Here is a 121,896-nt window from a genome sequence, read left to right on the forward strand (position 1 = left end):
TCTCTCTCTCTCTCTCTCTATCTATCTATCTATCTATCTATCTATCTATCTATCTATCTATCTATCTATCTATCTATCTATCTATCTATCTCTCTCTCTCTCTCTCTCTCTCTCTCTCTCTCTCTCTCTCTCTCTCTCTCTCTGTGTGTGTGTGTGTCATCCTGGTCATCATTATGTCTATGGAACATCCCCATAAAACATGGAAACTGTATATTTTACATGCATCTATTTCATTAACATTCTTATTTTATATACCAATGTACTTGAACTAAAATCTGCTTAGAACAATCACCCTAAAAAGGCGGGTGTTAATATAGAAGGCCACATGATGAATTAAAAATTCATCCAAATTAACCTTTCCATGAGCCATGACAAAATAAACATGTGTAGATACTACATCTCATTAAAAAAAGCTAAGTTCTGTTTCTGCCTTAAGTTTAAGTACAATTAAATTGGCTGTAGAAGCCATTTCAACATTGTTCCACAGTTCATTTAAATTATATTAAACTGACTTAGTGACTTTAACTAGAGTTGAATCTCGTATTATTTAATATATATATATATACACTCACCTAAAGGATTATTAGGAACACCATACTAATACTGTGTTTGACCCCCTTTTGCCTTCAGAACTGCCTTAATTCTACGTGGCATTGATTCAACAAGGTGCTGAAAGCATTCTTTAGAAATGTTGGCCCATATTGATAGGATAGCATCTTGCAGTTGATGGAGATTTGTGGGATGCACATCCAGGGCACGAAGCTCCCGTTCCACCACATCCCAAAGATGCTCTATTGGGTTGAGATCTGGTGACTGTGGGGGCCATTTTAGTACAGTGAACTCATTGTCATGTTCAAGAAACCAATTTGAAATGATTTGAGCTTTGTGACATGGTGCATTATCCTGCTGGAAGTAGCCATCAGAGGATGGGTACATGGTGGTCATAAAGGGATGGACATGGTCAGAAACAATGCTCAGGTAGGCCGTGGCATTTAAACGATGCCCAATTGGCACTAAGGGGCCTAAAGTGTGCCAAGAAAACATCCCCCACACCATTACACCACCACCACCAGCCTGCACAGTGGTAACAAGGCATGATGGATCCATGTTCTCATTCTGTTTACGCCAAATTCTGACTCTACCATCTGAATGTCTCAACAGAAATCGAGACTCATCAGACCAGGCAACATTTTTCCAGTCTTCAACTGTCCAATTTTGGTGAGCTCGTGCAAATTGTAGCCTCTTTTTCCTATTGACATTTTTCTTCTGACATTCAGTTTGGAGTTCAGGAGATTATCTTGACCAGGACCACACCCCTAAATGCATTGAAGCAACTGCCATGTGATTGGTTGATTAGATAATTGCATTAATGAGAAATTGAACAGGTGTTCCTAATAATCCTTTAGGTGAGTGTATATACATATATAATTTTTTTTGGTCGCCATGACTAACTGATCAAATACAGTGCATAAAACAACAATGTTCATAACTTATAACAATAATTAAAAAAAAAATATATATATATAATTTTTGTTGTTGTTGATTTTTTTTTTGTCGCCATGACTAACTGATCATATACAGTGCATAAAACAACAATGTTAATAACTTATAACAATAATTACACACACACACACACACACACACACACACACACACATATATATATATATATATATATATATATATATATCTCAAATGTAATGCTTAAAGCAGGGACATCTGGGAACATCCTTTTACCTTTTAAGACCAACAACTTTAACAATATTTTACACTAAAAGTACATGTATTCATAAATTAAATGTTTTGACTATAAATTATTTAAGGCATTTCATTCCTTAACTTAGAGAAAAAAAATGTCCAGCAATTTACAGTAAAATTACGTTATCCCATCAAATTTAGTAGAGTTTTTACAGTAGCCGCCTATGGTTAAGGTAAGTTACAGTTCAGGTAGTTTTTTTTTTTTTTTACATTCTTTTGCGTTTAAATTACAAATGTAAAAATACTGCACTTAACATTTCTTCTATAAAATTGAATTACGTTTACATTTTTATTATTGTATTAATTTTTTTTAAAACATTTCTTTTTCTAAACCTAACAACGGTATTTTAATATTTGCACCCCACTGTAGCCTATATGCATTGGAGATGGAACTTTTGCCGTGTACATTTGCTCCAAGCACCACATGCGACCACTTCAGCTCACAAGTGTTGCATGCATTGGAACGGTACAGTGGTTGCATTCACTCGCCACCGTTGCTCAACAAGTTAACGTTTGGAATAATCAAATGATGTCACATCCGCTGTTAAGTTCGCCTTGGCATTGTTGGATGCTCTCACGCGCTGTCTGCTGAACCCTCATGCGCGTGCGGTCGTAACTTTGGACAGCGCGCGCTCAGTAATGGCTGCACGCGGGCACTCGCGCGGTGGAGCTGCACGGTAATGAATGTGGATCAATCCGCCCTGTTCTTTTCGGGCATCATCTGCCACACCGAGGACGTGATATTAACGGCAGAAAAGTGCGATAGAGACGTGACAGCATGATCCTTCTGTTCGGTGCATTAAAGCCCCTGCTTTTCCTCATTGTCTTCGGACTGTATCCATCCATGGTAAGTTGATGCGATGAGTTGCAAGCTAAAAGATTTCAAGATAATGCAATGCACTTGATTTCTCTCTCTCTCTCTCTCTATGTGGATCTATTTAAAACAGATTGCATATGCCGTAGTAGGGAATAAAAATGGGTAAAAATCTGAAATCTCAAAGTTATATTTTTTAATATAATTATTTAATATAATATCATATAGGGTCCTCTAACACTGGAGTTCTCAGGATTATGCATCATATAATATGTACGTGTTGGAGGAAAATAAAACTAGTCCACAGATATTAAACTTTGGTTTATTCAAGCATGGAGAGCCATTTGTCTTTCCAGATGTTTTCCAGGAATGCATTAGTGAGTTACAAACAGATAAAGGGACATGCAGCAAATATTTATAAGCATTGGAAATATGAATTTTGTAGATTTTTTTTTTTTTTCATTGTCAGTGTGGATTCATACAGTGCATATGCTTATGATATGATTTTACCAGCCAGTGAATATAATGGTGAACTGATCAATTCTGGTCCACTGCCCAACACAATAAGCTAAATAACTTGCTGCCCCTGTAAAAATGATACAGCATATAAAATGATGACAGATTACAAACAATAGTATTAATTAAATGCAATGTTTAAAATGATGAATAATTGAAAATGAGCAACTGCACAACATAAAATATAACAAATTAATTTGAAGTTACTTTTTGCCAAAAACAGAACTTCAATGTTAATGAATAGTATGAATTAATCTGTAATTAGATTAATTAAGTACAAATATTTCTGATGATGCTGTATCAGATGTTAAGCAAATTGTTCCCTTTGTTGGAAAGCAAAGTGCTTGTCTAATGACAACACATAAATACTCATCACATAAACATGTGACAAAAAAACAAACACGCATGGAATACCTAAAATGCGACAGCACAGAAACCAACTGGTGACAACAAAATCAAAACTGGCAAATGGTCAGACAACGCAATTATAATTATTTACGCCCCAGTGCACACTGGTAAGGGGACGAATGGGAATGAACCACAAGAAAATGTATGCCGATTTAAACTGCTTTTTGCTGGATTTACTCAGTCTTTTCTATTTAGAATTTTGGCATTAACAAAATATATAAACAGTCTGCATATAGCATTGTCATGAAATCTACAGATTTGTTTTAATCAAGCTGCTATCTCTTTGTTATCAATGTTATCAAAGAAAACTGCAGGACATTTTCATTTTAAGACAGTACTGCAGAAAAAAAAAATCACCATAATGAGACGTAACAAGTGCTAAAATGAGTGTGGAGATGTGCTTCAGGTGTTTAGTCATTTTTAGCCGGACAGGAGCTGTCCACACCGCCGTGGTGCTGAAGTGAACTAATCACATACAGACATTCAGTATGTCTGCATGAACTAGACAGACAATTGCTTTTTGTATGAACAATTTGTTTAACCATTGGATAACATCGCTTGTACTTCTATGCTGGCATTTTGACCTCACCATATGAAGTCCACAAAATGTCACAGGTCCAAAAGTACACAAAACCCCCACAGACTCTAAGAAAGAGGGCTGTTTGTCTATTAAAATGAATGGACGGTAGTGTAATGGGCTTCTAATTACATTGTTGTTGCTTGTGGGATGAGTGATTCATGATGATTAATTTGACGTGCTGAAATGCGCTTTTTATGGTGACAAATTGCATTACACACCTACGGGTACAGCTTTCTAATGACAGTGGAGGGATTCATAATAATACAGACCTTCACTTTATTTAGCATTCAGTGTTCGGTTTTCTAGCAAGTTTTTGAATGACTTTGAATGGAAAAGCCGATTCAGTAATGTATTGATCTATTCACATTATGTGTCTTATAAGATACATATAGGATACACTCTTAAGAATAAAGGTTATTTATTGGGATTGATGGTTCCATGAAGAACCTTTAACATCCACTGAACCTTTCCACTGCACAAAAGGTTTTTTTTCTAGTGGAAAAAAGAGCATTCTTCTTTAGATTATTAAAATGTTCTTCAAACTAAGAAAATATGGTTCTTGTAAGAACTGTTCACTGAAACATTCTTTGGGCAACCAAAAATTGTATTATACTACATGTCTGCAAAAACACCATTTTGTAACCTTTACCTTTATGTGACATTCATAAAAGATATGCAAAGCGTATCTGACTTTATGAAATCTCAGGAGATATGTTTGCTAACTATCTAATTTTCTAATCTGAACATTACAAACAACAAATAACGAATGAATGTCACTCGATGTTTGATAACCACAGTACGTGTGCATATGATGAATGAAATAAACCATACTTGAACAATATAATAATAAATCTGCTGTGCACGAACACTGCCTCACCCTCACTTATTACTCTACGGATTTATCGCTGAGAAGATGACTGATAATGAACGAAAGCATTCCTTTTATCTTTCTATGCCTCGTTCTCTTTCAGAAGTGTACTCAGATATTGAGATATAGTCTAGAGGTCAGAGGCGAACAAGAAAGCAAGAGTGAAAAGAAAGAGAAAGAAAAAAAGAATCGCAACTTCTCTTTTAATTTTCAAACAGGTGTTGTTTAAATCGAAAGCATGACCGCCAAATATAATGAGAACTAAAGATAGGAGGGCTGTTTTCTCTGCTGTGTATTTAATATCACAGTACAAATCTCAGACATGGGCATACAAATATGATGATTTCCACCATCAGGACAGAAATGCGAGTCCATTTAAAAGGCATGATCATCAGTACCTGTGTGGTCAATGTATGTTCCTCCACGCTCTGTCCAGTTATAGTGATATATCTGGCATTTCTCTGTCTGGATTGATGGTGGGTGCGATTTGTTTTCATCAACAAACATAAATGGAAGTGGATTTGAATGTTGTACTCTGGGTGACTGTAAAAGAATCCATCATTTTGTGCTTTGTTAAGATACTGCTGATGTTGTACGTGCATAAATACCTTACACTGCATTTATTATAAATGACTCTATTACAGAAAATATTGCAACGCAAAATAGCAATTCCACTACTGGTCTAGACAGGTTGTCAGTCTTTGAGTTGGTGTGGGGATTTTTAGTCACTCTTTATACCAGTGACTGCATTCGAAAGCATACGGAACCATCTGCTCTCCAGTCGCTCTCGTGGTACTTTGAGCATACTTTCAGCATAGCGAAACATAGGCGAGTCGTATAAAACACCAATTCATTCAGGAACGACTCTAGTGAACATCTTTATGAGCGAGTAATCATTCACTGAACCACGTCGTTCAACGAAACATGACTGCCTTTATGAGTGAGTCATTGAATTATACACCTAACCGACTTATTCAAAAAACACCAGTTCATTTAGAAAAACTAGTGCCAGGCCCTGTCCTGAATGTCACACTTCATATGCACTTTCGGTCTTACAATGGTTGCCGTGTGCGAGTGTCCATTAAGTCCATGAGACCGTAGGGTGTCTCAATTGTCATTTTAGGTTTCAGAAGGGTATTTTTGAGGGGTCAATCAATTCACTGAACCAATTCATTCAAAACACAAGTGGACATCTTTATGAGCTAGTCATTATTCATTCAACCAATTCAATACAAGCACACATTCATTAAGGAATGACAATTCAATCATTCAATTAATTCATTTGATTTGTTCAAAATTAATGATGATCATTAAATAAACAAAACTACTGTGTTACTTCGGCTTCCTTTGTAACGATTTTCTTTGGCAGAGCAAAACAAAGTAGCCTAACTGCCCATATTGTGTAAGTTACTGATGTATAAAAGCAATGTCACACTCGCAATACAAAACATATAGAGAGGAGAAGAGTGGGGGAAAATAAGAATGTGTGACAGAGAGGTAGAAAAAAAAGAAGAGGCAGAGGCAGTCAGGGAGGGCGTCAGTAAATTCAGTGTGTGCACATGCATGTATGACATGGGATGCCTCTGTCTTCAAAGGGAAAGCTTATCAGTTTGTCCTCTCAGGTGAATCCTCGAAACCTCCTTATCGTTTCTCCATCCGTTCTTTTCTCTATCCCAATTCTTTCTCCCTGTATTGTTTTTGTTTATTTTTTTAAGCCCTGCTTGTATCCGTTGAGTGCACAGTTACGCGTCTCGCATTCCAACTCTCAGATTCGACTGTACAAATTATACATCAAAGCTGGGGAATTGGATCAGTTATAGCGCAAGTGAATTAGAGCGAGAGAACACTGGCATTATTGTGACTGACAGGGACACGCCCACTTTATGATGTCACGGGCTCTCAGGTCCAGTAAAAGACAGATTTCCAATAGATAAAAGTGGTTTTATTGTGTGGGCTTGTCAGTCTAAATAAGTGATTTATTTCATTAATCTTCTTGGAAACTTGCAATGGCACGCCTGCTTGACTGTTTTCACTGGTAAAGCTAGTCTTTAACTGTTTACAAGGCCTTTGCATGATAACAGTGGGGGTTAGCATCTTGCCGTAGCTTTGTTGTTAATGGTGATCTCAAGGCTGCACAAAAGAAAGATTTTAAAATGGCGTTCCTTTGAAAGCCCTATTTTATCTACAACACATTATAATAAATGAGTTCAGTAATAAGTAAAGGGACAGTTTACCCCAAAATAAAAATTCAGCCAATTACTATCAACCCTCATGTCAATACAAACCTGTATGCCTTTTTTCCTTCATGGATTAAAAGCTTTCAAACTTCAAAAAGGACTCAAAGGCACCATAAAAGCAGTCCATATCACTCAAGTGAAATATTCAGTCTTTTGAAGTCATACTGATAGATTTGTGTGACAAATAGATAGAAATTCACTGAAAATCTTGACATCTGCCCTAGTTTTCCTTAGCATAACAGCATAACTAAAGCATAACAGCGTGTGTGTGTGTGTCTACAGACAATTGGTCCCAAGGAAGGATGGCAGGTGTATAGTTCGGCCCAGGATGCAGACGGACGCTGTATCTGCACAGTGGTCGCACCGGAACAAAACCTCTGCTCCAGGGATGCCAAGAGCAGACAGCTCCGACAGCTGCTGGAGAAGGTCTCACGTATAATAAACACACATTTTATCTCTCTTCTTTCTTTTTCCGACATATGTATATACGTACAAAATGTTCAAATGTTCTACCGTTCAAAAATGTGCATTAAATTGATCAAAAGTGGCAGTAAATAATTTTACAATGATAAGAAAAAACATTTCTATTTCAGATAAATGAATAATGAATAATGTTCAATGAATAATGTTCCTATTATTATGTTTCCACAAAAAATTAAGCAGCAAAATAAGAAAAAAATTCTATAAATAAGAAATATTTTTTGAGCTCCAAATAAGCATATTAACATTTCTGATAGATTATGTGACACTAAGGACTGGAGTAATGATGCTGAAAATTCAGCTTTTCCATCACAGGAATAAATTACATTTTAAAATGTTTCAAATTAGAGGCTTCTTTCAAAAGCATAAAAATCTTACTGACCCCTAACTTTTTCAAGGTAGTATATATACACACATTTATATTTTCCCCTAAATATATTCATGGAAATGAAACTTGCCAACTCATTTTTGCAACTGAATATTGACGATATTTAATACTCTTTGTCTGAATGTTCTCATACTCTCATACTAATGAAAGGGTGCAAAACTAGCCTACTCGGACGGTCTTTCGGAAATGTAATGGCCTAATAAACAGGCGCATTAAAATCATGATATTCACAATGTTTCTTATATAGTAATACCAATTACCTATACAATAATACCTACTGTCAGCACATGCATTGTGAATATAATGTGAATATTCAAAATATTGCAAAGCCCTGTAATATCACAAGGTTTTTTCACTCTGCATTTCTTCTTGCCTTCTGTTCTTTCTATCAGCACACACACAGACACACACACACACAGGCATCATTTGGCTAGTGTATATTGTGTCGACAACTAATGTACTGTTTTGCCTCAGGGATTCACATTTCAGGAGCTACAGTACTGTACAGCTCACCACTAATACTGACATAAACAAACACACACACTTGTCCTCTTGCTCTTTATTTCTCTCGGTCTCTCAATCACACATTACATATTCCCCTCCCCCAATGTTTTTATCCTCTTTTGTCACTCTCATTCCCACTTAGGACCTTTAAAACACACACACACACACACACACACACACTCAAAGGAAAAAGCAATAGCACTCATGTGTGCTTCCATTGCATTCACAAGAGGCTGATTTTATGCAGGTCATTAATACCTGATTTTATGATAAATGATACATGCCTCAATTCAACGGGAGCCTGACTGCCGTTAATATTGATATGTACATTTATTAACGCATCCATTTTCCCTATAGCCTGAAAAGAAATCCCAGGCCTCCATCTCATTCATGATTCATGGATTTCCACTTTTCTCACGCCCTAGTCAAGGCAGCTAATCAGACAGTTTGATGGGGACAAACACCATGAGATTGGAGTGACTGCTATGTTTTGTTTTTTTTCTCAGCCCCTTTTTAAAAATTCATTAATTGTAGTCAGTTTATCCATAACATATGCAAAGAAATGTGTCTTTGGAAAGTGCTTCTCATCCGTTGAAGTTGAAGGGATAGTTCACACAATAATAAATTCATCTACTCACCCTCATGTCGCTCAAGCAATGTATTGTTTTCCATAAAACAAATGTCCATGGTGACCAGTGGCTGGTCAAAAGGAGCAAAGCAAACAAAAAAGTATTATACATATGAATTGGATTTTTTGTTTACTGCATGATGCAAACGTTTATTTTATTGCATTTATTTGTAAATTTTCTTTTTTTTTTTAAATGTAATTAATTCATGTGATGCAAAGCTAAATTTTCAGCATCATTACTCAAGTCTTCAGTGTCACATGATTCTTCAGAAATCATTCTAATATGCTGATTTGGTGCTCAAGAAACATTTCTTATTATCAAATGTTGAAAACAGTTATTTTTTTATGAGAACCACCCCTAGTGTAGTCCTACTTCTTAACTTGTGCTTTTGTGATGCAGGTGCAGAACATGTCTCAGTCCATTGAAGTCCTGAATCTGCGTACGCAGCGCGATTTCCAGTATGTCATGAAAATGGAAAATCAAATGAAAGGGTTACGGACCAAGTTCCGGCAAATTGAAGAAGACAGGAAAACTATAATGGCTAGAAACTTCAAGGTATGTTTTTTTATTAGGTTACAAAAGATCTGCTGCTTGGAAATGCAAACATCAGCATTGGGCATGAATATTTGTATGTGTTATGTCAAAACGCTAAACGTATGCAGGCCTATAATAGAACTACATGCGTTTCACGACTAAACATTGTATAAAGCATAACAGCCTGTGTGTGTGTGTGTGTGTGTGTGTGTGTGTGTGTGTCTACAGGAGCTGAACGATCATATGGATGAACTCCAGCCATTGATTCCTGTGCTAGAGCAGTACAAAACAGATGCTAAGCTGATCTCTCAGTTCAAAGAGGAAATCAGGAATCTTTCTGCTGTGCTGACGGGCATCCAGGAGGAGCTGGGAGCTTATGACTATGAGCAGCTCTATCAGAGAGTCCTCAGCCTGGATAGCCGTCTACGAAACTGCATGAGCAAACTCAGTAAGTACAATCCACAGCTATCGTAAGTACTGACGGAATTTACTGCGCTTTTTACATTCACAGTTCAAGCATTTTAAAGGGGCCATATTCCACTGTTTCATATCATTTTACATTATATTAGAATTACAGTAAATGGGTTGTGTTTGCTACTGTATCTGTCAAAATTCTATATGTAACTAACCTCTGCTATGATTGGCTGAACCTTTGGGTTAACCAAACATGATTAACTTGGTTTCAGGCTCAGCTGTGCTTGATTTTATGGAATTTTGCTTAAAGTGTATTATAGTACAACCTGTAAAAGAAAGTTGCAGAGTAATGTTTCAATTAAAACAAAAAATATCTTGCCCAAAGCAAAACATGACCTCCAGCTACAGTTTGTCCATATCGGATATTCAATTACTCTTAGTGAACGTCAAGCAAGGCAATTAAATAACAATGTGTTTTCAACAATCTTCACATAACACCTGTGATTCTGATGATGAAGTGCTAAAAAGCCTTACAATATGAATGAGTTAGGCAAATTCAACAGATGTTCTAATATGTTATTAATATCTCTGATAATTACATCCTAGCGTTGGGGTTTGGATGCACTAAGCTAGTACATCATTAAAAGTTGCTGTTGTTTTTTTACATGCACCGAAAGCAAGTCTTTAAAAGGAATGAAATTGCTTCTAGGAAACCAGCCATTTGAAAAAGAGATGATGATGATGTTAAAAATAAAGAATATTAATTTGGAATTCTTATAGCATGTGGGAAATTAATGAAAATCACCGGCCCTGTGACGATAAAGACATCTGGGACGCGGTTTGGCGCATGGATGACCGACCCTCTAGCATCTCCAAGAAATAACCGGGTGAGTTCTGGAGGGGGGCGGCGCTATGTTCTTCAAGCTGATTAATGTTCTGACATATACCTGATTAATCTTCTTCCTTCCCAGGATTGCTAACAACCGGTTTCCACCAGGTGTAAAAAAATTTAGTGAGCCACTCATCTACATACTTCAATCTCACTCTGTCTTTTTCCCACAGATTTGGTACATGGACACTTACACCAACAGCAAGGTGGTTCGAGAGTATAAAAGTATTGAAGACTTCATCTCCGGTCAGGAATCGCGAACCTATTACCTTCCCTTTAAATGGGCTGGAACCAACCATGTGGTCTATAATGGCTCTCTGTACTACAACAAGGAGCAGAGCAACATCATTGTCAAATACAGCTTCGAGACCGGACGGGTTCTTGCCCAGCGTGCCTTGGAGTACGCCGGCTTCCACAACGTCTACCCCTACACCTGGGGAGGCTTCTCGGACATCGACCTGATGGCGGATGAGCTGGGTTTGTGGGCTGTCTACGCCACCAATCAGAATGCAGGAAACATTGTGATTTCTCAGTTAGAACCGCAGACGCTGGAGGTTCTCCAGACGTGGAACACGGAATACTCCAAAAGGAACGCAGGCGAGTCTTTCATGATCTGCGGCACGCTGTACATCACCAATTCCCATCTGACCGGAGCCAAGGTGTATTATTCCTACAACACAAAGACCTCGACGTACGAGTACATGGACATCCCATTCCACAACCAGTACTTTCACATTTCCATGCTTGACTACAACGCTCGAGAACGGGCGCTTTACGCCTGGAACAATGGACATCAGGTCATTTTCAACGTCACGCTTTTTCATGTCATCAAAACCGAAGATGATTCCTAATGGACAGTATACAGTATGGATATTGAATTTATTGTTATTTTCTACGCATTCATGGTTCTTTTCCCAAATGTTAATGAGACATGTTGCCTTTACTTCACCATAGACTGTGATTTGAATTGAGCATCGTCTCGCCTTAGGACTGATGACACATGAAGACTTGATGATGCCACGCCATTACAAACAGAAAGATTTTTGTTATTTTACTCATCTTCTCATAGCTGCTCTGAAAGTTAGGTCTTACTTGCAATATTTCACAATGTGAGCCACAGATTGCTCAACTGCATGAATGTCTGATTCTTTTGCCATCCTTTACGTGGTATTTGTATATCAGAAATCCCATTTTCTTATATAGTGATGTACTTTTGGCAACATTAATTTGCCCAGACTCTCCTGGTAATATCTTGTTGTGTCAAGTTTAGTTGTACAAACTGTAGAGCTCTGAATATGAACCTATGTAAACGATTGTAACATTCATTGTCACTGTGAGAGGAAATATTTTATATTAAATCTAGAACAAAACAATAAATCAACTGGAATGAAGCCGCAAATCTACATCCATAAATGTAAACAACAGAACAGAAAGGTGCCATGTGCGACACAGTGCAATTTCGTCGGAATTCAGCCCGAATTCACGGGGGTTATAATGAGGTCATTTGCTGATGATTGTGACAAGCCCGAATGCGGTTGCGTTGACATTAATTTACAGGCAGCCCTTCTCACTTGATGACTTTGAATGCTGTCCTATGGCATTTTCAATCAAGATCAAGGGCACAGGAGCAAGGAGGGGACGATTCCAACTCCTTTCTGCAATTTCCTCTCCCTTCATGTCTGTGTCAAGTCTCCCTGTCTGCTAGGGCACTGGGAATTTAAATGCACTTTTACCACCATCAATTCAACGCCGGGAATTGATCACCCACTGGGATTTACTACTGCTGTTTCCTCCCATCACGCCCAGTGCATCTCTTATGAATATTCGCCTACAACATAGTCTTGCAATCATAAAGTTTAAATTGCTTTTTATTTTTTATGTTTTTGGAGTTTAGAGTTTCAATTACAAACCTAATTAGATCATTTAAATTGTTATTTTTTCTACACTTTCTCAACATTTTATTGCCTATAATGCCCAAATATTTAACCACTTAAAAGGAATAGTTCACCCCCAAAAAAGTCTGTAACGGTTTATACAGCATAATGTCTTTTAGACATAAAAAATTCATAAAAGAGACTTGTGCTCTATATTTTGAATTTTCTGGAGCTATACAATAGGGTTTTGTTGTTGTTTTTTCTTTATTTATTAAAAATAACTTTTTTTTTACCCCTGCATTAGGAAGTCACAATTTCCTGTGGGTCTATAAAACGTCCATTAGAGTTTTGTATTTTTTTGACCACATTATAATGAGGCCTATTTCACAAATATGCATAAAACTAATTGGCTCAGCAGAGGAGAAATATCAATATGAATATAAATATTTCATACTGTTTTATCAGATGATAAAGCCAATACAGACTGATATTCACATTATCTTTTTAGCAGTCACCTGACAGTTTCGGTTAAGGCAGTGGAGTGTATTGTGCTCCACATTGCAACTCATTTTAAATTCCAGAGAATGTGCAAAAAAAATGAGAAACTCAGTGGGATGCCATACTATTTCTATTCTCCATCATTGCACTGATATTTTTAGACCCATTTTTACCTTCTTCTGTAGCCTACTGGAATAACTTGCCAGTAGAAGAAACACAAATAGTTGTATATACTGTAAATCCTATTAGACTTACAGTATATTTGCATTGAGATAGTTGTAACACTTTAAAATAAGGTTTCATTTAACATTAATTATGAACATGAACTCACAATGAACAATACTTTCTAAAATATATATTAATTTAGTTTGTTAAACTCAACATTTACTAATATGTTTTTCAAGATCCAACATAGTATCTTAATAAGGTTAATACATGCTGTAAGAATATATTGCTCATTGTTAGTTTATGCATTCATTAATGAGACCTCATTGTAAAGTGTTAACATGATAGTATTATTGAGCAATATTCATATTAAAGGCCTTGTAGTCAATCATTTTATCCCTAAAAACTCACCTTTGATCACCAAAATGACATATTTAAATGTTTTTCTCCCTGAAAAAAAACTGTCATGCCTTAAAATAGCTTGAATGTAACTCTACACCCTTGCCTCGTTTAGTATACGCTGTTCTATGAATCTGCAAATTATCCCCGCCTCCGCTCACTCACGCCAGCTCAGAGACTCGTTGACGATCACACGTTGACCTGATTGGTTACAAGGTAGTTTGTGACGCCAGAAACACCAGCGATTTCAAACCGTGTTTTTGAGACTGTCTTTGGTTCGTCTTTACTTATGAATTTGCACAAGGTTTGTCTTAAAGCATATTAAAAACACCACATATAAGACATATAAACAACATTAAAAACTTGATTTTCACCACAGGGGGACTTTTGGTTCCAGCCCTTCGTGGTACTTGTTCTGCAAGATTATTCAGAGAATTTGTAGAAAAAATCTTCTGATCTCTTGAAAAGTAACTGATCACAAAATTCAACTGAGTTTGAATAAAAAGCACAACATTCCCAAGATCTTTTGATGAAATGCAATCATACTTTTAATCTGTTCTCCATTCAGAGCATTTGTTCACGCTCTCTCTTCACTGACTAGTCAAGAAATGAAGTCTGAGTTTAAAAAGGAAAAGAATGCCAGAAGGGAGGCTGCATAATAAATGAACGAACTTCTGACTTTTCAGTGACTTTTAGAAACCGTTCTTATTTTATTGAGTTTTCTTACAGCATTTAGAGTATATTATATAATGAGAAAAAAACCTAACACCTTTTGCTCTTTTCCAGAAAGACATCTGTCTGCAACACTGATCTAACCTGTAGCTTGATCTGATAGCATCTGTCCTTAATGCTGAACTGGCTTTAGTCTTCTTTTTAAAGATCATTACTTATGTGATTATGCATATGAATTTGAATATGGCATGGCTGTTGTATTTTGAGTCTTACACTCTGATCTTCACTAGAAGGACAAACTTCTTGAAGTGCTGCTGTTTCCCGAGGGAGTTTGTTCTCCGGCCCTCTGAACCACCAATTAAAAGGCAGATAGTGTTCAGCTGGGCGTTTTATGTCTCAAATGTTTTTCTTTAACAGCAGACTTATCTCCCAGCAGGAGTTTTAGATCACACAATCTGGTGGTCGACTTGATTCTTGATTAAAGGAATTCCCTTATCTTGTAAAATTGAACAATTACTAGTTTAATCTCTCTGCTTTTATAGTTACGTATGCAATATTGCCATAGACATTGCAGATTCATTTATGATTGTATATTATAGGGCTGTCAGTCAATTTGAATTATAATTAAATTATAGTCAGATTCATAGATTTAATAATTTAAGGTACACTATGTAGCCTAACTATTTTTGTACAAAGTTAACAGAATATAAATTATGACACAATACATCATCAATGCCAAAAAAAAAATTGTCTTCCCCTGATTCACTGTGGTAAGCATATCGTAAGTGTTTTTTTAGACCTAACGGGATGGTTTTCACTAGAAATAGCGTACATACTGTACATCATTAGCCAGTGTAAGTTTCACCATATCCGAAAATAGAGAAAAGTTTGAAAAGGTTGAATCACCCCAGAACAGACGAGAGTCTGTTGGCAAAAAGAGAATGTGACAGAGCTTGTAATAAAACAAGAATCAACATTGGCTTGGCTTTTTGAGAGATGGCGAGAACTGAGGGATTTGAAATAAGTGACTCGGAGATAGGTTTTTTTTACTACTCAGCAGGGGAGTAAGGTATTTTACTGAAAAATCTGATAAATCGCCATTTGTAGCCAGGGCCGGAGTGGGGCCACTTTTCAGCCCGGGAGTTTCAGGCCCAAGACCGGCCCACTTTTTCCATAATGGAATTCCAAATTAGCACTTTTTCTAAATTGGATAAATGAAGCAACAGTTCAGCTCGTACTATTGTGTAGTTTGTATTAATACCATGGGTTAACAAATAATGTAGCCTAAAGGTTAAATAATAATTAACTTAGACTTTAAGCAATTGCGACTTTATTTCACACAATTCTGACTTTATATTTCGCAATTCTGACTTTATAACACGCAATTGCGACTTTATATCACACAATTCTGACTCTATATCTTGCAGTTCTGACTTTATAAGCAATTGCGACATTATTTCACACAGTTCTGAATTTATATCTTGCAATTCTGACTTTATAAGAAGCAATTGCGACTTTATTTCACACAATTCTGACTTTACATCTCGCAATTCTGACTTTATAACACACAATTGCGACTTTATATCACCCAATTCTGACTCTATATATCGCAATTCTGACTTTATAACACACAATTGCGACTTTATATCACCCAATTCTGACTCTATATATCGCAATTCTGACTTTATAACACGCAATTGCGACTTTATTTCACGCAATTCTGACTTTATATCTCGCAATTCTGAGAAATAAAGTCAGAATTGCGAGATGTAAACTCGCAATTGTGAGATAAAAAGTCGCAATTATCTTTTAAAATGTTTTATTCTGTGGCGGAAACAAGCTTCCATACCTCCTGGCCTCTTCCTCCCATCCATCCTCCCTGACACGTACCGTACTGTAGGGCCGGCCCAGCTATCGGTAGGCGCCGGCGGTGCCGCGGTAGCCAACCTGAGAAAACGTTTTGGAAAAGACGGGCTGTGGACCCAACCAACTCTATAGGATGGGAGGGGAGAACTCCCTCACATGGTACAACCCATGCAGAGGCTGCGCTGTCAGAATGCGGAACGTGTGTAGCCTAATGTAACTAATGTGACATTGAAATGTGAAAAAAAAAAAAAAAAAAATTCCTCGACCGGCCCAAAAGTGAAGCGGCCAATTCTCCCGATTCTCCCGATTCCCCACTCCGGGCCTGTTTGTAGCTCTCTAACAGAGTTAACTGTAAACATTAATAAGTGTGAAAGGTCATTTCATTATGGGTGTTGTATCGCTGTGCTGGAATTTATTTTCAAGGAAGAAGTACCATGTCTATTATAACATCTTCAGCTAGTCAGCTTGAGATCCTTACCATCTAAACTGGTTATATATCTTAACCCTAGTAGTGAATGGTTTATGAGCAGTTGAATAACCATATTCATCTGCACAGTCACGCAGAAGCAAAGCACAACCCAAAAATGTTCTTCCGCAAAATGCATGCAGTTTTGATATTTAACTGCTAGAGGGCCAAAAGTTACATAGTGTACCATTAAAACAACATGGGTCTAATTCACTAACCATGAATGATAAACTTGAATACTAAAACTTATTTGTAGCCTATGAAAAAAACTGGGTTGAAATTAAAAATTTCACATAGATATTATATTTCATCAATAACTTTGCACCTAAATTAACATCATTCAAAAAAGATGATATTCTATGACTGATATTCTATTGTCAGTTTGTTCGAAGTATACAATATTTGTATGGGTCAAGTGATAGCAGTATCACTTTATTTTTGAATAATAAATTGCACTATATTAACATGTTCAAATTTATGACACTCATATTTGCTTTTATGACATATAATTTGCTTTTATCTCAAAATCCCAAAAGCTCTAGAGAGAATTCAACACAATTTGATGAAAAAACATGAAAGCCAAGCCTCATGATACATGTTCAATCTCAATATCTCACCGCATGTAGATCAGTATTTACTGAACAACCTTTGATTATTTCCCCACACAAGCCTAGAATACCAACATTGCCTTTTGCCATGTTGTCACCGGCCCAAACTAAAGCCGAGAGTAATTCACCGGCAGATCAACAGCAGTCTGCATTTCATTTCACATTGAAAGGTGTTTAAAAAAAACACCACTGATTTCCATATCAATCACGGTAACCTGTTATTTCTGTACCAGTGTGTGCGTGTATGTGTGATTCGTTTCACACAGCTCGCCAGTGTTGTATTATTGGTATTCTTTATGATCCCTCCACTGCTGGTGTCGCCCAATGTTATGTTAGAAAATGTAAAGTATTATGGTGCCCCCCCCCCCCCCCCCCCCCTACACCCTGACAAAGGCACATCAAATCTTTGTGAAGGATCTTTGAAATGGAGAGAGGTAAGAGCCTGGGGGAAAGGTTTTCCACTACCATGAATTTCAATAAAGACACAAGGGAAAGACACAGTATAATCAGCACAACTCAACAGTCCATTCCTGCCTAATCCAGTCACATTGAAACTAACAGTGTCAAATTAATATTCTCTCCCTCAATGTCTAATTACTGCATATTTCATAAAAAAAATCCAATTATTATCCTTATCATTGCGGTTTCTTATCTGTCTTTATGTGCCAACAGGCCACGTTGTCGCCACTGATTAAAATGTGAGATTACAGTAGTGAAAACACCACACAGACTCACTGGTGAGCCATAAAATGGACACAAATCAAGTTGGCAGGTGACACTCAGATAATTTGTGGTTATCCTTTGCTGAAAATGCAAGCATAAAATCAATTTGCTGTGCTGTGTGCATACAAATGTAGCTTCATAACTGGAATGAAACAAAGGCAAACAAATCAATCTCTCAATTGAAAGTTATAGAACTCAATGAACTTGTTTCTGATTGGCGAAATATGGAAATCAAAATGAAGGCTGTTTTTTTTCTTTAGCCTTTCACTGATATATTTTATGTTTGAAAAGTTAATAGAAACAGTCTTTATAATTCTAAATAGCTGAAAATGATTCAGGGAAACAAATGGCTCTGTTTGAGTAGAGCTCCAGTTGTTTGGGGTCCAGACTCTTAGAAGGGAGAAAATCATATTTGAGAGAGAGAGAGAGAGAGAAAAATCAATATTGAATCGCAGGCTGCATAATCTGACATCTCAATGCTCAGCCAATGAATTATCAGGCAATGGATTTCTTAATGTCATAATATATTTAGTTATTTTATTCAACAGTTAAGTTTTATATAATGTACCATAATGTCATTTAGCTACCTCTTTAGACTACAGTGACACATTCCGTGTATTGTTGGACTCCTGCAGGAAAAAGGAGGAAAGTTGTGTCTGTATAAATGAAAACTGATTAGATATTATTCACAGCCTTCCTAAAGAATGCAACACAAACTGGATGCGTCACTTTCCGGAAAGAAGTAATCACTCAGCTGTTATTTACATTCTAGTTTAAATTAAATTGTCCTCATAAATCTTAGTTTCACCACTATATTTCCTTCTGTTGTGTTCTTTTGAAGCTTCATAAAGTTGTTGGAGGGCTTTATTTGTATGGATTTATCTTCATTGGAGAATGTTTGTGGGGGGTTCTGAAAATATTTGTGTTTAATACGCTTGAATGGCTGGTCAGCTAATAGTAAAAGTAAGTGCTAAACATGTCTGTATATCCATGCTGTGAAGCACTATAAATGCAAATTGAGGGAACAATGTAAATACCATCACATTTGCATCAAAAGGCAGACCGAGCAAAGCACTTAATTGGAAAATTAATAGATTCCACATGATCAGTTCTAATCAAAGAGACACCGTTTGATCAAGTGATGTTTGAAAGAATTGCTGTGTACAGATTGCAATTTCTAAAAAAAAAAGTTTTTAATTTTTAAAAAAATGTCAGTTGCTATTACTGTATGTTGTGTAGGTGCTAGGGCATTGCTCTGTGGTTGATAAGGTGTGCTGAGTGGTTTCACAGTAGAGTGTTGCTAGGCGGTTGTTACTGTGTCCTATAAAATCCGTTTTATTTTTTCCCAAGTTCTGTTTTATTTTTGTCCAAAGTCCAATTTTTCTGGATTCTGTTTTTTTTTTAAACTCCATTTCAATGGTTAAAGGTGCATTGCGCAACATTTCATGTTAAAAATACCCGTTTTTCTAACCCATGCATGCTTAAACAATTGCCTGATGGGCTGAATGAGCCCTTCTCTGATCACTGCGATTGCCTCTATAATCCTGTACAGTAAAATAAATAAGAGGGATTCGGGTCGGAATTTGAGACTGGGCGTGACGGCATGCACGTTCAGTTGCAGTGTTGCAGTTTCGCTTGTCGCCAGAGGGGGCATAGTTCTGCAAAAACTCAGAGACTTGCGCAATGCACCTTTAAATTACATTTTAGTAATCAAAAAGCATATCTAATTATTAATTACATTTATAAAAACAAAAATGTATTAAATAAAGTTGCATATATTTCTATGTTGTTTTTTTTAAGAAATTCTGCCAATCAAATGAAGGCATAAAACGTTAATTTAATTGATATTTTAATCATATGAAATGAACAAACTTTTTGTCAAACAAAGTGCTCCACAACAGAGCTTTACTTTTAAAATTAAAACATGGAAGAAAATGTTTGATTATTCCTTAAAAAATAATAATTATTGTTATTATTAGTGTTAGTATTATTATTACATTGAGGCAGTAAATTATACTGCACAATGGTAATATATTTCTGTCACAATTTCTTCAAGTTAAACCGAACTTGTATTTTGACAGGTTTTATTTTGACGGTCGTCCGCGTTTTCGTCCGCGTTTTTCCGCATTGCTTCCCTAGCTGTGGTTGTTTGTTAGAGTGCTAATGTGTTCTGAGCAACCTGATTTCAGAGGAAAATATAACTATGTTATGAGATTGCGATTTTGTTCGAATTGTGAATGTGAATCGTATAAAAACGTACGATTATTAGAAAAAAATAAGCACGAAGGTACACCCCAACCCAAATCCTGATGCGGTGTAAGCAGATTGTACGAAAATGTAAGAATGAAATTGTACAAATTCATACGAATTAGCCACCAATTCGCAAAAATGTAAAATAGTTACGAATTGTAAAAGTGTAAGAGTGTAAAAAGCAGCAGTTGAACCTAGTTGGCTGACTGTACTGCACACAATCCCCTTATCATTCCTTTGGCATTGACTTACAATGGCAGCTTGCTATAAAGCGATGCTTAAAATGTCATTGAGAATAATGAGTCCAGTGCCTGTCTCGGCCTGCAACTCTAAACTCATCACTCCCATGTTGATCACTCTCCTGGATGAGTTCCATAAGCGACTCCCTCGACTTGAGCAGGGCATCATTTGAGACCTCAACAAGCTCCCAAGGGAGAAAAAAAGCAGATTGCTAAGAGAAGACGAAGGAAACGTTGCAAAGTAACAGTGTATAATTGTTGCAGCTGCAATCAAGCCACTAAATGTGAAAATGCTGAAGACCCTGTGGTGGAAATCAAGTTTTTAATGTTGTTTATACGTCTATGTGGTGTTTTTAATATGCTTTTAAACAAACCATGTGCAAATTCATGTCAACACCATTGCTGAGTATTTTCTCCTTAAAAGTCCAGTGAACCAAAGACAGTCTCAAAAACGCGGTTTGAAATCGCTGGTGTTTCTGACGTCACAAACTACCTTGTAACCAATCACGTCAATGTGCAGGCGGGCTTTAGCATATCATTAACTATGTTGCGAAGCAGGGGAGTCTCAAGAGAAGCCAAACCAGTATATTTTTCTGTTGATATGAAAAATCGTGTACATTTAGCAATATAGCTAGTGAATTATGTATATGATGTATATTACGAGGTTATGATGAACTGTATGCCTTTCTCCACTGACGTTCTGATGTTCGAAGCATTTCTAAGGATACTGGTTTTTAGAAGGCAGCTGTCTGACTCTGAGGTGGCGAACGGGAACATGGTTTGTGTAACATTAGCAACACATTATAAGCTGTTTGATAGCAAAAGGCTAATCATATTAATTACCGTTATGTGTCCGACGTTGTAAAGAGGTCAAAGGTCTCTGAGCTGGTGTGAGTGAGTGAAGGCGGGGCTAATTTGCATATTCATGAGTCTGCATATACTAAATGAAGCAAGGGAGTAGAGTTACATTCAAGCTATTTTAAGGCATTTTTTTACAGGAAAACAGGTTTAAATATATATTATGGTGATCAAAGATTGACTACAGGGGGACTTTCAGATATTTTTTACCTCCCTCAGTTTCAGTTGATCTGCAGGTTATTCTGTCTCTATAATTATTCTCAGTGACAAGAAAATGTGACCACAATGCAATTGGTTGATTCCAAATAGATGCAGGAAAGTCCAAGGCAATAAGAAATTAAAGGTATTATTTGCTTTGCATGTGAGGTCAAATGAATCCACAAAAGGTCTGCTCCAAAAAGACCATCCCTGTTTGCCCTGAGCCCTTATCTTGTCCCAACAGAGGGAGATGAACATGCATGTTTGTGCAAGGACTGTTGTTTGTTGACTGACTGTGTTTGCATTACATTGTGTTAACGTACATGTGGTTGCCAAGATCACATTTGCATGCAGTATGTTGGTCAGTTCCCATCTCAAAAAACAAGGTATGAACAAGATAATGTCACTTGCACATCTTCTAGACACATTGGTGCAAATGCAGGGGATGTTGGTTCAAGTCTGGCCTGTCCAATGCCTGATCATGGATCTTAGTCTCTTTTTCATTAATGTCTAATTAAATACAGTGGCTACTTTTGACTGTGAAGAGTAAAAGTACAGTTTAGTTCATTCTGTTGGTATATATGGGTCATTCAGCCCAAAAATATGTATCAAAAATACAAATATGAAGAGTTCAGATGCAAAAGCCTCTAAGTGCCATCTGAAATTTTCTTCTAGAATGATCATTTTTATCAAGCTCGTATATTTAAGTTCAGTGCACTCTCAGAAAAAAAAGGTACAAAAGCTGTCACTGGGACAGTACCCTTCAAAAAGGTTCTAAAATGTACCATTTAGGTACTAATATGTACACTTTCGGAACTAATATGTACACTTTTGGTACCAATATGTACTTTTGAAGGACTAATATGCACTCTTTAGGTACAAAAGTGTACCGCCACAGTGACAGCTTTTGCACCTTTTTTTCTGAGAGTGTAATTTCACTTAAATGGCAATGAAAATTACCTATGAATTGTCATTTAAGAGAAATTACTGAAATTAAATATACAAGCTTGATAAAAATGATCATTCTAAAAGAAAATTTCAGATGGCACTTAGAGGCTTTTGCATCTGAACTCTTCATATATTCTGTATTACTGTATTCACCGTCTGACTGTATGCACCAAACCATGATGTCCATACCGTGACGGTTCGGAACATATATATATATATATATATATATATATATAAAGCCCATCTAACGTCATAAAGCATCATTATTACCAAATGTGCCACAAAAGGGAGGACTTCAAATAAACATCAGTAATTTCAACATGTTGATTTAGTCTCCTTAGAAATTAATTACGGGAGTCACTCACCTGTTTTTTCATTAGTGAACAGTCTGTATGGCATGGAAAATGTTCTTCGACTCTGTAATTACTTTCCCCTCTATGCACAGACTTTAAACGAATTAACTTTTTGTTCCACGGCGAAAAAGAACATGCGAATGTGTCACCGACCGCATGGTTCAGCGAGTGCCTTTCTTTGTAAATAACATCATGTAATCTTGCTTCTCGACCGAGAGAAACAGCCTGTGACATGATAGATGGGCCGCGGAGATGAAAGATGCTTAATCACGTAAGACGCTGCATTTCAAGGACTAGATGTTCAGTCTCTGCTACGATAAATAAACCTAATTCTGAAGTCTATTTTGCTGAAGCAAATGAGAAGCAGTGTGAAAAGGAATGCAGTAGCAGGGGCTGGCTGTTTATCTGATTTGTTTTCATCATTTTAGTTCTCATCAGACGGTCCTCTGGGATTGCTGTGTTCAGAGGAAAGGTCTGTGGGTCTGGCTTGACCTAACACACTAGTACCATGGTAACCGCCAGCTAGAGGGTAATGAAGGGCTTACCGAAGCTATAGGCAAGACTTTCTTGAAACACAAACATAAAAACACATCAGTGTGACTCAGACTGTCCTCCATCACCCTTATGTAGTGCCCTTCTTTGCCTGTCTTTGCCTCAAAGTGTATGTTGGGTCATATTGTGCCCATACTGTATTTCAGCATATCACCCTTTTTATGCATTTGTTTCATTTGACCTTATTTGTGCTGCTAATATTATTGCTTATACTTTTTAAACACAAACACTTTATAATAAGTATATTTTATATATTGTAATATGTATATAAGTTCCTTAAAATGTGTACAAAACTCAGGTAGAGTAACAGGCAAAAGCAGTGAAACCGCATGCTAGGTCAAAACAAAACCGTACAATGAACAGAACAAAATGAGGGACTTAAATATAAAAGGCTAATGAACTAAAATACAAACAGGTATGCTAATTAATCAAACAATGAATAACCATGGTAACTAAAGACTGGCGGGAAAGTAGAAGAAAGGAAACAGGTAACTGAAGAGAAACAAACTAAAAGTCCATGAAAATGAAACTAAACACCAACTACAAGATAATCGGGCCGATTTTGGGCCCAATTCTCCCCTTCCGACAATCGTAGGTAAAATCCAGCCCGTTCTCACCCCAAGGCATCATATACTGACGCTTTTGACATTTCGTCTACATCGAACGCACATGGCACACTTTAGCGTCAATATGAGACGCAGATAGAAATGGGCCAGAAGGCGCCTCCTAGCGGTCTAACCCTAACCCTACCCAAGACCTAAACCCATAACCGAACAAAGCTCTGTGCGTGTCATATTGACGCTAAAGGGTGCCATGTGCGTTCGATGTAGACGAAATGTCAAAAGCGTCAGTATATGACGCCCTAGGATGAGAATGCGTTGGTAAAATCACGATTATCTTGATGGTTCAAACGATTATCTTGATGGTGTTAAGAGAGATTGAATCTGCTCGGAAGAACGTCAGGGCCGCACCAATCTCAAATCATAAATATCCAACATGTTGAATATTACGATCAGAAATCCAGAAATCCTGTTGAATGGGGGGAACCCTGAGGACAAATGCGCAAACATTCTGAAGATCGCCACGTGGAATGAAACAATACCCAATCAGAAAGCGAGCTGACAGAAGACAGACAACTTCATCCAAACCATTTTTCTTCCGCAAATTTTCTGTAAAAAGCAATAAAAAACAAAAACTATGATCGCCATTTCTTCTTGCCCGTCGTCCGCCATGTTTGTTTACTCTAAAGTCACGTTTGACTGCGAGAGATTTTCACAGACGGGACTCTGCTTGTTTGTGAATGGAATCTGATAGTGTGTGGAGTGCCGGGAAGTGACCAAGACAGCACACCACATGGGGACAAAACTGTTAAATCTATGATCTTTTTACTGTCACTTGTGTTTGTGTTCTCTCACATTTTGAAAATCTGATAAGATTTAAAAAATCTTAATGTGGGCCAGCCTTAAGATTGCAAGCTTTGACTGTGCAGTGCTTTATAGTTTTGAATCCTGTGCACTTTCCTGTGAGCACACAGGTGTCTGAACGTTTTTTTATATGTGACATGGGCCAGTAAACAACCACCCAGTAAGCAGATTGATATGCTATTGTTTTTTACTCAGCCTTAGTGTTTCTCTTGCCAATGATTAGCAGAGGTAAGTTCAGCTGAGGTTATTTGCCTATATCTCTCTCATTCAGCACACTCTCATGGCAGGTCTCCACCTCTACTGAGCTGAGAGTCTGGAGCCCATCCAGACGTTCAATGTGCCAGGAGCAATGATGTACTCTGACATAGCAGGTGTGGAAGAGCTCTAGGTCTCTCTTGCTTTGAGTGAGGGATCCTGCCACGCTGTTAATAAGAGCTGGAGTGTCATGGTTGACCAGGCTGGAACAAGCAATGACTTCATCATAAAACAGTGAGTGGGGACTGACCGAGAAAATGGGCCACGAAGAGAAATAGAACATGATGCATTCAGCTCTCGCTATTCAAATATATGAATGAATGAAACTAGGCTTGTAAACATCAGACAGAATATCAAACCGGCACACATTTGAGTGCTCAGATCACTCACGTCTCTATAGCTTCAAGTGGCAAAAATGAATTAATTTGGCCTATTATTTTCATAGTGAAAGATTTAAATTAATTAAATACTAAGTATTATATTAATTAATTAGATACTACATTTAAATTTGATAGCATATTGTGTAAAAGTGTAAAAACAAAAATATAATAATGAAAGAATTCATCATATCATTTGCTTTCATGCTGAATTTAAGTCTATTACTTTGAAGCAAAATATTTAAAGCAATTAAATGCTGTTTTTAAATCACTGTTTTGAATATATATAAGCATAATAGCTTAATTTAGTGAAAAATATGTACATATATGGCATATATGGCAGTACTCTATTTGAGAAAGTATTGTTTTTGTGCCCAAAAAATATTGCTCTCATTGTAAAAAGAAATTACATCATCTGTGGAGAGTATAATAAACAGCCAATATCCTAGTAATATTCAAGTTAATAGGTAAAAGTGAGAATTGAACCCTAAAATAAAGTTTTACCCACACTTTTCTGTGACATGGTAGCTTGCGGATCAGCAAAAAAAGAATAATAAAAAAGTCAAACCAAAGCTAGACAAACCAGTCTGAACATGGATGCTAGATTGAACGTGTTAGAAACCATGCATATTTTCCAAACAGAATAATAATTTCTGCAGTAGATCAGCATTTGTTCATGCAAAATTATGATCATGGTTATATACTGTATAATGGTATTTCCATCTGACATAGCTGGCCATTATGCAAAATACTTCCCTTTTTTCTATGTATTTTATATAGTATTAAACTCAGCATGTTCTCTGTCTGAATCAGTTTTAAGGGTACACAATCTAAAGTTTGCTTTTTAATTCTAAATGTTTTGTTTTAAATTCTAAACTGCTAGAGGCTAATTGACAGAGCTCCGTTTGATAATCCGTTGGGTCCAAAAAGCACACTTAACTGCAGATGCTCATAACAGCAGCTCTTTTACAGCCCGTCTGGCTTTGCTTTTGCTGCAACACATGAGTATTGCTGACTAGCTTCTGCATTTTTCATCCTCGTCCTGTGGGGTATCTGTCTGCATGTAAAAGCTAATGGCCACACAGTGCCCCCCAACTGTCACCCACCCATTTTATCGTATTGTGACTCAGACGCCTCTGGCAATGAATCTGACCACCACCAAAACACTGACAGCGCTCTACACATTTCACAGCGCTGGATGCCTCTGTGCAGTGCACGACTGCTCGCTTTGCATGCAAATGCAGGTGCACAGAAGAAGGTGGGGCGTCCAGAGAGGACCACAGATTTTTCCATTGCTCAGCATGCTCACAAAAAGACCAAATGCCTGCGAGCACTCATATGTGAAACGGCGAAGACAGACGCGAATGATTGGGAAAGATTCAGGAGTTTAAACGCAAGGTGTGCGGGCAGAGTAATTGGGCAATAAATCACCGGAAGTCTGTCTGGCTGATGCAAGTTACTGAAATAATGGCGTCGCTTTAGAGGCAAATGATTTATAAAGTTGCAAAAGACTTTTATACTTGCCAGAATTCTGGGTTTCTGTCAGACATAATCAGATTAAAGAAAAGAGGTCGGTCTGTGATGCGCGTCCTTATGGTTTAGGAAACACAGATGTGCCGTTGTTAGATAGTTTAGTGCAGGGCTGTCCAATCCTGCTCCAGAAACACACCAGAACCAGCTAAACAAGGTCTTACTATGCATACTAGAAACTTCCAGGCAGGTGTGTTGATACAAGTTGGAGCTAAACCCTGAAGGTCATTGGCCCTTCAGGACCGAGTTTGGACAACCCTGGTTTAGAGCCTGTGGCAAGGAACGTTCTCAGAACTTTGGCTAACATTCTAGCAAAGTTCTCTCAAAGTTATGAAAAAAAGTTCTTCCAGTAACATTAATATAATGTTCATTCAAAGTTATCTGGTCTTCAAAAATGTTCTCAAAACTTTAGCACAAAATGCTATTTATACATTCTTCATGCAACTTTTTTTCTGAAATATTTTAGTTTGTGTAATGTTTTTTAAATACTACTACTACTTTTAGAATGTTCAGAGAATACTCAAAAGTGACGTTCCCATAATGTTTGCAAAATGATCAACAGGAATGTTCCCTTAACATTGACGGAAAAAAATCAGAGTGTCTATTTACACTAAGCGCAAATAGCCTGCCTTGTTAGCAGAGGCTATTTACACTAACTCCTCCCACTGACATCTGATTGGTCCAGACAAAATTACGGATAACTCGCTCTACCTCCTTTTCCCATCACATATCAGATCGGAAAGACATTTATTTGTTTTAAAAGTGGAAATAAAGTGTCTAACGTTAGTCTGGCTATCTTTTAACATTGAACATTGATCTGGGGAGTCTGCTATGTATTTTCTATAGACAGTAAAATAAATGGACACAGCGACCCCATTGGATTCAACGGAGAAAAGTGAAGTCAATTAGAAGCTCTCACTTCCTGATGGCTGAGCGACTGCGCAGACTCAAACTGAGCTTGACGACGTAGATGTGACATGAGCAACCTGTCTGTCTTCTAGTAGCTGCGCCAAAGAAATCTGAATCATTCCCTTCCGAAACTTGCAAAGACGGAGAGTGTGAGTAGGAGGTGTCCATGAGCTAGGAGCAGGAGCAACTTTTGCTAAGTATTCTGATTAATTATTTTGTCATTTTGCCGCTACGTCCGCCCGATTGCCCGCGAGCTTCTCCTCCTGTCCATACGGTAATCTCTCTACTGTGCGACAGAGAGTCGCGTGGTTATGACGCAATCGTTAGCCTGTTTTTACAAAAACTGCTTCTACGGGGCCATAACGTAAGATACAAGGTAATGGAGCCTTTTATACATTTTCGTGTTTCTTTAGAAATAAATAATGGACAAATGGAGTCTTTAAACGCCTCAGATGTAAAGTTATTCGCTGTCAAAGTGACGCCAAAATGAATGGGAGTCAATGGAATGCTAACAGCAGGTGATGGCTTGTTAGCCAATGGCGGCCCCCAGGGGTGGTACGCTTTTCTGGTGCTGGATTACCCCCCTGATTTTCAACTGCACAAGAGGCGTGATCAACGGGGCATAGTTCAAATTACTCTGTACGCAATTGGATAGTACTTCAACCAATCAGACCAACCATCCGGGTGACGTACTCCAGGCAGGAAATGTGTAACCAAACCTGTTGATCAACGGTTTGCAGAGGCAGCAATGGAAAAGAGCGATTTTTGCAGGTTGTGGAAAAAAAAACATGAAAGTTAGTGGTATTTACACCCAATCAAGCGATTTGTTGCCTAAAAAGAAGTCATTGAGCATCGTCGAGAGGTTAAAAGGAATTGGACAGAGCCGTAACGGCTCTTGAATTGGAATCTTTGTGATTGGTTCCCGCAAATTTGTAAAGGAAGCAGGACAGATAAATATACAGGTTTCCAGCCTGAGCTGCAGGGTGAAATCAAATCGCCGGCAGATCAGGCTGGGTTTACCCAGTCTAGTCTAACGTGTGTTTAATAATAAAGTGTTAATCATAGTGTTAGGGGTAGGTGTAGGGAGGGCTTTATTGTCCCAATAAGGCGGCATCCATTTAATAATCGTAATAAATATAATCATTTACACTCAATGTTATTATTGCATACCGTTTAAAGGTTGTATCAGTGATTTCAGGCCCCAAAAAAAAATGATCACATTCATCTAATCTTTCCTAACGATCCGCTAGCTGCCCGTCCCATAAGCATGCCGTCAAAAAAACGCATCTCTGTAGGCAGCCTAGGCTCTGAGATCTGCACACAAAAACAATTGGTTTCACCAACCACTCAAAACCAAAACAAATAGTGTTCCAACCAATCACCGACAAGGGAGAGGGTGTTGTGAGGTTTTGAGCCAGCTTCTTTGAGCCGACTTCGCGTGCAGCCGTGCATGATTTTTTGGGCCTGAAATCACTGATACAACCTTTAATGTACAAAAACACTGAGGTGCAAATAGTATCTGCTAATATGTATTTATAAATAGCATCTAACTACTATTTACACTTATTTCAAAGAAAATACTGCTATTTTTACAGTGTAAACATAATCACTATTTTCACTTAGTTTAAATGGAATCTATTGCTATTTAAACTTAGTGTACAAAGCATCTATCGCAAAGAAAATATGTTATTTTCACTTAATGTTAATATAATCTTGCTATTTACACAGTGTAAATGGGAACTTAATGGGAACTTTAGCAAAACGTTCTTAGAACATTTAAGTTTGCTGGGCTCTCAATATGGTTTTGTTAAATGAGAGATATTTAATACATTCCCTCTCAAAAAAGAAAACAAAATGTAATGTTTTAACGACCGTACTCTTAAAAATCCTGTTATTTCCGAGCTGAGGTGAACATAAAATGAGTCCAATAAAAAGCTCCCTAAAACAAGGAACACAAGAGGGATTTCCCTGCTGTGCCAGCTCACTAACATTCATTTACAAATTAAGTTAAGTCCCTTGTACTGAAGAAGGGAAACTGGCATGAAGCACAACGGTTGCTTTTAGTGCCACATCAGCTCTTTTTATTCACATTGGTCTCGGTGACATTAAGATGAGGCAGCAATTAGCCTTCTTCTGGCCCTCCATGAAAATTTTATTTAGCGCTCCATCCACTGCAGCCAAAACGCATCTACCAGGAAACACTCAGCACCTCAGATCTATATGGATTTTCTCTAATGAGCCATCTTAAACCTCACAATGGAAAGCAGACAGATGGTGAGGTAAGCAAATGAACAGGTGTTGGTTAGTTCGGATGAAGCCTGTAAAGTTCAGGCAAAATTACAAGTGAGACAAAACACTTCACAAGCCTCGAGACTGAAATCCTATCAAAGACATCAAAATGGAGTGAAAGACTGCAGACATCTCACTAAAATCAAAGGGAATGCCAAAGAACAGAGAGTTCATGGATATGCAACAAAGCCGTGGGCTAAAACAAACACCATCATACATCATAAATATCATAAATTACAAAAAGGCAGCACTAGCATAATACATGGTTAAAATAGACAAAGTGCTGAAAACAAAGAATATTACAAAAAGCAGCTTTCTCATTTTTTTTCCTTGGAGAAGGAAAAATCTTTTTTCAGAGAAATGGTTTTCCCATGTATCAAATACAGCCAGATATTATTCAGAATGATGAAAAGAATTATTGAAAATGCACAAATTAAAATGTCAGCTTCACAAAAGCGTCACTGTATAGGCTTTAAAATTACATCAGGTTCATTTTTTGATTATACTGCACTGCAGGGTTATTAAGTTTTCTATTATTTAAGATAATCAGGGTAGATTTTAAATCAGAATTGATTCCTTACCTGGGCAACTGAAATTGGCTGTGCTTTGAGATGCTAAGCAGATAATAAGCAGCAAAAATCAAGGATAGAAAAGAAACATATTTAAGATGCAGACCGAGTAGACTTGCAGGTTCAAGGCCAAAACTGTTGACTGCTGTGTACTGAAATAATAATTTGTAAATTAATTAATTAATTAAGCCTTCACCTAAAGACCTAAATGTTTATTTTCAAGTTGAAGAAACACTAAAAACCACCAGAAGGCCATCTTTAGAGTTCTTTCAAAGGTGAAGGACCCAAGGGTTCAGGGTTTGGCTGATTAGCATGGCCCAATTAGTCCCTGTTGATGCTATAATTACACCATCTATGCATTCACAATTAGCATCGACCACATAAACTGCCACTGAGTTAGGTTAACTGAAATGTTATCCATTAGCTCCAGTGTGGCGTAATATTTATATAGGCCTTGTAGAGATTGTGCTTTCCGCATCCCGTGAGACTGCCTTTATTTCGAAGTGGTATTAATAGTATGGAAGCTGGTTTCCGCCACAAAATACAATAAAATTAAAACAAGCTTCCTATCTGTCAATCATCCCTTACGAAAAAGAAGTTTATTCAAGTGTTCTACTTCTTTTAAACTAAAAATAAGAAAGTATACTTTCAGTCTACATTTGATATACTTCTCAAAAATATACTTTATGTACTTCTCAGAAATATACTTAAAATTACACTTAAGTGCACTTGACTTATATTGAGAGAAAAGTCCAAGTATATTTGGCCTGTACTAGTACTCAATCTTTTGATCGAGATATACTTAAATGTATAATTAAGTAGGCCTATTCAAAGTATACTTATAGTTGTGTTAACTCTTTTGATCGAGTAGCCTATTAAATTACCTTTTTTAACATAGTTTTTCATACACCGTCTTATGAAACTTACATTGTCTAAAAATATTGATTAGAATATATAAAACAGATATGTTTCTAATTCTGCGTATCTGAATTTTTGTGTAGTCTAGTCCACTGCTAGTTTACAGGAATTGACTCTAATGGACTATATACTATACTATAGACTGATGGGCAGTAACGCGTTAGAAGTAACGCGTTACTGTAATCCGATTACTTTTTTCAGGTAACGAGTAAAGTAAGGGATTACAATTGCAAAAAACAGTAATTAGATTACTGTTACTTCCCCGTAAGGAGGCTGCGTTGAAAATAAGTAATCAGTAAAGTAACTGGATTACTTTCTTGGAGAAGTAATCAGTAATCAGTAACTAATTACATTTTCCAAGTAACTTGACCAACACTGATGTTGACTTGAGGTAAATCCTGAAGACAGCGAGTGTAGAAAGGATTTACCTCAAGGGGGGGGGGGGACTACCTGTCTACCTGTCAGAGCCCCTTAGATGTCATGTGCCCCTGGGCAAGTGACCAGTTGCCCTAATGGTTAATCCGGCCCTGCCTTCACCTGCCATGTCTATCGGCTCGCTTTCGGGTTATACTTTCCGCGACTGCGCAACTGGTTTATAGGTTGCCAGGTTGAGGTGACAAACGGGTTGAAATTGTATATGGTGTGTGGATTGTGTGAATATAATTCATTTAATACAAGATCTGGCAACTGGTCAACATTAGACAAACATATTGGTCCGATTATTCATAAAGGAGTTTGGGCCACGCAAAACACGGGAGTTTCCCGGGAGAAATAACAAACCGGGAGGGGTCCGGGAGATAGGGCTAAAAAATGGGAGAAACCCGGGAAAAACGGGAGTGTTGACAGGTATGGCTTATGTGTGTGAGAGAAAGTCGTGTGTGTGTGTGCCTCCAGGTATATTAGGTCAGCATATCTTCAGAAGGCCACTTTCTAATGGTATGTTCAAGTCATTTCGAAATGATCGTAAATACGAGTGGGAAGCTTGGGATTTTTTTAAGCCTCGATGTTTATGAGTTGGGGGCGTGTCAGTGAAAAAACGTGGTGGAATAGAGTGGTGCAAAACCATAGAGATGAACGCAACTTTTATGTATTTTGAAGCCTAAATGCAGTAGCCAGGGGTAAAAAAACGAAATGCTATAACGAACTACACCACGGTCTCACGACTTGTCACCACCACTAAGCTTCACAACTCTTAGTTTTTATCACACACACACACACACACACACACACACACACACACACACACACACACAAAAAAACATTTTCCCATAAAGTTTATGTTTTAATAGTTTATAATAGCACAATTATAAGTTATAATTGTGCTTTTATAAACTATTAGCATAACGAAAATGTAAAAGCGGACTGAGCACACCTGTTCGCTGTGATGACGTTTAATCTCCTCGACTGCCTCTGTAGTCCCATTTAGCACTTGTTAGCAAGCCTTTTTCAAGGCACATAACAGCTTTAAATAATCACGAGTGTGGTAATACTGATGTATTTTATGTCGTAGAATAAAACGTGAAAGTATATTGAGCTTGTGTTCACCACAGACCTTATTTCAGTCATTTACCCAAAAAACGACTTCGGGGTGAGGGAACGTCATCTGCACAACAATATTTATAGGTGTTTAGCAATGACATTGTCAGGCTTTTTTATTTACAACAAAATAAGATAATTCCCTGCACAAAATATAATGGCATTGTAATTGTACAATAAAATAGCCTACGATTAAGTTTACAGTGACTTCATAAATTAATTAAAAGCATTAAAACACCTGATTCACATTCCTTGTTCTTCATTATACCTCGTAAATACGAACCCCACAGGAGGACTTGAACGCATCATAAACTCCTGTTCCTCCACAGTTGAAGGATTACAGAAATCACAGATGTTTTAACAAGATTACAGCACCCTCTAGTGTCAAATTTAAAAAGCACTTTTAATGTCAAACAGAGTGTGATAAAAGATCTTTTCCTGCTCACCTCCCTTGTTTTGAATAAATTCACTAATACCTTCACATTTCACACTATTCGTCAGTTGGACACTTATGAAGTTGTTAAACAGCCCTTTATCATATAAACACTCTCTGGGCTGTACTTGCTCACGCTGAAGAGGAACTCTTTCTGTCAGCCGACTTCCTGTTCACTTTCCCTGAAGTGGCTCTAGTGCCTTTGGCAATTCAGAGTGTCTCTTCATCTGAATTTCACATCTCAATGGCAGCTGGGTCAGAGATTCGGTGAGGGGGGTTGCTTGTGAGGCTGAGCAACCACAGATGTGGAAAGAGATGAGAAATAGAGGATTCCCCTCATGATACGGGAGCCAATCTGACCTTGAGAGATGTCACACGACATCTGAAGAATACAAATGATTCTATCTATCTATCTATCTATCTATCTATCTATCTATCTATCTATCTATCTATCTATCTATCTATCTATCTATCTATCTATCTATCTATCTATCTATCTATCTATCTATCTATCTATCTATCTATCTATCAGTCTGTGGTTGTTATGAGGTTTGTTCAGGATGGCAGCAGATGCTGTCATGGACACTGAACATGGTCAGCACAGAAGATACGTGAGCTCTCTGAAGTGCTGGCAGCTTTTTGAATACATGCTTTGCACTCAAGAGTTTGCTATAGGCTGTGACCAATGGCCCTTTGCCTCTGCACTCCACTTGAACAAAGAGTGAAGCTTCAATCACCATGTCTAAGCCACTTGACGTGACCAGACTCTATTGACAACAAAGACAGAAAAGGCTGTAACTGTGAAGCACAGGTAAAACCTGCTGAAATGCAACACATAATGAACATGGAAATAATTGGGCTTTCTCCTGCTTTTGGCTGTTTTATGTCTTATTGAAGAGTTTATAATGTCCAGACTTTATCACATCTCAGATATATTAAATAATGTGGAGAAAAAATGGCACTGATAAAGCATTTTGATTTCCCTCTGCACATATGAAATGGCTCTAAAGTATATTGCAGGCAGTTGTATTGGAATGGAGGCAGATTATAAAGCTCAGTGTTTGAAGTGCACAGCAGAGAAAATGCTGCCAAAGTAGCCACTGTCAGGCTACACTACACATTTACTCTTATCTCATGATTTATTTTTTTTATTTACTGTTCTTCCCCCTGCTGTAAATGTGGTTATATAATTTCACCCCTTTTTTCTTATCGATTTTCTCTTTTTAATATTTTATTTTTATCATGACTAATTTAGTCTCCATTGATTTTTTTCATGAAACACTTTAGAATACTGTTCCTTCATTAATAAAAAACTACACAGGAACAAATGTTTAATACAATATTAATATTCTACTATACTATGCTACTATACTATGAAACTACATTAATTTTCCTGAACTAATGCGAATAATGCATAATTAATTCTAAAGTGAAGATCATAGTAACCCACTCTAAAGTTGCTGCCTTAAATTTTTAAGTACAATCAACTTGGCTGTTTAAGTCATTTCAACTTAAATTAGGCCTACATTAAACTGACTTTAACACATTAGTTGAAACGTATAACTTGAAAATTGCTCAACTTATTTTGATGGGTTAAAGCAAAAACATATGTTGTCATAACTTATTGATAATTTTTTACAGTAATTACTCAAGTATTACCAAATCCTTCAGAAGTAATATCTATCTATCTATCTATCTATCTATCTATCTATCTATCTATCTATCTATCTATCTATCTATCTATCTATCTATCTATCTATCTATCTATCTATCTATCTATCTATCAGAAATCACCAATTCACATTAGGTTAAAATTGAGGGCCTACAGACACACTGAGGACAAGATTACAGACCAAGACAGGTTTCAAGAACGTATGCTCTTCAAAGAGCAAGACAAGAGAAAAAAAGACAGTAAAAAACAGAGGCAGTAGGAGGGGGTGAGTGTGGGAGGGGAGATGGAGAGTGAAGGACGAGTGTTAGTATGGAGAATTAACACTGGCATAACCACAGGAAAGGACGGAGCTGCCTGTCCAACTCCGGGGGACCTAACATTACGTCAGACAAGGGCCCCGGAATGAGCAGGACAATATTTTTTGAGGTAAGGCATCAAGTTAATTTACAAGATTACATGCTTTTTGTACAAACTTTAAACTATAGGTTTCGAGGTTTATTCATTTCTGTTTCTAACGAGTAAATAGCCTCATACATTCCCACAGAAACAATACAAAGAGGAGATCCTTCACTGTGTGTGGGTTTACCAGAAAATATATATATATATATTTGGGTTTGTTCATGAAATGAATTTGAACAAATCCATGATCTAATCATAAATATGAGTGACAGTAAAAGTGATTAAATATGTTAAATGTTTGGCTAATTAAAAACAATCAGCATTTTTTTAAGCTGAAAATGTGTCTTACGTCAGCCCTCAGATCCTCCAATCGGCTGTCATACTGTAAGAGCAAATTTGCTGTATGCTGGTTTGCTTTAATTTTACGCTTGCTGAACATAAACAAGTAAATATAATTTAGCACATAACTGACTGGCCTGTCATCTGAGGAGGATTAATGACCCTCTCATGCATTGCCACTGCCTATGTAAAACACCACCAGAGACTGCTGTGCTATTGATTAACACACACTCCATATAAACAACTTTAAAATCAAATGTACAGAAATCAAACATTTAAATGTAATGTACTGAACTGTTTTCTGTCAGCAAGATGGCAACGACAAAATCAAGGTTACAGAGTGGATACAGAATTATGTAATGTTTGAGCCTGGTACATTCCTCAACATTACTGCTGTATTTACAGTACTGGAGGATGGGTATAACAGAAGCAGGACGTCCTGTCAATAGCACTCAGAAATCCACAGTGGTTTTATTGATTACTCTGCCTGATTGAAAACAGGACAATTTTACTGCTTGGTCTTTATACACGAGTATTACGGAGAGTGAGTCATTTAGTTCACTAAAACTAAAGGCAGAGTGAAAATACTGTAAGTGTATGCGGAAATATCAAGAGTCCAGTCACTTCATATGAAAAAAAGTTTAAGAATGAGATAATAATTTTTTTATCAGATTCCAAACCACATTAGAATGTGCTATAAATCAAATTATATAATGTATGCGATAGTCTGAGCGATAATAGAGTGATGTTTGCTTTATTGAATATTTATATATTACTATTAATAAAATATTATTATTTTATTTTACTTACAAGGACACACTGCTCAAATTTTTATGTTAATGATAATTATGTTTTCACTGGAGATACTCTAGCTGCATTTCCAACAAAAACATGCTGTAGAAAGTGTAAGAGTTTAGAAAACTAATGAATTTAGACAAGTGTTCTGTAGAATAACTGCAACCACTCCATTGGGATTCTTACTTTAAGTTGAGCATTAGGCTAATCCTATGTGTCCATTAGAAGATTATTACTCTAGCCAGTATAAGAGCAGTTTCAGGGTGACAGCTCTGCTGAGCTCCACAATATATAGTGCTTTCAAGGCAAATTGCAGCAGACTCAACTCACAGTACTCTGTAGATCAACACTGACACCTTTTAATTAAGATTAAAAAGCCCCCCATACTGCAAAAAGATGCATCCCCGGAATACAGAGCTCAGACAGGTCGGAAACAGACGATGGAAGAGATTGTTGTTTTGGGGTGATGAAGTGAATTCATTGAGCTAGATCTGTCAAAACAGAAGCTCTGATCAATTAAACAGCGTCTGGACTGTGCCGCCCTCATTAGGTGCTCATCGGCTTCTGCGATAGCCTACACAAAAGCTGTGTCAGAATGAATTTGGATACTCACTTCACAGCAAGTTGCGATCACTCAAGGGGAGACGTGTTGCAAATTATTCCTTAAACTCCTCATTTTCTATTAATATGAAACTATGTAAACAGCTAAAGATTTGATTGCTTTTCTCAGTTGTCAGTTATGTGATGCATCTTTGAAGCATAAAAGTCTGGGAGAACTGATGGGCAGCTTCACCCTGAGGCCAGACCTTCACGAAATTAACTTGATTTATGTTGATTGAATGAAAAAAAAAAAAAGTAAGTATGCTTAACACAGTGTCTGTGCCATACAACTATAGACCTTATTCAGAGAAGCGCCATGACTGAAAGTGAGGCTGTGAGGGTACTTATAATTTTCCACAGCTCATGTTGTCAGGTGTTTGTTTGTTTTTTTATACTAAAATATCTTGGAAAGATATTTTTGCAGTGTTTTGTCAGCAGAACAATCCAAAAACACATTACATAACAACCCACTGAAGAGATGTATGTCTATCCCTCGCAGCCTCGCTTTCATTCCCGTTCAAAATCAAAGAAGGCACTGCTGTGAATAAGGTCTATTAAAGGGATAGTTCAATCAAAAATGAAAATTAGCCCATGATTTACTCACCCTACTCACTAAGTCATACTAGGTGTATATGCCATTCTTCTTTCAGACGGATACAATCGGAGTTCATTAAAAAATGTCCTGGCTCCTCCAAGCTTTATAATGACAGTGAATTGCTGTTTCTGTTTCTGAAGTTTGTGTAAGAAAAATATTCATATTTAACATGTTACAAAGTAAAATTTTAGCTTCTGGCCAAACGGCAATACGCAATCTACTTACGCCTAAAGCACAACTTACGCAACTTGTGATGTCGGAAGTAGCGCATTGCGTAAATATCAGCAGTAAGTCGCATTACTCGCATAAGTTGTGCTAGACTTAAGCGGAATCCGTATGTTCATTTGGCCGGAAGCTAGTTATTTTATTTTATAAAGTTTTAAATATGTATATTTTTCTTACACAAACGCATCACTTCGCTTCAGAAGGCCTTTATTAACCCCCCGGAGTCGCGTGAAGCACTTTTATGATGGATAGATGCACCTTTATGGACTTCAAAACAGAAACAGCAATTCAGTGCCATTGGAAGAGCCAGGACATTTTTTAATATAACTCCGATTGTATTCATCTGAAACAAGAATGTCATATACACCTAGGATGACTTGAGGGTGAGTAAATCATGGGCTAATTTTCATTTTTGGGTGAACTATCCCTTTAACCCAGCTGATATGACTCTAATCTTTCAGGTCGAAATTCTAGATTCAAACACCAAAGAACAGCTCTGTTTTCTTGACAAGGTAAGCAGATTTTACAACTAACAATCAATGACAGTGATTTCTGCACTCAGCTAAAACTTTCAGGTAAATTATTTTGTTTTGTTTTTAATGCAGGTTGATCCCCATTCAAGCATAGGTGACATTAAGATTTTGTTTCACAAGTCATGTAAGTTTTTTTCCCACAGTGGTATTGTATTATTGTAATTTTGCCTGTTAATTTATGATATAAGTCTCATTTTACCTCTGCTCTGCCTCGGGGTCCTCATCACTCTGTCGAGGTTTATTTAACAAGGAATTTATGGTGGGCAGTTCAAGTATTAGAAACAGAATGCACTCCTGAGGTGGAGCGGTTCAGTCGGTTACTCACCCTGTTGTTCTAATGCCTTATCAAAGTTTTTTCCGTATGCCCTTCTTATTCCACTTCGAATATACGACACGTGTCCGCATGGGATCATTCTGTAATATAATTATGCATCTTTAAAAAAAAAAAAAATCCTCGATTGACCAATCAGAATCAAGCGCGTGATGGACACTAAATTTATTTGAAAATATTAATTATGTAATGTGTAGGCTAATATGTTTAAAACAGACATGTTATATTTACATATCAATTATTCAATTATTTAGTGATTAACCTTAGCCTCTTTTTATGACAGCATTGTGCTGTAGATCTTAATATTTGATATACGATAAGTAGGCTATGTAATATTGTATGATTTTTCTGTCTTACTGTCAGATCCCAAATGGTATCCAGCTAGACAAGCCCTGAGGCTGGACCCCAGTGAGTATGAGGAACTCATAATACATAATTTATACATATATACAAAAACAAAAACATCCAGATGATATCCTTACAGTGGGGTTGTGTTTATACTACAGTATAGTATGGCTGTGGAATTCTGTATTTCATCCATAATTATAATCACATTCGTATTATATCCTTTTGCTTTTCTCACCTCTGTTTCTTTAAAGATAACCGAGAAAATATTTCAGGACAGACTTATTCCTTGGGTAGAAATGGAATCATACAAATTCTTTCATCTACTCCATTTCTACCAATTTCTAAAGCCATACATTGAATTGAGGGATATTATTCATTTATGCTGCTTTTAAAAACTGATCAGATGAAGGCAACTTAGTAGACAGGATGTTTCTCAGACATTGAACTCAGATGTCCCTTGATCTCTGTGTAGTGCTTTTGAAGGCATCATATTTCAGGTTTCAGAAAGCAAGACGAGTGCTATCTGTTGAGAGCTGCTTTGATGCAGCAAGACCAAAACCTATACTTACCCAAAACTTTAACACTAGCTGTGGCAAATCTAGTTCTGCATTTGTGGTTTTTAGAAGGAAAAGCACTGAGAGATGATGATGTACTGCAGAATCTTCCTGTTGGGACCTCAACGACCATGTATTTTAGAGACCTTGGCCCGCAACTGGGATGGACATTGGTAAGAGTGCTGTAGATTTGCAAAATGTAATTTTGACAGTATCAAACATATGATCTTTAAATACATAAATCCTCTGTAGGTTTTTTTGGCGGAGTGCATTGGTCCCCTTCTGATATATCTCCTCTTCTATGTCCGTGTCCCGCACATCTATAGCCACTATTACGCCTTCACCTCCAGCTCTCATTCTGTGGTCAGGTACATTCTTAAAAAAAAAAAAAAAAAAAAACACCTTTTGTGCTCCATTGATGAAATAAAGTCATATGGATTTTGAAAGCCATGAGTAAATAACACAATTTAAATTTTCTCTTTAGTTTGGCTTGTGCTTGTCACTCCTTTCACTATGTCAAGAGGCTAATTGAAATAATATTTGTGCATCGGTTTTCTCAAGGCACGATGCCTCTTAGAGCCATTGTAAGGGTGAGTGTTCGGTCACACTGGTCTGGTTTGCTACTGTAACAAATAAAAACTAGTCTGAGAAGTAATTTGTCACCCTTGTTTACTTCAGACACGGTAAAATGATCATTGAATACAGTTCAGACATTTTCTGAGCAATTTTACAAATTAAACAATACAATTATGATTATGTCAAATCCTCTGTTGATTGGTGATTCTCTGAATTCACAGAATTGTGCATATTACTGGGGTTTTGCAGCATGGTTAGCTTACTACATCAATCATCCTCTCTACACACCACCATGTGAGTACCAGAAGAGATAAAGGTATTTAATAGTCACTTCAGTTTGATACATTAAACATACCTTTATGTTTTACAGCGTACGGAGAGACACAGGTCAACTATGCACTAATTCTCTTTGTGGTACGTGATGTTTATGGTTTAATACACACCACATACAGTAGGTTACAGTGTGATCAAAAAAATCTGGTGCCACTTTAAAAATGTTATATAAGGATAAATGAACAAACATGATGTTGTTTGTGTTTCAGTTATGCGAGGCAGGTAATTTCTCCATCCACTGGTCATTGAACAGTTTAAAATGTGAAGGTGAGTGCATGTGTCAAATTTCGACTACTTTACAGCTTACGACCCCATGTATGATCCTATGTGTTGTTTTGTTTTGTTTAAAAGGTACAAAATGTCGGAGGTTCCCACATCCATCCAAAAACCCTTTTACATGGCTCTTTTTCTTTGTATCATGTCCCAACTACACATATGAGGTAACAGCAAAATAGTTGTAACTTTATTTCTACTACCTTTGCCTGACCCATCACATCTTTGGTTAAATTTTCCATCAGGTAGGTATTTGGGTGGGCCTGTCCATCATGACCCAGTGCGTTCCAGGTGAGTAACTGCAATCAAACAGCTGTCAGCTTTGTGATTCTGATATATCTGATATACACTGAGCTACTTTTTATTTTTTTCAGTGGCTCTCTTCACACTTGTAGGGTTCATTCAAATGACCATCTGGGCCAAAGGAAAACACAAAATTTACACCCAAGAGTTTAAGGACTACCCAAACCTCCGCATGCCAATCCTCCCCTTCATCCTCTGACATTCACATATACCAACGTCAGTTCAAAATGCAGAGACATTATGATTTTGGCTGAGAGAACTATGACACATCTGAACAGCTGCATGTAAATGAAGCTGATTTATGACACCCTCTGGGCAGGATTATGAAAGTTAAATTCTCTTCTCAAAAATATCTCACGGTTATCATGCAAGATGAGGTCGCACATTGTTGCACTTACAATGGTATGTCACTTGGAATTTGAAATGAGCAGATTTGTGGGACTTTGTGTTTACAGTATATTTGTGTTGGTTAAATCATTACACCAACCATTCATGTGCAATATACAGAACTCTACCTCTTTAAACCAACTACAACACAGGGAGACACTGAACTACATCAGGGAATTCAAAACTATATTTATATGAAAGGTTTTGGGTCAAATAAAAATAATTTGTTTTACCATTACCATTTCATTAACTGGTTTAAATGGTTATACAACCACAATACCATTAAACAAACATGTCTGGATTGTATTGAAAATAGTAATGTTTTCTCATTAATTCTTGAGAAGGTTCAAAGTGAGCGACAGCATACCGTTTTAATAGTATTATTTTGGTGAAATTTTACAAAAAGAGAAAGAAAATCAACTTTCTATAATTCCTTGCCTTATCAGCCATATCTAGTAACAAATACATTTTGTTACAAACATATAGTATTTAGTTCATTTACAGCAACTGTTTGTATGCTACTCTTTTCTAACTTGGCAAAAATTCTTAAATCTGTGACTTGCAATGTGTCACAATGCAATATGCATTTCAATAGCAATAGCCTTTGCAATAAAATCTATTGCATCATTTGATTTGTTTTTAAAACAAAATTCTTTGTAAAATAAAAGTGATATTAATAATAGATATCACTTTTGAGAATAATAAAGTGCTACAGTATTCATAAGACTAACTCGGTCCAGTTCCGTCTGTGTTTTGTTGTATTTTTTGATGCATTTCTATATAAAAAAAGGCCAATCAAAAAAGGTGCGCTAAGCTGTTACGGCGTAAACGATCAAAAGTCTCAAGTGTTTTGTAAAGAAGAAAAAAATCATCTCCTTTTCTTTAATGACTCTTTTGTGTGACCCTGCAAGATGACTCCAATTGACCGGCTCAGATGACCCTCTTCAAGCTATCAGGCTTTCGTTTTCACTGGAAAGACTCTCATGTCCCGCCGGGCACCGGCTGCCCTCGGGTGCAACACAATGGCATCATCTTCTCCGGATTGGTGCTTGGCGAAATTCACAAACACCTATAGGGAGTGAAACAAAGAGAGCGAGACTACATAAGGAGCCAAAATGCCCTTGTTCCAGTGCATTTGTCACACTCAGGTATGGAAGCAGATGGTGGTGGTCACAAGATGGATGGATGCTTGTGGCAATCTTCTGACCCTGAACTCGACTGTTCTATATTGCGCTTGTCTAGTTTGGGACGTCCTGTTTTAGAAGTAGGAGAGCGCATACACTGATAATAGATCTCTCTGTTTTGGACTACATGAAGGGAATCATACATTTTTCAAACTTAAATGTCTACCATATAGATATACTGTCAAATATTTTCAGTAGTTGTCATTTAATTGAAAATTTAAATGGTAAAGGTTTATCTAGGCCAACAGGATCATATGAAATACCTGGTCCAGTGTTGTCTGGGAAACCGAATAATCTTCAATATTCAGCATTTCCTTGTTGGCTAAGACGAGCTGGAAGATTTTGGCCAGAGAGGAAGAAGCGATCTCGTACTGTAGAGTATTATAGTGTTTCTCCCTCTGAATGCAGCCTGGAAATGTGCTCTCCATGAATGCTTCAGCCGGGTTCAGATCCGGGACTGTGCCTGCTTTGGCCGCCCTGATTTTCATGGTGACCACGTATCCATCACCAAATCTGCAGGGAAATGATTACAAGAGATGTTTCACAGAATAGCAATGCAAATAAATAAAAAACGATACAACTGCAGAAAGTGTGTAGCTGGAAATTTTCATGTGAATAAAATTTGTGATCTTACTTGTATTTGAGGTGCTGGATTGTGCCAAGACACTTAAACGTTCCGTTCACCATGATGGCCAGTCGTGTGCAGAGAGCTTCACATTCCTCCATACTGGAGGATTGTAAAAAGTAGGCTATGATATTATTGCCTATACCTATAGTATTTATAATTAGCATTATAAAATGCATGTGCTTTGTCGTGTTCTTGCCTGTGTGAGGTAAGGACCACGGCCCTGCCGCCCTGAATCACGCTCATGATGGAGTTCCAGAGGAACCTGCGAGAGTGAGGATCCATCCCTGTGGTTGGCTCGTCCTGGCACAGGAAAAACAACATGCTAGTAACGATGCTTATCATATTCTGAGATAATTCACAAAGAAAGGCTCTTACCAGGAGCAGAAGAGCTGGACAGCCAATCATTGCGATAGCTGTTGAGAGTTTACGCTTGTTTCCACCGCTGTATGTGCCGGCACTGCAGCCTGCATACTCAAATAAACCCAATTTCTGAATTCCCCATTCAGCCACCTGCATCAGAGGGAGATAGAAGTCTCTGACAGAAATCCCCAGAGAGAAATAAATAAGAAGAGATAAGAAAATGGAATATCGTCTCACTCTGCTGATCTCGGATTCCGGGACTCCTCTGAGTCGAGCGTATAAGTGCAGGTGTTCTCTTCCAGTTAGAAGATCATCGATGGCATCAAACTGAGGGCAGTAGCCCATGTTCTGGTGCACATCCAGGATGTTGGTCAGAATGCTGGAGCAACATAAGAAATCAAATTGATAAACAAAATCTAAATGAGTTTGTTGAGTAAAATGTGTCATTTTCCACATCACTAGCAGCACCCAACAAAATAGTAAAAATAATTGTTTTCAAACTGCTTTCCTAAAAAGTCCTACTGGGTGTTCTAGGTGGTTACTGGTGTAAAACTAGTTATTGTTGCAACAAAAAAAAATTTGTAAGACATGTTCCTGGATTAACATGTTAACATACCCATAACTTATCCCTAAAATCAGCAAATGATAGGTGATTAACACTGATGTAGAAGCACCTAACCTTACTTGTAAGCTTAAACTTGACATAAACTATAAACTCGTCCCTTAAATCTGATTGGTTGTTTGGAATATTGTTCCAGGATCAACAAAGATGTTGATCTAGAAACATGTTGTACTTGGTGAAATCACGTTCACCATCCTAGCCATATTTGTATTGTGTTAGCAGTCAAAAATATACCTTTACAATTAGCTAGTTAAACAAACCTGTAACCAGTCACAGCAGCTTCCCCTGAAGTGACATCTATGTCTCCTGTCAGCATTTTGAATGTGGTAGTTTTCCCAGCACCATTCACACCCAGAAGTCCAAAGCACTGTGGGGGGAAAAACAGTTCATGCAAAGCTCATGGAGCTTACAACGCAAAGACCAAATGCATCCATTTATTACCTCTCCTGGTGACACTCCTACACATATCCTGTCCACTGCTGGCCTGATCGTTCCCATGTACGTCTGTAGAGAGAGAAAATGCATTCATGATCTCTGTTGTGTGAAGCAATGCCCATCATGCACCACTGTGAGGTGGACAGACTTGCCTTTGATAGGTCTTTTATCTGGAGGATATCGCTAGGGCTTCCTCCTTTGTAAATCCTCTCTCTCTCCTTGGCCACATCCACATCTTCATCAGTTACTGGTGGCTTCTTAAAATCTGACATCCTGTTGAAAAAGATGGCTTATTTATACATATATATATGGAAACCACTGGATCTACTCAAGGCTGAATATATTTCTTCTCACCAGTGATCCAGGAAGAATCTGTACTGTATCAGAACATTCAGGATGAAATAGACGAACCCCTCTACTGCCATGAACGTCACATTCTTTCCCACAAAGTCCCAGCTGAAGGGATCCAGACTGAAGTCCTCACCTGAGACGCACATGCAATGTACAGTCCATGAACCTTACAAGAAGTGTCACCAACATTTACATTTTCAGAACCAACTATGAATTATAAAAACTCTATACATGTAGTTAAGTGTTGCTATGCGGTTGTTAGGGTGTTCTTGGTGGTTGCTGGTGCATTGTTATGCATTTGCTATGTTGCCAGGGTTTTGCAAGGGTGTTCTGGGTTGTTGCAAGGGTGTTGCCAGGCAGTTTCTAGGGTGTTAAGGCTGGTTGCTAGGGCATTGCTATGCAGTTGCTAGGGTGTTCTGGGTGGCTGCTAGTATGCTGTGATGCGGATCCTAGCGTGTTCTTGGTGGTTGCCAGGGTGTCCCCAGGATGTTCTGTGTGGTAGTTAGGGTGTTGCAAAGTGGCTTCTATAGTATTCTGGGTGATTGCTGGGGTGTCTTCAAGAAGTTTCCAGGGTGTTCTCGGTGGTTGCTTGTGTGTTCCCATGCTGAGTGGTTGCCAGGGTGTTGCTAAGCAGTTTCTATGGTGTTCTGACTGGTTGCTTGGGAATTTCTTTGTAGTTTCTAGGATGTTCTGGGTGGTTGGTTGCTAGTGAGTTGCTATGTGGTTGCTAAAGTGTTCTTGGTAGTTGCCAGGGTGATGCTAGGGTATTCTGGGATGTTGTTAGTGTGTTGCCAAGCAGTTTCTATGGTGATCTGAGTTGTTGCTCTGAGCGTTAGTCTCCCAAGTCCTTGCTTTTCTGGTCAATTAATGGCTCAGATGCCTTCTACAATGTAAGTCTTAGAGACTGCACATCTATTTTATCATCCGTCTAATCTCTTACAGAAGTCTCTAGTTACTTAGAGAGACATCTCCTAGCCTCTCTAGTAAGTCCTTGTCAATTTTGAGTAAGCAAGAGATCAGTTTGAGGAGATCTAGGAGATCAGTTTGAGCACGAAGCCACCTTTCCACTATCTCCGACATTCGCATGCGAGTCGGATTTCGCTCCTAGTGGCAGTCGCATGGAACTTTTCAAATTTCAAATTGAGTCTGTTCCATTTTGGCGATCTAAAACAATTGTAGCTTTGAATAGCCATCAGATGCAATGTGAATTTTCAATGAAGACACGGTTGGCAAATGTAAGGTGTTGTATTTCCATCATGTTGACATATAGATTGAAGCTCAGTGACTTTTATGGAGGTCAGATCACAGAGTCCAAACCTTGCCAGGGGCCAGGCAAGGGTTGCTTGCTGCAACCTCAATACGACCGACTGAAATGCAAGGTGGGGAAAGGAGCAGGACTCACCAAAGCGTGCATACACGTCCATCACGGCTTGGTTCATTGCCATGTCAATGAGCCCACGGCCCAAACAGAAGTGAGGAAAGACAAGTAGAGCTTTCTTCAGCACCTGGTTACACTTATACAGAGCCTATGCAAGTAGAGGATGAAATGAACTTTAACTTTACACTTGAACTTTCGGCCTAAATGACTATTGCATTTAGTCTGATTAAAATTGTAATGATAATATAAGTGGAAATTGGAGGGTTGTTTAAAAGCTAATAAATCATATTATTTTAGACTAAAATAATTTGAAGGCATGGGATGTTTCACCTCTGTACTGTCGAACAGGTCTAAGATAAACGTGATGGCACTGCTGTTGATGCCAATGAAGAGGTTGATGCAGGACAGAGAGACGTACGCTGTGCTGGGCACGTTAAACACATATGACATTGGATACATCATGGGAGTCACAGACCATCTATTTCACAGATGAGAAAAAAGACAGAGTAGTATATTTTAAAATATTCATACAGGTCAGATTTATGGACACTAAAGAAATAAAATCAGCATTTTTATCTTCAGATACAATTTCCACTTATTCCTTTGAATGCATGAAGCATTCTAATTCTGTCAAGATATGCCTGATTTATCAGAAACAACAAGATTTTGTCTTCAGAATAAGGGGTTTGTGCTGGGATGTCTGGATTGGATTCACACTAGAAGACTGAGTCTGAGAGACATTTGGCTTTCAATTGCACTGCCTGTGTTGATGTGATCAAGGGCCAAATAAACACACTGGGAAATGGCAACATGAATAAAACACTGACAAATCACCTTTCAAACCTTTCAGTTGGGTCTGACCCTTCATCTCTCAGACCGTGCTGTTAAGGGTACTACTGAGGGTGACCTTTTTCCACAGAATACTTTTTGATTTCAACCCACATATATAATAAGACAAACCTAATATACCTAGAAAGGCTGTTCTGCTAAAAGAAACGTAAAAGGATCAATAAAAGAAGACATTACCCATAAAGCATCAGCAGAGCTATCAGGGCTTGCAAGTTGCCAGGCGAGGTATAGCATTTTTTATCAAATGCAATAAAAATCCCCACAACCATTGCCGCGCTGACAGCATAGTTTATCTGAAACGACAGGACAACAGCAAAACTGAATTATAAGACCATTTTAGAAAACATTAGACAATGCTATAGAATAAATACACTTATAAAGAAACTTAATGGTCAAAACAACATGCTTATAGTTTATTAGTATTTAATTTATGATTTTCATTATTTTTACAGGGCTCAGCAATAAGGATGTAGTTGCAAATTGCGCTGCTTTGTCTCCAAGATAATGTTTTCTAGCTGGCTAACATTGGTTTTGTTGAAATTGCAAAAATGATTTGTGAGAGTCTGAAAGCATTAGCAAGAATACCAAACCAATAAATAATGTCTTGCATTATATGGCTTTTTTTTATTATTATTATTTTTTAGCAAAAGTGTCTTTGGAAATGTATGGCACTGTGTGTATACAGTAGCAGTATAATTTCCCGTTTATCTTTTTGTAAAAAAAAAATGATTTAAATAAAATTCAATGAACAAAAGAAATGTATATGTAAATGAGAAATGTAAATATTTCTAGCAATACATTTTTTTTGTCAATTAAAAATAATTTAATTTAATTAACAAAAGACATGGTAAAGAACATAACTTGATATTTAAAAAGAAATAATAATAATTTCAAGCAAATATAAAAATACATTGCTAACATTTTATTTTTTTTGTGAGGCCAGTGAACAAGTTGGCAAGTTATGGTAAAATGTACTGTCTTCATACTAACCATGTCCCAGAAGAAGTTAGCAGTCCAGTACACAATAGGACTGACCCCACTCACAAACTGCAGGTGTTTAGCCTGCGTCACTCTCTCCTGGATCAGATACAGCACAAAACTGGCCGGTACGAAGGACATGGCGAAGATCACGCAGATGGCAACCACTGCATCCACTGAGGTGGTCAGTCTGAGAGAATGAATAATTAAACAATACTTACATACACAGACGTTTTACATACTCAACTGAGACTGATTTGCAAGTAAAACAACTGTGTGAAATTCTGTCAGCATTACACTCACACTGTGACCTCCGACAGCTGTTCCTTGGTCAGGTTTAGTGGATGATTGATGGCTGTGATGCCGTACTCATTTAAATTGACACCAGGAGGCAGGTTGGCTCGAAGGATGGCGTTATTCGCCACGTTCATGAAGGCCACCATAGCGTGCCAGCCTTTGTTATTGAACCACACCTAGGGGAGATAACAAATGGGTTATTTATCTTGAATGGGACGAGCTCAGTAAACTGTGACAGGAAGTGAAGCTGAAAGAAATCTCACCTTGACATTGTTTTCAGTCTCCATATACCTCAAGAAAGTACCGAACTCCTGCAGAGCAAGCTTTGAGTATCTGCCCTGTAAATGATCACAACATGAACATAAAGTGAACCTTAAAACCCAGATTAAAACTATAAAATGTTAATGTATTAAAAACAAAAACTAAGAAGTTTTTTACAACCAAGAAGTGTCTAAATAAGTTTTTATACTTATATATATATATATATATATATATATATATATATATATATATATATATATATATATATATATATATATATATTAGGGCTGTCAAACGATTAATCGCGATTAATCGCATCCAAAATAAAAGTTTGTGTTTACATAATATATGTGTGTGTATGGAGTATAATTATTTTCTATATATAAATACACACACATGCATATATATTTAAGAAAAATGTGTTATTTATATATAAAATAATTATTTTTCATAATTTTGGATGCGATTAATCGCGATTAATCGTTTGACAGCCCTAATATATATATATATATATATATATATATATATATATATATATATTTATTTATTTATTTATTTATTTATTTATTTATTTATTTTATATATATATATTTTTTTTTTTTTTTTTTTTTTTAAGTAATCATTTTTTCATATTAAATGATTTAATATTTTCATTAAAAAAACAAAGCTACTCAAAGCCAAGTAGTAAATAAAAAATATTTTTATTTTTAAATTATGATTAAAAAATAATTCATTTTTTAATCATAATTTAAAAAATACAAATATTTTTTATTTACTTCTTAGCTTTGAGTAGCTTTTTTTTATTTTTATTATTATATGAAATATGATTACATCGAATTCACAATGAATATAATATGAAACATTTACCCCTGTAACATTAAGCAGACGTCCTATCTGAGCAGCTGCATTCTGAATGCTTTTAGGATCCACGTCGAGAACAGGAAGTCGCCCTCCGACAGAAATGCCACCATACCTGAAGGAAAGAGACCGCAAACTTTCATTCTTCCATACATTTAGATCATTGAACGCATCTATGTGTTCTCTAAGTGCCCACAAGATGGAGTCGTTGTATTTTCTACTCCATGTTTAAAACACCATTACCTTTGTTCATTTACCCAGTACTTGCTCTTCAAGCTGAAAGCAAAAACACAAATAAGATGAATTCCTTGAAACAATAGAGCTATTTAATGAACAATTTGTCATAAATGGGCCACAATACCTTGTCTGTATTAAAATTGGGTAAGTCTTCACCAAATAATCAGAGATGTTCCTTCCAGTCAGATCCATCAACATGTCACCAGTGGATTGAATCCTCTGAAATGCAGGAATCACATCATTATACAACATTTTAAGAAATTTGTAGTGTCATATCTATAGTCGAGAGACAGACCTGGGGAGGAGGAAGACCCCCAGCACCTTCTGGACACACAGGTAACATGGTGAGTGTTTTGGGCGTGCTGCACTGGCAGCTGGGAGACGGACTGATGTCTGTCCACTCAGGGTTATCCAGCATCTCAATGAGCGTCGGGTTCACCAGGGGCATCTCCCACTCAGTGGTTATGTTATTACATGGATAGTCTCTGTGGGAAACATAAATGGTCACAGTAAGTAGGACAAAATCCTCTGGATATTCATTCATATCATGTACACGTACTGTAGAGGTTCATCCACCATACAGCGAGTGCCAAATCCAGGTCTGTTTAGGAGAACCTCTCCAAAATACCTCATAGCTGGGCTCTGCATCTCTTCATTACTGGAAACAGACATTAAAAATGCTGTTTTTAACTTCTCAGGTAACTTTACATTGGATAAATGAACTAATCCTGTTCCATCGTAAATGTACCTGAAGAAGGTGAACTGACGGCCGTACATCCATGGGCTTAGAGTAAGACTGGGATATTCTCCGAATGGAGGAACAATCAGCGTGAACATCAGAGAAACCAGGACAAAACTGGCGGGCAAAACAATCTGAGGAAGAGAATATAAACACTAAAAGAAAAGTTGCTGCCTTAAATTTATACTAGAAGTACAATCAACTTATATGTTTAAGTCATTTCAACTTAAATTACATTTAACTGAATCTTATATAGCTTCTTTATGGACTTCATCACTGTCGTAACAAAGGTAATTATGTTTACAAAGCAATGATGCTATTCTGACCTGGGCAAGGAAGTCTTTTCCAGAGCGTGTGGAGTGATGGAACCTCTTAATGAGAAGAGCAAAAAACTGCTTTAGGACCAGAAAGATTCCCTTCACCTGTGGGGATCCTCTGCACTCTTTGCTGGTCGAACCTCCAGAGGTTGACTGACCATTAGCATACGCCGACCTGTCTGCATCTACACAAAAGATTAAACGCTAGGACACAATTATTTATATAGTTTTTGGTCAACTAATACGGGTTTTCCAAAGGCTGATGCAGATATCTAGAGAACAGCATATAGACAAAATATTACATTATTAACATTATTATTATTGAACAAATGAACAACACATTATTATTATAGGTTGTACAAATGAAGATGATGGTTCAAAATAAAAAAAATAAAATAAAATAAAATAAAATAAAATAAAATAAAATAAAATAAAATAAAATAAAATAAAATAAAATAAAATAAAATAAAATCTCAAAAAGCTCAAATATCCTTTGATGATTTTTCATAATAAGCCTGGCTGATATTTTGCTCTATAACTAATTTTTAACTATAAAAAATAACTATATCTACAACTATAAAAGGTGAGCTTAACCCTTTGATGTATTAATTTTTAAATAACAAAAAATATATATTTTGAAAATATATTTTATAGTAATATTTGAGAGTTACACATCTGTCCAATAGATGATTCCATCATATATCATAAAATATATTCAGTCAAATAAAACATATAAGCATTAATAAGTCAGTAAGAATTAAGAATTATTAGGGTCAAAAGAAATCACTCCATGCGTCAAAGAGTTAACCTGCACCACTTGCACTATTAGCATATTGTTTAGCGGCATGTCTCTGTTGTGTCCATTCAACTCTGTGTGTTGTTTTAGCAAGGCTTGAAGTAATGATGAAGCATTATAAGCCTGAGAGACTAAGTTAGTCGTCACCTTCTTCTATATTCACTTTGACTGCAGTGTCTCTATAAAGACTCGCAAGAGATCTCTGTTGCAGAACTCTGATGTCTCTGATGTCTAAGGGGTTCAACCACAAATATAGACATCACCATCACAATATACAAGACTCACAAGCACTAAACTGACACATATGCACAGTATCTGTACAGCTGAGAATGAATGAGAGATAGTACACTGAAATCTTACCAGATGCAGTGTTGATGTGTGCAGCCTCTCCATCAGTTGTGACTTTCAGAAATATCTACAGGACACAAGAGACAAAACTTGATTTTTACAGGCTGTGCAAAGGAGGATGATGGATTTTAAAAAGTTGACTCTTTACTGCAAAATAAAATAAAATATATATGAAAAATATTAACATTATTATTATTGAACAAATGATCAACCCATAATTGTTTCAGGTTGTACAAAGGGAGATGATAATAATGATAATGATGATAATAATATATATATTAAATTATTATATAAATTATTATATATATATAATATTATATATATATATATATATATATATATATATATATATATATATATATATATATATATATATATATATATATATATATCCCAATGGCAAATTGTTGTATTTATAACTAATTACGTTTTTTTTTTTTTTTTTTTTTTTTATGTTCTCGATCTCAAACACAAATGATGTTTGTGTATGACAGACCTCCTCCAATGAAGTGTCTGACACTCCAAAGCTGCTGAGCCCCATGTCTGCCAGCGTCTCCTCCAGCTCTCTGAACAGGCTGGCGTAAGAACGATGTTTGAAGCCCCGGCTGGGAAGCAGGAAGGTCAGCTCCTGCCCTATGACCTCTATCAGTTTGGCCTCTGGGACGTGATGGTGGACGAGGGCCGTTATTCTCTCTATGTCCCCTGAGAGAGTGAGATTATACATCCTAAATTATCATCGTTACAGTTAGATTTCATTGATCTGATATAAACATATGAACTCTTTACCTTCCATCTGTCTTTCTGACACTCTGGGCTGCTCTACGGTGCTCTCCTTAAATTTGGTACAGAGTGAGCACTTACAGGAGCAGTCCTCAGTACAGTCACATTGACCCTGTGAGGACCACAACAACCATGAGAGTCTAGCTGCTTTATACACTCTCTGTAATAGAGATGGTAAAAGTCTCACCTCTTTACTGACATGGGACGGCTGCTCTTTAATGCGCCGCACCAGAGTGAGGTAGAAGCCAGCACCCAGACAGTTCTTCAGGAAGAGAGGAGAGCCACAGCAGTGCAGACGACCCTGAGAGATGATGGCCACACGGTCACTCAGCAGGTCAGCTTCATCCATGTGGTGTGTGGACAAGATCACTGTACGACCTGAATAACACACAGATACACACACTTTTACACTCAGAGATGTATAGAACAATGTCTGTTAGATCCACAAACGAGTTACTAGGAGTGCTACTTGGGTATTGAGAGGTGTGTTCCTCTGGTGCTCTTCAGCTTGGAGATCCAAAATGTTTCCCGAATAAACAGTAGTTCTGAGGCACTCAAAAGGAATATAAGTTTAAAAAGCCTTTAATTAAACTTGGCTATCCATTAAAAAACATGCCAACATGCTAAATTTTACAATAGATTGATATATCAAATAAACTTATAAACTATTTTTACACATATCTTGATGGATATCATATTTTTTATATAAAATATATTTAAAAAATATGAATTATATCAAATAAAATAATGTAAAAATGGATGGATGGGAATCAAAAATAGAAAAAAAGAAAGAAAAAATATATAATAACATTTACATTTATTAATAAATCATAAAAAACATATGAAAAAAATAAAAATATTAAATATATAAATGATAAAATGTATTTGACGTACATATAGATGGATGAAAGGATGGATGGAAATTCTATAGAAAATATCTAAAATAACAATGTTAACTATAATATAAATAATTAAATAATAATCAAAAATATTTGTACACATCGTAATGGATAGATGGATGGACGGATGGTATTTATTATGTAATATTTTCTATATAAAACATAAAAATATGCATTATATAAAATTAAATAATAAAAAAGTATGAATTGGGAATAAAATATAGAAATAAAACATTTATAAAAATTTATATAATAATAATTAAATGTATAAAATACATATGAAAAAAAATATATACAATTTATTAGACAGACATATAGATTGATGGAGGGATGGATGGATATTCTATATAAAATATAAAAACAATGTTAAATAAAAAATAAAATATATGAAATAATATTAATAATAATAAAATATTTTATGGCTGGATTGATGCATTTATTATCCAATATCATAGATCAAACTTATTGGAGAAACGAAAACTTGAACATACGTCTGTGTGATAAGAACTACGTAAAATGACAGAACCATCTTTAGAAAAAAATGTATTTGAAGTGTAATTGTATTTTTTAGTTTGGCTCATATACCAGCACGGTATTTCAGCAGAAGGTCCCAGATAGAGCGCCTAGAATAGGGGTCCACTCCTGATGTAGGTTCATCCAGAAACACCACTTTAGCACCACCGACAAAAGCCATGGCAACGGAAAGCTTCCTCTGCATACCACCTACAGTACATAGGAAGACAATATCCTCTTCTCAATTCAGTCTTACAGTGTTACAGAACAGAATTGAGTTCGTTCTGCAGAGGAAGGGATTGTTAAAAAAGGTATTTATGATCTAACCTGACAGGTTTTGTGCCTCCTCATTCCTCTTGTGAGGGAGACCGAGATCTTCCAGCATGTTTTCCACCTCTAGCTGGGCTTCGGGCAACGGCTTACCCTTCAGTAGAGAGTAAAACAAGATGTGCTCTGCTACCGTCATACTGTAGAAGAGAAAGAGATCAGAACAAATCAGAATTCTGACAGATTTTATATTAGCAGGTGAATCAACATCCTTCCAATGGAAACCACATGAGGGGTTTACGAACTGGTGAAAGATGATGTTATGTTGGGGGCACATTCCCAGAGATTTACGAATGGCATCCATGTCTGTTCGGATATCTTTCCCATAAATATAGGCCGTGCCAGAGGTGGGAGGGAACATGCCGGTGAGAATAGACCTGTGGGAGAGAGGAGAGGAGAAAACTTCCATGTTTGATATTCCCATAGATAAACAAAGATCCATTTCACTGGTTTTGGATACGCACATGGTAGTGGTTTTTCCTGCACCGTTGTGTCCGAGGAAAGCAGTGATCTGACCCTCGTAGAAGGTGATACTCAGACCGTCCACAGCAGGTCTAGAGCCGCCGCTGAAAACCTTATACAGGTTCTCCACACACACTCCAACCACCAAACCGGATGGTTCGGGCTCGAAAAAGTGCCTCCCTGGAGATAAGAGATTGGAAGGTGATTAATTAAAGGATATTACATGTTTATTATACAGAAACACTTCAGATCCTTATAAAATACAATTATGTGGTGTGTAAAGGGACATAATTGTGTATAGATATTACAAATATTTGCTTAAAAGTTCTTAAAGTTACTTAGAATTATTCTGATTTTAATCAAATCTTTAGGGTCAAATATTAATTTATAATATAGTATAATTATATGTGCGTAAACAGTATACATATAAAATGAGCATAAAACCAGAAAGTAACTATTATTTGGTTTGAAACCATGGCTACCATGGTAAACTTTTTGTTAGGAAAAGGTGTATATACAGTATATATATATATATATATATATATATATAAAAAATGGGCATGAAACCAGGAAGTAACTATTATTTTGTTTAAAACCATAGCTACCATGGTAAACATTTTGTTAGGAAAAAGTGTATATACACCTTGATCCGTGAGACGAAAGGAATGTCATTGTCACGATGAAATAAACATCTCTAACAACTCTAATATACATTAACCGGCATTAAGACAAACACAGAAACCAGCATTCCAACCTGCCAGCCAAGCAAACAGACACAAGGCCACCGGGTTCCCACAAAGGGCACGGACAGAGATGTGTTTGTGCATCGTGTGCGCTTATACTAGTGTACATGCGTGTGCACACATGCCTGGCGCCACCTTATACAGTGCGCTTGAACTTAAGACAGAGCGCTGGCAAGTGCTGATGGATAAAGCCAGCGAAGCTAAGACTGCAGTAATTACTCCCATGGGGCTCCATCAGTTCAAAGCCAAAAAAACCTGCTGGATGCCTGCGCTCTAGTCAAGCAGATAAGCCTGGTTAGGTCTTTGAATACATCTGATGGGATCTTTTCCAGGAGTAAGAAAAGAAACACCACCTTCCTGTTTTTTGTAATAGGTTCTTTCACAAAATACTGTAGAATGAAAGGTTTCCCCTGATAGATAATAAAGCCCACTGGAACCACAATAGATCTGTCAGAATTTACAGGTAAAACAATTAGTAATTCAGCAGTTCCATGCGGATTCAAACCAAGCTAGCCTGGCTAAACTGGGGCAAGGTGCATAAACATAGCACTAATATTAAGACTTTCGGTGTGTCTGAAATTGCGTACATTTGAATTTGAACTTACTTCGAGACCGTTAAAAAAGTACGTTCTATGTATGAATATGGGTAGTTTGAATGGAAATTGGATGTACTACATACGCCATGTTGTTACTGTCATGTGATCTACCAGCATCAGTTGTTTTGCTTCACTGTGATTCATAAATCCTCTCTTGTAAAGTGTCCATCGAGTGTGCACTTCAGTATCTCACCGGAAGTACTCACTTTTCGCCAACTGTTTTTCAAATACTATGCATTCGGACATACTACTCTTTTGGTGCAGTTTATCGCCTACTAAATAGTAGGGAATTATTCGATTTCAGACGCAGTGCGTGTTAAGAACTAGTCAGCCCAACTAGCAGTTACTTTTCAGGTTCACATTCACAGCAATCTACTTTTTTCTGTAACTTACAGTACATTAAAAAAAAAAGTTTCGACCAGTCCAAAAGAAAATAATTAGATGACTAAATTGTATGAATGATGTTCAGCTACAGTAGTTTACCTGGTCAGGTCATACTGTATATATTAACTGACTAAAACGTCTCCAAACCTGGTAAACTAGACCTGAGGGACCAGATAAGACCAGCAAACCACCTTAGACTGGTTTAAGCTGTTTTTTCTCCCACACCTGATGAGTCTGTGCTCATGCTGTGATTGGTCGTCTCCTCTTCATCAGGGCTCTTTGGTTCTTTCTCTAGATTATCCCGCATATCTCCATGTTTGCAGGACCCTGGCTGCTCCGGAGGTTTTTCGGGTGCTGTGTGGTTCTCGGCCTGGTCATCATTGTGGTTCTTGGCCTGGTCATTAGTGCTGTTCACCAGATTATCAAAAGCAGGTTTCTCCACTGCTGACTTTCCAGGAACTGTGTAAAAGAGATTACGTGTTCATAAAAAGCTAAGGAAACCACTTATAATAAGCTATAAAGACACTCACCTTGTTTTAGAGGCTCAGGTCGGTTAAACCAATAAGAAGGCTGGATTGGAAAGTAACAAGGCCGACCAATACCATACTGCCCTGATGATATACACAAGATTTGTCACTTATAATCCTCTGATAGGCTTTTTATTATCATACCAACCTGAATATATTTTACCTGGGAAGACATTATCGAGGTACCATGCGAGAATGCCATAAAGGACCGTATCTAATGCCATCATGATAATCGAGGTGAGAAAGGAGAACTCGTCCCCCTCCAGAAGGCTGGTCTGGATGTTATCCCACTGAAGGCCGAGACCCTGCTCCTCGTAACGGGACAGGTACTCCGTCCCAAAGCCGAACGCCACCTGGGACATCAGACTCTGACACACAATATAACAATCTTAGAATCAGAACATCTCATTTAAGTTGCTTTTCCGTTCTGAATTTGTTCAGTTCAGTAGTTTTATCATGCAACATACCGCCATGATTTTCATATCCTTGGTAATGCGGTCCTGCCAGGCGAAGCAAACTATATGAGGCAGATAAAGAGTGAAGTAAATGATTCCACTGCAGGCCGCCGCCAAGTTCGCCTTGTTGAAAAACACGCTCATGAGGAAGCACTGCATGATGGTTGCCGTGGTGAAAGTGAGCAGGAATAGGAAGAGAATGATGGGATTGCTATAATTCAGCACTTTTCCTCCCTGTGAGAAAACAAAGATGAGCTTTTATATTCTTTACAACATACATTTGGTTGTACAATACCGCTCAAAGGTTTTAGGGTCGGTAAGATTTTGTCATGTTTTGAAAGCTCACTTCCACTCACCAAGGCTGCAATTTTTTACCAACAATATAGTAAAAACAGTAATATTGTGGAATGTTATTACAATTTAAAATAAGGGTTTCATATATTTAAAGTGTAATTTATTATTGTGATTGCAAAGCTGGATTTTCTGCATCATTACTCCAGTCTTCAGTGTCACATGATCCTAATATGCTGATTTGATGCTCAAGAAACATTTCATATTATTATCAATTGAAAATAGTAAAAGTTTTGTGGTCTGTGATACTTTTTTTCCCCAGGATTGTTTTTATTAATAGAATGTTTAAAAGAAAAGTATTTATTTAAAATGGTAATCTTTTGTAATACTACAAATGTTTTTACTATCACTTTTGATCAATTTATTGTTTCCTCGCTGAATAAAAATATTAATTTATTCCTATATATATATATATATATATATATATATATATATATATATATATATATATATATATACATTTTAAACTAGTCTAAATAGTACATATTCAAATGTCTCTTATGATGGTAGCCACAAGATGTCAGTAAAAAGATTAAATCTGAAAACAGAAAAAAATTACTTGTGAATTTTGCTCACACTTTAGTTGAAAGCAACCTAAATAAAAATAATATTTTACAGGGACAGCACCCTTTTTTGAAAGTCATGGATCACCTTTGAGAAATGGAACCAACAAACTTGGTTCTGACCAGATCTTTAACCACTATTCTACTGAAGAAAAAAGAAAAAACCACTGGTTTACTGGTCTTAGCTGGCCTTGCTTGCTGATATCAGGAGTGTTTTGGACACCATCTCTTACCATGATAATAAGAGTAAGCAGGGCTGTGCTGGACGCCATCATGAAGAATGTGTCGATGAACCATGTGCACCAGAGCACACGGTTAGTGACGCCCATGGCCTTCAGAGTCTCTTTCAACCTCATCTCCTTCTCCAGCACGATGCTCTTCACCGTCATAGAGACAGAGTAGACCCAGGCCAATACCATGAAGATCGGAAAGCAGCGGTTCAGAGTCAGCATGAAGCTGTGCGTCGTCAATGAGAAGAGGAAGATAGATTATTGATCGGAGGAGAAGACTGACGATATGCAACAATATTAAAATTCAGATACAAGTAAGCCGTTAATCATTTTCATGTTACGGATTATAATCGATAAATTGGATACTTAATTAAAATGTAACTATTTTGTCTAAATAAGTTTAAAAAAATAACACGGGTACATAACTGCATATGTTTTTGCTGAGTATCATATTTGATACACCAGGCTTTAATGGCTCATATTGTATGATATAGGAGATTATGCTCAAGGAGGAAATATTCAGAGGAAATATTCAAAGTGAGCAAAAATATTGTGCAGTTGAAGTAAGATGAAATTCTGATAGCTTTTAATGTAAATCATTGAGATCTTTATAACAGTATAGCAGACTACTTACATAAAATGCATGTAAATATCAGGTGTCACTATATCTTTCAACAATATGTCTTAGTAAGATAATATTTAAATGCTTAGTTTTATGATCAACGCTCTGTAGTTTTTATTGTGGGGGTCAAAACATATAATGCAATGCAATACAATAATGATTGAGAGATGTACAGATAAATGTTGTATCATATTTGATACTTTAACATGATTTTTCTAAATAATTATGTATGGATAACCAAGTAAACCTTCAGTCCAGTAACTTCTTATAACAATATAAATTTTAAAAAATCAGTAAAAAATTCACAGCAAAAATACACGTATACCACGACCTGAAGGGGATTTTTATGATACAATAGGCTTTATGGATTAATGTTTTTAAAGCGAGTGTTACATGACGCAAAGGTAATCTAAATGTGAAAATGAGCATGCACAATTAAATATCCAATAAACAAAATAAAATAATGATCAATTACATCTGTAATATTAGCAGATAGAAATAAGTCTAGAAATATCATGCATAAATGTTAAAAATACTGAGTGTGATACTCACAGGTCATCCACATAGCAGGGATAGGGCATCTGCTGCAGGTAGACTCCTAACGGCCATTCCTTCCCAGTGTGGCTCTTTATTATCCCATGTTCTATCATGTCCTGCAAGTATGCAAATCCTCCCCATATATAACGCAGATCATCCATTGGATCAGCCCTTGGCCCTGGATCCCAGTATCTGATCATAGAATAAATGCAAAGAAAATCAAGATTTGGGGAATGACTGGGGCAGTACTCTTAAAAGGACAACTTTGTACTTTATCTACCCCTAAAATCTGCATTTTAGTAGTAATATGTACCCTTTAAGGTACTAATTTCAACTTTTACTGGGTAAATAAGGTACAAAGTTGTCCTTTTAAGGGTGCTACCCCAGTGACAAGCTGTTGTACCCTTAAAGGTACAGTATTTGCATGTTTTTTTTCTGAGAGTGTACAGACAGACCTGTCTTTGATCTTGTTGGTGCGCTCTACGACATCAATGTCCATACGGATTTTGAATTTGACATGAGGGGGCATCTTGGTGGTCCAGGAGTACATGTCAACAAATACCAGCCCTGCCCAGAACTTGCTCTCCCCTAGAAGGTCCAGCGCTCGATGGGTCAGCTGGTCCTCATCAGAAATGCCAGAGAACTTGTCCAGGACAAGACACTGTAAATAGATGGGGAGTATCTAAGTATATCATTTCACCTCATTTCTACTTTATCATATCATAGGTATACGTATGCTGAAACGTGTAATATATGGTACCGGTCAAAAGTTTGAAAACATTTTTAATGTTTTTAAAAGAAGTCTCTTATGCTCATCAAGCTTGCATTTATTTGATCAAAAATACATATTGTGAAATATTATTGTGAAATATTGTGAAATATTATTACAATTTAAAATAATGGTTTTCTATTTTAATATACTTTAAAATATCATTTATTTCTGTGATGCAAAGCTGAATTTTCATCAGCCATTACAGACACAGTCTTCACATGATCCTTATAAAGAACCTAAATAAAGAAAAAAGTAAGTAGCATATATACATACATATATATATATATATATATATATATATATATATATATATATATATATATATATATATATATATATATATGCTCAGACGCAACAAGTCAGTTTGCAGGGCCGTCGTCCAAGAAGGAAGTCTCTTCTGAAGTTGGCTCATAAGAAAGCACCCAAACAGTTTGCTGAAGACAACCTGTCCAAGAGCATGAATTACTGGAAGCATGTCCTGTGGTCTGATGAGACTAAGATAAACTTGTATGGCTCAGATGGTGTCCAGCATGTGCGGCGATGCCCTGGTAAGGAGTACCAAGAAAATTATGTCTTGCCTACAGTTAAGCAAGGTGGTGGTAGCATCATGGTCTGGGGCTGCATGAGTGCTGCTGGTACTGGGGAACTGCGCTTCACTGAGGAAACATGGATTCCAACACATACTGTGACATTCTGAAGCAGAACATGATGCCCTCCCTTCAGAAACTGGGCTGAACGGCATGATAACGACCACAAACACACCGCCAAGATGACAACTGCCTTGAAGGATGCTGAAGGTGAAGGTGAAGTATGTCTCCAGACCTGAACCCTATTGAGCACCTGTGGGGAATCCTCAAGCAGAAGATGGAGAAGCGTCACGTGTCTAACAGCCAGCAGCTACGTGATGTTATTATGTGGATCCCAGCAACAACCTGTGCAGCTCTGGTGAACTCAGGACTCAGAGGATTACGGCAGTGCTAGATAATAGTGGTGCTCACACAAAATATCGACACTTTGGACACAGTTTTGACATGTTCACTCAGGGTGTACTCACTTTTGTTGCCAGCTATTTTGACAATAATGGCTGTATGTTGAGTTATTTTCAGAGGGCAGTAAATATATACTGCTAAACAAGCAGCACGTTGACTACTCTAAAATATACCCAAGTTTCACTGTCCCTTGAGAAGATATACTAAAATGGTTGCTGAAATGTAAGGGGTGTATACTCACTATGTGTATGAGTATAAATATATATATATATATATATATATATATATATATATATATATATATATATATATATATATATATACATACTACTTACTATTTTCTATATATAAAATAGTAAATAGTATTTCAGATGCCGTAATAGAAAATACGAAAATCAATATATTAAAAAGAAATTATGTAAATAATGTAAAATTTCAAATTTTAATGTCAAATTAAAGACATTTTTAAATTAATGTAATGCCATTGAATGCCGGACTGTCAAACTGAATCAGATCAAGTCGTTCCACTGTATTAGATCTGTATCAGAATTCAAAAAGTATCCAAAAAGACTCATTCAATGTGTCTTCAGTTTAATTGAATTGTTTGCTGATTTGTTTTCAGCTTGGCATAAGATGGTGGGAGTCTATTAGAGATCTTGGAGACATTGTTCTCCATGTGGCCGGTATGCACTGCAGTAAACTGGCCTGCGCTTTCTCTTTGTGTAGGTCGAGTAGATTGACAGCTGTATCGAATCGGACTCATTCGTTGGGTTTGTCTGTCACTCCTCAAGTGTTGCTAGCTAAGCCAGACAAAAACTAAAAGACACATGGTTTAGATAGCAGAGGTCTTGCTCTCCCTGGCACAGGCTGCTTTAAGCTCACCCTGATTTGTATTGAAGGCATTCAGCATTGAACTCTACAATTAAAGAGCTCTTCCACACTGGCAAACTCTCAGTGAGAAATCAAACGGTTTTCTTTGTTCTGCTTGACATCAGAGGCAGAGCCGGCTGAGAGTGACCACTTGGTTTTCACCCTCCTGCTTCTGAGAAGATCTGGGTCTCTTTATCTACACTGAAATTCTAAATGACGAGTGAACTTAGAAATTCTAGCTTACCACCAATAAAAGAACTAACAGTGTTATAAAAAAAGATATTTTGAATTTCAAAGGCTGTGTTTTTAAAAAGGAAAATGACCATACTGTCGACTGTTGTATACTACATAGCATACTATTCATTCCATTCAAAATTTGGAAAGAAACTAACTTTTTTTCAGCAAAGGCACTTTTAACTGATAAAGACATTTTTACAAAAGATTTCTATTTTAAATAAATGCTGTTCAAACATTTTCATAAGAAAACAACTAAATTAAAATGTCTAAAAAATATCCCAAACTTTTGATGTAGGCTCTATATATATATATACATATATATATATATATATATATATATATATATACACACATATATACTGTATATGCAAAATAGAATGCAGTATGCAACATTTCAAAAACCTTTTTGCATTTTAGATCCAGTTTTGTTCAAATAAATAAATAAATAAAAACTAGTTCATCATACTGAAAATGGAAGGTCAGTGCATTGTGGGACACAGAACTCAACTCCACTCAGCAGTACAGCACATTTTACTTTTCATTGTTTACCATACGAGTAGTATGAGTAGTATGAGTAGTATTCTTGTTGCTAGTATTTGATACCTCTCCGTATCTGTTTACGAGGCGAATAACTTGGTCAGTCAGGTTAAAGATGTTTCGCCAGTCAAAGTCAGGCATGTCCTGGGCTCGATCCTCCTCATGACCGTTGTGCAGGAAGTTGAGGATGTGTTGGCCAGTAAACGGAGTATCCTGGAGGCCTTTGTTGATATAATCCATCACTGTGGGGTTTCTAATGGAGTCCTGAGATATAAGGCACAATATTATGGAACGGAAAACTCGCATGAAATATGGTTGCCATGATTTTGCCAAGTAAGACATCCTGGAAGGATATTCCTATAGAGGTGATAGGTGAATAAGATTGGTATAGAAGCCCCTAACCAAATTGCTGTAAACCTAAACTTAACATTAACTCTAAACCTATCTCTTAAATCTGATTGGTTTATTGGAAAGCAACAAGGATGTTAATCCAGGAAAACGTTCTAATTGGTGAAATCACGTTCACACTTGAAATACTGTGCTAAAAATGAAAGGATCTCTCATGTATTGGTGTAAGAATGTCTAAGAATGTTTTCAAAGAATGTTTAAGAAACAGAGCTTATACCCGAAGCATGTTCATCTGTATTCCATCCTGAAAGAAGCTCCACACCTGTGGGCCCACCTCCTCCCAGGCCCGACCCATGTTCCTAAGTCTTTCTAACTCCTCAAAGGTAGTGTTTGCCTGGGAAAACACACACAAACTTACAAAGGTTAGATGCATTCAAATAAAAGTAAGTAAGCACAAATTAAATAATCAGTTGGTTTAGCATTCAATGGCACAGTCACAAAGACAGGACAATACTCAAGTGGTGGCAACTGGTCGTCTGCTTAGCGTTTGACCACAGAATGACTGAATTCCCACCAGGAGCAGTATACACAGTCCCACTGAAAGCCCTACTGCATAAACAGAGAAACTGAAGCTTTCTAAAGCTGATCTGATGGGACCAAAGCCATGGCCCATTGCCCAGGGCAAGCATGTCCCCACCTAAGCCTGTCCTGCAACGGAGCTCTCTCCAGGGGCAAAACCTTACCTCCCTCTTCACTCAAATTCTTTGTTTTTTTGCTTCCACATTTCCAATTTGATAGGCACCAAGGAAAGATTCACAAAGAGCTGCATTTACACAAATGAACCAGTTCAATAGTTTACATACCCTTGAATCTTAACACTGTGTTGTTATTACCAAGATGGTTTGTTTTCATGTTCTGTGATGTTGTCCATGAGACCCTTGTTTGTCCTGAGCAGTTAAACTCAAACTAAAGTTCAGAATGATCCTCCAGGTCCTGCACATTCTTCGGTTTTGACTACATGTCATATTAGTCATTAGGTATTAGTAGTCTTTTTGGTTAATATCTAGTAACACTATTTTGATGGTCCCCCAACCGACATTCAACTGACTATAAGTAACTTTGCAAGTACATGTCAACTTATTCTACTAACCCCAACCCTAACCTAAGAGTTAGTTCACATGTAGTTGCAAATTATTGAGAGTTAGTTGACATGTTGCAAAGTTACTTATGGTCAGTATGTCTAAAGTGGACTTTCAAAATAAAGTGTAACCTTACATGTTTCCCAGAAGACAGTTACTCTGCTCAAACAAAAAAGTTGGACAAGTAGTCATTTTTATGCATTTGCCAGTCTATTAGACTTTCAGATGCCAGATGTATAAAAACAACACTGTAAAAAAAATATTTTCATGATTTGTTATCACAACTTTTAACCTTTTGTCAAATCAACTTAGATAATTAATGTGGTTCAGATAACATAATATTTTGAGTTTCTATTTATTAAACCAATCTCTTTGTTGTATTAACTCAATTTTTTATTTCAATGAACTCAAAATGTTATGGCAACCAGGTAACTTAGTTTTTTAAGTTAAACCAACAAATTATTTACAGTGAACCTATGTGAAGCAACTTACATGTCATTTAAGGTATATTTTATCAGTTGCTAATACCATTCTTGACTTTTTGAGGTACAGGAATGCTAAGGGTATGCTATACGTGGAAAGAGAGGAAACTCATTTACAAAGCACCCATGCCAAAAAAACCTGCAGTCCTGCTTACATAAGAATCTGAGGGAGCAAAAGCCAGTCAGCTGGTCATATGTCCTGAAGTGTTCCTAAAACACACGTAGCCTTTATGGGAAGCCGTCTGTCCCGCCCATCAGTCAGCCCATCATTTCCCCTCTGGCTTAACCCACTGACATGTCTGCAGCAATGTGGTGATTTATCTGACAGGCCCGGAGCAAGATTAGCTGTTGCATTAATACACTCATCTACTGTTGTTCCAGGTGTGTGTACAGTCAAAGAAGAGCTGTTTCTCTTACATTTTTAATGATCTGTCTGACAGCAGGGGAATCAGGAGCATACAGAATTTTGCCCATCAGGAAAGGCTTGACTGAACTCCACACAATCCTTGTGACCGGATTGGACTCCAAATCCTTCATGAGGTCATTACAGAACGGAGCTGAAAGAGATATGGAGTTATGAGAAACACGAGAACATTCTCTTCTCCTCTTTTCCTCGTCATCAGTCTAAACTAAAGTCTGTGTAAAGTACAGTACTCACTGGCCGTGTGATCGTAGTTGTACTTCCCCTCTCCCCTTGTGCTGTTGATTCCCAAAAAGGCTTTGTAGTTGTTATCCTCGTACCAGTTGAAGGAGGTGACCCTGGAGAAGGCCCCTTCAGTGTAGCCACAGAACAAGCTGGAGGTGGCGGCCATGAGTTGGCTGAAAGATGGAGTCTCATGGGACTGAAGCAATAGAGAGACCACTTGCAGGAGGTCTTTAGAGCTAGTTCTGTCAAACAGCTGTTGAAAAAGGGGTATAGGAGGGGTTTTTTTTTCAAAATTAAAATGAATCTGCATTTTTTAATTTGGCAAAAAAAAAAAAAATCAATGTTTTTAGAATACAGTGGCTCCAAAAAAGTATTCAGACAGTTAAGTCACATTAAATGTATGAATGTCATTGCGTTACTTATAATATCAAATACCAAACCAAAATGTTTTATATTCTATATTTCTGTTTTAAAGCACAAGCTCACTTTTCATAAAAAACATTTGGCACAGTTACAAATTATGCTAAAAAGTATTTGGATACTTTCTGGTTGTCTACCTTAAAACATTTCATTTAATTTCTGTTGGTTCATTTTTGTGTTTAATGCAATATAATTCATATTCCGTATGTGTGACTTCAATGTCCAGATTGGGGATCCTGTGGATTTAACTACTTCCAACTTACAGAACAATAATAAATAATTAATTGTACTAAAATATTTCTGATGAGGTTTGTGCCGAAATCACCATAATCTGCACATCTTTCAACAAAGTAAGGAGTAAGAATTTCATATCTGTCATGGAGTCAGAAGGCAAACCAAATCTTTTGGCACCAAACTAAAATCCCTCTGGGTGGGAAAGTCCATTATCCTCTAAACTCAAACACATCAAAGCCTACAGACACAGGACAGATAATCTGAGCCTCTGGGGTCCACAGTACTACGGCAGGTGAAGAGAGAGAAAAAGCAGCGTCTAGAGGATGTCAGATAACAGCAGTCCATTGATTCATACAAACTCCTTCAAACAAAAGCCAGCAAGTTCTATAGAACACATTTGTTTCCTCACAAGCAAATAAAAAGGGATATTTTTGGAAAAATCGAGACAGTAAATTCCTGGATTTTTTCATTATGTTGTTCTTGGTACATCTGGCCCAGCGGCGTGGAGAACATGATGAAAAAGGAATTCGGAAAATTAGTAATTGGCGTCAGGATCCGTTAGCCGGGTGACAGACAAAAGATCAGCCCCTCCGACAGGAAGTCCCTGACTTGTAGAGCTTCAGGCACACTGACACACTTTAACCAGCAGACATTGACGTATAACATCCGTGCTGTGTTTTCCCCTTTTCAGCAGGGTATAAAACGCCCTCAACTGTCAACTAACCACATGTGAACCTCAACCTTATTTATAATGAATCTGACTGAGCAGTGGCTGAAATTAGCTTTCCGCACACACACCAATGATATCTCCATATCCGTATGCTTGCGTAAAAAGTCACGCAGAGGAAATCGTGATTTCCTGATCGCTAAAAATACAGTTGAACTTTTGTAGGGCCCTGAGGTCCATTACGCACCGCTCTCAGCTTCTCAGACACGGCAGGGAGAAGTCGGGCCCAGAAGTGAAGGTCCAGTCCATTGGAGTAGTTATCAAGAACTAGAGGAAGCTGGGAATGAGAGAAGAGAAGGAAATGAGATCATCAAGTTAGATGGCATAGACGAATAGATGTACAGTGCATTCATTACATTAACAGTCCATGGGTCAGATTTACTAAACAGGGCAAATTAGGATGAGAACGCAATACCAAAAAAGCGTAAATGAGAGTGGAAAGTTATGTACTGACGACGTGCAAATTAAAGAACACAGACGCAGCCGGATCATTTCCATAATGACCAACACAATCTACCAAGAGCAGTGCAAATTAGAGTCTGGCACAAATGTGACACAAAAAGTAAGTGAATACAAGCAATACATAAATAGTAATATGTTAAAAAAAAATCAGTCAGTTATTTTAGAATCATTGACATACTATTATAGTTTTTGTTAATTTTTTTTATTAGATTTAATTTTTTTATTTTATATATTTTCAAGTAATTTGTTGTATTTTTGTCATTTTTATTTTTAATATCTGTGTCTATATAGTTTTTTATTAAGTTTTAGTTTTTAGTTTATTTAGTTATAATTATTTAGTCCTTCAACTTAAACGAAAAAGAGAAATGCTGCCTTGGCAACTACCTGAAATTAATTATATTTTCATTTAATTTTTATTTTAAGTAATGAAAATGTTTTTATGGTTTCAGTTTTAGTAATAATTAACAATAACAACACTGGTTTCAGCTACATTTATGTATAAAATATATGTATAAAATGAAATGAACATTTTAAACAGTGTCCAAATCATTTTAGCTGAAGTAGCAAAGCAGGGTTTGGGAAATGCGTGTATAGCTCACATCCTGTCTTCCGAGATGTAACACTTCCAGAAACAATCTTTCTTCTACAGAATCCAAGCTACTTTACAATGGACCAGGAGGGACCAAGTTCAGGAAATGCCATGTGTGTGTGTGTCACAGGAGCAACTTCAAATATGAGACATCCTTCCTATCAGCCTCTCAATCTATCTCTAATGCTAAAAGTGACTTATAACATGTTCATATGGATCCAGCCATCAGTGTTTGCATATGACTGACAATTAGAGTCATTATACTTGCAGTGTTCAAGTGTAACGTGATGCTAACAACACATGAGTGGCTTTGGATAAAAGTGTCTAGCAAATGTGTTTATGTATCTGTTCAGAGGGGGAAGCTTGGATAAAGTAGTCTTTAGTACAGTCTATCAGTATTATTATTTAAAGCTCTCATAGCGTTTAGTCCAGCAGAGGTGTGTTGACTGTAATCTAATTAGTGAAATAGGCCAAGTCGGTTCCCTTCACTAACACTGATCGGGTGACTCAGGCTAACGCCCCGCTGTCCTCTCCCCACGCTCATTTAGAAACCATAAACTACCAAGAACAACCAGGAAGGGTGTGTGGGGTTACTAACTCTACAAAAATTTAAGAGCTATCATCAAACAGGAAGTACAAAAACATTTGCTGTTACTATAATCAATAATTTATCTTCCTTTGTTCAGTTTCACTTACAAATGTCAAATTTAACAAATTTAACTGTCAGGAACGTTAAAAACATTCCTTAAAATATCTTATTTTGTATTCCACAGAAGAAAAAACAGGTTTGGAATGACAAGGGTAAGCAAATGATGACAGAATTTAAATTTTGGGGTGGACTACCGCTTTAAGCTGGTCTTTTTGGTGTATACTACATTCTGAACCATAATTATTTGTTGCTTCCACCCAAAACATGAGCTGATTTGACTTCCCTCATAGTTGGCATAGCTATCTGTGTCAGCACTTCCTCTACACCCAAACCCATTTCCAACATTTACAGATGATATTAGTGATTTTATTGAGTGTATGAGTAGACTGACCAAGCGGAAAAGTTTGAAGAAGTCGAGGTTAGCATAGAATTTGTCCTCAATGGTCTGAAGACGCTGTGGTGTGAGAACGCACATGGCATTGCGCACAGTATACAGGCCCCAACGGCTCGGGAAAATAAGGAAACGCTCAAGAAGAGTCTGACTGCAGGCGATGTCCTTCAGATGGAGATCAGGAACTCCATATGCAAACTGAGAGAGACAGACAGTGAAAAACAGAATGAAAAGATTAGGAATTGAGGGCAGTTAATGCTATGTTAGTCTGAGCTGGACTTAAACATTCAGCAGTAGTAAAATGTTTCTGGAAATAGATAAAAATAGATAGTTAGAGTGATCTCTAAGACTATCTATCATGTATCAGTCTGTGATTGACATAGAACATATCAAAACCATACATAACAAATCAGTTTAGTTGCTGCAATGTTTTAGTAGTGTTGTTTTAGCATAACACTGAAAAAGAGACATCAATGCAAAAATTTTTAGCATCAACTATTTTTTTTTTTAGTTAGGTTGAGATTTTTACTAGCTAAAGTTGCTATGCTAACGATCTGCACCCACTATAAAGACATATTAGCATTAGCATTATATGTGACAAGAATACATACAATTTCTATGAAAAAATACTGGTTTATTTATAATTTTAATACGTTTTTAATGAATGCTTTGAGTACACACAGATCACTCATATAGGCCAACGGTATGTTATCTAGCTAATGCTATCTAAATTAGCACAATTCACAGTATACTGATCAATGTATGATGACAGAAAACAAAATGGTAAACATTTGAAAGACATAAAAATGCATGAGCAACAAAAGACCCCATGTGTTTTACCATTAGGTTTGAAAATGCTAATTAGCTAATGTGCTAATTTTCCTCTCATAGTGTACAACATGCACAGGTTAAAAGTCAAAACAACATACACACATGCAGATAGTCAGCCAAACTCAACCTGTACTCAACCTTCATCAAACATCTATTAAGAAACACCACCAGGTTCCCCATGGAATAGCATTTCAACTCAAGGAAGGGGCACAAAAGAGGATGGCAACAAAATTGGAGGAAATCATTAACATCCTAGACATCCTGGAACAGCTTTAACCATCGGCTTAAATCACAAGAAACACTTCTGAGGTGTTGCTGCCTGCTACCATTAGACAATACAACTGCTATTTATATAGAATGACATATATAATAGTATAACATGTATGTTTACATAATCCTAATGCTTTTAAATGATCTGTATGTGTGTAAAATATAGACATCACATATTTGATATACTGTATGTGACACATTATAAATAATTTGAATAAAAATAAAATTATACTGTTCAAAGGTTTGGGAACAGGAGTAAATTAATGTTTTTATTTAAGATGCATTAAATTGAGCAATTGATCAGTAAATACATTTACAATATAGTGCTACAAAATATTTATTTCAAATAAATGCTGTCGATGCACTTTCTATTCATCAAAGAATCCTTAAAAAAAGTATCACAGTTTCCACAAAAATATTAAGCAGCACAACCATCTCCTTCATACTTGTTTCCCTTCTTACTTTGAATTTGTTTTATGTCTGCAACTTTTATCATGAAACAAAGCAGGGGAAAAAACAATGGTGAGTTGTACAGTATCCACAGTATGTACAAGCAGCTAACAACAATATTCAGACATTATACACAACTTCGAAATCGAATTCTTCCCTATATAGTATGCGAAAAAGAGTACGCCAAAAGATTAGTATGTCTGAATACATATATTCGAAAAACAGTAGGCGAATAATACCCGAATGACTGCGGCCGAGATTCTGAAGTGTGCATTTGATGGACACATTACAATCCCATGAGGCTGTGGGAGAGGATTTATGAATGGAAGTGAAACAACGTAACTGACGCTGGTAGGTCACATGACAGAAACAAAATGGCCGATGTAGTACATCCAAATTTCATTCATAATACCCATTTTCATACTGTATATTTTTTTTACGTTGACGAAGTAAATTCACATTCAAATGTAGTACCTACTCAGACTTTGTGTGTCTTTGCCTCAACAATGGGCTACACACTTATAGATGCAAGCTATGGCTCAGAACCAGTGTGCAAAAAACCCAACTGGAAAACCTCCAGCTTCATGCATCCTCTCTAACCAGCTTCCTCTCTCTTTCTCTATTTCATTGGTAGCTAAAGACTTATCCAACCAGGACATTCCATCATCTTCTGTACGCCCCTGCTGGCTGACTGGCAGCACCTCTGAGAAAGCCTTCAAAATGCCTTGCATTCCTCTCCCTTACATTTCCATATGAAAGTGACTCGGACCCTGATGTTCTTGTGTTCATGCAATCACTTCCTCTAGACCTGCTCTTCTCTTTGTCCACATCGCTGCCCTCAAGATCAAAGGAGACAGGTTCTCGTGCAAATCATCATCGGTGCTTTGTTCTCACTGGAAAATAAACCCACAAAGAATCTCGGGGCATGGTAACATGGGGCGAGGTTCAGCCAGAGACGTTCTGCCATAGGTTGGGGGTCTGATTACTCACAGGGCCCTGGGATGACAAATATATACATCACAAAAGGTCTGTACAGAGAGCTGAGAAACCCAAACATGCAGTCTGATGCTGAACAAACGGGCACTTGAGAACCGGCCAAGATTCTCTCAGTCTCAAACAGAGACATTCAAGTCCACCAACAAAGCAGCAGAGAAAGCAGATGAGTTTTTGTCTCTGCGGCGAAATCAATCTGCGTATCATTCACGATTAAATTAGGCAATCACAAAAAAGGACGGTTCGGGTTAGTGACCTCTCTGAGTTTTGGAGGCTTCAAGCTGAACCCTTAGCTGTAATGTAAATAGATGCAATGATATTCTGCCAGTTACAGATTAAAATGACTATTTTCATATTGTAGGCAGTAAACGGATGATTTTTATCATCTTAATGAATTATTACTGTTTTGTGTAAATACTTTAAAAACAAAACTCTAAAAACTAAAATGAACTGTTACTGTTATTACTAAAATAAACTGCTACAAGTGTATTTAGGCATCACAACATTAATGTACAGCATGAAAAATGGATATTTTTATTTTGAGATTTGCTAAAAGATTACATTTAACATTGTTATTAAACTATAAGTGTTTTTAAGATTAACTTTAAGGGAGCGTTAGATGACAGCAATGGTCACCAAAATGTAAAAAATAGGTGAAATGAGCATGCACTTATAAATAAAAACATATATGGTATGAATATATCGTCCATTTCTAGAGCCAATTTCAATTATAATGGCCTAAATGTGAGTTTAACCTTAACTTTTTTATTCATTTTACATGCATAGAGGCTAAGCAATCTTATTACATACTCCTCTGGAATATTTCATTCTAATGGATATTTATAAGTCTTAAAGGTAGAGTAGTCAAATAGTTTAATTCTAAGTTTTTTTGTCTTGTTTCCAGACAAAATTTCTAAAATCACTCAAACAAAATGTATTTACTTGATGGGCAATATAGCAAAGATTAAGACTTTTTTTTAAGATTGTGTCTTTAATATAAGTGTAAACAAGTAAAAAAATAAATGAATATTTTATTGTTTCTTCTCAAGTAAACTTATCTTCTTTTAAATTTCTTTAAAAATTTTACCTGGAAAACAATCAAAAAAAAAAAAAAACCCTGTAATTAAAAACTAATTAAAATGCATACTGTATTTTGCAGTGTGGTGGGGAATGGACATATAAAAAGTAAATGACAAATGATTCAAATTATTCCAATATTTATATTGGATATTTCTGAATCATATAATTTAAGCAGTCCAACACAGTTTACCTGTTCAGGTCGGATCTGTGAATGAACCAGCTGATGCACCACAGATTCTGTTAGAGGAACATCTCTGAGCAGGTATGAAGTGAGAGTTTCGTCATCCTTCAAAATGTCCTCCACTTTCACGCCTCGACCTGCACACGAAGTGAACAAAATGTGTGAGACCAGAATTCCAGAGTGAAGAATTTCAATAGGATGAAAGAATGTCGCACTTCAACATTTAAGAGATGCTCAGCTGGAAGGATTTCAGCAGCATGACAATCATTCTAATGAGATGAACAGATAGAAAACAGCTCTGGTATGCCAGGCATCCATGACCTGCTGAAATATGGCCAATATATCGCTCTGTTTATGCTTATTTTTGAAAGAAAGTGTAAAGAGGATGTGATAGAGGAGAGAGATTCCGGTGTGAATTAGTGCCAGGAACCTAGAGGAGCCAGAGACCATTTCACACGACACAAAAAACAAGTCATGAGCCTTTTTTCTCAAGGGCCACGAAGCTATTAGCACTTTGAACGTGAGCTGCTGCACGTAGGACTAAGCTTAAGACAGGTTCTTCTGCCAGGAACCAAAAGATCATTCATTCCTGCCCTCAGCATAATGCACAGGACAATTATTCAGTCAATCACCAGAGAACAATCAATAACATTCCACTGAAGGCCACAGACATTTGTTTTTCAAGCGAGGACAGGCCAATTAGAGCTTTCAGCGAAGGAATGCCAGACTCAAACCCAGACAACTTCTATTTGTGTGTCCCGTCATGAGGTAAACAAATGGAAGTGCTTTCTCTAAAAATAATAGTATGGAAGGAGCATAAGCTTCTTAGCATTCCCCATGAAAGGACCTCTTCAAGGCAGATTGAGCATGTGATGTAATCTGAGAGAGTGGTGTAAACAGTGAAGGAATGGCTGGGAAGCCAAGGTGACGTGAGGTTTGCTGACCTGCGATCAGTTCAGGATTGGTTCGGAGAGTGTCCATGAAGTTGCTCATGGCCATGAGTTCTCGCCATAGCCGTCCCAACTGCAGGAACTCTGTATCTTCAAACAGCAGCTCCTGCGCGTCCATCCAAAACCGAGTCAGTCTGAACAGAGAGGGGTGCATGTGTGTTAGAGCAACGGAGGGCTAGATCATCTGCATCATTTGCACATGAAACATATCAACTCACATTGAGTTGTTGTAGTTGGACACCAGGCCTGGAGACTCTCCACGGGTTGAGTGCTGGAAACAGGGGTTGTTGGCGTTGCAGAAGATCCCTTGGATCCATGGAAGGATGCCAGTGGAAGGCATGGCTTTGTTTGGAAAATGACCTGAGGTGGAGCAAACTGGTCATTAATGCCAACAAATGAACATATGCATCACAAACATCAACCAACATCAGTGAGAACGGTTGCTTTATGAATGTGACTAGAAATACTGTAATACAGAATAATTTTTTTTCATTATTATTAATATGATAAAATAATATTATCTATTTTTTTACTGTAATATATATATATATATATACACACACACAAACAAAAATGCATAAAAATATATAGGCTACTACTTTTTTTATTTAAATCATTTTTTTTTTTTTTTATGAAAATAAAATGTTTAAAAATGTATTTCATCTTCAACCATCCGTACATTCATGTTGGCGGTAAAGAGGGTTCGCTCTTCTCAGCCAAACCAGTCCAATGAATAGCACCACAGGCCACATAATCTCCATAAAGAGCCGTGTCTGGGGTTAAAACACAAGAAAATTCATTAGAAAGGCTCAAGAAGAAATGCAGACAAAGAACATCTATCCTACAGATCCTACAGTAAATATACAAAACTTTTGAGCTGTATATATTTTTCAGATGAAGTTGTTCAGGTCCTAGTTCAAATCTTAACCCATATTCATTGAATAATGTGACTGGAATTTCCTTTTGCTGAGTTAAATGTAGTAATTTCCAGCTTTCCTATGTGTATAGTGAAGGAACAAGCTGATCACCTTCTGCCTCTTTCGGATAGTCCAGTTTTTCCAGAGGAGCAGCCGCACTTGGCTGTTGGTTCCCATGACTGCGGCTCTTCACCCCAATAGGGGTCACGTACAGGTGACCTACCTGGACAAAACAACCAAAGAAAAGACACATTTTATCTCCATCCGACATGTCAAGATGTTTATAAGTCTGATTAATGCAACAAATATGAGCTAAATGCACCAGTGGTCTGATCCCATTCTAAGAATCCATATATGACTTCATGCATTTAGTTCCAAAGAAGTTTTACAGAAAATAGTGGCTTGCAATCCACCAGTGAGCAACCCAAAGGCAGCCGGGAAAGAAAACCAACCTTTCTTCAACCCCTCAGAAAAGTACAAAATAAATACACTGTATCTAAATCTTAAGATCTGTCATGAGACATAATGAGACAAGAAATGATTTGTGTGGGCTGTAAATACAGTTCAGCATATTAGAGACAAACACAGTGCTCTTACGTAACAGGCCTGCATGCTCCTTTATGCAACACTCAATAACCATTCATCCGGAAATGGCTAAAGGACACACGCAAAACATAATTAAACAGACAGAACTCACCTCAGGAGAAGAAGGCTCTTTTACGCTTACATCTGCTGAAGCTCATGGCCGTCTTCACTCGACTGACTGTAGGCTTGCTGCAGACGCTAAGCAGGTTTGTAATCTGATTGATTTAAGCTCCTTTCACCAGTGTGAGAGCCGGTGCTCTGAGCCCAATCTATGCTGCGTTGGACCTGTGACCTAGCTAACAGTAATTGGTGATGAATAGGAACTCTTAGAAATTCATTTTCATTTACTAATAGTAAATATATATACTGCCCAGCCCCCCAAAAAAGTCACTGTTTTGATTTAAATAGGCAAATGCTTAAGAGCCTATGATTGGATCATTTTTGCAGTGATTATTATGTATATAAAATGTTATATGTTTGGCAACAGTTCTTCTAATCCTAATTGATGGAGTGCGTAGCTTTTCATTTCTTAAACAACCATGTAGGAAGACGCATCATGAGTCATGACCATATTCCAGGATGACAATGTTAAGATTCATCAGGATCAAATTGTGAAAGAATGGTTGGGAGGGAGCATGAAGAATCATTTTCAAACATGAATTGGTACCAGACCTTAAATTCTTTGAAAGTCTTTGGGATGTGCTGGAGAAGACTTTACAGAGTGCTCGACTCTTGCATTGTCAATACAAGATCTTGACCAAACATTGATACACCTCTTGATGGAAATAAAAGTTGTGATGGTTTTTGTTTACTCCTAAGCATTTGCCTATTTAAATCCAAATAGCAAGTTGTCACTCCTTTACGCCAGTGAATATATCAATTATTTCTGTATAAACACATACCTGTCTGGCTACAAAGAAAATCTATTGGACATTTCCATCGTCAAAAAAGTTCAGAAAACAAACATCGATCTTTTGTGACAACATGCCCCAATGGTGCACACAATGGCGGAAACTTCCCTCCTGCAAATAAATGCAGTTGATAAAAATAAAAAAATAAAAAACTTAGTTACATACCGTACATAATCAAAATTAGCTAACAATTTGTTATTATGCCTAACATAGCTATTTATATCAGGATGCAATACTAATATCAAGATGCACCACCATCATATTAAATTAGGTTAAAATAACCAATAATAAGTGATAATAATTTTTAAACAATTTCTTATGTTACAATAGTCATTGTCATTATCCATAACCTTTCTTTCTTCTTAAATTATCATATTTCATTTTGATTACATTTATGGCTTCAAAAACATATTTCTATGCACACATAATGAGGATAACACATTCTGAGAAGTACATCAGAACAATTTCAAGTAAAAACATGAACTCAAATATGACATTAGCTGTGGTTTTAATAAGTTACAAGTGTGTATTCTCACATGTACCTGTTTTTACACTTGAGGGAAGGTAAGACATCTTGAAAATGCTGTTAAAAGAATCAGTTTATACAGTATAATCACATCAGATACATGGGTGCCATTTACAAAAGCCACTGATTTAGTGTAAAACTGGTAAAATGTAGTTTAGACCAGCTAATTTGTGTTGGACAACCAGTCAGTGGACTCTCATAAATGAAGGCACTTGCTTTGGCTTGACTTGCTTGTTTTGGGTATACTGACATTTAAGTTGTTGTTGATATGACCATTAAAAATAATAAGAAAAAGGAAACTTTGGGCAAACTGTTACAATATGTTATGTACACTTAATAGAATGTGGGCCAAATTGCATTTCTGAAAGCTCTCTAATAGACTTATAAACAATAATTAATATCAGCATTTTTTGTAATAAAAAAGAAACAAGACAAAAAAGAAAATACCTTTGCACACTTTAACAAAAACAAGTGTACATCTCTCAGACAGGTCAGATTACATCCGTCTGTTCTTGAAAAACAAAATTAACACTGCATGTAGTTCAACAATTCAGTAGCGTGAAATGTGTGGTTCCAAAGTCTAGTAAGTGCATTTAATGATTATAATAAAGTGACGATACTCAACTGTAACAGCTTGGTCATTTTGGTTTTGGTGTAAAACATAAAAATACAGAAATATACAGAATATATATATATATATTTATATTTTTTTTAAACAAAAAAATCCATATACAGTGTAAATGAAATTGCACGGTGACAGTGACGTTCTGGTGTTATAATGCAAAAACGGGTTGTTTTGACTTTGTGCATAAGTGATGCGATAAAGTAAAAAAACATTAAGTGCATACTGTGTGAATTCTTGTCCAAGTGGTTTGTTTGATTATTACAAACAGCAGATGCACAATATATTAATATAAAGATATATACCATGTCCTTGCATCTCTTCACAGTTATGGAAAACCTTTCCACATACACAAAATGGGGCCGTTGCTAAAATTCACAGGTCCGAGACAAAATCGTAAAGACAGTGACCCCGTCCCGGGATGACATTCCCGGTTGTCCCTTAACCAACAGTTCTGGAGTCATAAGTGTCCAGATCTCAAACAAAATGTGCCTCCCTGTGTTCGAGATCCTGCATACGGTGTGATCTGAGTCTCTGGTACACGGGTTTGGTCTCGTTTTGTCCGAGTTCCTCCGGGCTGGAGCCGGGAGACTGAGGAAGCAAAAGTGGGCTTGTATTGTGGGCATCCAGCTCTGGTGATGGTTCTGGATCCAAATCTGTCTCAGGTTCATCAACCGAGACTTCCACCCCAAACCCTTCCTCCTCCTCATCGTCATCGTCATCCTCCTCTTCTTCCTCGGTGCTGTTTGCGGTTGCTCTACTCGACTTAAGCTCGACCTCTGTTAATGTTTTGGTTTTGCTACCTGGAGGTTTGTAGAACGTTCCAGGAGGAGGTTGCAGAGTTCTAGGAGGCCTGAAGGCTGTGGGAACGGGGCAGTACTCGCTAACGTTTCCTTCCCTGCGTAAAGTCCGTCCAGGCCTCACAGCAATGGTGTAGGGTCTGTTAGCAAGAGCAGTGCTGACGGTTTTGGTGTGTTCTGAAAAAGACGATGACGTGAGAGAAGAAGGGTGAACGTTGGCATCATTGGTCCCGGAATCAGAAGGATAGGTGGTTGTAATCACAAAGGTCTTTGGAGTGATGTCGTGATGCTTATACTGCCTGTCCCATGTCCGCCGTAGGGTCTGCGTATCGATATAAGATTTCCTGTAATGGTTTCCCGCTCTGGACTTGGGCTTCTCCTCTTCGGACACCTCCTCGATGACGGGATCACGACCGTGGTTGTCACCCTGCTCTACGGAGTTCTTCACGTTACATTCGTCCACCTTGGCGAGGTTGAGGAGCCGCTCGGCTGGCATGCTGATCGGTCGAGAGGCCAGCTTGGGTCTCGGTGGGCGAAGCTGAACTCTGGAGACGTGGTTGCGGCGGCTGAGGCCGGGCGAGTTCCTCATTTCAGGAACGCTTGATGAGAGGTGCCTGTTGATGTCCATTGTATCGCCAACTGCATGCAAAGACAAAGAGAGAGAGAAGTAGAAGCTTTTGTCGTATGACAATATGCCATTTTATGTTTTTTTTTAGCAAAGTAAAACAATACTGACCTGCAGCGAAGTCTTTGTCAGAACTTATCTTCATCTCATCCACCAGGTGAGTAGAAGGTATTACAGACGAATGTCTTTTATATGTCTTAGCCTTTGACTGTTGCTGCTTTGAGAAATGAAACAAAGATGGAAAAATGAAGCAGATATTGTTTTATTAGAGTTTTATTAATTTTCATTTGGTTCATTTAGACATCTAAGGTTTGGTTTGATCTATTCTCTGATGGAAAAAACAGTTGGTGGACTTCCTTGGACCCAACACAAAAAAAAACCTATTACTGGCCAAAGGCGGTCAAGATAGTTCAAACCAGCTAAACTACCATCTTGACCAGGTAATGACTAGTTTGGGCCAGAAGTTGGTTTCTGATGGACTTTCCAGCAGGGTAGCGACTTTGATTATATTGAAATAAAAAATAGTTTTTAACCATTATTATAATCAACATCATAAACATCAACAAACCGCCTCACCTCCTTGATGTCCACCATGGACTTTGAATGTCGGCTAAGCTGTTGTTGCTTCTCCCGTGAGGTGAGACGTGATTTGATGGGGAGCGGAGAGCTCTCGGCTACAGGGGAGGAAGGAGGAAGAGGACTCAGAGGAGTGTCGAAGATCATCTCGTAATGGCGGATCAAAAGCTCCACGATCAGGGCCTGGTAGGGGTAATCTACCAGAGAGGACAGAGAGACCTCCGCATCGGCCTGTCGGGGCTTGATCAGTGTGGGCCCAAAGATGATGCCCAGATTACTGGCAGTCATCTTGTTCTCATCTGCCCTTTCTGACACCCTATTAGAAAGAAAAATGTGATTACAAACTGTTTTCTGACGCCGTTTTCATCTATATGCTAATTAAAACATATACTCATTAAAACACCTGTGCAAGTGTTGAATAAGGAACTGCAGGGTTTTGTAGTGGGCTGGAGGAAGCTGACGCAGCAGGTCTTTAATCTTGAAGAGGACTCGGTTGAGCTCTACGCTGATCTGCGGGTTGTCGGATGCGGGACTTCCTCTTGATGCCTCTACTTCATCAACAATGATACTCTGACTCTCTTTGGCCAATCCGATGAAGTCGTTATAGTATCGGAAAAGAATGAGGGGCTCTGGGAGCTGAGGGGTATAAAATTATTTTTATTACACAAACGTATACATCTATTTTTATTTTATTTTATGAATGGGTAAATAAATACAATGTTATAAAATGAAATAAAATAATATTAAATAAATTCAATTAAATTTAAAATACTGAAATAGGGCGGAAAATGCTTTTTGCAGGGCAAATGTTTCTTAAATAATTCTGTTTAATATTTGATAATAATAATAAAAAAGTCACAAAAACATGTAAGGAATTTATAATGTATTAAGTTGCATTTAAAAAACATAATTTTGACATATACCTGGCGTAGGTAGAGTTTGAGGACGTTGCTGATATCGTGAGGGTAGAGATCCGAAAGCTCAACCAGGTCTTTGCCATTTTCAAATGCCTGACAAAGCTTCTCCACCCGTGATTTGGCACCGTTAACACGATAAATTCCCTTTAAAAATACAACAAAACATCCCCTTTCAGTCTCCCTCAGCATTTACATTTCATATCCTCCTGGAAATACATAAGACATAGAGAGGAAGTAGCTTTCCTGTAGCTAAAACAGTAGAGCGTTGACGCTTGCAACCCCAAGGTCATGGGTTCGATTCCCAGGGAAATCAAGAACCGATAAAAATGTAAATGTGTACCTTGAAATGCAATGTAAGTCGCTTTTGATAAAAGCGTCTGCCAAATGCATAAATCTAAGTACACACCTTGATATTCAGAGCCCTGTTTTCGATCTCTGAGGTGCATTTTTTGATGATGAAGGGGATTCCATCATGACTGTTCTTGGCTGCCTGAGCAAAGTCGATAGCAAAGAGATGAAGTTTTCCCTGTAGCTTCTTATGCCCACACTGGATGGCTAGAGTCTCCAAACACTTCTTATGACAAGCGAGAGAACACTGAAAATAACACAAGAATGAAGAATTGATTGCATAATTAAATTCCCATGGTGCAAATTCTAAAATTATTAAGGCATGCAAATTGCATTTGCAACACAAAAACATTAAATAACATTATCTTACAAAAATGTATTTTAGCTCATCCTTTATCAACGACTTGTATGCAATGAGTTGTGTGTGTTCATGTAAAAACTCACCTCCTCACATTCAGCACCGTGAAATACCACAAGACTTTCACACTCCCGGCACTTGGATGGAGCACGGAGCTTCCTCAGCTTGTGCGTCTGTGCCGCTTTAGACATCTGTGTGTTGCGAAAAGGTCCAGGAGAGCTGGCTGCCTCAGTAACCATTTCACTCAAACCTAAGAGACAATGTTTACAGTCTTTATTTTTGCTCTGTTCATTCAGACCTTTCCAAAAGATTTTGAAAAATGTTTCAAGCGACAATTATAGCACACTGTTAACATGCTTGGACTACATTCTGTACATTTTCTGTCTGTTACAGTATAAAAAAATAAAAATATTTGTGCAATGTCAAACAGCCAGAGAGCATGTTTGGAGGTGTTATTCAATGTACAAAAGCTCACCATTATCTGAAGGAGATGGCGGTTCTCTCTCATCCAGATCATCTGCTGAAGACATGGTGCCTGTGGATGGGGTTCTGGGAAGCCTTCTCTTAAAATCACCTTGAAAATGGCACAAATGGATCATTAGTTTTTTATGTGTTTATGTTTTTTAAGTGTTTATGTTTACAATCAATACAAAATCATATACAGATGATGCACTACTAGGGGTGTGCCAGTTTCAGAATTGGTGATGACGGTTATGACGTGAGTCAAATGTGACGGTTCGTAACATAACCGTCGGGGGGGGTGTTGCGACGTTCGTCTGTATAGGACAACGTAGTTTGAATAAAGGAGCAGACACTTGATCGCCTACATTAAAAAATAAAAATAATCAATGTTATCAATAAAGATACGCGGATGGGGTTTTATTTCATCCGCAACCGCACTCATCATCCGCACCGGGTTGTTTTTTTTACCAAATTTCAAAGCCGCACACGCCCGCCATCCGCTTATTGTTTTGCGGTCTATGGACGATGGAATGCTCTGCCGATGCGAGCCGCGATAAAGCCCTTGTCTGTTCTAAAAAGGATGCAGCAAAGATATTTAATGCTAAATGTATGAGGCATAGGCCTATGCTGAGTTTCATTCATTTACGATGAGATGCGCTCTAGTTCAACTTCACAATGCAATGCAAGTGAACGCGGCGCACCAGCGCCGGTTATTATATTGTCTGCTATATCTGCTTTTTATTTATTAAATACATGCAATTGGTTGATGAAACATTTATTAAAATTAAGATACAATTTGTACAAAACGAAATTCGTTTTAAAGGAAGGCTTTTAACAATACAAGTGAACGCGGTGCGTTGGCGCCTCAATGTCACGGTTATTATATTGTCTGCTATATCTGCTTTTTATTTATTAAATTGGTTGATGAAACATTTATTAAAATTAAGATACAATTTAGTACAAAATGAAATTCACTTTAAAGAAAGGCTTTCTAAAAAGCAAAACTTAATGAAGTGGTAAAAATCATGTCTGACGATCTACAAAACAAAACTTGCATTGGTAGGCTACTTGGCAAAGAATCAAATACAGTTGGAAACGACGTAGACCATTAATGACACAGACTGTTAACAATTGTTTTTAATTAGTATTTAAACATTCTCTATGATAAAAAATGTTTGTAAAAAATATTTTAATAACACGGTTTTGGCGGTTATAGAGTTCTAATGACGGTGTTCAACTATAACCGTCGGTCTCACGGTTATATACTAACCGTCACACCCCTAGGCACTACTATTCAAAAGTTTAGGGATGGTATTAAGGAAGCATTTATTTGATCAAAAATACAGTAAAAACAGTAACATTGTAAAATATTATTACAATTTAAAATAAGTGTTTTCTATTTTAATATATTTGAAAGTATAATTTATTCATGTGATGCAAAGCTGAATTTTCATCATCCTTACTCCAGTATTCAGTGTCACACGATCCTTCAGAAATCATTCTAATATGCTGATATGGTGCTTAAGAAACATTTCTTATTATCATCAATGTTTAAAACATACTGCTTAATTAGTGGAAACCATGATACTTTTATCAGGATTCTTTGATGAATAGAAAGTTCAAAAGAACAGCATTTATTTGAAATAGAAACAGCATACTATTAAATGTCTTTAGTGTCACTTCTGATCTATTTAATGCATCCTTACAGAACAAAATTTTAAAACAAAAACTTACAGACCCCAAACTTTTTAACACTAGTGTCATTCTGGGTAATTTTGCAACAGAGACCGTGACTGATCTGTTTACCATCACTATGCTACACACTCATGACAAAAGACCTGTCAATCAAGTGTGTTTATTTGCCTCAAGCAAAGAGAGATTTATAAGCGTGACTGTTGCTGTACCTGGGCTTGCCGTAGGGGAATCCATGGAGCGAGATTCACTGCTTCCTCCAGCGCTCTCAGAGTCACTGCACATGCCTCCACCCTGACTGCTGCTCCTCCAGACCCGGAACGGACCCTGGATCCTCAGAGCTATCAAACACGACATAACATTCAGAAACTTTGATCTGAATAGTACACGAGTTCTATTTTGATGTATATGTCTATCCTTGTGTTTTACTATATGGCATGGTAAATAAGCGACTGATTCATGAACAAATGACTCTTATGAACCAGTTCTTTTTAGTGAATCATAACAACAGAGTTTACCAGTCTAGTCCAATTCCAGAAACAAATGACTCTTATGAACCGGTTCATTTTAGTGAATCATAACCATATAGTCTACCAGTGTAGCCTGATTCCTGAAACAAGTTACTCTTATGAACCGTTTAATTTTAGTGAATCGTAACTATTTAATGTACCGATGTAGCCTGATTCCCGAAACACGACTCTTATGAGCCGGTTCTTTTAATTAATAGCTTTAATTAACGTTACCAGGTTTGAATCAGTCTAAAACAATGTAGTGTAAAATTTAAAGGGTTAGCAGAGAGAAAATTACCATCACATGTACTTTATGCAAAATGGACATTATAACTGAAATATACCCAAATGAATTGAATCCAATCTAATTTGAATCAGAATTCAATTGAATCGAGAGCTTATGAATTCGAATCAAATTGAATACCCTAATAAAAAAATAGGATAAAATAAAATAAATTTTGATTCAAGAAATGGACGAAAAGTTTGAAATAAGAGTCAAGAACATCACAGATGATCAGTTCAGTGCTGTGTGTGTATCGGCCGCCCACTTCCTCTGCCCTGTCTTCAGCTGATGCTAGTTCACACTCTCGTAAACCTTAATGAGATGTCTTAAAACACTAATGTGTCCAATTGATCTCTGCTAAAAGCAGGTCTGACAGGCGTATCTCCGAGAGGAGGTTTCATGTGTCATTAGTGAAAAGAAAAAACTTTTTCATGAAAGAGATAAACGAGGGCGCATCCTGAGGGAGCGATTCACTTTTAGCATTCCTGGAAAGTCAGCCAAAACCCTGCAGTGATGCAGCCTCACTGGACCTCACTGAATCGTAAAACGTGCTGCGCTTTTAAGGAAAACCTGTTCAAAAGAGAAGAGGTGTTTGATGTGCTACCTTGAATATCTGAACTGCTGTTGGAGCGTCCGTCCGTCATCTTTCCAGTGCGTGCTTGGACGTGACTCTCCACATCGTCGGCACTCAGGAAGTCTCCAGGTGCGAGAGACACCTGGGACAAGTGAACTTGGGATGAATGACCACTATTCATCACTCGCTTTGAGAGGGGCAACCTGCATGAACATAAAAAAGTATTTCAGAAAACCAGTTAAAAGTAGTTTGGACTAGATTAGTCCGTTTTTATGCCACAAACCTGATATGAGAAAGAACATAGTTGGCCATAATGACTGTGGCCATTTAAATACTTTAAGAATGTTAATGTTGGTACGCTTATATATATATATATATATATATATATATATATATATATATATATATATATATATATATATATATACATATAGTGACCCTGGATCACAAAACCAGTCACAAATAGCATGGGTATATTTGTGGCAATAGCCAACAAAACATTGTATGGGTCAAAATTATCGATTTTTCTTTTATGCCAAAACTCATTAGGATATTAAGTAAAGATCATGTTCCATAAAGATATTTTGTAAATTTCCTACCGTAAATATATAAAACATTTATTTTTGTGAGTGAATGCAGCACAATCGCGAACATAAATGGACAACTTTAAAGGCGATTTTCTCAATGTTTATCTCGGCCAAATATTGTCCTATCCTAACAAACCATACATCACTGGAAAGCTTATTTATTCAGCGTTCATATGATGTATAAATCTCAATTTAAAAAAATTTACTCATGTGACGGGTTTTGTGGTCACATATATGTTTAAGTTTTAGTAATTGTATGTGCTTTTGTCAATTTATAAAAAAAATTGAATAGTTTTTAATTATTCTATTTAATTTATTATTTCAGTTTTGTTTTATTAATTTTTGCAACATTTCTAAGCTCTAATTTTAATTTTTTTTCTTATTTACATTTGATTTCAGCTTTATTTCAATAAACAAACAAAAAAAAACATTAAAAATACTACATATAAGATACAAATTTTGCTCATTTTTATTACGTTGCAAAAACATTACAGATAAGATGTTAGAACAACATGCAGGATGTTTTTTGCAAGATACATATATTTTGCCTATATACATATACATAAATTACATTTGTACACAAATTACGCATATCCACATGCACCTCAATGTATGTGTACTTACTGGGTTGCTCTTTATTGACATTTAACAGAGAGAAACTGATGAAATACAGTTTTCACCACCTCCCACCAGGTATTTTCAGTAAAACCTCTTAACAGTTCAAAACAAAAGGTCTTCAGCTATCACTCACCGAGCCACGAATAAAAAAGGACCTTGTGTTAGAACATGGGTGTTTTGACTAGACTGCTTTTGAGTTTCATTTCAGGAATGAGAGGTGTGTTTTTAAAAGAGTTTGCTCTGAAATATTGTCCCCAACACAACACAGGATATCAACAACCCAGAATCATGTGCCAGAAAGAGCGCATGCGAACATGAGATCTGTTGAACAGAAACAACACGAAACATTCCTCCCTTCACTCCCTGTCCCGTTCCCTGTATCCCTTTCTGCCCCGACCACAGCCATTTCCTCAGGAAGACCTGAGGGCGACCACACAATTGTGTGACATTCTCACCAACACAATTCATTTTCTCTCTCTTTCTCCATCACTCAGTGACTTAAAAGTCAAAGATCTGGGAAAAAACAAGCAGGCCTTTGCCAGTTGGAGAAGCGAAACTTAGAATAGTGATTCCAAAACACAGATTTTCCTGGATACTCATCTCTGTGGGAATGTTCTGAGCTGGGAAAAAGTTACGGATAGGGATATAGACCTACCCTGTGTTCTGTGTCCCAGAGATGTCAAAGGAGAACGATTCCACTCTGGTCCTGTCTGAAGGCAGACTCTTCACAAATTCAGTGTAACATAGACCTGGCTCGTACAGTTTAGCATTCTCGCATAGTGACTGGAAGTTCACAGGCAGGGACACCACCTGTGCCTGCTGCATCTGAAACCAGTTCACCGTCACCTGCAAACAAGAAAATAAATAATTACTATCAAATGAGTACAATTGAGGCCATTGGCACAAACATTTAGTCCTAATTGTGTCAAAAAAATGTGAGTTGTTTTGTGCCAAACAACTGCAATATGTTGGAGAAAAGTTACTGGTCAGAGGTAGAACAATATAAGGATTTTTTTGTAATGTTCATGATCCAAACTTTAATGTTAATCCGTTTTAAAATGTTTACATTTTAGAAATTTTAAAATGCAGTTAAGTGGAAAAGAATTTCGACCAATGAGATTCAGTGTTGTTATCGTTAACAAAAAAAAAAAAAAAAAAAAAAGCTGAAATAAAATATAATTATTAGATGAAAAAAAAAAAAAAAAAAAAAAACAACCTCAAGTGAAAAGTAGAAGTTTTGCCATAGCAACATATATATAACATTATATATATATATATATATATATATATATATATATATATATATATATATATATATATAAATATAAAGCACATAACAAAATGACTACAACTGAAACTAAAATTAAAAACTGTAAAAATAAAAGCCAATTCAAAAAAAATAAACATTATAATAGTACATAAATGAAAAAAATAATGCACTGGCTACACAGATAACATGAAAAAAGTACAAATCAAGCAATTGTCAAAAAAACAATTTAAAAGATTTATCGCTTGACCATTGAGTCATTACTGGTTAAGAAATTGTGAAATTTAACCTGTAGCCTGAGGTCACTTTGTTGAAGTGAAGTCAACCAATTACAATCCGCCTCAAGGATCCCAGGTGTGCCTGTTTTGTCTGAATGACCATTAATAAGTTAGATTTTATCTAATCGTGTGTGTACATTATTACTCACTGCTTTCAGGGTCAGGTCGCACTGAAACACAAGCTCTCGTATCTGAGTAAGAATCTCGCTCTTGGTGCTGGCCAGGTCCACTCTCTTCACTCCGACATCTGTAATGCAATTCTTATAATGTTCTTGGGCTTCCTCTGCCTAGAAACGGACACATACAAACACAATTATATTTAGACCAAGATATTTCCTGTTTCTCTCATTTCTGGCCAAAATCATCTTTGTGTCTAAAACAACAGATTATTTACAGCAGACTGGAGAAAACTACTTTTGAAACTATTTTGCCGAGCCACAAGAGACTCATCATTTATAGTTTATAGTAAAGTAAATATATATATATATATATATATATATATATATATATTAGTATAGTATTGTAGTAAACTATAGTTGTGACTCCTTAGTATTTTGGAAAAGTAGCTAGCTATATTGGTTACAAACAAAACATATCTGCAACAATGAAACTACTTAAGAGTGCAATCTTATTTTATTGTATTATATCTAATATAAAATTGTTTATTATGACGAACAATTTTTATAATTTAATTACAAAAAAATCTGAGTTGGGTTTAATGGCACTTTAACAACAAGGATCTCAAAAAGATAAGGTGAAAATATAAAAATACAACTAATAAAGTAAAAAAAACAAAGAAAACAAACCTTAATAATTTATGTAAATGAATCAAAAGTACAGGTAAAGTGCAGCTACAAAATAAAAGTCTTCGGAGTGCTCATTTAAATTAATCAGTGAATCATTTTTTGAAGATTTACATATACAAGACAGAAAAGTGTGCAATATAGAAGTCAAGATTGAATTATTGCAAAATGGATGGATAAAGCAACGGTTGTGTGTTGCATCCGTGTCAGACCTTCTGCAGAGCCTCCTCCTCCAGTTTGCGTCTCTTCTCCAGCTGTTTTCCTCCAGCCGCTCCGATCTGTTCCTCCTCCACTCGACTGGTTGAGCAGCGGGCTTTCTCGTACTCTTCCTGCCTCTGAGCCTGCAGGAGCCGGGCCTTCTTCAGCGCACTGTCTGCTTCATGCTGTAAATACACAACAGAAACACATTCACATGATTAGCCAATCATAACAGAGGTCGTTTAAATGGAGACATCTTAAAGGTACAGTAACAAAAACAGCCTTTTTAATGTTTAAGTCACTTTACTTCCATAATGTGACACACTCCATACTTCATGATATGAAAATAAATAATTGCTTTTAGACGGAAACCTCGTAATTCTATGTTTTTTTTTTGTTTTGTTTTTTATTAATTAAATCATTACTTTGACAAAAAATAAAAGTGGACTAATAATAATAAAAAGTTGCAAAAAAGAATACTGGTCCTTCAAAAATCATTTGGAAAAAATACCAAATAAGCACCATTAAAGAGCCATTTCTTATAATAAAGTCAAACTCATCAACTAATTTCAGCACATGCACATATGCATATCCAAAACACAACACATTTTCTATAATTATCAAATCACACAAATACGTTTTAAAGGAAGTACATACTTGATGCCCATTCAGAGGCACTAGAAGAACACAGATAATCGGCACTTCAGAGGGTAGCAGTGCATAAGCACCACCTTAAACTTTCTTTGTTCTCTTGTCGTCAGTAATAAGTCATGCTTAGGTGCTAAACAGCCGCTTACCAAAATACCTCACACAAAGACATGTCTGTGCACCAACAGAATGAAGTCGCTGCAATTGAATCTGATGTAATTAGTGTTAACACAGAGCCTCTATTAGATCAGCAGAGGAATTTGAACAACAAACAGGCTGACAGCTGAGCCAATTCGGTTTTCAGAGGGGACCTCATAGTGAGCAACGTGTTTCGCAAATACTGCTTTTGATTGATTTGCATACAAATCTACCCACCATTTTCTTCTGCTCTCTCTGCCATTGTTCCTTCACCTCCTTTCTCAACTTATCGAGCTCATTTTTTCGAGCTTGCAGAGGCTAAAAAAGGACATACACTTTTAAAAAAACTAGTACATTTTCAATTAATCAGTTACACAATGAGAGCATAAGATCAAAATCAGAACGAGAATAGTAGTTGTACCTGCATGAATTTGTTAGATTGTAGAGCAGCTGTGGTTTGCATGATCAAATGGCTGTATTCAATATCGTTTTTGAAGGCAGATATGTAAATATCCCGGAATGGCATGTGCTCCTGGAATCAACCACAAAGGATTGAACAAACAGATACAAAGTTTTGATAGCACCATTGCTTACTTAGCAAATATTTTTTATAGTCTGAGAATGGAAATGTGTAAGTTTTTGAATTGTACTTTTATGAAGTGGATATCATAGAAATATTGACCTGTTGAGACGCCAGCGCCTTTGCAGATTCAGCCATCTTGGCATAGCACTTTGCACACTCAATGTCTGGGAATAAATTCAAAGGATATGATTAATATAGAGTCTTGGTTTGTCAGTTCAATTACACAGTCAGTCGACTAATTAAACTATTTTATATTTTATATGTTTTTTATAAGTTTTAAAATATTTTATAAGTTGTTACACTCAATGAATTATGAATGCATATGTATATATATATATTAGAACGATTTCTGAGGATGTCATGTGACACTGAAGATTAAAGTAATAGCGGTAATCAGCTTTGCCATCACAGGATTTTTAAAAAACATATTAACATAGAAAACAGTTATTTTAAATGGTAATATTATTTCACAATCTTTTCATTTTTCTTTTTTCAAATAAATGCAGCCTTGGTGAGTATAAGAGACTTCTTTCAAAAACATTTAAGAAATCTTACAGATTCTAAACATTTAAAAGGAAGCGTGTCATTTGAATCACATTATCATGACCGTTGCCTGTGTTACATATAATGGTATAGCTACTAATTGTGAAGTTAAACATTTCTCATTCTCGTTTTGCAAGCCCTGCATGCTTGCTGATTAGCCTGATTGTGTAACCTTTATCCTACTCAAATATTCAATTATACATATATTTGTTGTCGCATTTTCATTAGTCACTGAAAAACACACAATTAACCACTAAAGCTGAAGACAACTAACAGTAACTCCCTCATCTACTAATGATAGATAAACATGCTTGTACAGATATCTAGATGCTCGACTCACCCATATTAATACGTTTATCCACCCAGGCCAGGAGTTCCTTGGTATATTTCGACCAGGCTTTGGCATAGAGCAGGGCCGACTCCACCCCGCTGTCACTCCGGAGCAAAGCTCCATCCATCTCCTCCACCCTTGCGGGAGGAGAGGGACCTGCCAAAAGGACAGACACATAGCCAAACACATCCGTGAGGGTGAGCAGCAAGGGCTGTCGCATGGATCCCAGCAAGCCCACCCCAGACATAGGTGATTTTACACCAGGGGCAGGGTGTTTGCGTATGTGTGTGTGTAGGGCAGAAGGAAAGTGTTTACTGACCTTGGGGCTGTATTAGATTGGATTGTCACTAAGCAGCCCTGCCAGGATTTAAAGTGACAGCGAATGTGTGAGCCGAGCGTTTATTCACACATGCTGAGAATGATCAGTGAAATCTGATCTGAGAACAGGGAGCTGTTTGATATGTGCGAGTCTACGTGGGTGTGATCCGTGCTGCTAAATTCAAACCTTTGCAATTGTGGTTTTATTTCTGTAATGTGACATGTTTATCCATTATCCATCAGGAATCAATTGAATCATTTGAATCATAAAAAGTGACGTTTACGAAAGGTGGTTGGAGGGGAGGAGTTAACAAATAAGAAAGATTGCTAACAGAGGTAGAGAAACAATAAAATAAAATAAAATAAAATAAAATAAAATAAAATAAAATAAAATAAAATAAAATAAAATAAAATAAAATAAAATAAAATAAAATAAAATAAAATAAAATAAAATAAAAACATTTCAGAGGCAGATCTATAAATCAAATAAATAATTATAAATAAATAAATGAATAAATAAACAAATTTTGGAATGAGGAGAAAATCCAAGTCCAATTGGATTTCATGTTGATTTTAAATGATTTCATTTAAATATGTTTAATATTTAAATATTAAATGGAATATTTATTAAGTAAGTAACTTATATGTATAAATTCTTGATAAAAAAATGTTTTATTGACTCTCACCTGGTGGGTCATCTTTTTCCGGTACACATCCTCCGGACTCCACTGCCAGGTTTTCAAAAGACTGAAATAAAAGAGACGGCGGATTGAACAAACAATCCAATACAGAAAAGGAAACACGTTTTATCTTCCATATCTGGTTTATCTGAGAGTACTCAGTCAAATCACAATGCCAAAGTGTCACTGGCTTTTTCCATGAGATATATCACGGGGGGTGATCCAAACAGGAAGAGCCCTCTTCTCCAAAACAGACCTTGTTTCTATTTTCCTTTACTGAGCATTGCACTCTCTGACCCCCACCTCTAAAGCACAGAAAGCAGCCAGATCCTTCAGCCTTTGACGTGACATACAGCCACCTGTTATTCGGACTGCTTTAAAGTGTATATTGAGGAGTGGAAAGCGGGAAATCTCACCCTGCTCCTGCGGGCCTGAGGAAGCCCCGAGGCTGAGCCATTCTCTACATCTCCCATAAGGAAGTCAGACACTCTGAGGAAGACAAGACAAAAACAAACTCAACATTAAAACAACACACACATGCACAAGTGCACATGCACAGCAGGACCAAAGCCTTGTAAGTGACTGCTTTGGAACGTTGAACTACTTTTAACTTGAGCGTCATGCTGCAAAAGACGCAAAACCCTAGTGCAACGGTGAAACACATTCTTCTAACATGTTTACATAGAAAAACAATGGAAAAACAGTGCAGTGGAATGCTAAAAACACATTCTGTGTGGACAATATCGTAACCACGTGACAAATTTGGAGTGGTCTACATACGCAGCAACTAAAATACATAGACAAATAAAATTAGCAAGCGAGACTTGACTTAATAGAGTTCAAATAGAGTTTGTTGTTAGCATGTTGCTAAGCTAACACTGCAATACACTTATAAGCATAAAAATACATACCACACACAAATATTCTGAAATTGCATATTCTTTTTAAGTAATTACATCACAACCGTTAAAAAAGTATGTTCTATATGCCAAGAATGTTTGGTATGAATGTAATCCGTAAATACTACATTGACAAGTTGTTATTATCATGTGACTTGCAGTGTCAGTTGTGTCACTTTGCTGCCATTCACAATTCATCTCCAGTGGCCTCATGGGATAAATTGTCATTGGATGCACACTTCAGAATCTCACCAGAAGTAGCCAGCCGGGTACTTTTCGCCAACTGTTTTATGAATACTGGGAGTTGTATGTATGCATGTTTGGATGTAGCCATTGGCTTCTATTCAAACGATGCAATGCTTTCTTGTAATCTTTCTAAAACAAGGCATCTTATGAGGTAGAATAATCAAGTTGCCCTTTGAAACAGCTTTTGCCTATGATGCCTTAAAATGCTGAAGTTCACTAGGTTTAGGAACAAAGCTAATGACTCACACACACAATCGTGCACACTCCTGATGTGAAAAATAACAAGCAACACCTAAACCACATAGAGTCGGTGTTATCTTATAAAACAGACATGAGCTGAACACACATTCAGCTTGCTGACTCAGGGAGGTCACTATCCTCTGTGCAGATGTTTTTTAAATGACTAATCGGATAATGTTTCATGACAAACCAATGATTTTACAGCAACATATAATGAAGCACCTGTGTTGCACTTACACATTGCCAAACGTGAAGGCCAATGTATCTATGGAAGAGTAGATCTCGGAAAAGAGCGTCTGCTTATTGTCTTCATTCACTTCCTTGAAGTTAACACCTGTTTGATGACAAAAGATGAGAAAAAAAAATGTTTGAAATGAAAATATTAAAATACTTTATCTTGATTATTACATGGATACTGAAACAAATGAGTGAATACATAAATAAATATACATAAAATCATATAATATATTAATGTATAGCTATAGAGATATATTTGTACTATTTATCAAAGGTGTTGCTATAATAACATAAACATAATTAATAATATGTATTAATTAACACTTAAACAATTATAAATTAGTGTCCATCAGCTTTTCTAGTCACATCCTACATAAAAAGTCAAATTCTACTCTAAGATTGGGAGTAGCATTATGGCTCAGTCTGTAATCTAGAGAAAACTTTGTTTCCTGAGTCTAAACACTGGACTAGTAAAGACAGGGAGGAACTAAACAGCAGTGTAAATAAGCTACAATCAGCTCCAATAATAAACACTGTGAAAATAAACAAGTGGTAGACCTTGCCAAAACCACTGACGCCATTCCTATTTCAACACCCTCCCCCCACGATTCCAAATCTACCCCAACACACCCTCCAAAAGAAGAGCTGTGAAGAGAAAGAAGGCCACTGGATGTCCAGGTACTCCATTACAACAGATTTCACCTGTTATATACCTAGTATACCTTCCTATCTGGTCACTACTGGTTTAGTTAACCATTAGTCTCAGTTTAGCTTTCCGGTGCCATTCAACTGAGAACAAGAAGCTTTAAGAACTCTTGAAAGCCCTCAAAAATCATAGCATGGCTAAAAAGCAAATTAAGAAGCTGTCTTCAAGACTCAAAACATTTCCTCAAAGCAAACACTTACCGACCACTACGCTTCCCATCCAGTTAGCACACACCAAACCGCCAGGAAAAGACAAGATCGATTAGTTTCCAGGAATCTTTTTAGGGTCTTTCACCAAAATTCTCCAACAAACTTTGCCTGAAGACACTCCTGGTCTGAATGGACAAAACAGTTAGGCTGCTCTTCTTGACCTTCTGAGATCTTCCCAAAACGTTTTTAGATTCTGAAGCGAACGTGATGCGGATCACAAGCTCCTTCTACCGCCGTTTACGAAGTTCTGTCTGGTCCTTACGTCCCCTCGTCCCTCCACATACCCCTCCCCAACAGGACATCCTGAAGCTCGCAAGAACACAATGGCAGCCCTCACCATCCACACACAATCCAAATGTGGAAGTTACATCATCAAGCAAAAATGGCATTGTTTTTTCGCGTTTTTCCCCCTTCTCTCTGGGAAATCAGGCACCAGTGAGGCTTGCTAATCAATTTCACCTCTAAATCTAGAGGGAGGAACTGATAAAACATGGATGAGACCAAACATTGAGCCCCCGGAGACCCAGTTTGGACGTTTCCCACAGAAGATACCAGACTTATCTGTTCAGATAAGGATGACACTGACACGTCCTCACATTAGAGGTGGGTTAAAATGCAGTCCTAACTTGGTGCGAAGAAGAATTTGATGGATTTGTCTCTGTAAGCTCTGGGAATTTGGAGAGCAGCACTTAGTCAAAAGGTCTCGAGTCCATCAGATGAAGGGGGTTTGGAGCGTCCCTGAGGGATGTAGGTGGTGAGAGGTAAAGAGCCACAGGGCTGATGGGAACAAACACACCCCCTTTTTGTTGGCAGCCCATGAGAGACGCTGCACCACAGAGAAACTTCAATTACTTTTGAAACCCAATACATGCAAGAATGTTGCATGAGTTCTTGCATAACAGAAATGCAGGACGAAAAAAGGAAGGTAAAAAACCTCCTTGTGGCTCTTGCTCAAGAAAACAAGCCTTATTTTTGTTTCATCAGAACAGGACGGTATGCTGAGCGCTAAAATCATCAAGGACACCTCGCACGAGGTTCGTCAACATCAGCACATATCTTCCCATCAGGATATTCGGCTTTTGGGGAGTTTATATTGGGATGTTCACATAACATTCTGGACCGCAGTCCTCCCTAGAGCCTCCATGAAGGTTTGCCTAAACTCCTGCTGGTCCCTATCTCATCCTGAGGCCCAGCCAGGAGGGTCAGTGTCACATTTCTGCAGCGGACGCATGTGTCGAGCTGAACATGAGAGATTCAGCCCTGTTCAAACTCCACAGTGGAGTTCTTATCATGCTTGGAGCTCCCCGATCCGGATATTCAACTTTCTCTTATTCTAATCTCCGAGCCACAGAGCTAGAACACTGATTATTCAAGTATCACATTACAAAGGTTTCAGTGTGTGTGTGTGTGTCTGTGTATCAGAGAGAGAGAGAGAGAGAGAGAGAGAGAGAGAGAGAGAGAGAGAGAGAGAGAGAGAGAGAGAGAGAGAGAGAGAGAGAGAGAGAGAGAGAGAGAATTATTGGAAGAGAGTTATTGGAAAGTGGTGCCAACATAAGAAGCATCTTCCCCTCTAGTGGTGGAAGCTGGAATTGCACAGATTTAACTTCAGAAACTTTCTATTATTAACAGATGCTAGAAAATCGAAGGGTGAAATCATTAGTATTTAAAGGTTTTCATACAAAATGTTTAAACATATATATATTTTTTACAAACACTGAAATCCAAATCCAATATCCACAGCATCTAAAATGTAAATGCAGAATATTTATTTATAAATCAAATCCATAATTCAATTTGTAATATAATATTTTTATAGAATTATAATAATATAACATTAATTAACCTAATTTGCTACAATTACAATAAATCTAAATTAAATTAATCAAATCTAATTTAATGTTCTGATATTTATATAACTTAAAGGATTCATATGCATTTATAAGTATCTAAACTTGCTGTCAATAATACATTCAGTATTTATGCACATGTACAAAATGCACGTATGTTACAAAAAAACAGACTAAAAAAAAACTGATTTAAGTTAAATAAATTTGATTACACAGAGCAAACTGAATAGCTGCACAGAAAGAGGAAACCAAAAGGTCTGCATAGCAACATAACTGTTTAGAAAGAGGAAACTGAAAGGTTTGGGGATGTGTTTATACAAAAACATCACATGACCCGCTATGAGATCAACTGTCAAAACAAAGCTAGGCATTTTAGCTTCAGTTCCCAATAACAGTGAAGAGTGCAAGTAAAGTGACCAAATAATAAACCAAGACCTGCCATTTAGTCCTGCTTCTATTTGTGTAAACAAGCGAGAACCAGCAGACATTTCGGCACTGAAAATGTTGACATCAGTGACACTACAGGTTACATATCAGCGAATGTGGTTAAATTAATCTTTGTCAATGAAATGAATACAGACGAACCTGAACATGCACGCAGTGGTCCTAAAAACTATATGCACACTTAAAACATCATTGATTTAGATAACAAAATATCAAACTAAGTGGTTTTTAAGACAGCACAAGAAAAACACTCACAATAAGAAGTTTGTTAGATGCTATGCAGATACAGAGATTCTTGTCCACAAGCCAAGTGAAGCATCGCCATGCATGGAGATGCTAATCTTCACCGTGGAACCGAGTGAAACGGGATTCCTCTACTCTGACAAGGACATTGTACTCCGAGCAAGCGTTTGCCCCCACACATATGTGCACTCACACAAACACACTTGTAGACATGCATTGTTCTGCTTTTCCAATGTCAGCCCTGTGAGAAGCTTGAGAAACAAAGATGTCTCTATTTGATTTCTGCGTGCATCTCACAGAGCTTTGTATGCACTGGTAATCCTACTGGAAAATCATCTCTGGCAATTTCGGGTTTATCGTTACTAGTGACATGAGACAATTTAGAGTGATACAGAGTGCAAAACAAGAGTGGGAGGCCCGTGAGAGAGAATCTGAGGAGTGAGATAGCAATGAATGAGTGTCTCTCCCTCATTCTTCTACACTGTGTAATATTAAAGTCGAAGGAGGAGAGTGAGACAACTCTTTACCTTTGACCTTTGCGATTAGGGTCCCTGCCGCACTGAGGATTTCAACTGAATTCAAGGAGTGATGTTTGGAAATCACAGCTTTCAACACACGCAGCAGCTCTCCCAAACGCTCGTGAACCACCTGGTGCAGACAGTCCTGGTGATCTGAAACACATACAAGGAAGCATTACAGTCATGAAAAAAAAGTCACAAACTTTTTCATTTTCTGAAAAAAACCCCTGAAAAAACATGATTGGTTGCGAGGGAGTTGCTAGGGTGTTCTGGATCGTTGCTAGAACATTAATAAGTGGCTGCTTACTGGTCCAAGTCAAAAGAGCCCATCCCATCCATGTTATAATTCATTGGGCAAAAACCGCAAGTTTTATTAATTAGAAACCTAAACAGGCTAGTCGGGTTAGATGCCATATTGAATTTAACAAATGAAAACAAGGCTGTGAGGGATAGACTTACAGTCTTTACAATGGCTAGCACTGTATAAAGGCTAGATCAAATCATTTTCACGATTCAAAACTGTTTGTGGAGTTTTTGTCTACTGAAACTTTTTCCGCTGAACAATCAGTATGTTGTTAAACAATAGTATGATCCATGGAACAAACTACTTCTATCCAGCACAGCCTCATTTTTATTCCTGTCAAAAATTAAATATGGCGCTGACTAAGGTCTATTCTCTTCACTTAGTTACATCCATAAATATGAGCAATACAAAGTTCTGTCATGAAACTTTAGATTGCGCAGGCTGATAGTTCCTTAACTCAATCTGCTTGCAGTCACATCAGGAAACAGCTGATTGGGCGCCTGATATATCAGTAGCCGATGAGTTCGCTGCTCAGCCTTCAAATACTTGGTCAGCGTTTGCTGTAGCATTTGGTGTGCGCTTTCAGAAACCCTCCACCTTCCCCAGCTCCACCTGTATAGATCTGCTATGGGTAATTCATGTATGCTATTGCACAGCTGCAGCTGCATGTCTGTGTATTTATTGGCAGTAGCAAGTCCTGCAGATCTATTCCGCCAAGACCAAACATGTCAATATTGTCATATCCATTACCATGACAAACCCCCCGAGAGTGTCATGACAGAAATGATAATAGTGATGCTTGATTTAGCAAACACCTCTAATTATAGTACAATAAAGTGTTCTGAAAGGACACACAAGACACAAGTGCAAATATCAGAAATCCAAGTTTAACTTGGGTAATACATCAGTTGTATTCAGGTGTTATTTTGACACCTGATTCCAACTAATACGTCATCAAACACTTAACATACACCTGATGGAGGAAGAGCTTACACTTATTCTGAATGAATCTTTTGTTTAGATTAGAAACAAAAACACAATGGCATGAACCTGTCTGATCACTACATCTACTTTCACATCTCATTACCTTCTGTGCCTGAGATAACCATTTCTGACACACATTTGCTTTCATTATGTAATTTCGGCCTGCTGCCTGGTCAGTCCAAGCACACATTGCACAACCCAACAATAGTGCCGACTTTCAGACACATTCAAACTGAACTTCCCACATGGGGCCTTCTTTCTATACAGCTTCTTTTGACCTGTTTCCCCCTAGATTCGCAATAGCACACAAACACATACCCACGCACTCGCTTACCCATAAACACATTCAGGGGCACCATGTTCAGTCGCACCCTCTCCCAGCTATCAAAGCCACATTTGTGCTGACGGTGGCCTCTGGATTACCCGGCATACGGAAAAGGGGATCAGGGAGACTTTACCCCCTCTACCCTCTTTTTTCGCTCCATCTCTTTTCCGAAAAGCAACAAAAAGAGCCTGCGGTGGAACTAATGCTGCTGTGGATGGTGACTACCACGGAAATGACTGCTGCTCTCTGGCCTTAGAGAGCCAATGCCGTCTGACCACATTACAGTTATGCAAGGGAAGTTATAGGGAACTATTTTATCATTATATATTATAGATGCAACGATATTGAAAAATACTGGCCTTTATTTTCATGATGTGGGCAATAACCGATAAATAAATGGCAGATAATATAAAGAAAATCACAATGTACAAGAAATGTATATAATTGTTTGTATGCTACAAGTAAATTTAGACATCGCAACATGATAACATAAATCATGAAAGATTAAACAATAAATATTATAATATATGAGCATAAAGTCTAAATAAAAAAATGTCCTTGAGAAACAGTGTTTATTGTGCTTTTCATAACATTAATGAAATATATATATTTTTTTTAAATGTGCAATGCAGACTGAATAAATAAATAAATAAATACATAAGACGTTAACTGATATGGTCCTGATATATCATGCAACCTTACTATAACAGTCCGCTCAGTGTAGTTCACTAAGTCATGTGTAATTACAGAAATCAGTGTGTTTCTCAGCTCCTCATGAATATGAACCTTGAAAGTGATGCACTAAGTAGTGTTGAAAAAGTACCGTCTATAATTTCGTTCATGTGTAAATCCCTATAGGCTTCCTATGCAGGTGTACCTACATGCCCTGATATGATTAATGATAACCGGAAGGTCGTATGATATAATTACACAAGGGGTGATCTATAAATACCACCACTGTGCCCTTGAGCAGTAATTGGGATTGCTTTAAATGTACAGTATGTTACTTTGAATAAAAGCTAAACCAGCCCTTTTCAAACTTGGGTCTGTGGGTTTTATATATATAAAAAAATAATAATAAAAAATAAAAATAATAATAATAAAAAATAAATAAATTACATAGCTGCCTTTATATTTTAAGAGTCCTTTGCCTGGGGGTCATCATTTTTTGGGTCTTTGGCATTAAAATGTTAGAAAAATCCTTTGCTCAATGACTAACCACTGCATGAGTCAATATGCCAAGCTCACAGAATGACATATCTACATTGATGTTCAACCCTGCTGCCCTTACCAGTGTGAACAGCAGGTCTGCCACTGTCCTGTTGCTTTAGCACTCATTTATCTTCATCAAGTGTCATGTATAAGCGCTTCCTGATGAGATAACCCAGCGCTCTCTTATGAGAACTGAACCAAGCTTTTGTTTTAATCTTCTGCAGCCAATCTTCACCAGCTCCCCTCCTGTTTGAAAGAGGCCAACCCTGCACTTCTGACCTTGAGACCCCTCGTCATGAGTGCTATTACACATCAGATGAGGTTATTGCATGTGGGAGTGTGCAGGATGTGTTCCTGTAAGCCTCTACAATGTCTTACTCTGAGCTTTGGGAAAAAGGTTACTCTAGGCGATTGTGAAGTCACCATGCTTTCCAAGTTAAATCATCTACAGTTCAATGAGTCAATGAGGCCTTGAAAGAGGAAGAGGAACATCGCCTACAGACAGTGTTTTACATTTGTATCTGAGGAGTTATAACAGTTATCTGAAGACATTTTTGGAATATAAGAAGTTTTGATCATTTTTTAAATGAATTAGCCATACCCCTGTATCCATCCTTCCATCCATCCATCCAAGTTTTCCTCAACAAATTTTGCTTTTACAGCTATATGAATTTATTGAATTTTAATTAGACTTTGTTACATTCAAATTTGAACTGCAATTCTCCATCCTGTTTGTTAGCTCAATTCAAATTCATTAAATTAGTTAAAATGTATTTAATTCATTTCTTAACTGTGTACAACCTAAATGGCTAAGCATAATCTTAATCTTAATCCCTGCAATGTTGCGAGTCCCATACAAATCTGATAAACCTATCCCTAAACTAAACTTTTCAAAACTTTCAAACAAGATTGTCAAGTCAACATTCAAAGTTTTGCTTTTCTAGATGGTATACAATCCTGTTTTTCTCAGAGCATGGCACACTCAAGACCTCTCAGAGTTAAGTATGGGACTAACTATCTGACTAAGTATAATCTTAATCTTAATCACTGCAATGCTGAAACTGCCATACTATTCTTAAAGGTCTCTGCTATATTAAGCTTGCATTTCACTTGGGAAACATGAGACCAAGAACAATTACTAAGAGAAATTCTCAATCAGTTTGGCAACAGTTATCTACATTACTATCAAGAGAAACAATCTCGTAAAGAGAGAATGAGAGCGGACAGAGAGATATTCGGAGAAACAGAAGGAGCACAAGAGGATTTCACACCGTGATGTGAAGACGGCGAGTATAATAAGCAGGTGGGTCAAAGGTGACCGCCAACCAACCCGAGCCTAAATCTCTTAATTGGTGGGGGTCAAATTAAAAACCCTCTTTTAAAGACATTACATTTTGAATGACAATAACACAAACACAAAGAAAGGCCCCATCCCCACACAGCGCTCCCATTCACATGCACACACGGTCACGCATCCCGAAAGGACGGGGGGTGTTCAGTTCTTCTCGGTATGGCTGAACAGAGAGAATAGAGGCCACAAGACCCAGGGCCATCAAACACTTTAAATGGCTCCCTGCTCGTTTGGGCCGGTCCTAAAAAACAACCAATTAGCACAACTGAGTCCTAGAACAGCGGGAAGGATGGGCAGTTGATGATTTTAACCCTGCAGTTCCCTGTTTGGGATGGTTACAACAGCACTGAGTTTGTTCTAACCGGGGCCAAACACGATCACTCACCAACAGATTGATATAGCAGGGAAGAGACCCCTCACCGGTGATGACGGGAAACCTTGTTTAACCAAGAGCGAGCTTTCAGCGAGACAAGAAAAGCCTTTCTGATTGGGGGAACCTTCCTTTTGTCTCCGGGGGCCATTTGCAAACAGTTGGGATGTCTTCTTTGGGGCCTGCAGCATGAGGCATTTATAGAACAATAAATCTGGGAGGCTTTAAGAAACGAGAGATGGGCCGTAGGACTCCACAGGGAACGGAAGAGCGAAGGAAGGGGGAAGTTGGGATCTTCTTCGTGGGTCCAGATAAGTGCACCTGGGTTAAGACCTGGGGAAGCGTGTTTCTAGGAATAGAAAGCCCACTCCTGCAAGCCCACTCTGGACTCATTTTTACCCAGTTAGCGTCATGGAAACCCAGCATTCCTGTATGGTGACGCCTCATCAAGTGTAGGAGTGGGAAAAGAGGGGCCATACATGTAAACACATGAACACACAAGATGTCTTCCAAATAAGTACAACAGCCAAGGCTCCTTTCTCGGAAATATATTTTCCTCAAAACCAGATAAACCAAAGCACGTAAATAAAACGGTGATAAATAATGTAATAAGAAACAAGCTTAGAGTACAATGAGTGCGCTAATATTACAATTTTGGCTGTTACTGATAATTACTTTCACATTATGGCCAATATCTGATGAATGCAATTCTTAAAATTCTATTAAAAAATATCAAATAAATACAAAAATTAAGTCAATATAAATTCAAATGCAGGCAACATTATATTATCAGGGTTCCAGACTGCGACCAACATGGTCGCATATGCGACCATTTTTTGAGAATGTGCGAGTTAAAATTTTATGTGGTCGCATTTGTGCGAGTGCATGGTCATGTAGCCTATTACTCAGTTATATTCACGCATGAATTTTCCTGCATTGAACTTGTTTTAGCGCCCGCCAAAGTGAATTTTTGTCCCGCCAAAGTCTTATTTGATCGGTGAGTAATGTAGATGAACTGCTGCACTTGTGACAGGGCGCATGTTTAACTGAAAGAACGAGCAGAGAGAGAGAGAGAGAGAGAGAGAGAGAGACGGTCGCGCGAGCGCACTCTCTCTCTCTTCGGAGCCAGGCGAAAGTGTAAACAAGACTTCACCGTCTCCAAACTAAGCGCTGTCTTGCTCTCTCTCCCTCCACATATTAATCAAAATAAATCGACACGGTGGTAAAAGGTCGGAAGACCAAAGTTTGTGGAGCATTCAGAGATTTTTTTTTTTTCCTGAATTACCGGTGGGTGTGAATTGTGCTAAATAAGTTGCCTTATCTTCTCTGACATAAAACAACACTTTAATTAAACGAAAAAAACTATCCAGTGATTAAATGTTTTCTGTGTTGACACAAATCTTGGATGTCCATGTCCTAACTGCTGGGATAATCAAACAACGCACATGACATGCCCAATTCGCGAACTAATGACTCCTTTGAAACAACTGATCTTTCCAACAGTGAACTCAGGAGACATCTGAATCGGTGTAGGCCTATAACTAATCAGTAACACTTTACAATAAAGTTCTATTTATTACATAAATTACATAAAAAGTACAGTTTGCTTACTCAAGCTTAAGCTTTATAATAAATAAAACCAATTGTTTTTTTGAAAAGCATATGACTACATTTTTCCACACAGTGCTATCAAGAATCGATACGAGAATCGTTAAAGAATCGGATCGATAAGCAGAATCGTCAGTGGCATTGATATTGATAAAATCTTATCAATTCCCATCCCTATGTGAAGACATAGAAAGATATAAAATTATAATCAAACATTAATAGTTTTTTTAATAGTTTTTTTGAGAGTTAAAAGATTAAAACATTTTGCCAACATGAGGTCTTGTGTCACCGTCAGTCTTTTTACATCAGTGCAAAACTAGGGTATGCAGATTAAGACCACTGTTCATCAGTATGCATTGATTAATCCCATGGCATGTAGCAAAAAAAAAAAAAAAAGGTGCGACCAAATCATATACTGGTGCGACCAACTGAGAAAGTTGGTAGCACCAGTGCAACCAGTGGAAAAGTTAGTCTGGAGCCCTGATTATATATATTATAATAAGATTTTTATACTGAATATTATAATGTTGTGTTGTATAAATTATAATATACAGTATAAAAAGTCAATATTATTTTTAGATTTGATAAAAATTACATTTAACAGTGTGTTTAAAAAATAAATGATTAAATTAAACAATTACATTTTAAAATTAAATTAAATTAACATTCCTCTTCCTGCGACCCCAATCTTGCTCAATCATGCATGGCTAATCATGAGAACAATGTAATAATAAAGCTCCAAAATATGAGAGATGGATGGCAGGGCCTCTTGGTCTACGGCCAGTGTGAAATCACTAAACATGTCACAATTGAGCCAGCTGAGGCCCAATCAAATTATAAAGAGCTTATGGTATTTAATGTAAACCCCACTCCACAAAGGATTAAAAAACATGCTATTATACCATTGAAAATAAATTTTAATTGGAGTCCCACAACAACCACCTGCTTGAAAAGCCAGCAAGAACACTCATTATGATAATCTTCTGATTAGGGGTCAACAGCAGTGTAGGAATCAGTAATTTGGTGATCAACATATTTGGTTACGTTCCTCCTTTATGTCTTGAAGTCAAAAGACTTGGTAAAATTCAGACTACTTAGCCTTTAACATGCCCTTTTGACCAGAGTTGCCAGGGTGGACGGTCTAATGCGTTCCTCAGCGCTTACGGCCCACCCCGGGGGACTTTCTGTTGAGGTAGGTGGGCCAGGTCCTCCCCTGTGACAGGGAAGCTCCCAGGATCAGGATATTACATGCTCCGCGGTAAAGGGGCCTTTTGCGTTAGCATCTCCCCCTGCCCCAAAGTACCCTGCTGATCCACCTTTTATCCACTCTTTCCCATGACTGCACACAAAGGGCCAACGTTTAAAAGAGCCTCTTGCACACACACATACTCGCATAGACATGCCTCGGACGTCAAACGGGACAGGTAGAACATTCGCCAACATGAAATGAAATATCTTGCCAACGTTAAAATCAAGTCTTAATCTTGTCAATGAAATTATTGCCTTTTTTTTATTTCTTCAAGCATAACGAAGACGAAAATTGCATCAAGATCATATCAACGATTTTAAATAAAACATGCTGTTGACAAAAATATGACGAAACGAAAAAACACCAGATACACAAGATATTAACAAAGCATGAAGCCAAAAGTATACTTCAGGCATCCGTATTGACTAAAATTAGATGCCATTTTAGTTAAATTTTCTAAAATGATTGAATTAGGCATAAACTAAATTTAAAGGATATTTCTGTCAAAAGGCAAAAACTATGAAACAAAAAGCTGTGTAAAAATTAACATTGTCTTGAATGACATGGTAAGGTCACATTATTCATCAAGTGCCATTAGTAAGTACAAAAATGCCCTGATTGTTGAAAAGCCTTAAACACTCCACTTCGAGATGTTCTTCAAATTGATTTTGAATCACTTCTGGAGGGATTGAAGGACAGCTGATTGTGAAGCCGAACGTTATTTGCAAAATGCATCCATTTTGACAAACCATATCTTCACTACCATTAAATATTCCAAGTATTTATACTCCCAAGTTTCCTTCTGCATATAAATCAGATGCCTTGCATGGAGACAGGAATGCGCTTGTTTCTTTCATTAGGCCGCAGAGCTGTCAATCACTCAGAGAGCGGGAAAAAAAGACAGCCACCATTCCCTCCTGTTCCCCACGTAGCGTTTATGAGGAGAAATGAGCACCAGCATTCCAGCTATGCCGCATTCAACATGACTGAAAATCTCCAACAGAGCAACGCCGACCAGAACACAGAGAGAGTCCAGCTCTCTCCGCACGGATTACTGCGACCAGCTCATCTCGGGCCTGGCAGATCTGACATCCAGAAGGTAGAGAACCAACTTTTGACTTAATGTCAAAAGTCAAGCAGAGTAAAACACAAAAAAAGCTTCACAGAGGTCCTAATTAGCATAATCTACAGAAATCTGACTATTCAAACAAGATCTAAACAGATTACTCGCTTCATCCTCTAAAAATGGCATATGATTTATATTACATATCATAATATAATGTAAAAAAAGAAGTCAAGCTTGAAGTCATGTATTGCAAAATGAATGTATGCTATATTTTGCGGAATGCAATACAAAATCAATTTGCACAATGGAAAGGAAAATGAAAATTGTAGAGACTGTGGAAACCACTGTGGCTCTTTTATTAATCTTTTTTAATAAAAATAATTATTTTATTATGCAATACATTACTTGCAGTTTAGAGCGTGCAGACAAAATGTTTACGGACCTTGTCTTTGTTTTCATTGGTTGATGCCTCAAAGGGGTCATCGGATGCAAAATTCATATATTTTATTTGCATATAAATGTGTCTTTGCAGTGTGTGGACACAACCACCATACAATGAAAAAAATCCATTCACTCCTTTTTTTTTAATCCTCAAAGTCTAAACAATCCGTTTGGATTTTCAGAGCAATATGATGTCATATTGCTCATGCTCCGCCCACAAGCACTGACAGGATGTCCCATATTAGCATATTTCCGCCCTCAGCCATTTGTATACTGTCCACCAAGGTTGCAAAGGCAGTCTTGTGTCGACACCCCCCACGGAAGTCAGGGGTGGGGTGAGCAGTTGCTCATTATCATTTAAAGAGACATGCACCGAAACGGGTCGCTGTAAACAGAGCTGTTTTTGAGGAGGAAAAAGGGTGTTGTTTTACACAACCATTGAGGAATTTTAGCCAAAGTATGTTACAAACTTTACATGAAGACCCTAAAGAATCATACCAACTTATCTGGAGTGAAATCATTCTGGAAGGTCATATTAGTCAATAATCTGATGAATTATTCAGTAGAAAAAAAAAAAGACATTCAGACAAATTAAAACAAAGTTCCACCTCAAGTGAGTTTTTTTATACACATTTTTTTTATTTGAATTTTTATTTGTATCTTGCTGTGTTCAACCAGCATTTTTGCCAAATATGCCAATATGGAAAAATTTGCATTAAAATATGTAAATGGGAATCCTTTGCTTCTCACATATCTAAAACCTTCCCATTCCACATTACATTTGTGCTCAAACATGAATGCATTGAGTATATTGAGCATTTAAAGGGATAATTCACCAAAAATGAAACGTATGCATTTTTTCTTTTTTGTGGAACACGTATACATTTCATTCTGTCTTAAGACTAGTTGTGCAATTGTCCATAAAGTCCGTGAGAAAAACCAGACAGCTGTTGCTCGGCCAAGGATAAGCCACGGACAGGGTTTCCCCTCTCAACATGAAGCTGTGTCTCTTTGATGGGCTTTCCAGGGCTCAGGCCTCAGATGCAAAACAGGGGCCAATTAATCTTCAACCACTCATCTTGTACCAGGAACCCACTGCTCGAAAACAGGATTTGAGTCAGATCAAGTTGAGTATTTGGTCTTGCAGGGCTACGCTATAGAACCCCTTGTGTTTTGTATGGGAGCGGAGGAGATTAATCCGTTCCTGACTTTACTGAGGGTAAGGAGACTGGAGGGACACATAAAATCTACCGCTTTCCAGACCATTTTAATCCAGTACCAATCGGAGGGCCACCTTAATCTAATCTACAGGATAAATTTGCTGTCTTGGATTCAAGTTGCTAATCCAGAGGGGTGGGCTTGATTGGGGGTTGTCTAGAATTAGGGTTAATCTGTAGACCATATTTGCTAGGTTGGTTTGGAGATAAAAGACAAAGCTACTGGGACCCTCAGGTGTGGTATCTTGTTACCATTGACCAACATTATCATTTCAGTTTCTTGAAAACTGTTTAACATTCCTTTGTGTCCTATGTTTAACTAGGTTACAGCTCTCTCCAAACTTTAGTTCCTGCCGTAAACTTTCTTCATTCCAGAGCTCCTTAGGTTAGGACTTTGTATTAATCTGAATGCCTCAAATGGTCAGTGGACCCTTCTCTCTGGAACTTCTCCTTTAGTAAATACAAGTGTACAAACCCATAAACAACAAAAATGCTTAATTTTGACATTTTATGCATGACTTGCTGATTTTCAAAAGATTTAATACGGTAGATTCTAATGTTGTGATGCCTAAATTGACATCGGCATCACATCATTGACAAAAAGTATTTTAGTGTGTTATATTTTTTTATTCCTTAAATTGTGTTTTTGAATAAGTAATTACTAATGAGATTAAAAAAGTTGAATAGTTGAGATGAGAAAATTCAACAATAGAGGTAGGGAAAATGGGTAAAAAATAATGCTCTTAAAAGAGTCTTTGGTGTAATATAGTGCTATCACTTTAAAAACTAATAAAATGATAAAATAAAATAAAATAATCCTAGTTTGGGGTTTGGAAAGGTAGGGGATCAGTTGGGAATCAGCCTACAAATCTTGTTTCAGGATGGCTAACTGTTTAAACTCCACAAATCAGCATAGACCAGGCAGTAAACAGCTATCCGCAGCCCACACATGTGCGTTGGTACAGCCAGCCCTGACATCTCACAGTTGTGCCTTATCTATTATTCTCTGTGTTTTGCTCAGGGTAGGAATGAATGTCACCTTGCCCTACATTCAGCTTTCCCTGAAGGCTGTAATCTCTGCTACATGCTCACCTCCTGAATGGGCTCCACTATAGATAAGCAATGAAATCTAGGAGAAAAACAGCAAAACAGCTGGTCTAATGTTTTAAAGAGGTTCTATTATGTTTTTTTTTTTACATTTTCAACTTTCTTTAGAGTGTAATGTTGCTGTTTGAGCATGAAGATGTTCTGCACAGTTACAAAGCACAAAGTCACTCCAAAGGGAGTTATTCGCTATATCAGTGCACACTGTTTCTGAACTCCCTGAAATGCCATGATTGTCTTGAGTTTTCTTCCAGGAACGTACACATCACAATATTCCTCATTTAAATAATTCCCGCCAAAGGCATAAGCAAATAAAGGGTGCAGGGTCTGGTTGAGTTGCGTTAGTACTAGTAGAGTGTTGTTGCAATGTCTAAGAGATGTTGTTTTTTCCACCCCGGATCTAATGCAGTTATGGTAAGGGACGTGACATTTCTGAAACACGCTAAAAAGCGGTTCACCAACAATCACAACACACTGATCCAGTCGACCAATCAGAGCACTTGCGCTTTTCGGAAAGGAGGAACTTCATAGATACAGAAACAGAGTGTTGCTGACAGACTGGGAAGAGAGGTGCTGCAACAATGTAAAATATGCACACACACAAAAAAAACAAAAAAAAAGTGTTTTTGAAAATTCAAGCATGAAAACCTATTCTAGTAGACCCCAAAAACAAAATCAAGACTTTGTAAAAGGAAATTATAGGTCCTCTTTAAAGTACATACTAACTAACTAAATAAATATTGCAAATGAAAATGATTTGGTTATAGTATTTTTTTTTTTTTAAATGGTGCCGGTTAAGCGGTTCTAAGTAAGATTCCTAGCTCTAACTCTAATTCTGATGAAACAAGAAAGTGTAATGTGATCTTCAAAGATGATCTGGACTCATTTATGAGCTCATTTACTTTGCCTTTGAACAAGAATATCTTCAAAGTGGCCATTAAAGGACCTCTTTATTAGAGAACTGACTGGTGGCTGCACCAAGCATCTCATATTAGAGGAGATCTGTCATCTACCAGGAGTACAGCTGGATCACAGCTGCATTAAAATGCCAGAACAAGCCACTGAAATGACACGGGACAGCTAAATTTAGGCTGGAATTTCACATTGGAGCATATTGGTTTTCTCAGAGGGGGCTAGTGCACAACCTTTTTCCCATAAAACTTAAGACAAGTTGTATTTCTCATTGTTATCTATATACCATGAGTGAAATCAACACAACATATGTGTACCAGTTGAGAGACTGGCCGTAGTATCACATGGGAAAGAAACAGTAATCCTAAAAACATTCCTGGCTCGACACCAGGAATTACTCACGGTGACGTCTGACAAACGAGGGTGCTGTGAAACACCTGGTGAGAAGTTCTCAGCACCTAACAAGTTACACATTAACATTACCACAGTGCAGGAATACTGTGAAAATGACCGTTTTGCTCACCTTTTACTGTTCAGCCAAGCAATTAAGTCATCTGATACCAATGACTCATTAAGAATACTGAAAGATTTATGTAACCAAACACTTAAAATGCAGATGTGACTGACTTTAAATTTAAAGCACTCGTGACTCATGACACAAAATCAGCTGTGCCACAACTAATCAGCACTGACTTTGCACAAATAAACAAATTCTCTGAAACAGATGAGCTAGAAATACCCTACACACATCTGAAATCTGTTCGGGATCAAAGCAGCCCATATGTATGGTTCATGTGGTCCCTCATGCCTGTGTTTGAAGGTTGTCGTTCACAGGGCAAGTGGTGTGGGTCACCAGCCCCCAAATCACCTCACAATAGGGGCCAGAAAATCACTTTTAGCCGATCAGAGGAAGCCCCCCATGCACTGCAGGCTGGAGCACAATGTGGTGCCACTGGGGATGAAGAGGGGTCTAATCCCACTCCTGCACCCCACTGCGAGGGCAGTTTGGACCCTCCACAAACTCAACAGCAACAGTTTGAGACCTTTCCAGGCCGTTGCAGGAAATTTGCCCAGTATTGGAAGTTAAGTGGCTTCTTTTTGTATACCAAAATTGTTTGAATTATATATATATATATATATATATATATATATATATATATATATATATATATACACACACACATTTATTATACAATATTATTTAAGTTTATGGTAGAAATAATAAAATATCTTAAATTATAAAAAATAAAAACAAAAAAATAAAATTCTGTTATTTGAATTAAATATTAAATAAAATAAACAAAGTTGAAGTACTAAAATTACTAAAACTAAAAAAAAAAAATATTAAAGCTACATGGAAAACAAAACATACTAACAAAAAAATAAAAAGCACATAAAATTACTAACAAACTAAAATAAAAATGGGAAATATAAAAATAAATGCTAATTCAAAATATTAATTAATTCTTAATAAATATTAATAAATAAAAAATATTAAATTAAATGTACAATACATATTTATTTTTATATTAATGCATTTGACAGACACTGTTATCCAAAGTGACTTACATTGCATTTAAGGTATACATTTTATTAATTCTTGCATTTATTTTATCAAGGCCTGCATTCTACGGTTTGAACTACAGGAACACATGGTACCCATTCTAAAATTCTAAATAACTGCCTAAATGCTACAGATGTTGGTTATCCAATAGTAGGTGGCCTAAGTGACAACAGCAGTACATTCTGATTAAGGATTACGAAGACAAACTATATTTCCCTTTGACTCCAAACATTTCCAATCATCATAATGGACTGTAAAGTCACTGTACTCTAGGACAGCAGAACTGTCAATGTTTTATGCCGGTTCTTTTTGTCCAAAGTGTCCAACATCCAGCAACTGTTGATCTAAGACACTAAAGCAACAAGTGAGCATTTGTTCTGGAGGAATGCAGAGTATGTGGGGGGGATGGGAGAGGAGAGGACTGTGTTTCCCACCCCATCAAAATGATGAGCCGAGACCGCGGTAATGGCTGACCAGGAGAGGGTCAATATTGATTTAACAGTTAAAAATACACCAGACTGGTCCTCTCAAGGGTACACTAGCACTATCAAACAGAAACCTGTAAGAAGAACCAAACTGTACTGAGATATCATTAAGTATGTGAGATGTGATTAATTTGATTCTCTTAAAAGTTAAGATAACTGAATAAGTGTTTATGTTTGGGTAAACAGAACAGTTTTAAGACTTTAAAACATCTGTGAGCTATAAAGCAACCCAAATAATTTGAAATATGAGGGAAATTCTAAGACAATTTGATTATTTACCCATCCTGCACTTGGGGAGAACCAAAACAGTTTACTGTCCCTTAGGAGCTCGTAATAAACAAATGTCCACTCTGAGAAGCCCTTAGTTCACACAGACTTCAGGGCGACCAAACAAGTTTGTGGATTGATAAACAGAGGCTGTGTCTGAAAAACTTAGCCAGCTTACTTGTCGCCTCACTGCCCTATCAGGCAATGACTTTGCAGGCATCTTTTGCACATGAAGTATTTCGATTAATCGTTTTTTGTTTTTTTTCAAAATCGATTCTCAAAGGCCACAAATCGATTTTTTTCCATTATTATTTATCTATCACCCAAAAGCCAGTATTAGTTTTCCTACACTGTTCATTGGCTTGCAGCCTCCATGCTATAGCTAATGCAGTGAGATTTTATGTTTGTTTTATCCTAAACATAAAATAACCTGATCCTGTTTGATCAAGACATGCGACTGTTCTGACCTGTCCAATTCTCAACATATATTTTTCATCTTGCATCAAAATCCTGTCTATTCATTGTATGCATTTGAAATATAGAGTTGGGTTCTGTTTTAATGTACCCAAGTGTACCAAGAGTTCTTAATTTCTTTTTATTAATTAACCACTTGTAAACTTATGTTCACTGTTCTTTTTTATAAATATAGGATTTGTATTAAATCTATATTCATTGAGTCGAATTGAGAATCGAAACTGAATCGAATTGAGAGCTTGCGAATCGAAATCGAATCGTAACAACTGAATCGACACCCAGCCCTAACATGAAGGTACCTCAAGAAACTAATTTCGGACAGACTTTTGAGGCAGCGTAACGGTTTAAATGATTTACAGCAAAATAGAGTGAGCTTTGGGGAAAACTAAGCGAATATTTAATTACTACAATAGTAATTTCTCGCTAGAAATGACATCAAATTTGGAAAACGTTGCTCAAAAACATACATTCACACACAAATTGACCACCAACCACAACTTTCAAGTGCCATCTTTATTTTTTAGCTCAACTATCACAGAATGGAAAGCACAGGATTGTGGGATATCAAAAGCAGTGAAAGAAACATCCTTCAAAAATCGATCAGATGAAGGTATCTTAGGAGACCGGAACTGTGAAGGTAACATTGGATTCGCACGGCCTTGATTAGGGCTGGTCCGAATACCATTTTTTGAGCTTCGAAGCTTTGGTAGTAATGAACATCGAATATTCGAAGCTTCGGAGAGAGGGGGCTGAACATATTCTTCTCTCTAATAAAGGCAGGAATCTCTATGTGTCTGTCTGTCCGTTTGCATTATTATTATTTCAAGAACCGTTCATCCAATCGACTTCACACGGGTTTGCAGTGTTGCATTTGGTGCAATATAGATGGACACGCGAGACGCGACACATTCAGAATTTAAACTTTTACTAAACTACAGAACAGCGCGAGCGGGAAGCGGCGCACCTCACGCGGGCAGGGCTTATATTCTCCGAAAACGGACACTGCACTAGTGATATAAAACGCACATACACAGGTCTGTTAAATTAAGCAATACTTTTAAGGTAGTCTAATATTTTTCTGACTAACAAATTACTGATACAGTAAAGGGTAGATTTTTTAAAAAAAAAAACTAAATTTAAATAAAGAAAAACGAAATTTAAATAAAGAAAAAACTAAATTTAAATAAAGAAAACCGAAATTTAAAAAAGAAAAAACTAAATTTAAATAAAGAAAAACGAAATTTAAATAAAGAAAACCGAAATTAAGTTAAATTAAAAACGAGATTAATTTAGATTGATAATAACGGGTAAAAAGGCTAATACATTTTGTTTCTATTATTCTATTTTCCACAATGTCAAAGCAACGCAGCTTAACCCAAAACACAAGCTCAGGCATGCACTTCGGTCCAAACAAACTCTGCTGTTCTGCGCTCTAGCCAGAAAACACTCCTGTTGCTGGAACAATGGCGTCAGTTCTATTTCTATCATGCACGCGTTTTCCGCGTGGCTCGAGCGCGCCTGAGACGCGTGTTTCACGCAGGCAGTGTGCAAACTCCAACCTGTTCACATGGGAGCCGAAATAAAAACGGACACGCCACGCAGCCAGTGAGTTGCCGGCCTTATTCAAGCGCGAATGAGAACCGTTTCGCGGGGGATCCCAGGTGTGCAAAAAAAAAAAAAAAAAGAAAAAAACGAATATTCGAATGTCAAATTTTCAAATCGAATACCAACCCACCGAACGATTATTCGAATATTCGTATATTCGGGTCCAGCCCTAGCCTTGATGTCTTCCTACCTTGGAATGAGTCCTCCGAAGGCAGCATTTATCAGTTTTCGGATGCAGCCGAGACTCTACTTCGCACTTCAGAATAACAAGTTTCGCTAATCAGCCAGTAGTAGCAGATTCTGGTCTATGTGAGGGCGATTGTGTCAATTTCTCAGCATGCCTTCTAACCAAAGCATCTTGGAGAAATGACACTTGAAATTGTGCTTTCGCACAGCGCTTTCCAAATTATTATCCAAAAGGCAAAAAGCTCGCTGTGGTTCCCATCAGAAACGAGCAAGCGTGAATGGAGGGTCTCCAAAACATCATAAAGAGAGCAGTGAACCTTACACACTTTATTTCCCTCAGTGAATAGGGCCAGTATTCATTACAGGCCATCTTGTTTTTCATTTCCAAAATAGCTGACACATGCCAACCATCCTGCTGCTTGAATGAGTCGCCCATGGGACAAACGCAACACCTGACCAGCTTGGAAAATCAAAGACACGGTCTCAAAAAGTAAAACAAGAGGTCAATCTAACAATGGATGCTCTGTAAATGCCACCTGCCATGCTTTATTGCATTATATTGACTATTTCTAAGGCAAATATGGTGAAATACAGAATTATGGCAGCCAAATATAAATAATGCTGACTATTTTAAACAATTTGGTCTGGCATACAATATATTTATTTCTTAAAAAAAAAAATTGTAATGCTACAAGTGAATTTAGGCATGACAACATTATAGTGTGGAAAATGGAAATTTATTTTGATATTAGCTAAAGATTATATTTAACAGTGTTATTAAATTATTAGTGTTTTTAAAGATTTTTGAAGTGTTTTTAAAGATCACATTAACATGAACGTTAGAATGTAAAAATAGGGGAAAAGAGCATGAAAAAAAAAATTAGCTGATAACCAATATATTGAGCATCCTTAATTACAATATGTCAATATGTCCAAACAACATAAATCAACACATCAAATCAGTATCTACACTACCAACAGTACATACATAATGTAACCAAGTTTGGTCTTTAAAATATAACCCTTACTACCCCCACATTAAACTAAATACTTCAATACTGACCTCCAAGTTCAGAGCCCAAACTGCCAGTTACGTCCCAGACCAGCGCAGACCCCAAAATAATCCAATCCAATTACCAACATGTCCATCATGTGCGGCCCCCGGGCAAGGTCATGACCCTTTCAAGATATTCAAAATCCCTCTCATTGTGAAGACATCTTTATGGAAGCTGTCTAGACCTCATAACTGGGAATGATGTGAAAACAAGTCATCAAGATGTTTTTTTTTTCTTGATTCAAATCCATAAAAACTCAAGTAGAATGAAACATAGAGGTCAGCCTCTTAACGGCGCTGTCTATGAGAGCTGCTGTTTAGTAATTGCCATTTAAGGTGACAAGCTTGACTTCAGATAGAAAAAAAGAAAAGAAAAAAATGAATTCCTACTATAGCAGACCACTACTCCCTAAGGAGGGATCTCAAGGTTCTTGCTATTCTTGCATGGGAAAGTCGACTCATTGCCAGAAGCTGCCAGTTTGCTCGAAGAACAATTCTAAGAACGAGTGACAAAGAAAGTCACCCTCACATCAGCGCATGTGAATAAAGCAGATGTTTTGTAACGAGCCGAAATATTGCAATGTGGTAAAAGGGTCCATGGTTTTCCGACCCTTCCTGAAAAGCTTTGAGAGACGAGGAGTGTCTTTCTGCAGCCACGTACTGCAGAGACAATACAGCCATAAACTGAAAGGATCTAAATCACTTTCAATCACACCAGGGCAACTGATTCCCTACAAGTTCTTTTATGCTCTGCTTCAGCCCCACCCAGTTCACTACCAACAATTACTACTTTGAAGATGTGCGCTGAAGCAAAACACTAATCACCCAGATACCCAGAATGTTCATTTCCTACGCACACCAGAGTAAACAAAGCTCAAGAGTCACTTGTGAATGGAAATTAGGAGTATTTCTTCATTTAAATGGACGTCTGAAGTGCCTCGTGTACGATTTAGGAATAAATAAGTGGCTGTGGAAGAAATGTGATGATCTGTGAGGATAAGTGGTGCTTTAACATACATAAAAGTAGGGCTGGAGTCTGGACAATATATTGAATATTTACAATACATTCAATTTTGTTTTGTTGGTGATACAAATTGAACCAGCAGTGTGAATTTCACAGTGATTATGGCGTCATCACTCTTTAAAGTGTTAGTTCACCGAAAATTGAAAATTCTGCCATCATTTACTCACCCTCAAGTTGTACCAAAACTGTATGGATTTCTGGAACACAAAAGAAGATATTTTGAAGAAAGTCGGTGACCAAACAGTTCATGGACCCTGTTGACTTCCATAGTATGGGGAAAAAATACTATGGAAGTCAATGGGGTCCAATCAACAGACAGTTGGGACAACTTGAGGGTGAGTAAATGATGACATATTTTTGGGTGAACTATCCCTTAAAGACACCTAAGTATTTAAATAATGATATATATATATATATATATATATACAAACATTTATACTGTCAACAGTCTACAAAGTAGAAGCAATGTTTGTTTGCACGTTTGTTTGCTTTACTGAGGAAAGGAGCCTCTTGAGTTCTTTGCACTCTCTTGTATTCAGCTTCCTGTTCAATTAGTCTCCTTTCCTGCATTTAGCTGAAATTCAGGCGATAACGGCAAAAGCATTGAGCTATGACTCACATGTTAGTGTGTTACTAAGCTTATTTACATAATATCCGCTGATTTGAGCCACCAAGGCTAAGACACAAAGGGGTATTTTCAAGAATGCTACATGCGTGTTTAAAAGTTAACTTTTTCTCTGTAAAAGTGCAACTGTTTTGGCAGTGGTCTTTTTTCAGATCTTTAATAAGGTCTACGGAAAGATTCCACGCCTGAGACGGATTTGTAAAGCGCCACACTTTCGGAACGATGACAACAATGCAAGACTGACACATAGTTTGTAAGTCTCCAATGATTGGAGGAGTAACACCCCCGCTCAGATCTGGTGTTTCTACTGTTCAAGGTCCAAAGCTGCGGGAAGGGGAGACCTGGAGGCCAAAAGCACTGGTCACACACTGGCAGCTCTCAGAGTTACTCTCCTACCCAGCTGGGGTCAAGGACCCTCCATCACCCCGCCAAACAAAAGGAGAGATTCCTACAGTCCCTGGACAACATGGCACAGACACAATGGGAGACTGGAAACACCCCCCCCCCCGCCACCACATACACACACAACCACCCCTCCATCCCCTCCTTATTAAGGAACTCTCAAGCTAAGGCAAGGATAAGTGCATTGGATCTGATCCAAACGGACCCAAACGGCACTGCCTTGGGAATGCAGTAATCGCACATGCAAGAGTAATCATCCCGATAATCTTCATTCACTCCTCTATTATAAAACATTTCTTGCTGTTTTAAAACACTTCACTTAAGATTACAGAGTATAGAAGAAAGGTTATTAATTACCTAAAATAAAGGCTGTTATGATTATATATATATATATATATATTTAGGGCTGTCAAACGATTAATCGCGATTAATCGCATCCAAAATAAAAGTTTGTGTTTACATAATTTATGTCTGTGTACGGAGTATAATTATTTTCTATATACACACACATGCATATATACATATTTAAGAAAATGTGTTATTTATATATAAAATATTTATATATAATATAAATTATATATAATATAAATATATATACACAGTATATACATGCAAATATTTCTTAAATATATACATGCATGTGTGCGTATTTATATATAGAAAATAATTATACACCGTACACACACATAAATTATGTAAACACAGACTTTTATTTTGGATGCGATTAATCGCGATTAATCGTTTAACAACCCTAATATATATATATATATATATACATACACATACATACAATATTGCCTCAATCAATGGCATGATTTTGGGGGTGGGGTTATACATATAATATATAATAACTGTTCTATATATATATATATATATATATATATATATATATATATTTACATTTACATTTACATTTAAATTATATAACATAATGGATTAAAATGGCTCAAATGTCTATTTGCTTTAAACAAAAGGCAAATAAACTACTAACCTTTCTAAATAAAGACAAAATCATTACCGACTATCTTTGTTTAAGATTGCTGGCATTGTTGAATGAACTCACATATGTGGCAAATAAACATTCCCTTGCCGCTATCCAAAAAAGATAAAGAGAGGTTAGTGGCACTGAAACCAAGGCTAAAGTTGACCCCACAACAGGTTGAAACTCTGACAGCAACAACAAGCTCTTTTCATGAACACTGTGCGATCTCACGCTTACCTTTGGTGTTGAAAGCTTCCTTGAGGTGGAGCAGCACATCTGCAAACCTCCGCACTTCGTTGACCAGCTGCATGATGTAGTCGGGATCGGCACCCGCCATGTCCATGCTGTCCGATCCCGAGCTGACGGAGCTCAGAGAGCCGCTCTTCGCAGATCGGCCCAAACCCCACGACCCCGAACCCGAGGAGAGGGGGAAAAAGTGGGAGTTGGGAAGCCGAGCCATTCCCAGCGATCGCTTGTTCAGTCCTCCGCTGCTTTGCTGCAGCATCCCAGCAGCAAACATCCCAGCTGCAGCCAGTTTGAAAGGATCCCAGTGCAACGTTCCCAGGAGACTCTCAGATTCCAAGAGTTTCCTCACTGACAGTTGGTCCTGTGTGCACAACAGAGACAACGTATGGTTAAACCACTAATGTTTGAAGACAAGAACACTTCTATTTGCAGGACTTTACAGCACACACACGGGAGAAATTTAAGCTGTGCTCTAATGGGATGTCTTACACACCAAATTGGTTTAGACTTCACTGAGTCTCAAAAGTGATTTACATCTCAAATAAAGAAACCTTCAAGCAGACTAAAGGTGATATGGTCGGGTATACTTTGAGATGGGGATATTAGTTACAAACCAGGAATTTCAAAGGCATATTTTGACTCTGACCAGAGGCTTAGGAAAAGCTTGGGTTAAGTCTGAGTCTAAATATGTCTCCATCAAGCTTTTTTTTTTTTTTTTTACATATAAGACTTGCGTTCTTTATATCAAGTGCTCTTAATAGAGTTTTAGAATTTAAAAATGCAGGTAAAAACAATTCCAATGCCTTTCCTTTGCTCAAGATAAAATGCTTTGAGTTTGAGGAAAGCTGAATCACTAACCTTACAGACTAAAGATGAAGTAACATCTCACTTTGTCTTTTGTTCAGGATTTCTGTCATTTTTGAAAGAACTCACACTGTGGATTGTAAATAAAACCGTCCCTTGCTGTTATTCAAAAGACAAGAAAGATAAAACAAGGTTAGTAAGAGTAAGTTAGAATAACAAATATCTATCTATGACAAGTTATTTTGTAAGAAAGTCCAATATAAAATAGATTTAGGAAAATAAAATTAGAACTTCACAGAAATATAGTTACTACAACATTTAGCCAGAAACCATTTTTTTACTTAACTTTTTTTTTTTTTTTTAAGTTTTTACTTAAATTAAAATGATAACATAAAACATGGAAATTCTACTTTTCAGTTTTTCCTAAGAACATATTTATAGGCTACTTCTTTTTGTATTTATGTGAACAGTTTGCAATTGTTTTAAGAAAGAATCACTGTCCCACAGTCACAACAATTGTTTTAGAGAACAACTGAATTTATCCACACACACAAAAAAAGGTTTCCATTGGGTCTTGATGGAAATGAGATGAGACAAGAATTACAGTTTAAATAAGTGGAATGTTACTTCATGTCATTACCAAAACATGTCAGTATTTAAGAATTTCAATTTCATTTATTTTTAGAGAAATATGAGTGCTAGAAACCATGTTGTGTTAGCAAGTCCAAAACATTTTCTCCAAACACTAAAACATATTACCATCACACACAGTATGACAATTCCACACATATAAATCCTTAAGTGCACTATTTGACGAATTAAAATTACATAGCCTATATTTACTAAAATAAACTGATAGAATGAGCGATTAAAGAATTAAACAATCACAGTAAACGCGTAAATTCTAACAAAGATTGCGTTCAATGTCAAAGGACACGTGAAGTCCATTCCCAAACAACCGAAGACAACATTCCTCAAAAAGGTAGCCTACTAACGTTCATGTTAGGGGGGAAAGTTTTCACAACTAAACGAGGTCATAAAGTTTTTGTAACTTTTCTGTGTTGCTGTTAATGCGATATTGCACACCTCAAATACTGTTTAAAATACGTATTTCACCTATAGCGGTAGTTCTTCATCATTTTATTAACGTAATACCCTATTTAAATCAAAATCCCACCAGTCACGCAATTCCGTTATATCAAATATGAAATTAGAAAATGCATACTTACAGAAGGAGCATATCTCGATCGTTGCACACAGATACATGTATACTGGAAGCCCGAATATATCCGAAATGCCGTTAAATTCCCGGTTTGCACTACAATCTCAGTCCCGTAAACCGAAATAATGCTGTCTATGCGAGCATCACATTCCGCTTGCTTCGCCCCGCCCTCTAACGGCCATCTAACTCATGATTGGCCCTGGTGGATTGAGAGGCGGGGCCTCAGTCTCCACCCACTAACAACAGGTGTACTTGCACTCTGGATGATGTATAGACATACACGGCTTCTTTTCTTTCAAAAGACATATAAAAAATGTTTCCTTTAGATTCATTTTTATTTTATATTTCAGTGCATCAAGAATAACTAGGGAACTTAACATCTGCGCTCAGGAATATAAATTGACTGTGCCAAAGGGAAGGCTGGTTTGTAAAGGGATTTGATCCATCTAGTGGCTGCTTTTT

General features: G+C 37.2%; 4 protein-coding genes across 8 annotated transcripts in view; 2 read left to right on the top strand and 2 right to left on the bottom strand.

Annotated features, from left to right (window-relative positions):
• Window positions 1–13,192, top strand: part of olfm3a (olfactomedin 3a) — a 14,455-nt gene extending 1,263 nt beyond the window's left edge. The window contains exons 1-6 of one of the 2 annotated variants that reach the window (XM_079862949.1): window positions 2,342–2,605; window positions 7,464–7,607; window positions 9,582–9,737; window positions 9,945–10,164; window positions 10,911–11,017; window positions 11,193–13,192. In XM_079862949.1, the coding sequence (XP_079719075.1) occupies window positions 2,537–2,605; window positions 7,464–7,607; window positions 9,582–9,737; window positions 9,945–10,164; window positions 10,911–11,017; window positions 11,193–11,870 (1,374 nt within the window). In that variant the 5' untranslated portion in view covers window positions 2,342–2,536 and the 3' untranslated portion in view covers window positions 11,871–13,192. Of the gene's footprint in view, window positions 1–2,341; window positions 2,606–7,463; window positions 7,608–9,581; window positions 9,738–9,944; window positions 10,165–10,910; window positions 11,018–11,192 lie in introns of those variants that run through there. The other variant, XM_079862950.1, reaches the window with a different exon arrangement.
• A 22,714-nt stretch (window positions 13,193–35,906) lies between these two features.
• Window positions 35,907–42,003, top strand: tecrl2a (trans-2,3-enoyl-CoA reductase-like 2a; the record flags this gene model as incomplete). The annotated part of the gene is made up of 13 exons (XM_079862951.1): window positions 35,907–36,026; window positions 39,015–39,065; window positions 39,159–39,210; window positions 39,781–39,825; window positions 40,389–40,492; window positions 40,572–40,687; window positions 40,804–40,909; window positions 41,117–41,189; window positions 41,266–41,309; window positions 41,438–41,495; window positions 41,580–41,668; window positions 41,747–41,792; window positions 41,876–42,003. The coding sequence occupies exons 1-13, from the start codon at window positions 36,003–36,005 to the stop codon at window positions 42,001–42,003; spliced, it is 936 nt and encodes a 311-aa protein (XP_079719077.1). The 5' UTR covers window positions 35,907–36,002.
• abca4a (ATP-binding cassette, sub-family A (ABC1), member 4a) lies at window positions 40,974–76,743 on the bottom strand. Its single transcript, XM_079862937.1, has 51 exons — window positions 76,680–76,743; window positions 76,094–76,205; window positions 75,745–75,838; window positions 75,284–75,425; window positions 75,060–75,199; window positions 74,125–74,252; window positions 70,311–70,508; window positions 68,407–68,496; window positions 66,851–67,091; window positions 66,610–66,749; window positions 64,849–64,965; window positions 64,290–64,487; window positions 61,274–61,479; window positions 60,834–61,010; window positions 59,663–59,885; window positions 58,528–58,749; window positions 58,224–58,428; window positions 58,064–58,144; window positions 57,759–57,992; window positions 55,813–55,990; window positions 55,594–55,725; window positions 55,349–55,488; window positions 55,094–55,231; window positions 53,797–53,987; window positions 53,616–53,721; window positions 53,326–53,531; window positions 52,842–52,896; window positions 52,629–52,712; window positions 51,695–51,870; window positions 51,378–51,502; window positions 51,189–51,287; window positions 50,925–51,114; window positions 50,754–50,848; window positions 50,636–50,668; window positions 50,402–50,507; window positions 49,537–49,611; window positions 49,280–49,449; window positions 48,989–49,166; window positions 48,176–48,291; window positions 47,480–47,627; window positions 47,174–47,297; window positions 45,775–45,904; window positions 45,573–45,693; window positions 45,427–45,489; window positions 45,246–45,352; window positions 44,601–44,742; window positions 44,379–44,513; window positions 44,200–44,303; window positions 44,010–44,102; window positions 43,639–43,888; window positions 40,974–43,260 (listed from the first exon to the last, which is right to left on the bottom strand). Exons 2-51 carry the CDS (start codon window positions 76,157–76,159, stop codon window positions 43,144–43,146), a joined length of 7,029 nt encoding a protein of 2,342 aa, XP_079719063.1. The 5' UTR covers window positions 76,160–76,205; window positions 76,680–76,743; the 3' UTR covers window positions 40,974–43,143.
• Window positions 76,744–78,717: 1,974 nt separating this feature from the next.
• Window positions 78,718–121,546, bottom strand: arhgap29a (Rho GTPase activating protein 29a). Of its 4 annotated transcripts, none has more exons than XM_079862942.1 (23): window positions 121,442–121,546; window positions 119,400–119,769; window positions 98,361–98,504; window positions 94,385–94,481; window positions 93,179–93,251; window positions 92,769–92,829; window positions 91,774–91,920; window positions 90,990–91,054; window positions 90,729–90,839; window positions 90,545–90,625; window positions 89,536–89,706; window positions 88,670–88,807; window positions 87,631–87,821; window positions 85,801–85,973; window positions 84,617–84,745; window positions 82,726–82,824; window positions 82,337–82,500; window positions 81,951–82,139; window positions 81,551–81,688; window positions 81,031–81,263; window positions 80,628–80,943; window positions 80,163–80,268; window positions 78,963–80,065 (listed from the first exon to the last, which is right to left on the bottom strand). In XM_079862942.1, exons 2-23 carry the CDS (start codon window positions 119,680–119,682, stop codon window positions 79,104–79,106), a joined length of 4,071 nt encoding a protein of 1,356 aa, XP_079719068.1. In that variant the 5' UTR covers window positions 119,683–119,769; window positions 121,442–121,546; the 3' UTR covers window positions 78,963–79,103. The 4 variants fall into 4 exon arrangements, with proteins under 4 accessions (XP_079719069.1, XP_079719068.1, XP_079719067.1 ...); XM_079862941.1 differs by lacking the exon at window positions 121,442–121,546 and adding an exon at window positions 120,267–120,341 and having other exon boundaries at window positions 80,163–80,265; XM_079862940.1 differs by lacking the exon at window positions 121,442–121,546 and adding an exon at window positions 120,267–120,341.
• Window positions 121,547–121,896: the final 350 nt, after the last annotated feature.

This window comes from Squalius cephalus, assembly GCF_949319135.1.
Source record: "Squalius cephalus genome assembly, chromosome: 25".
NCBI classification, from domain to species: domain Eukaryota; kingdom Metazoa; phylum Chordata; class Actinopteri; order Cypriniformes; family Leuciscidae; genus Squalius; species Squalius cephalus.

Excerpts from the sequence above, each read along its gene's own strand:
- abca4a (XM_079862937.1), bottom strand. The coding sequence starts at position 76,159 with ATGGGAACCAACAGCCAAGTGCGGCTGCTCCTCTGGAAAAACTGGACT. Across the intron at positions 68,497-70,310 it reads TCTTCAAACTTTTCCGCTTG|CTTCCTCTAGTTCTTGATAA; the intron begins GTCAGTCTACTC and ends TCTCATTCCCAG. Across the intron at positions 51,115-51,188 it reads ATGGTGGATGAACCTCTACA|AGACTATCCATGTAATAACA; the intron begins GTACGTGTACAT and ends TGTTTCCCACAG.
- arhgap29a (XM_079862942.1), bottom strand. The coding sequence starts at position 119,682 with ATGTTTGCTGCTGGGATGCTGCAGCAAAGCAGCGGAGGACTGAACAAG. Across the intron at positions 89,707-90,544 it reads AGAGAGAGCAGAAGAAAATG|CATGAAGCAGACAGTGCGCT; the intron begins GTGGGTAGATTT and ends GTGTATTTACAG. Across the intron at positions 80,944-81,030 it reads CTTATTCAACACTTGCACAG|GGTGTCAGAAAGGGCAGATG; the intron begins GTGTTTTAATGA and ends TCTTTCTAATAG.